Source organism: Bos grunniens, chromosome 21 (assembly GCF_055505025.1).
Source record: "Bos grunniens cultivar Pamir isolate PY7600 chromosome 21, Bosgru_T2T1.0, whole genome shotgun sequence".
NCBI lineage: Eukaryota > Metazoa > Chordata > Mammalia > Artiodactyla > Bovidae > Bos > Bos grunniens.
The window spans coordinates 53,736,674-53,867,500 of NC_141185.1; the positions used below are offsets into that span (position 1 = coordinate 53,736,674).

A 130,827-nucleotide genomic window follows, 5' to 3' on the forward strand; every position below is an offset into this window, starting at 1 on the left:
GGGGAACTGCGCTGTGGCCCGCAGAGAGTGCCCAGCGCTGTCCCCTGACACTAACAGCAAAGCTTCCAGGGAGGAAGACTCCAGCTTTGTGAATTCCCTTCCACGTGGCAAGCTTCCTTGGTGGCTCAGATGGTAAAGAATCTGCCTGCAATGCAGCCTGGGTTCGATCCCTAGGTTGGGAAGATCCCTTGGAGAAAGGAATGGCTTCCCACTCCAGTATTCTTGCCTGGGAAATCCCATGGACAGAGGAGCCTGGTGGGCTATAGTGCATGGGGTCACAAGGAGTCAAACACGGCTGAGTGACTAACAGTTTTCACTTTTCATGCAGCAAGATCATATAAAGGACCAACTTTTCATTCACTCTTGTCCTAAGCAGGGAGGGTAGAGCAATGCCTACATTTCCAGTGCGGCCGGCATGGCAAGATGCTGGTTCAGGTAGGCAAACAAGGGCCCCCGGAGATGCTCATCGACTAATTCCCTGAACCTGTGGCCACATGATCTTACGTGGCAAAGGGAACGCGGCAGAAGGGATTTTTTCCTAATTTATTTTTAATTGGGGTATAATTACTTTACAACGCTGTGTTGGTTTCTGCTGTACAACAAAGTGAGTCAGCTGTACGTACACACAGATCCTCTCCCTCTTGAGCCTCCCTCCCATCTTCCACCCCATCCCACCCCTCTAGGTTGTCCCAGAGCACAGGTTTTAGATCCCTGTGTCTCCCAGCAAATCCCCACTATTTCACATATGGTAGTGTATATGTTTCAGTGCTACTCTCTCTATCTGTCCCACCCTGTCTTCCCACACTGTGTCCACAAGCCTGTCCCTTATGTCTGCATCTCCTCTGCTGCCCTGCAAACAGGTCCATCAGCACCATCTTTCCAGACTCCATAGATATGCATTAATATATGATATTTGTCCTTCACGTTCTGACTTACTTCACCCTGTATAATAAGGCTCTAGGTTCCTCCACCTCATTAGACCGGGCTCAAATGCATTCCGTTATATGGCTGAGTAATATTCCATCGCACACACACACACCACAGCCTCTTTATCCATTCACCTGTCGATGAATACCTAGGGCAGGTGGCGTTAAGCTGAGCATCCTCGGAGGGGAAATGATCCTGGATGATGGGGATGGGCCCAGGGTCATCCCAAAGGTCCTTACAAGAGGAGGCAGGAAGGCCCGAGTCAGCAGTAGGAAATGTGGTGAGAGCAGAGAGGTTAGAGGGACGCAGGGAGGGGGCCATGAGCCAAGGGACACAGGTGGCGTCAAGAAGCTGGAAAAGGCAAGGAAGCAGAGGCTCCTCTGAAGCCACGAGGAGCAATGTAGCCTCGCTGGCCCCTCGATCTTGGTCTCTGACCACCAGACTGTGTCTTCAACCCTAGGGCGGTGGTGACTTTCATTATTGGGAGTGTTGACATCTTTTCTTTGTTTCTTTAAAACCTGTCCACAAGCGCTCTTTATAATTTGCTTTGTAGTCGGTAAGTCGTGTCTGAGTCTTCGTGCCTCCCTGGTCCCACTAAGCCACCTAGGAAGCCCACCCTCTACAATTAGACACTTCCTTAAAAGTCTCCTCGTTTAAATCATCTGAATGAATTCCACTTCCTGCATGGACCCTGACTGATGCATCTACGAGGAGGAATAAATACTTCTTCCCCTTTGACTAGAGAGGCAGAGGCAAGAACAAGCGGAGATGCACTTGAGCTGGGTAGAGATGAAGTGGACAGGAGTCGGGGGAGAGCGCACGCGTGACTCGAATTTTCTCCGTGAAAAAAAATGACAGTGTAAGTGTTAGTCGCTCGGTCATGTCTGCTTATTTGCAACCACATGGACTGTAGCCCACCAGGCTCCTCTATCCGTGGGATTCTCCAGGCAAGAATACTGGAGTGGGTGGCCATGCCTTCCTCCAGGGGATCTTCCAGACCCAGGGATCACACTTGGGTCTCCTGCTTTGCAGGCAGATTCTTTACTGTCTGAGCCACCAGGGAAGCCCTTATGAAGAAAGGTGGAAAATTAAATGCTAAAATGGAATCAAAGCAGTGAAGCTTTGAAGAGAGTGGCCAAAGAAGTAGAAGGACCACTGTGAATTTTCAGAGGCATAACTCTGCCTCTTTGGGTGATTGTTTTTATCGACTGAGCCGCTGAGTCAGGTCACATGTATCTTCAGGGCTTTGCATATCTTCAGGGCTTTGCACTGTTCGGCTTAAGAAACCCCAACTATAGCTAACAGTCTAAATGATGTTCAGGGCAGCATGAGTTCATGGACTGAACAGGGCTCACTGTATTTGTCACATAGGGATTAACAGTGCTGGGCACATCAGTGAAGATCAGATGCACAAAGACTGCAGAGTAAGGGCCCTACCCCTTCATATCTTATCTTGGAATATGTCATGGCTTGAATTATCAGAGGAGGGTTCATGACTCCTAATTCATCGAGGACCAGGTCAACTGACTATGTACTCCACAAACACAGACGCCCATGGTAACGCCTTGAGACAGCATGGTGTGGTGGAACAAGCAAGGAGTCTGGATAACTTGACGACTCACTAGGTGTGTTTTGGCAAATCCCTTAAACTCCTTGCCTTTCCTCTTTCTCATCTGTAACATGAGGACACACGCGTGTGTGCTCCATCGCTTCAGTCGTGTCCGACTCTTCACGACCACATGCAGCCCACAAGGCTCCTCTGTCCATGGGATTTCCCAGACAAGAATACGGTTGAGGGGTTGCCATTGCTTCTCCAGGGGATCTTCCCTGACCCAGGGATAGAAACCAGGTCTCCTGTATTGTGGGGGGATGCCTTACTGACTGAGCCACCAGGGAAGCCCCCCGGGAAGAGTGACTTACCTTCAAGTGCTCTGAGCCTTTGAGCCCTGAGAACCAGAGCTGAGCTGGGAAAGGCGGGAGAAGAAGGGAAGCAGCATTAGTCTCATTAATCCTGGAGCAGCACTTACTGCAGCACCTGCCGCAGAAAGAGTGCTGAGGGAGAGAATCTTCTAACACGCACACATTGAGAGAACCAGCCTATACTACAGACCCAAACCAGAGGCTCAGAAAAGTTAAGTCCTTCGCCCAAGGTCACACAGCCAGACAGCATTCTTCCTTGGTGTGACGATGGCTAGGCGTGTCCTACTCCAGTTTCCTTTATTTGAACTTTGATCTACTTGATCAATGATTGCAATTGACATATGTCCACTACTATGAAATATATGGGCTTCCCAGGTGGCGCTGATGTAAAGAACCAGCCTGCCTGTGCAAAAGACGTAAGAGACACAAGTTCTATGCCTGAATCAAGACGATCCCCTAGAGAAGGGATAGGCTACCCATTCCAGTATACTTGGGCTTCCCTGGTGGCTCAGATGGTAAAGAATCTGCCTGCAATGAGGGAGACCTGGGTTCGACCGCTGGGTTGGGAAGATCCCCTGGAGGAGGGCATGGCAACTCTCTCCAGTATTCTTGACTGGAGAATCTCCATGGACAGAGGAGCCTGGCAGGCTACAGTCCTTGGGGTCCCAAAGAGTCAGACATGACTGAGTGACTAAGCACAGCACAGCATAGCTGATTCACTTTGCTGTACAGCAGAAACTAACACAACATTATTAAGCAATTATACTCCAATAAAAAATTTTTTTAAAAAGAAAAGAAATATCTGATTTTCTAAGATGAGAGACAGTGGTCTCGGATCCACCTGTCTCCAGATGGTTCAGACAGTGAGCAAATTCAGCCAGCCCTATATCCCTTTGCTAAAACCCACACTGAAACAGCTCAATAATAAAAAGATGAATAGCCCAATTAAAAACTGGGCAAAGTATCTGAAAAGACATTTCTCCAAGGAAGATATGCAAATGGCCATTAAGCACATGAAAAGATGCTCAACATCGTTAGCCGTCAGGGAAATGCAAATCAAAGCCACAACCAGATTACCACTTCACAGCCACTGCTACGGTTGTCATCAAAAGGTCAGACAGTAGGGAGTTCCCTGGTGGTCTAGCAATTGAGATTCTAAGTTTTTGCTGCCTTGGCCCGTGTTTGATCCCTGGTTGGGGACTGAGATCCCAAAAGCCGAGAGGCACAGCCAAAAAAAAAAAAACTTTAAAAAATCAGGTAGTAAGAAATGTTGGTGATGATGTGGAGAAATTGGGACCCTGAGACATTGCTGGTGAGAACACACGATGGTGAAACCACTTGGGAAAACTGTCTGGAGGCTCCTCAGATGGTTAAACAGAGATTTATCACATGACCCAACAGTTCTCCTTGTAGGTACACACCCAAGAGAAATGAAGACGTATGTCCACACAAAAACGTGCATGAAAGTTCACAGCAGCGTTATCCATAAGAGCCAAAAGGTGGAAACACACCAAGCACCCACAACCCAGTAAACAAATGAATAAGATGTGATGTATCCATGCAATAGAATACTATTCAGCCATGGCAAGGAATGAAGTACTGATACACGCTACCCACAGATGAACTTGAAACCTTCTGCTGCTCGAGGGAAGCCAGTCACAAAGGACCGAGTGGCATGCAACCCCGTGCAAGAAACGTGCAGAGCAGACAACTCTGTAGAGACTGGAAGCAGATGAGCAGCTGCCAGGGGCCCGGGGAGGGGAGATGGCACGAAAGGGTATGGGGCTGACTTTTGGAGTGATGAATGCTCTAAAATTCCCTGTGATGGTGGCTGCACAGCTCTGAATATTCGAAAGCCACTGAATTGTCCACTTGGAATGAGTAAGCTATACGGTGTGTGAATGACATCTCAATAAGCCTTTAAAAAAACCCACCATACTGCGCTCGCCTCAGCCACACACACACTAAACTGGGAACATACAGGAAGATGACCGAGGCCCATGTGGAGGGGACACGCAAACCTGTGACACGTTCCACATTTCATCTATCGTCAAAGCCAGACCCCCTCCCAAAAATGCTGAGACCGTTTTGGTCTGCTTTGCCTAAAGAGAGAATCCACCAACATAACTCGATTTTAAATGTTTTCTTTGTTTGATTTCATTCTATGCAAACGTATCATTTAAAGTCAAAAGCACACATTGTTTTTAAAAGTTGGTATGAGCTTTGGAAAGACACAGTCTGGTTCCCAGACCTGCCAGGGCTGAACCTTGGGACTGTAGGCTAGTCACTTCGCTCTGGGCCTGGGTCTCCTCACTGCAAAGCGGGGACAATGGTGCCTCTGCTGCCCTGTAATGGGGCTCAGGCTGCGCCTCACCAGGACATCCTGGGAGGAGGTGAGTGGGGCCACTGGCTGCATCTGCTCAGCTGTTGTTGCTATTGTGTCCAAGACTTTGTCACCCCGTGGACTGCAGCACGCCAGGCTTCCCTGTCCTGCACTCCTAGAGTTTGCTCAAACTGACGCCCACTGAGTCAACATGCCATCGGACCATCTCATCCTCTGTCATCCCCTTCTCTTCCTGCCCTCAATCTTTCCCAACATCAGGGTCTTTTCCAATGAGTCAGCTCTTCACATCAGGTGGCCAAAGTATTGGAACTTCAGCTTCAGCATCAGTCCTTCCAATGAATATTCAGGGTTGATTTCCTTTGGGTTGGACTGGTTTATCTCCTTGCAGACCCTCAAGGGTCTTTCTCCAGCCACACAATTGGAAAGCATCAGTTCTTAGGCCCTCAGTCTAGAAATACTAAAATGCTAAGCAGGGACTTTCCTGGGGGCCCAGTGGCTGGGACTCAGTCCCAATGCAGGCCAGGTTTAATCCCTGGTCAGGGGACTAGATCCCACATGCTCAACTAAAGATCCCAAATGTCCAACAGAGATCAAAGATCCCACGTGCTACAACTAAGACCCAGCCCAGCTAAACCAAAATTCATTAATGACACACTGACGATTTTTTAAATTAAATGAAATAAAATGCTAAGCAAAGTGAGGGTGCAAGCTAAGTGAACGGCTAAACACAAAGGATTCCTTCAGCTGCAAATAACAGAAAACACTCTCACAAAACTGCACATCCTGAAGGACAGTGGGGACCAGGAGGTCTGGTCAGGCCCCCTGCTCAAGTGTGCCCTTCCCTGAGCTGCTGTCTTCAGACAAGAAGCAAGATGGCAACAGTGTTTGTGGTATGTGTGTGTGTGAACACTCAGTCATGTCCAGCACTTTGCAACCCCCTGGACTGTAGCCCACCAGGCTCCTCTGTCCATGCGATTCTCCAGGCAAGAACCCTGGAGTGGGTTGCCATTTCCTCCTCCAGGGGATCTCCCCAACCTGTGTCTCTTGCATCTCCCACATTGGCAGGCAGATTTGTTGCCACTGCACCACCTGGGAACCTTGTAGACTGACGCTCGAATGTCCCAAGGTCTCATATCTTAGAGACTTAGCAACTCAGGAAGCTGAGCAGCGTTCTACATTGATCCACTTCCTGAATGTCTTCCTTCAGGACTGACACATGCTGAGCCCACCTCTGGGTCCTGGAAATCCTTACATCCCTGGGAGAATCAGATAATGATCAGAAAACAATGTTAAGACACAGTAATTCCTGATGGTGAACAGTGTTAAGCAAGAAAGGAAAGGTGCTGAGAGCCAGCATCCCTGGGGCGGAGGCTATACAGGGTGGTCTGGGAAAGCACCTCCAGGTAAGGGTGGAGGGTGTTGGGGAGGGCAGGGCGGGAGGGGACAGATGATGCCAGTCCTGGATGGCCCTGTGCACGAGGAGTTCTGCTAAATTCCAAGGAAAATGTAAAGCCATCAAAGGACAAACAGGGAGGACATCTGATGTGAAAGACATGGATTGAATCACGGCTCTGTCAAATGACTCACTTTTCCTGACCCTCAGTTTCCATGCCTGTAAAATGGGATTAAAAAGGACTTCCCTGGTGCTTCACTGGTTGGGAGTCTACCTACCAGTGCACGGGACATATGGGTTCAATCTGTGATCTGGAAGGACTCCACAGGGCGGGAGCAACTAAGCCCACGCACCACAACTGCTGAGCCTGTGTGCTCTCCACAAGAGAAGCCACTGCAGTGAGAAGCCCGAGCAGCTCAGCCAGAGAGTAGCCCTTGCTCACTGCAACCAGAGAAAAGCCAGTACACAGCAAGACCCACCACAGGCAAAAAAAAAATAAAACAATAAAAAATAAAAATTTTAAACTGGGATTAAAAATTCCTAGCTCCGGACTTCCCTTGTGGTCCGGTGGTTAAAACTCCTCATTTCCACCGCAGGGGTCATGGATTCAATTCCTGGTCGAGGAACGAAGATCCCACGTTGTATATTTGAAAGCTGCTACCAGAATAGATGGAGAAGGAAATGGCAACCCGCTCTAGTATTCTTGCCTGGAGAATTCCATCCAGAATACCTATCAAAAGTTCTCATCAAAAAAAAAAAAAAAAAGTTCTCATCACAAGAAAAAAAAAAAAAAAATCGGTCACTACCTATGGTGATGGATGTTAACTAGACTTAGTGTGGTGATTATTGCACAATATATACAAATACCATTATGTTGTACACCTGAAACTAAAGTAATGTTATATGTCCATTATCTGAACTTAATAAATAAATAACTCATTTACAGGGTTACAAGGACAAAACATGAAAATGGAAAAGTACAGTACAGCCCACCCCCCCCAAAAAATATTAGCAACCTCTCCCATTTGTTGTTTTTAGAAACTGAAGCCTGAGATGTTTTGGGGGAGGTTGTCTGCAACCTACTTTGAAATGCATCAGAAAAGTAAACCATTCTGATGGGTCTGGAGTGTGGTGGGTGATGGTATGTATGCAATGAAACAAGTAGAATAAAATGTTAATGGAAGAGTCCGGGTGATAGATGCATGTCTATCCACTGTAAAATTCTTTGCACTTTTAGCTATTTTTGACATTTTTAGTAATGAAATTTTGAGGAAGGAAGAGGTACCACTTTTTTTTTTTTTTTTTTAAGAATTTGCAAATGCTTGCCGCTTCCCTCTCCAGTTTCTTTCCTGTCTGATGGTGTTAGCAAGTCACCTTACAGTCCTGCCGAGTGATTCGGTCCAAAGCGGGATAGCCACCTAGGCTTGACGTGGCCTTGACGGAGACAACGCTGTCGGCTTTGCAGGGAAGCCTCTGGCTAAACCGAGCCTTGGCCGCTGAAGAACGTGCGGGACTGCCGCCGCCAGAGGGCGCACTCGGGCCGCGAGGACCGCGCGGCGGGAAACCTTGCTCCTCCCCTGGAGCCCACCGCCCTTGCGACGACGTGACCTACAGGAAACAGCCCTTCGACCGGGACGGTCTCCCCGCAGATCCTGATGAAGGGAAGGAGGGAGCAAAGCAACACTGAGCAAGTGTCAGACAGTGCGAAATGCCTTCCATCACTTTTATGTCGTTCTAGTTATGAATTGGAGAAGGCGATGGCACCCCACTCCAGTACTCCTGCCTGGAAAATCCCATGGACGGAGGAGCCTAGTGGGCTGCAGTCTATAGGGTCGCTAAGAGTCAGACACGACTGAGCGACTTCACTTTCACTTTTCACTTTCATGCATTGGAGAAGGCAATGGCAACCCATTCCAGTGTTCTTGCCTGGAGAATCCCAGGGACGGGGGAGCCTGGTGGGCTGCTGTCTCTGGGGTCGCACAGAGTCGGACACGACTGAAGCGACTTAGCATGCATGTATGCATAGTTATGAATCAGTCTGAAAATAGAACGGGTGTTGAAGCGCAAAGGATACAGACGTCATTCCTGGCAGAGACTCCCTGGTTCTCCCCGGGCAGAGCAGCTTTTTTGGGGGTACTGACATTTCTCCCCAACCTCCACCCCTCCACGAAGGGACTCGGAGTAGCTGCGTCCTCAGGGCTGACAGAGCACTTCGTGGTGGCTTCCAGTGACCTCACCCAGCATCTGCAAGGAGGCTACCCACCCCACCCAGGTCTGCCCGTGGGGTTTCTTCATGTGGGGTTTCGGGTGGCAGGAAGAGGGAAACGGAGGGGGAAGAGGTGGAGAAATGAATGTTAACTTTGAACTCTCCCACAGCTTCATCTAATGGAGACACTTTCAGAGACCATCTATCTGGTACCCTAGTTACCAAGATTCAGACCTAAGTTATCAATACCTCAGTATTTTAAAGTCATAATTACTCAAAGCCACTCTATACAAACCAGTAGTTTGCTCAAATTTTCCTTTTTGTGTAACCAGAGCCTGCATGGGTGCTAAGTTGCGTAAGTAAAAGCGTTAGTCACTCAGTGGTGCCTGACTCTTTGCGACCCCATGGACTGCAGCCCACCAGGCTCCTCTGTCCATGGGATTTTCCAGGCAAGAGTACTGGAGTGAGTTGCCATTTTCTTCTCCAGGGGATCTTCCCGACCCAGGGATTGAACCCAGGTCTCCTTCACTGCAGGCAGATTCTTTACCGAGTTAGGAGCTAAGTCACTTTAGTCTTATCCAACTCTTTTCGACTCAGTAGACTGCAGCCCAGCAGGCTGCAGCCCTCTGACCATGGGATTCTCCAGGCAAGAATACTGCAGTGGGTTGTCATTCCCTTCTCCAGGGGATCTTCCCGACCCATAGATGGAATCCAATTCTCTTGCATTGGCAGGTGGGTTCTTTACCACTAGCACCATCTGGGGAGACCCGAAGTCTCAAATACTGTCCTCAGAAGCCTCTACCCCATGCCCCCATCTCTCCACCCAACAGACCAACCCAGAGCCTCTGGGTGTGAAGCTCCAAGCCCCATGGGGCTTCTCAAATGTCAGCCACCTTATCCCCTCCTAGAAAGGAAGAGGGATTCTGCCAGAAAAGTCACCTCCTGACTTTAGACTTGCCAGATTGGGAGGAGAGGAGTTCTGAATCCCATGGAAATTTGGTTAGAAAGGATGGTATGTCCCAAATTTCGATTGGTGCTTCTTTGGTTTTAAAAACTTGTATTCACAAGTAATACATGTTAAGCCTGAGAAATAAGATGAGCATGGAGACAATTAAATTCATCCATGAACCCATCCTGAAATAAACAGTCCTGAGTTTTGATGTATACTGCACTGAACTTTTTTATTTCTGTGCATCTATTAACACACATGCCATTTTTCTTTAAAAATATAAGGTACATTATTTGTAACTTGTTTTGTTACTTAATAATGATCATGAGTAGCTTTCAATGGTTAAAGGATAATTTTTTAAGGATGAAAGTATGGCTCTCCTACATATGTAAAATGAACACATGTTTAACATTTTATTTAATTTGTTACTAATGAGGGAACCATTAAGAGGTAACAAAGGAGAAGTCCAAAGTAGAGACAGGGACTTCCCTGGTGGTACAGTGGTTTAGAACCCATCTGCCAATGCAGGGAACAGGTTCCACCCCTGATCTGGGAACTAAGATCCCACACACCACAAGAGCAACGAAGCCCAAGTGCCATAACTATTGAACCCACCATCCGCAGCTACTGAAGCCTGCGTGTTCAAGAGCCCGAGCTCTGCAACAGAGAAGCCACTGGAACGAGAAGGCCTCCCACGGCAGCTAGAGAGTAGCCCCCACTCTCTGCAACTAGAGAAAGCCCTCATGCAGCAACGAAGACCCAGCACAGCCAAAATAAATAAATGATTTTAGAAAGAAAGAGACATTTCTGAGAAATACTGAAATGGATTTACAAACGAATGCGAAAGTAGGTTCTTCCACTACAGAGGGGCTAGTCAAATGAACCGCCACCGGACAGAATTTATTTACATGTCTATAATTATTTGCACGGCTATCTGTTGTGAGGATACAAAAGAGCCCAAAGGCCATGAAACGTGAAGAACCCCATAGAATCAGAATCAGTTAACCCAGGCGCTTCGCTGCTGGTCCAGTGGTTAAGAATCTGCCTCGCAATGCAAAGGACAGGGATGCGATCCCTGGTCCGGGAAGATCCCACATGCCTCAGACAGAGCAACTAAATCACCACAACTAGAGAAACCCAGAGGGCAGCATGAAGACCCAGCACAGCCAGAAAAAGACTCAGGTAACCGAGTGGCTGTGCTTCCCACAGTGCCTAGTTTTCAACTGCGGCACAAATTTTCTCTTACACTGCGTAAACAAATATATGTCCATGCTCTCTTCTTCAGTTCAGTTCAGTCGCTCAGTTGTGTCTGACTCTTTGTGACCCCATGGACTGCAGCACGCCAGGCTTCCCAGTCTATCACCAGTTCCTGGAGCTTGCTCAAACTCATGTCCATCAAGTCGGTGATGCCATCCAACCATCTCATCCTCTGTCATTCCCTTCTCCTCCTCCCTTCAATCCTTCCCAGCATCAGGGTCTTTTCCAATGAGTCAGTTCTTCGCATCAGGGGGCCAAAGTACTGGAGTTTCAGCTTCAGCATCAGTCCTTCCAATGAATATTCAGGACTGATTTCCTTTAGGATGGACTGGTTGGATCTCCTTGCAGTCCAAGGGACTCTCAAGAGTCTTCTCTAACACCACAACTCAAAAGCATCAATTCTTCAGTGCTCAGCTTTCTTTATAGTCCATACATGACTCATCCATACATGACTACTGGAAAAACCATAGCTTTGACTACACGGAACTTTGCCGGCAAAGTAATGTCTCTCCTTTTTAATATGCTGTCTAGGTTGGTCATAGCTTTTTTTCCAAGAAGCAAGCGTCTTTTAATTTTATGGCTGCAGACACCATCTGCAGTGATTTTGGAGCCCCCAAAAATAAAGTCTCTCACTGTTTCCGCTGTTTCCCCATCTATTTGCCATGAAGTGATGGAACCGGATGCCATGATCTTCGTTTTCTGAATGTTGAGCTTTAAGCCAACTTTTTAACTCTCCTCTTTCACTTTCACGAAGAGGCTCTTTAGTTCTTCACTTTCTGCCATAAGGGTGGTGTCATCTGCATATCTGAGGTTATTGATATTTCTCCGGGCAATCTTGATTCTAACTTGTGCTTCACCCAGCCCAGCATTTCTCATGATATACTCGACATAGAAGTTAAATAAGCAAGGTGACAATATACAGCCTTGACATACTCCTTTCCCGATTTGGAACCAGTCTGTTGTTCCATGTCCAGTTCTAACTGTTGCTTCTTGACCTGCATACAGATTTCCCCAGAGGCAGGTCAGGTGGTCTGGTATTCCCATCTCTTGAAGAATTTTCCACAGTTGATTGTGATCCACACAGTAAAAGGCTTTGGTGTAATCAATAAAGTAGAAGTAGATTTTTTTTCTGGTATTACCTTGCTTTTTTGATGATCCAGTAGATGTTGGCAATTTGATCTCTGGTTCCTCTGCCTTTTCTAAATCCAGCTTGAACATCTGGAAGTTCACAGTTCATGTACTGCTGAAGCCTGGCTTGGAGAATTTTGAGCATTACTTTACTAGTGTGTGAGATGAGTGCAATTGTGCAGTAGTTTGAGCATTCTTTGTCATTGCCTTTCTTTGGGACTGGAATGAAAACTGACCTTTTCCAGTCCTGTGGCCACTGCTGAGTTTTCCATATTTGCTGGCATATTGACTGCAGCACTTTCACAGCATCATCTTTTAGGATTTGAAATAGCTCACATGGAATTCCATCACCTCCACTAGCTTTGTTCATAGTGAGGCTTCCTAAGGCCCAGTTGACTTCACACTCCAGGATGTCTGGCTCTAGGTGACTGATCACAGCTCATGGTTATCTGGGTCATGAAGATCTTTTTTGTATAGTTCTTCTGCATATTCTTGCTACCTCTTTTTAATATCTTCTGCTTCTGTTAAGTCCATACCATTTCTGTCCTTTATTGCTCTCTTTTTAATGGTCACATATTTTTATTATGTTGATATTTCTATAATTTATTTAGCAAACTGTTACTGGACTTCCAATTCTTCATTTGTATAAACAATACAGGGACATTTCCTTCACTTTGAATATCTTTGAACATTACCTGACTATATCCTTCAGATAAATTCCTAGAAATGGAAGTCTTGTGTGGAAGGATAGGCACATTTCCAAGGTTTCTGATAGCTGATGACAAATGGCTTTTATAAGCCTCTTTCTAACCCACTTTAAATCCGCCCTCAAATCCAAACTTTCTCAAGTCTGATATAGATTCAGAGACTTTAGGCTCCATTGAGGTAAAACAAAGATTGCCAGTTATTTCTCCAGCAAAAATAGGTTTATTCAGGATCAGAAAAGAATTGCAGTAAGCCACATGCAAACCCCTGGCAAAAACCAAGAGGAGCTTGCACAGCTGGGAAAGGAAGTGGGCGGGCTGTAACGTAGTCGGTGGCTTTTCATTGGCTGGGTTGTGATGGCCTCTCATTGGCTGAGTTCCTGTGTCCCGTTAGAGGGAGTTCGTTCTTCTTTATAGAGCCTGAGAGCTCCCTGATCTGGTCTTCCGACTCTATTTTAATTGAAGTTTCTTTTCATTAATATTTTAGATGCCTTTTAGCAAGAAATGACTCTTTGCACTGAAATTTCACTCGATTTCTCAGTAAAATTATTTGCTAACGAAGAAAAAACACTACAGAGTGTGAAATCAATGGAGGATTCAAACAAATGGGCAGATAAATCAACCTGCAGTTTCGTGCTTGCCAAGACGCTTCAGTCGTGTCTGACTCTTTGCAACCTCGTGGACTGTAGCCCACTAGGCGCCTCTGTCCATAGCGATTCTCCACGCAGGAATACTGGAGTGGGTTGCCATGCCCTCCTCCAGCGTCCCTCTTTTATAGTCTGCTCCTAATGACACCCTCTCCTCCCTGTCTCCTGGAGAAGGCAATGGCACCCCACTCCAGTACTCTTGCCTGGAAAATCCCATGGACGGAGGAGCCTGGTGGGCTGCAGTCCATGGGATCGCTAAGAGTTGGACACAACTGAGCGACTTCACTCTCACTTCTCACTTTCCTGCCTTGGAGAAGGAAATGGCAACCTACTCCAGTGTTCTTGCCTGGAGAATCCCAGGGACAGGGGAGCCTCGTGGGCCCCTGTCTGTGGGGTCACACAGAGTCGGACACAACTGAAGTGACTTAGCAGCAGCAGCAGCAGCCTCCCTGTCTCCAACACCACCGAGAACTTCTCCCCACCTTCTAGCACCCTCTGCTCAGAAGCAGAGAGAAAAGAATCCTTCAGAACACTGATACCAGGACTTCCCTGCTGGTCCAGTGGTTAAGACTCCACGCTGCCCCTGCAGGGGACCCAGGTCTGATCCCTGGTCAGAGAACTAGATCCCACAAGTGGCAACTAAGATTTGGCACAGTCAAATAAATTTTTAAAAAAGAAAAGAACATCAGTGTCTTGAGACCCAAGTTTTCCCACCCCTACTTTTTCCCAGTTAGAGTGATTTCCCAGCACTTTTGAGCAGAGATGGAGGGCATCTTGTCCTACCAAGCCTGTTATCAAATTACTCTGATAACATCCATCAGGCAAGTTCACTGGGAGATTTGGACAATGTTGAACTTTACCCAAACCCCGTTCTTCCAGCAAACAAAGATGGTTAAGATGTTTCCCCCCAAACTTGTATGTTCCAAAGTCCTCCCATCCTTTTGCATTCTGGAAAACAGAAAGCATACCACAAAGAACTGTCTTTCCCTTCTGACTTAGATAAGACTTGCTGTCAGGCTCTCTCATGACTTCCATAAGACTCACAGATGCCCCACTTACTACCTGTGATGGGGCCAGACACAGCCCCTCCCACCTCACGTTCTTTGTGATTGCACAAACTATTGGTCCGCCTGAAACTAACCAGACACAGAGGCAACACTTCCTGTCCGGCTGACTGAGCCGCCCCCCTGATTACAAAAACAAGTCCAGTTGTACAACCACCCCATTGACAACTTGTCTGCTCCTCCCTAGACAAGTTTAAGGTATTTTTTTAAGGTTCTTTTTTTATGTGGACAATTGTTTAAGTCTTTATTGAATTTGTTACAGTATTGCTTCTATGTTTTGGTTTTCCCACCACGAGGCATGTGAGAGCTTATGTCCTCAACCAGAAATCACACCCGCACTCCGTGTATTAGAAAGTGAAGTCTTACCCACTGGACCAGCAGGGCAGGCTCCAGGACTTTTCTACTCTCCCCGACAAGACACTCAAATCTTCAGGTCTGGAGTATCCTGCCTATTGCAATGGCTTAAACCAAGTCAGTGACATTGGTTTGATTTTTGTTTGGTTTCATAGAGGAGGGTGGGAGTGATGGGGGACCTCTAACACACTTCTCTTAACTCAGAGTGCAATTCTCTCTCTGGCTCTCCTCTCTCACTCCCAGAAGCTATCAGCTGGGGGTAATTTCTAGTAACTCCCAGCAAAAGCCGAGGTGTGTCTGCTCCCACCAAGGATCCCATCCCAGGACATCTCTGCCTATTTCCTTTCTTTAAGGGGAGAATCCCATGGACAGAGGAGCCTGGCGGGCTACAGTACATGGGGTCACAAAGAGTGTGATATGCCTGAGCGTGCATGCACACACACACACGCACACACACACCCCTAGCCCATAGGAGTCTTGTGTACATCACAGACACACACACACACACACACACAGCCCATAGGAGTCCTGTGTACATTAGAAGGAGTCCACCTTGACAGATCCAGCACCCTGGTCCTGTCATGGGGCAGAACCTTTAATACAAGTTAATCACTAAAGGGATATTGCCTATAAGCATTAATTATACGTAATGGCCCATCTCTGGTAACCCTGTCTCCCAGGTAATGAGCATTAAGCTAAAACACCTTTGTTCAGCTCACAAGAAACGTCTCCACCAGCTCCACCCAGGATTGGTTGTAGGCAGGAAGGCATTAACATATAGCTACCCCTCCACCTTCCAGGTCTCCCCGCTCCGCTTTTAAGTATAAATGAAGCCTGAATTATAACTCAGGGAAGATGGTTCTCTGGGACACTGGTCTGCTGTCTTCTCAGTCAGCTGGGCTTTCCGCGTAAAGTCACTGTGGCTCGCTCCAGTAACTCGGCTCTCGGTTTACCAGCCTGACACAGCGAGCGGTAGAAGCGTGGGCTCGTGATAGGCTGGGAGTCTGGCGTAAACAAGGAGCAAGCCGGCTTTTAAACCCCATCCCTCCCCTCCCCTCCCCTTCCGCTGGGCATTCCAGGTCAGGACTCGGCCGGCTCCTCTGTGAGTGGCTTCACGGCGGACAAGCTGTGGAATCTTCTGGAAGGACGGGTAGGACAGGTGGAGATGGGGAGGGGAGGCGGGGCGTGAAAGCAGAGGAAGGGTCTTCCAGGCGGAAGGAGTGCTGGAGTGGCGTCCCAAAGTGGGCAGGGAGGAGCAGCCCCTGGGAGCGGGGAGCTGCTGCTGGAGCCCTGCTCCGGGGCTTCAGAGTGAGGTCCCCCTCAGGCTGAGTACCCACACCACCCAGACCAGTCAGGCAGGGCAGCCTGGTGACTCAGACAGCACAGGCCTAGGAGCTGTGGACTGAACCGGCCCCTAGATTGGTCATCCCCAGAACCTTAGAAAGTGACTGTGTTTGGAGACGGGACCTCTAAAGAGATGAAAGTGAAAGTCGTGTTCAGCTCTCTGCGACCCCATGGACTGTAGCCCACCAGGGTCCTCTGTCCATGGGATTCTCCAGGAAGAATACTGGAGTGGGTGGCCATTTCCTTCTCTAGGGGGACCTTCCCAGCCCAGGGATCGAACCTGGTTCTCCTGCATTGCAGGCGGATTCTCTACCATGTGAACCACCAAGGAAGCCCATTACAGAGGTGAGTGAGTGAAGTCGCTCAGTCGTGTCCGACTCTTTGTGACCCCATGGAATGTGACTGTGTTTGGAAACGGGACCTTTAAAGAGATGAAAGTGAAAGTCATGTTCAGTGGTGTTCAGCTCTCTGCGACCCCATGGACTATAGCCCACAAGGCTCCTCCATCCATGGGATTTTCCAGGCAAGAGTACTGGAGTGGGGTGCCATTGCCTTCTCCAGGGGATCTTCCCAACCCAGGGATTGAACCCAGGTCTTCCACATTGTAAGCAGATGGTTTACTGTCTGAGCCACCAGGGAAGTCCACTTTAAAGAGGTAAGAAGGTTAAATGAGGCCACTAGGGTGGAGCCCTGTCCCATCTGACTGGTGTCCTTATAAGAGGGAGAGACCCCCAGGATGCACAGGCACAGGGAAGAGCCCCTGTGAGGACGCAGTGGGGGGCGGCTATCTGAGGGCCGAGGGGAAAGGTCTCAGGAGAAACCAGCCCTGCCAGCACCTTGGTCTTGGACTTGCAGCCTCCAGAACCATGAGAAATCAACATCTGTTGTTTAAGGCCCTGGGTCCTTAGAGCAGGTTTTTGTTAGAGCAGCCTGAGCAGGAGTCAGCCTCAGACTCCAAACCTCCATGCGTGCTCAGTAGCATGCAAAGGGTCCAACTCTTTGTGACCCCATGAACTGTCGCCCGGCATGTTCCTCTGTCCATGGGCTTCTCCAGGCAACAGTGCTGGAGTGGGTTGCCAATTCCTTCTCCAGGAGATCTTTCTGACCCAGGGACTGAACTCATGTCTCTCGTATCTCCTGCACTGGCAGGCGGGTTCTTTACCACTAGTGCCTTGTGGGAAGTCTCCAGACCTCCTTACTGGGTACCAAAGGCCTCACTCAGCCTCTCTGAGTCTGTCTCCTGATCTGATGCATAAGACAGAGAGAAACCCCACCCAGGGCAGCCATGAAGCTGGAGTGAATCATGTGTGTGAAATGGACATCTAATAAGTGTGCAGATATGGACAGAGAGTGTAATCTCTAAAATGAGATACAGAGACTTCCCTGGTGGTCTAGAGGTTAAGACTCCACACTCCCAATGCAGGAGGACTCAGATTCAGTCCCTGGTCAGGGAACTAGATCCCACATGGCGTGACTAAAGATCCTACATGCTGCAATGAAGGCCTGGCATGGCCAAATGAAAATAAATAAAATGAGGTGCATGTACCTGGGGTAGAGGGGAGCAGATGCACGGGGTGGGGGAGGAGGAAGAAAAGCTAAGAACTTCTTCATACGCTTATTCTGCATCTTCCCAGTACTTGTCCCTTTTTACATACGGTGCTCATGGCGTAATAGAGAAACACACGGGTGCTTCCAGTGTATGAAGCAACATTGCCCTTGTGCATTGTTAGTTTGTGATGGTCTTAACGCGCGTTTATACACGTATGCAGTGCTGTGTGTATGTGTGTGCGCTCAGTCTGACGTGAGTGAACAGATTCGCATCTTGTAGGGGTCCATGATTCTTAGATGGACTGATATTGTTTCTGTTGTTTAGTTGCCAAGGTGTGTCTGACTCTTTGTGACCCCATGGACTGTAGCCCACCAGGCTCCTCTGTCCATGGGATTCTCCAGACGAGAATACTGGAGTGGGTTGCTGTTTCCTTCTCCAGGGGATCTTCCTGACTCAGGGATCGAACCTGCATCTCTTGAATCAGCAGGTGGGTTTTTTACCACTGAGCCACCAGGGAAGCCCCAGATGTGCTGCTAGGATTGTGCAATTTTAAAAAAACCTCTGGAGACCTGTATAGAGAATAACAACTTGGCCACTAAGATTTCTATGCATCCACTGATCTGCCAGGGGAGGGAGGGAGTGCAGCTATGGCTAGATGGCATCAGGAGGTGGGAATTTAGTGGAGAAGGGCAGAGTACCTGTGTCCACCTACCCCTCTGGACAGGACCTCTGGGTGGGAGCTCCAAATCTCTCCAGAGAATCACTGTGAGATTCCATCAATGAATGAGGGCCTTCTGGACACTGGGGGCGCCTCACTGGCACAGACATTGGCATGAACATCACTCTTGAGATGGTCCACTTTCATGATTAATAGTAATGTGGTTATAACCAGAACATGGTTAATAATCCACAGTGGGAAAGCTATGAAGAAGAGACAAATAGAGACCAGAACACAGGAAAGGGGAAAGGAATGAGGGTGCTGAGTGAGGGTGCCCCCGGCAGCCTGGGCATGTGTGAGGCTCCCTTTGAGGCCTCCCCAAAATGAGCAGAGGAGCTTTGATGGGGCAGGACACGTCGGGGGAGTAACATTCTTGTTTGGAGAGAGAAATGGCTTAGGGTTCTGTCATTTGGGCATCAGTGTAAATGTGGCCAGTGTCACAGTCACAGACTCAGGGCTCGTGAGTTCTGTATTTCACAGGATGTCTGTGTCCAGAGAGCTCAGTGTCTAGAATCCTCATGATGAGGCAGTCCAGGGATCCCCAGAGCAGACCCCGAGCAGGGAGGAATTGGTCTGCATTCCCTCAGTGAGCAGTTTTTGTCTATTTAGCCTGAGAAACACAATATAGACCTCTGGGTCTGTGATGCTATGTTGTATCCAGAAAAAAAAAAAAAAAAGCCCAGACTTTGCTTTCGTCCAGTTGATTGAAATTCCTGGCTGTGTGACCCTGGACAAGTCACTTAACGACTCTAAATCTCAGTTGCTTTGTCTGTTGCTCAGTGACTCTGTCGAGTCCAACTCTTTGCGACCCCATGGATTGCAGCCCACCAGGCTCCTCTGTCCATGGGATTCTCCAGGCAAGAGTACTGGAATGAGTTGCCAGCTCCTACTCCAGGGGATCTTCCTGACCCAGGGGTTGAACCGGTGTCTCTTATATCTTCTGCATTGACAGGCAGGTTCTTTACCACTAGCGCCACCTGTGAAGCCCTACTGGATTGGGGTCCAGCCTTCATTTTAACTTAATCCCCTCTCTAAAGATGTCATCTTCAAATATGGCCACATTCCAAATGCTGGGGTTAAAGCTTCAACATATGACTTTATAGCCCACAACACTGAATAAGTAAGAAAAATTCTCTACCATCTGGGAGCTCAGAGAGGTTCTATGACTCCTATCATTAAAGCATGTGCATGCATGCTAAGTCACTTCAGTTGTGTCTGACTCTGTTCGACCCTATGGACCGTAGCCTGCCAGGCTCCTCTGTCCATGAGATTCTCCAGGCAAGAGTACTGGAGTGGGTTGCCACGCCCTCCTCCAGGGGACCTTCCCAACCTATGGATCAAACCCCTGTCTCATGTCTCTTTCATTGGCTGGCAGGTTCTTTACCACTAGCACCACCTGGGAAACCCTATCATCTACGGCAGTTTTCAAATATATTGTAGGCGACCTATCTTACTATGTAAAAAAGATAAAAACTCTGATATCTCTGTTTGCAGAAGCAAGAGCAGGAACCCACATCACACTCCCAGGACCTGCAGGGAGTTCTCAAACCCTTATCAGGGCTGTGAGATCTTGAAAACTAATAAAAGCTATGGTTGATAAGGCAATGCTTACAGGGCCAAATGCACTTCTAAAAACAGAAGCACATAACTCAAGCAGCAAACACCTGAGATGAGAGCTATAATCCCATTTTACAGATGAGAAGACGAGCACAGAGGGAGAAGGTCACTTCCCTTCTACACAAGCTGACTCTGGAGCCAGGACTTATGCTGAGCTTTCCCACGAGCTGCGGAAGTACAAGGTAAGTAATCCTGACTCCAGGGCCATCAAATCTGATGATGATGATGATGGTAATAATAATGCAGAAACTCTTGAACTTCATCTTCCTGGAGGGAATGGCTGCTTCCTGTAGACCAGGGGTCCCCAACCTCTGGGCCCCAGACTGGTACCTGTTATCAGAACAGCGGTGGCATTAGATTCGAAATAAAATGCACAAGAAATTGAATGTGCTTGAATCATCCTGAAACCACCCCCCGCCTTCCCGGTTCATGGAAAAACTGTCTTTCACGAGACAGGTCCCTGGTGCCCAAAAGGTTGGGGACTGCTGGTCTCAACTGCTTTCTATGCCAGGGCGCCCATCCTGCTGTAAGTGCTTTTTGTGATACGACATCTCTGAAGCTTGGGGAAGGAAACAGCGTGTTCACCAGTAAGGAATACCGCTGGCCTAGGCAGCCCCCTTTTCTTCAGCCCGTCACAGGAGAGAGAAGGAGACAGACAGAATAAGAGAAAGCCCGCTGAAGATGTGACCTAGGCACTCAGTACACATTAGAGGGAAACTCTGGGGCTTTTCATTCCGTCATCCATCCTGGGCGTCTGACCTACCTTGTACTGAACAACATTAGGCAAACGCTATCAGTTTTCCGACCTCTGGTTTCCTTGCCTGTAAAGCAGCAGACCCCAAAATGGGTTTTGCCCACATCAAAGGAAATGATAACAATTTGCCCAGGACCTGGAATATGTTGGAACCCAGCAGGCATTGCACCACCCCACCCCCACCCCCCCCAACCGCCCCCTACCCCTGGACGGCTGCCTGGAGCCTGGTCCAGTGTGGTTCTGCACTGCTTCTGTCTTGGGGTAGAAAGCTGAGGACTCTGAAGCCTGGTCAGGTTTACCCGCCTGCGGGTACCGCACTGGGGATGGGACACAGCTCTCTGAAGGCGCAATTAGGCATCATTTGCATTTCTTATAGAGAGCAGATGCTCATTTCCATCAAGAAATGTTCCCATACGGCCCTGGCCTCGTTACAAATTCCATCAAGGGCCGGTCTTGCAACTCGCAATTAAAGGTGTCCCTAGGCCGCGCCAAAAAAGGAACTGATTTTCCATCTGGCCCAGAGGTTCTTTGTTGCTTCAAACAGGAGGGAAGCCGGCTTTCTTGCGTGCAAAGTCCCCAGCAGCTCTCCCTGATTCCCACGTGGGGGAAGGGACGCCACCAGCACCAGGCTCACGTCCGCACACGTCATTTCCACCTGGGGGCGCCTCTGGGATTCTACCCCACCGTCCCCCCTACCCAACCCTGGATAAATTTGTGTGCTCGCTCTCAGACGTGTCAGACTCTTTGCAACCCCACCCTAGAGTTGGCTATAAAATGGAGAATCGGATCCCAGATCATGAGACTTCTTCACACTACATATGCAAAGGGAGCTCCCCTCTCGGCTGCGGTTTACCGGGTGTCCTCAGAGTCCACCCCGGGACCTGGTTGCTGGTCCAGCTCTCCCTCATCAGGACCTCCAATTCACTGTAGCTTTTCCCCAGTCTCTCCTTGACCTCGCTCCTTCAGTCTGATTCCTGACCGTGCCGGCTTCCCTCACCCCCACCCACCCGCCTCCGCAACTCGCCCTCCCCTCCCCAGGACTGCGTCCCTCAACGGTAAATGCAACCAAGTCTCTGCCCACTTCTCAGCCGCCGCCCTGCTGCCCTGGTGGGAGAGCTCGGCCTCGGTCGTGCCGTGTTTTCCCAGAAGTGGCCGTCAGAGGGCGCTGGTTACCTCCCGTCCCCCTCCCCCTGTCCTCCCAACGCAAAGCCTCCTGCTAACACCAGTGCAGCCACTCACTCCCCTCCTGAGGCGACCGCTCAGCCTGCCCTTCTAAGCAGGGGTCCGGGTCTCCCTTGACTTTCTTCTTCCATCGCAAGATCGTCTCCTTTTTCGTCCTCTCAGGACCCGACTGGGCTCTGAAACCCTTCACTGGAAGTGTGAACTGAACTCCTTGTCCTGTCTGAACCCCACACTCCTTAAATATAAACCGGTGGATCGGGTGTGGTCACAGCCATATCACTGGCTGTTCGATGATTCCATGAGATCAGTAGAAAAGTCTCTCTCCCCTTTCTGGGAGGCGGGAAATGTCCTGGAGGGGGTGTAAGCCAGAAAGAGGCCATCTCTCCTTTTGTTGTTTAGTCATTAAATCGTGTCTGACTCTTTGGTGACCCCAAGGACTGTATCCCGCCAGGCTCCTCTGTCCATGGGACTTCCCAAGCAAGAATACTGGAGTGGGTTGCCATTTCCTCCTCCAGAGGATCTTCCCCACCCAGGGATCGAATCTGCATCTCCTGCACTGGCAGGTATATTCTTTACCACCTGAGCCACCTGGGAAGGTCCCATCTCTCCCTTGTGTCTCTTCTAACTGTCCCAGGAGTTCCTAACAGACGTCCTCTCAAGGCTTGTTGGCTTGAAATATGCCATATGCCCTTATCTACATCCACCATCAGCAAAGAGTTTGGGCCTTCATGACTAACTTGGATCTATCAGGATTGTTCCCCTCAGGCTGGGGCTGAGATGAACGCCCCTCGAAGCCCAAAGCTGACTGAAGGAGGACAGATGGGTGTTCTGATCCAGAGAGGAAGGGCGGGTGGGCGAGAAATGAATGTCGAGTGGGCAACTGGCAAACTTCTGGTCCCCAGATCCCACATGGCTGTAGGGCTCTTTCCACCAGATTTTTTCAGATCACGCCTAAACACCCATTCCATGTGTTGTAGGCAAAGTTTGGCAGGAAGTGGCAGAAGGTAGCATCCCACCAATGTTCTGATCTGTGCCTCTGACGTCAGTAGCACAAAGGGTGAAAAACAGCTCAATCAGCTTTCCTGCTGGTTGCATAAACTCCGAAGTGGCTTTTTGAAAGGTGGTTTTAGGAGACCCGTGAGAGGAGGGGCACGCTTCCCTGCTGTAAGTCCATGGACCAGGGCCTGCACTGTGCATGCCCCTGCTGCATATCTTGGCTAGAGCCCTTCGGATGCCCTCCACGTACACTCCACAGCAGAGAATCCCGTCCACTACCTTTTCAGCTGGGAAAAGAGACTGAGAGGGTGATTCCAGCCAGGCCAGTTGGTTTAACCTCATGAAATCAGGTGGTAAGCAGTTGAAAAAGAAATCTCTTTTTTAAAAAAAGAAAAATATTCATCTTATTTTTGGCTGTACTGGGTCTTCATTGTCCTGCGGGCTTTCTCTAGTGGAGGCAAGTGGGAGCTATTCTTTGCGGGGCACGGGCTTCTTATTTTGGTGGCTTCTCTGATCTAGGCACACGGGTTTCAGTAGTTGTAGCTCATGGGCTTAGCTGCTCCTCAGCATGTGGGATCTTCCTAAACCAGGAATCGAACCTGTGTCCCCTGCATTGGCAGGTGGAGGCTTATCCACTATACCATCAAGGGAGTCCAGATGTGTTCTTTGCCGTCAGTCTCTAGCCACGGCAGCCTCTAAAAGGAGCTACCACAGTGGTACCCCAGGCCTTGTTAGGTTAATTTGTGGAAAGCCGTTGAGCTCTGGCGGCAGGAAGTGAGTCTCCTTTGAACCCAGCCCTTACAAGGGGGAGCCTCAGCCCAGTTTTCCTGTGATCTGTGGGGCTGGGGCAGGAGCCTCTGGACTGCGGTAAGGGAAGCCACTTGGCGGAGGGGCAGGCTAGGGGTGGGAACCTTGTCCCTGGTAGGGCCTCCTGGCACAATTCTCCTTGCCCTTATAAAGAGACATAAATGAGAGAGGGACGCTTCCTGCCTCGGAACTTTGTACCCGAATATGATACCTGGACCTGCTTCAGCCACCCTCTGACCATGCAGGGACCCTAGCCTAGGAATGGTTCAGACACATGGAGAAGTGAGAAGCCAGGAGACTCACAGAGAAGCAGAACTGGAGAAGCTGTCCCCGCCTGTCCTGCCTATGACCCTCCTGTGATGCTGGCTTAATTGAGGTTGGCCATGTAGACACCTGTGTGACACGCTGTGTATGCTGCATCCAGTTGATTAATATGGCGCCCACCCCTACTGGGGCCCGTAAAAAAGCTCTTATTTATCTATAGTGGCAGCTAATAGAATTGTGACAACTGGGGTCTGTATTGTTTTATGCATATTAAGAATTCTGTCGGTTGTCTGTAACAGTCACAGGTGGCTCAGCAGTAAAGAAACCACCTGCTAATGCAGGAGACATGGGTTTGATCCCTGGGTTGGGAAGATCCCAGGAAGGGTCACAAACTGAGCAGCTGAACAAAAACAACAGCAGCAGTCACCTAACTTGAAGGAGGTTTAAACACAAATGAGAGTTTATTGTCAGAACGTGGGCCTGTCTGAGAACACACAAAGCTTGGAATGTGGTTTTGGCCTTGAGAACACATTGAAATCAAGGTTCCAGATGCCCTCAGGCCACCCGCTGTGTACCTGGGTTGTATCCCCAAAAACTCACGTTGACCTGGAAGCTCAGAATGCAGTCTTATTTGGAAATAGGATCTTTGCGGTATGATTAGTTAAAATTAAGGTGAGGTCACACTGGGCTTGGTTGAGCCTTCATCCAACGACTGGGGTCCTTATAAGAAGACATGGAGAGGGCTTCCCTGGTGGCCTGGTGGTTAAGAATCCACCTGCCAATGCAGGGGACATGGATTCCTTCTGTGATCAGGGGACTGAGAACCCACATGCCGTGGAACAGCCAGCTCCGGGAGCCACACCACTGAGCCTGTGCTCTAAAGCCTGGGAGCCAAAACCACTGAAGCCCGAGAGCCCGTGCTCCGCAGCAAGAGAAGCCCCCACAGTGAGAAGCCCGTGCACTGCAACAAGGAAGCCCACATGCAGACAAAAATAAACAAAAACAAAAATCTCTTTTTTTTAAAAAAAAAAAAAAGGAAAATATGAAAACAAGTGCAGAAAGAAGATGTTATAAAGACACCCAGTGGAGAATGCCATGTGAAGACAGACATTGAAATATTGGAGTGATGTGTCTATAAGCCCAGACACACCAAGGACTGCCAACAGAAGCTACAAGAGAGACAGGAAAGGATCCTCTTTTAGAGACTTCGGATGAAGTATGGCTCTCCTGGTGTCTCGATTTTGGACTTCTAACCTCCAACTATGACACAAATTCAGTTGTTTTAAGCCCCATGGGTTGTAGCAATTTGCTACCGCAGCCCTTGGAAACAGATATACCCTCTTCTTGCTTACGTTGGTTTCTCTTTTCCCTCTGGCTACAGACCAGCCCCTCTACACCTTAATCCACCGAGCCACCAAGAACTTGCAGATTGGATAGTCATCAATCAAGCTTCAAAAAAAAGAGTCATTCCTTTCTACCTCCCCAGTAGATTTCTCTGGGAAAGAACTTGAATTAGCCCAGCTTATTGCAAGATAAATCTGGACCACTGGGATGTCCCTGGTAGTCCAGTGGTTAAGACTTCACCTTTCAATGCGGGCGGTGCAGGTTCAATCCCTGGGATGGGGAGCCAAGATCCCACATGCCTCATGGCCAAAAAATCACAACATGAAACAGAAGCAGTATTGTAACAAATTCAACAAAGACTTCAGAAACGGTCCTCATCAAAAAACTATAAAAAATAAAAAAGAAATCTAGACCAATCAGCTGTGGCTGCAGAGAGTGACGTGGCACCAGGATGATAGCTCCCAAAGTGGCCACGACGACGGGAAATGGGGTAAAGGAGAACTTCTAGGGTAAAAAGTGCTCACTGCAGACACCCGTAAGGCATTAGTCCATAAATACTGGCTTCTCTGGACCGTGTTCATCTGTCCTTAGTACGTTCGCGTGTATCTGTTGATGAAAACTGGGGTAGAAAAAATAGAGAAAAAACACTGAATCTTAAAAAGCCAGAAATCTAGGCTGGCCGATGGAAGACTTTGGCAATGTGCAATGTCAAAGACGGGAAGGACTCCTGTGTTCCTGAAAGGACTAATAGCACAGCTTACAAAGTAAATAATCTGATGGTCCTTACCCCGTGCTGTCTGCCTGGAATGGTGAATTGATGGCTTTCAGCTCTGCTGATCTCAAGAAGTGGTCAAAGAAAATGGTGCTTGCTTCAGTCTTTGTCTCTGCGAGTCTTTCTCTTCTCAATTGCAGTGTGAAAACTGAGACAGTCACAAAAAGACAAACACTGTGTGATTCTACTTCCAGGAAGTAACCAGAGTAGGTAAATTCATCGAGACAAAGGGTAGAATGCTAATACTTTGATGTGAAATAGACCTGGGTTCACCTCTGAGTTTCCCATAGACCTGAGCATGAACTTGGTTGGGCAACATAGATGCTAAATTTTCAAAAATGTTTATTGAACCAAAATATACATTTTCTCTTTTAAATAACTAACTCATATTGAGTGCCAGGTTCCCTACGATTCTTTGAGCCACCATCCACAAATTTACAGTAGCCTCTGATTCCCCAGCTTAAGCTGGAATTGGTAAACTGCCCTAGCCCGTGAACATCTGGGAGTGTGTGCTCTCTCTGCTCTGTGTGTGAGGTCCTGACAGCATTGCAACTCTGCTTTCAGAAATGAGGAGCAATGTAGCCCCATTGCCATTAAACTTGTCAAGTTTAGTTTCCAAAAGGTACGTTGCACATCGAACACTGCCACCTAACAAAGACCCTGTTGGTAACTTGGACTCATCTAGCCCAGCTCAGCAATGCAGTCATTGACATTCTCATTAGTCTTTTGGGTTCACATTAGGGAGGAGCTGGAATTCACCCCTTGGGATGTTCAACATGGAAGGGTCTCAGCCATCATTTAACCTTCCTCTTGTTTTTATCTTATTCTAATTTATTTATTTATTTTTGGCCATGTGGGGTTTTAATACCAACCAGGAATTGAACCCATGTCCCCTGCAGTGGACGCAGAGTCCTCACCAGTGGACCAGGGAAGTCCCTCCTTCCTTATTTGTATTTATTTAGTTTAGTTTCAGCTGCATTAGAACTTCATTGCTTTGCCCAGGGTTTCTCTAGTTGAGGAGAGTGGGGGCCACTCTTCGTTGAAGTGTGTGGGCTTCTCATTGCAGTGGCTGCTTTAGCTGCAGAGCACAGGCTCTGGAGTGAAAGCTCAATAGTTGTGGCGCGGGCTCGGTGCTCCGAGGCATGTGGGATCTTCCCGGACAAGGGATCGAACCTGTGCCCCCTGCATTGGCAAGCAGATTCTTATCCACTTCACTACCAGGGAAGTTCACCACCTCCCCCCTTGTTAAAAATGAAGAAACTGACACCCAGGGACAGTTAAGGGACTTTTTAATAGAAACAAAAGGTAGAAATGGGGATCAAACCCAGACCTGTGGAGACCAAGTACAGACAAATTTCCACTACAACAGGCTGCCTTCTAAGTTTTTAAGTCATCTCTGCTCAGGAACCTAGCCAATTTTCTTTGTACTTCTCCAGTTTTAATGTATGCACTGTCAAAGTAAGCGTGTATAAAAATGTACATTGTTAACTATGATAATTAAATCCTGGACTCCTCTGTACATTTTACTATAATAGCATATATCACAACATTTTATAATTATCTCTTTGTGGCCTGTCTCCCATTCCTCCCCCACCAGACTGTAAATTCCCTGACAACAAGGACCATCTTGTTCTCAGGACCTAGCAGAGCAGCTGACACAAGTATGATCCTGGATAGATGGTAGTTAGATCGTTAACTGTGAGTGAGACGTGTATCGTCCTTAATAAGAAACGTGCATTTCATCTCGTAGCCTTAGGAGAAGCAAGTTGTCTGAGAAAGCTTAGGGCTTACATAGAGGCCCCAGTAGATTGTCAGAAGTGTAACAGAATTCTGCAGATTCCTTGTGGTTTTTTGTTTGGGAGGTTTTTGTTTTATTGCTCTGTAATAAATTCCAAACATCCTCTATGCGTCAGGAGACAGGATGACTGAATCAAACATTTTAGCAGGACCCTAATGTTAAGCATGTGATCTGCTATAGTAATTTTCAGAATTAACTCAGTTGTTCATTAGTCCTTTATGTGTTAAGAAGATGGGTGGTCCAGCCAATGATATACCCATCTGAGAACCAAAAGCAATTTCAGAAGAAGTCAAATCCTTCACTCGTGTTTCTCAAAAACCAGAAAGTACAGCTTAACACATGGTCCAGAGAAGCCCTTATTAGAAAATCCTCTCTTTTCCTAATTCTCTCCCTCATATCCTGCAAATTTTCAGCATCACCTTCTATACATTTTTGGTGCACTTCTGGATCAAAGTGGTGAAATCATACCACCAATGCATCTCCTTTCCAGCCTCAAGCCAATAAAATGGTACTAAATTAAAGGTACAAACACCCAATAGAAAAGAGATGGAAAAAAATACAAAAAAAAGAAAAGAAAAGATGAGGCGATGGGATACAAAGAGGCAAGAGATTTCAGCAGAGTCCTGCAAGACAGTGAGCCCACTGAGACACCAGAGTAACTCCTGGGTGAGAAGAAGTCCCAGCCAAGAGTATCCTAAACGCTATTACACTCTGAGAGGCTCCCATCGTGTCATGCAGACAGAGAGACTCGAGATTCAGAAATGCTTGGTGCAAGTGAAATGTGAGACTGAAACAGAAAATTATAGAATATGTGTGTGGACTCACCGCCTCACACACGCACATGTGGGAACACTGGCACCTGGAAACAATACATACTCCCCCCACGCAAACCATCAGACAGCTTCTCCTTAAAGAAATGGAATGTTCCAGGCAAAAGAAACTCTGTGTTCTGGTGTTTAGGCACCCCGGATAATGAACAACAGATCTCTTGATCATCTTCCTCGAGAAGCCTCACCTAGGAAATGCAACAGGGCATAATCCTTCCAAAGGGGAATTTAGCAATTTCAAGGGAAAGGACAGCTGTATGTGTTTTCTGACCAGCAGGTCAGCTTCCGCACATCTACTCAAGCAGTATGAAAAAGACACGTGCACAAGGATATTCTGTAATAGCAACTGACTGGGCCCAAATATCATCCATAGCAATGGGTTGAATAAACACTGGTAGATCAAGGGACTTCCCTGGTGGTCTGGTGGTTAAGACTTCATCTTCCAATGCAGGGGTTTGGGGTTCGATCCCTGGTCAGGGAGCTAAAACCCCTCATGCCTGGGGGCCCAAAAAACACAACATAAAATAGAAACAGTATTGTAGCAAATTCAATAAAGACTTTTTAAAAAATGGTCCACATTAAAAAAAAAAAAATCTTTATAAAAAAAGAAACAATAGTACCTCAAAACAATGGGGAGCTTTACAACCACAAAGAGAAATGAGGAAGTTGCTTATAAACTTAAGACCCCATGGGCTGTAGCCCACCAGGCTCCTCTGTCCATGGGTTTCTCCAGGCAAGAATATTGGAGCAGGCTGCCATTTCCTTCTCCAGGGGATCTTCCCAATCTAGGGATTGAACCCGAATCTCTTACATCTCCTGCTTTGGCTATGCTAAGTCACTTCAGTCGTGTCCGACTCTGTGCGACCTGGGTGTTCTTTACCACTAACACCACCTGGGAAGTCCTGCAACAATGCCGATCTGCCTTAATTATACATACATCCCCTCCCTCCAGAACCTCCTTCCCTTCTCCCCATCCATCCCTCCAGGTCATCACATTAACAGGGGGGAGAAAGCAAAGTACAGAGCAATATTTAGAGTATGTTACCTTCTGCATAAGAAAGGAAATATGGATATAGAAACATTTTTTTAAAGAATAGCATGATAAAACCAGTTGTAAAAACCGTTTACCTAAACACCTCACTTAAAAGTCAGAAATTGACAGACTCAATAAAAACAAAACCTAACTGTATTATTTGCAGGAAACACACTTGAAACATAAAGATGGAGGCAAGCCGAATGTAAAAGGATACGTTAAGATCCATCACACAATCACTAAGCATAAGAAAGCTGGTGTGACTCTAAAAAAGACTTCCCTGGTGGTCCAGTGGCTAAGACTCCACACTCCCAATGCAGGGGGCCCAGGCTCCATCCCTGGTCAGGGAAGTAGATCCCCGTGTTGTATAAGACCTGGCACAGACAGGTAAATTAGAAAAGAGCTGCCGAGATAAACTTCAAGAGAAAGAACACTCCTAATGATCAGAACAGGGCATTTTGTTAAAAGGGTCAATTCATCAGGAAAATATAACAGTCTTAACTGTGCATACAGCTCATAACATAGCTCCCAGACACAGGAGATAAAATATGAGAGAACTGATTTTCCTTACAGATTCCTGCAGCTTTACGCGGTAAGCTTCTCATTTGTCACTTTGAGAGCGTGCCTGGAGTTGACAGTTGGCTGCCCTGATTTATCGGGGTTTTTTTTTTTTTTTTTTAAGACTTCTGCTGTTAACAATAGCCAGTGTGTGCCACCACCCTCATGCTTTTCTTCGCTTCCTACCATCCAGCTCTCACAGCCACTGCATCAGCAGAGGCCTTACTTTCCACCCACATTTTACCCAAATTAGCCACAGGTTAAAGGCTTAATAATCGTAATGCCATTGCATGCCAGGTGTTCACCACACCCTCTTATCACTCATAACGGGATCCTCAAGGCTTCAGTTGGTGAGTAATCCAGCTCCAAACATCTGTCTGCTTTCTAGGGTCACACCTCTTAGGACTGTCTCTGTCTGAGCCTCCCAGACAGCCAAGCCTGAGGCCATCTGAAGGAGCTAGAGTGTGTATGTTGGGGGTGGGGGGCGGTGGGAAGGAGAGTGTGCTGCAGGGAGGGGAGGGGAAGCGAGGCAGGAGGGAGAAAGAGCCAATACAAGGGTGTATTGCCAGCTGGCCATTGCCTATTAATGTGCACAGCCCTGTGGGGCCACCCGCTTCTCAGCACAGTCTGTCTAGGAGGGGGGAAAAGGGAAGAATTGATCAGTTGGCTCCATTTCCACCAGCCTAGAGTTGCCCTTGTGGGGACACACAGCAGGGAATCACAAAGTCTCCCACCTCAGTATCAGTGGGGTAGCCCTCTGGCTCAAGACTAGAGTCGCATAACATGGGAGCCGTGAAGGAAGGTGCTGTCAAGGCGTGTGACGGCAGTCAGAGCCCGTGAAAAGAGGCTTCTTGCAGCAACAGCTAGGAAAGGACGTCTGAGGCAGAGCATCCAGATGGTCCATAGGAAGGGTGTGATACAGAGTATCTACAAAACCTGGAGAGTAAATTGGTGCAGCCACTATGGAAAACAGTGCAGAGATTCCTTATAAGATTAAAAATAGAGCTACCATATGATATAGCAGTCGCACCCATAGGTATATATTTGGGGGAAAAATGAAAACAGTAATTCAAAAACATGCATGTTCATAGCAGCATTGTTTATTAGTGCCAAGATATGGAAGCAATCCAAGAGCCTATCAACAGGTGAATGGATAAAGATGGTATGTATATACAATGAATACTACCCAACCACTAAAAAGGAAAAAAAAATGAAATTCTACCTTTACAGTAACACGGATGGACCTAGGGAACAGTATGAGAAAAGTGAAATACTGTATGATACCACTTATATGTGGAATCTAAAAAATAACACAAATGAATGTATGTGAATGTAAAACAGAAACAAACTCACAGACAGAGAAAACAAAATAGTGGTTACCAAAGGGAGAGGGAAAGGATGAGGAACAGATTAGAAGTGTGAGATTAACAGATACAAGCTATAATATCTACAATAGACAAGCAACAAGGATACATTGTATAGCACAGGGAATTATAGCCACTATCTTGTAATAACATAGTGGAGTATAGCCTTCAAAAATACTGAATCACAATGCTATATACCTGAAACTAATATAATATTGTAAATCAACTATACTTTTTAAAATAATAAAATGGGAAATTCTCACCATCAAAAAGGAAAAACCCTACAAACAGTACACTTAAATGTGAAGTATCAAATGCTTTCCCCTGGAAGTCAGAAAGGAAACAAAGTTGCCAAGAGCACCATTTCTGTCTACAATGTTACCCTCCAGGGCAGTTCAATAAAGCATGAAAAGGAAAGAAAAGCTATAAGGATTGGACAGGAAGAGATAAAGCCATTATTCACAGAGAATAAGGCTGTATTCTTAGAAAATTCAAAAAATCTATAGATGAACTGTTAGAATTAATAAGTGAATTTATAAGGGACAATGGGAGGAAAAGGTCCATTTAAAAAATCAATTTTATTTCCACATGGGAGCAACAGACCAATAGAAAATGAAAATTTTAAACATATACCATTTACAAAAGTACCAAAAACACCAAATATCGCTCAACTATGGAGCCCACAGATGACCAGCTCAACACTAATTACTGAAAAGCAAAACACCAAGTCAAGATAAAATGAAGTAAAACCACTCAATGCCCAAATGGGCTCTGAGCTGTTAATTTCCATTTCTGTTTCATTTCGTTCATTGCCTCCAGCCTAGCCCAGGTCCTGTCTATGGTAGTATTCCTTCCTGGGAGGCGTAATTGAAAAGGTGATAAGACCTGCTCTGTAAACTGAAAGATAAATATGAGTGGTAGATTGAATGCCACCAGACCACTCTGAAGGCCTTCTGGGGAAAAGTCGAAGATACTCCCTGGATGAAATCTGACTCTCGCGGTGTACCTGGAGGCCAGAATCTGAAGGAAGAGCTCAGAAACTTTACAAACTGCATGATGGAGCCTCTGGCTCTCCTTTCCTTCCACTCAGACATGGCATTGGGAGACTCTGCTCTACACCCGTGTCAGTCAAGTGGGAGAAGAGCCTTTCTCACCCACAGGAAAAGAAACCTGTCCATTGTTTGAGGAATTGGGCCAAAGCTCCCCTGGGGCTGAAAAGTGAAAAAGTGTTCATCATTCAGTCGTGTCTGACTCTTTGCAACCCCATGGACTATAGCCCACCAGCCTCCTCTGTCCATAGAATTCTCCAGGCAAGAATACTGAAGTGGGTAGCTGTTCCCTCCTCCAGTGGATCTTCCCGACCCAGGGATCGAACCTGGGTCCCCTGCATCGCAGGCAGACTCTTTACCAGCTGAGCCACAAGGGAAGCCCCTGGGGTTGGCTGGAAGCTACTGAATATATCACCCACTTCCCCACCCAAAGCCCCAGCTCCTTGCCTCTCACCTTCCACTCATTTTGCCCACAGCACCATTTTGTTTGCTTGCCTGAGATAAGCCTTCCAAGTTTGATGTTGCAACCCTCAGCTCCACATTCTTTGTCACGTTCTGCCAGGACATTCCCTGGGCTTCAGGAGCCTGTGCTGGCATGTTAGAGCTCCTGGACGGTTTACCCACAAGGCAATTTGGTTTCCTTAACTAAAGTTGACAAGGTTTAAATGACCTACTGACATGTTGGAAACCAGGGGAAATGCATGGACTCTAAAACACAGAAAGGCAGCAGTGCAGTGGTTAAGACTCCACACTTCCGATGCAGGGGTACAGGTTTGATCCCTGGTCAGGGGACAAAGATCCCACATGCCAAGTGGTGTGGCCAAAATAATTTTTCTCTTTAAAAATATCAATATGAATATGTATTTAAATGTCCACAGAATGGAACCTAAGCAGCTAGTCAATTTCAACTCCCTTCAGCCTTTCCTGGGTTCTGTATGAATTACATTTAGTGTGGCTCATGGATACATTTTAATGTGCTCAGGGGGAAGATGCTGTCTCTAAAATTCGGAGCGCTCAGTGGCCTTCTGAAGTGTCATATGGTGGTCTCAAGTCGTGTCTGACTCTTTGCAACCCCATGGACTATAGCCTGCCCGGCTCCTCTGTCCTCGGATTTCTCCAGGCAAGAATACTGGAGTGGGTTGCCATTTCCTTCTCCAGGGGATCTTCCCAACCCAAGGACTGAAGCCAGGTCTCCTGCATTGCAGGCGGATTTTTTACCCACTGAGCCACCAGTGAAGCCTGGAGTCTTATATATGGGCCTCCAGAATTTCCAAGGTGGGCTTGCAGGGAACTTCACAAGTTGAAGATTAAATGAGATCATAGAAAGTAAACTACTTTGAAAGAACAAGAAGTATCTGCATAAATGCCAGTAAATGTTTTTTTAGGCTCTTTGAGGATCTCTTCTTATCCTCTGCTTTTCTGATATTAGAGAATGAGTCACGATTCCCCAGGCCTCTTCCATCCCCAACTCCTACTCCTGTTTCCTCCACTAACCGAATCCCACTCTAAATCTGCCGCCCGAGCCTAGACAAACTTCAAGTAAAGAAAACTTTGCTCTGTCATTTCTTGTACCCCAGAGAAACGTGGTTTCTCTAAGGCTCACAGGCTCTCAATGTTACATCACCCGTGCCTAAAGTGAAAAAAGTGTTAGTCGTTCGTTCAGTCATGTCCGACTCTTTGTGACCCCGTGAACATCAGCCCACCAGGCTCCTCTGATCATGGGATTCTCCAGGCAAGAATACTAGAGTGGGTTGCCATTCCCTCCTCCAGGGGGTCTTCCCGACCCAGGGATGGAACTGGGACTCCTGCATTGCAGGCAGATGCTTTACCATCTGAGCCACCAGGGAAGCCCCACCCATGACTAAGGTATAAATTTGGGGACAAGTGGGTCCCCAGTGCTCTGCACCAGGAACAGGCTTGTGGACGACAGTTTTTCAGTGGATGGGGAATGGAGTCTGGTGGTGGTGGGGAGATGGTGCAGGCGGAAATGCAGCGGTAGTGGGGGTGGGGAGAGCCAGATGAAGCTGTCCCGCTGCCCACCTCCTGCTGTGTGGCCGTGGACTGGGGTCTGGGGTCCCCTGCCCCAGCCCATTGTCATCTGTCCTCCTGGAACCCTTCCCTTTACCCCTAAAATGTTCCCGACATACTTAGTTCTCTTACTCAGTCCCCCAGGATTGAAGCAAAAGGGCATTTCTTTCCTTCTTCCTCCCTATCTTTTGAGTTTGAAAGCTCTTCTCAGGAAAAGCAGGATTGTCTCTCATTATTGTTAGTTGATGGGCAGGGGATGGTAGTGATAATGATGATGTGTGTGTATGTGTGCGTGCTCAGTTGTGTCAGACTCCTTGCGACCCCATGGACTGTAGCCCACCAGGCTCCTCTGTCTGTGGGATTGCCCAGGTAACAATATGGAGTGGGCTTCCTACTCGGGGGGAATCTTCCCGACCCAGGAGTCAAACCTGTATTTTCTGCATCTCCCGCAGTGGCAGGCAGATTCTTTACCATTAGCGCCACCTGGGAAGCCCAATAATTATGATACTAATAATTTTTGTGTCATAGAGTTGTTTTTAAGGGATGCAAGACCACACTTTGTGATTTCTCCAGCAGCCACTTGGACTTTAGAATCCATATTCTCAAACTCTAGCATTTATTAGAGAACGTGTGATTAATCTAAGTTTTGCTCATGGTTTAAAAAATCCCCTGGGTGTTAGAAGACCTTGAGTCTAAAGCAATGGGGGCTCTTTGAGGAGATAGTATTTCTCCACACTTTGCAGCACCTGTGGAGTTACAGACAGATGGACAGAATCAGGAATTTTCTTCCCTACCCCCCGAATCTGCTCTTCCTCCTCTACTCCGTTTCTGAGTCTGAAACTGGTCATTGATTCACCCTCTGAACCTCGGAGTCACTTTCAATTTCTCTTCTATCTTCATGGCAAAAGCCAATGTTAAGTTCCTCTCCTGTGACACACCTCTTTCCGGCCAGCCCTGCTCTGAATCCTTGCCTGTGATTGGTCCCCACACCTGGAGCCCTACCCACACTGGTCCTACCAAACAGTCCCAAAGTTGATATTTTCCCAACCAAAGTTCATGTCATGAAGAGCTGGGGATAGTTCCTCACCTGATCAGGTTAAGGAAATTTTCTTTCATTAGCAATTTTTAAAAAATCAGGAATAAGGATTTACTGTATAGCAGATATTCAGTATCTTTTAGCATCCTGTCATGGAAAAGAATCTGAAAAAGTACATACATATATGTATTTACATATGTGTGTATGCATATGCATACATATTATAAAAGTATGTATGCTGAATGTTTGTTTGTATACTGAATCACATTGTCGTATACCTGAAACTAACACAATATTGGAAATCAACTATACCTCAGTTGGGCTTCCCAAGTGGCTAAAATGCACAGGGAATCTCTCTGGGCTAGGTGGCGCTAGCAGTAAAGAACCCACCTGCCAATGCAGGAGATGTAAGAGATCTGGGTTTGATCCCTCTGTCGGCAAGATCCCCTGGAGGAGGGCATGGCAACACACTCCAGTGTTCTTGCCTAGAGAATCCCATGGATAGAGGAGCCTGCGGGCTACTGACCATGGGATCTCAAAGAGTCAGCGTGATTGAGGCGACACAGCACAGCGTACCTCAATTACATAAATAATTTTTAAAATCAGGAGTAAGTATTAAGTTTACTATTTTTTTTAGTATCTCAAATAGCATATGGAATTCTTATTGGATCAACTGGTATGCTATATCTTATTATAGTATTTTCTATTTTTATGCCATTTTTACCCTCCTGTGACAAACCCTACTTCATCATCATAGCAGATAATTGTTTGAAGTTGAATTTTGTTTGTCAGTGTTTCATTTGGAATTTTCACAGATATGATTCTCAATAATTAGGGCATTACATTAGTAAGGATTTTCAAACAGTGAGCTGTGTGGCCCTTAGTTTCCACAGAGGCCCCAAGTGTATCTGAGGATGAGAAATAGGAATAGGAAGGGGAATCGAAAAAGGAATAGCAACTCTTTAATTTGACATTTTTATTGAAATGATTGTAGATTCGCATGCAGTTATAAGAGATAGTTCAGAGAGATTCCCTGTGCATTTTGGCCAATTTACCTCATTCGTAACATTTTCAAACTTGTAGTATCAGAACCAGAATATTGTCATTCTGTAATCCAGGGTCTTATTCAGATTTCCTGAGTTTTACTTACACTGTGTGTGTGTGTGTGTAGGTTTATCTAAGTTCACCTGTGTAGGTTCATGTATCCAGCAGCACCATCAGCTACTCAACAGTCCAGTAACTACATAGTTACACCACAAAGATCCCTCATGTTACCATTTTATAATCACTCCCGTACCTCCTGACATCCCTTCACTCTGCCCTTTTCTAATCCCGGGAAACCTCTATTATGTCCTCCATTTCTTTTTTTTTTTTTTCCCACTTCAAAAAATGTTACTTGAATGGAATCATACAGTGTGTAACCTTTTGGGATTGGCTTTTCTCACTCAGCATCATTTCCTGGCTATTCATTCAAGTCATTGCATGTAGCAACAGCTGGTTCCTTTTTCATTGCTGAGTAGTACTCCGTGGTATGGACGTTCCGAAGTTCGTGTGGCCATCTGTCTGCTGAAGGACATCTGAATGGTTTCCAGTTTTTGACTATTACAAATAAAGCTGTTATGAATATTTGCATACAGGTTTGGGGGGAAATGTAAGTTCTCATTGCTCTGGGATAAATGCTCAATTGATAGGCTGAATGGTAAGTGCATATCCAACCTTATAAGCAGCTGTCAAACTGTTTCCCGGGGGTGATGGTACCATTTTACATTCACTTCAGCAAATGTAAGAGTGAGCCCATTTCTCTGTTTCCCCGCCAGCATTTGGTGTTGTCACTACTTTTTATTTCAGTCATTCTGCTGCTGCTGCTGCTGCTAAGTTGCTTCAGTAGTGTCCGACTCTGTGCGACCCCATAGACAGCAGCCCAACAGGCTCCCCCATCCCTGGGATTCTCCAGGCAAGAACACTGGAGTGGGTTGCCATTTCCTTCTCCAATGCATGAAAGTGAAAAGTCAAAGTGAAGTCACTCAGTCGTGTCTGACTCTTCGCGAGCCCATGGACTGCAGCCTACCAGGCTCCTCCATCCATGGGATTTTCCAGGCAAGAGTACTGGAGTGGGGTGCCATCGCCTTCTGATACGTAGGTAATAGCTCATTGTGGATTTTTTTCCCTTTGAGATGTAGTTGTCTACAATAATTATTACTTTCAGGTGTTCATCATGGTTTTATTTTGCATTTCCCTGATGGTTGATGATGTTTAAGACTTTTCACATGCTTATTTGCCATCTTACACCCTTTTCAATGTCTTTTACCCATTTTCTAATTAGATTGGTTGTGGTTGTTGTCTTTTAATGTTGAGTTTTGAGTTCTTTATACATCTAGAAATTGCTCCTTTGTTGAATATGCTTTGCAAGTATTTTCTCCCACTGTGTAATGTTTCCTCTTCAGAACAAAAGTTTTTAATTTCAGTGACATCCAGTTTATCAACTTTTCCTTTTATGGATCATGTTTTTTTGTGTGTGTCAAGTCTAAGAACTCTGTCTCTAGTTCTAAATTCTAAAGATTTTTGCCTGCTTTTTCTTAAAGTTTATAGCTTTATGTTTATGTCTATGATCTGTTTTGACTTAATTTTTGTATAAGGTGTGAGATTTAGGTGAAAAGAGATTCTTTGTGGATGTTCAGTTGTCTTAGCACCATCTTAGTAAAGGCTATTTTCTCCTCCATTGAATTATTTTTGCACCTTTGTCAAAAAACAGTTGAGCATAGTTGTTTGGGTCTGTATCTGGGTTCCCTATGACCTTGAGTATATCTCTCTGTCATTAACACACAGCCTTGAACACTGTAGCTACGCAATGTCCTGAAATCGGGTAGATTGATTTTTCCCACTTTATTCTTCCTTTTAAAAATTATTTAGGCTATCTTTTGTTTTGTATGTCTATATAAATTTTAATTTTTAATGTTTATTTATTTTTGGCTGTGCTGGGTCTTCACTGCTGTGCAGGCTTTTCTCTGTGTGAGCGGGGGCTACTCTCTCGTTGAGGTTCGTGAGCTTCTCATTGGAGAGGCTTCTCTTGTTGCAGAGCACAGGCTCTCGAGTACAGGCTCAGTAGCTGGGACACATGCAGTCAGTTGTCCCATGGCATATAGGATCTTTCCGGATCAGGAACTGAACGTGTCTCCTGCATTGGTAGGCAAATTCTTTACTACTGAGTCACCAGGGAAACCCTCCATATAAACTTGAGAAAAGGCTTATCTTCGTCTGCAAAAAACCTTGTGAGATATTGATAAGAGTTGTTTTAAGCCTATCAGTCAGTCTGGGGAGAACTGGCATCTTTATTGAGTCTTCCAATCTATAACACAGTATGTCTTCCCATTTACATAGTTCTTCTTTGATGTTTTTCATCAGCATTTTGCCGTTGTTAACATTCAGATCCTGTACACGTTTGGTTAAGTGTACAATATAAGTATTTCATTTTCATTAGACTGACTGAATGGTATTGTGAGAATATCTTTATTAGCTCTCAGAGGGTTGGGGCGGGGATTTTCTATGTAAACAGTCAGGACATCTATAGATAAAGGTAGTTGTCTTTTTTCTTTCTTACTCTTTATGCCTTTCATCTGTTTTTTTCTTAGATTTGTGGACTGGCTAGCATTTCCAGTACCATGCTGAGTAAGAGTGGTGAGAGTGGACACCTTTTGCCTAGTCCCAGATCTTAGAGGGAAGGCAGGCAGTCTTTCACAGTTAAGTTTAAAGTTAACTGTAGGATTTTCGTAGAGGTTCTTTATCAAGCTGTAGAATTTCTCTTCTGTCACAAACTTGCTGAAAGTTTCTATCGTAAGTGGGTATTGGATTTTATCAAATCCTTTTGTGTCATGATTCTGGGTGGCACCAGCAATAAAGAATCAGCCTGCAGATGCAGTGAGATGCAGGAGACACAGGTTTGATTCCTGGGTGGGGGAGATCCCCTGGAGAAGGAAATGGCAACCTGCTCCAGTGTTCTTGCTGGAAAACTCCATGGACAGAGGAGCCTGGTGGCTACAGTCCATGGGGTCACAAAGAGTGAGACACGACTGAGTGACTAAGCACAAATTATAATCATATGAGTATTGTTTTTTAGCTTGTTGATATGGTGGATTTCATTGAGTGATTTTGAATGCTGAACCAGTCTTGCATACCTGGAATGAATCTCACTTGGCCTTGGCATATAGTTCTTTTTATATTTTGCTAAATTCCACGTGCTAGTATTTTGGTCAAAGAGTTTTGTGTCTGAGTTCATGAGAGATGTTGGTCTACAGTTTTCATTTTTGGTATTGTTTTTGGTATCAAGGTAATAGTAACTTCATAAAATAAGTTGGGAAGTGTTTCTTTCTTGTCTGTTTTCTGAAGAAATTATATAGAATTATATACAAATTATATAGAATTATATAGAAATTATACAATTATAATTATATAGAATTATATAGAAATTATATAGAAGAATATTAATTCTTCTTTAAATGTGTGGTAGCATTCTCCAGTGAATCTATCTGAGGATGGATTTTTTTTTTCAAGACTTTTAAAATGACTAGCTCAGTTACTCTAGTGGTTACAAGACTAATCAGATTGTCTGTTTCATCTTGTTTGGATTTTGGTAGTTTGTGGGGTTCTTTTGAGGAAATGGTCCTTTTTTACTAAGTTGTCAAATTTATCACTGTAAAGTTATTCAGTATAGTATAACCTTATTATCCTCGTAGTAAAAGATCTGTGCTGCTGCTGCTAAGTCACCTCAGTCGTGTCCGACTCTGTGCGACCCCATAGACGGCAGCCCACCAGGCTCCCCCATCCCTGGGATTCTCCAGGCAAGAACACTGGAGTGGGTTGCCATTTCCTTCTCCAATGCATGAAAGTGAAAAGTGAAAGTGAAGTTGCTCAGTTGTGTCTGACTCCTAGCGACCCCATGGATTGCAGCCCACCAGGCCCCTCCGTCCATGGGATTTTCCAGGCAAGAGTACTGGAGTGGGATGCCATTGCCTTCTCCGAAAAGATCTGTAGTGCCCCCTCATTTTTAAAAGAGAAAAACAAAGAGTTTGTTACTCTATTGTATGTTACAAAAGAATTATAGATTGTGGATGCAGTTTAAAGATGACATATGCCAACAAGCACCTTGTATTATATAGCACTGCCATTATGCAAAATCTTTTTATCTTGGACTTGTTTGGCACTAAAAAATTAAAATTTGTGTTCACAGGCACACCGAGGCATGTATCCTATAAGGATGATATCAGTGATTTTTTTAAGTTGTTGTTATTCTGGAGCCTCAAACAAGCATTATAACTTCTGTGATAATTATTTCTTTAACACTTTAATTATTTAATTAATTATTTGAATTATTATTATTTGAGCTTCCCTGGTGGCTCAGATGGTAAAGCGTCTGCCTGCAATGCAGGAGACCCGGGTTCAATCCCTGGGTTGGGAAGACCTCCTGGAGAAGGAAATGGCAACCCACTCCAGTATTCTTGCCTAGAGAATCCCACGGGTTGAGGAGCATGGTAGACTACAGTCTATGGGGTCGCAAAAAGTTGGACACGACTGAGCTTCCCTTCACTTCACTTCACTTAACATTTTAATGTTTATTTCTGTAACACTCTACACTGATTTTTGGAAAATCATCGCCCTTTTTTTTTCTTTTAACAAAGGGGGGTAGAAAGTTTGTTACCCTATTGAATGACAAAAAATTGACAGAATCTGTAGTGATATCCTCTATTTAATTCTTTTTATTGTTAATTTATGTCTTTTTCTGCTTCATCAGTCTTCCTACAGCCTTATCAGTTGTACTGATCTTTTCCCCATGAACCAGATTTTTGTTTCATTGATTTCCTCTATTTTCCATATCATTGATTTCTGCTTTTGTCTTTATGCCTTCCTTCTTCTTGTTTTGGGTTTATTTTGCTTTTCTTTTTCTAGACTCCTGAGGTAGACGCTTAGGTTATTAACTTGAGACTTTTCCTCATTTCTAATATAAGCATTCATTGCTGAAAGCATCTCTCTCCGCACTGCTTTTGTGTCATCCCAACACATTTTGATACATTGTATTTTTTGTTTTCATTCAGTCCTATAAGGTTTAATAGAGTGTGCTTTATTCATTCTCCATGACCCAGTCTTAATACAATGATGCCATGAAAAACTTCAGTTTACAGACAGTTCTCAGCTATGTCCTGTGTAAAAAAGAAAAACACCAAGAAAGTAGAATTGCTCTCAAACTCAAGTGTGCATCTGGAAGCAATTCAAAGGTATCACACTGACCTTAGAGGAGAGTCAGGAAGAAATTATGTGGGAAGAAGTGAATGTAGTAGACAGTCAGTCCAGCCACATGTCAGCTTCCTGAAGACCTGCTCTGCTCCTGTGAGGAGAAAACATGAGGCATTTACTAGCTGGTGTGCGTGAAATTCAATCCTCTTTTCATTATGCCAGAAAGCTTCTTATTAAGACCTCGTTTTCTCTGCTTACAATAGTTTTACAGGGAATAAGAAAGCCTTCTTCAGTGATCAATGCAAAGAAATAGAGGAAAACAACAGAATGGGAAAGACTAGAGATCTCTTCAAGAAAATCAGAGATACCAAAGGAACATTTCATGCAAAGATGAGCTCGATAAAGGACAGAAATGGTAAGGACCTAACAGAAGAAGATATTAAGAAGAGATGGCAAGAATACACAGAAGAACTGTACAAAAAAGATCTTCACGACCCAGATAATCATGATGGTGTGATCACTGACCTAGAGCCAGACATCCTGGAATGTGAAGTCAAGTGGGCCTTAGAAAGCATCACTACGAACAAAGCTAGTGGAGGTGATAGAATTCCAGTTGAGCTATTCCAAATCCTGAAAGATGATGCTGTGAAAGTGCTACACTCAACATGCCAGCAAATTTGGAAAACTCAGCAGTGGCCACAGGACTGGAAAAGGTCAGTTTTCATTCCAATCCCAAAGAAAGGCAATGCCAAAGAATGCTCAAACTACCACACAATTGCACTCATCTCACACGCTAGTAAAATAATGCTCAAAATTCTCCAAGCCAGGCTTCAGCAATACGTGAACCATGAATTTCCTGATGTTCAAGCTGGTTTTACAAAAGGCAGAGGAACCAGAGATCAAATTACCGACATCCGCTGGATCATGGAAAAAGCAAGAGAGTTCCAGAAAAACATCTATTTCTGCTTTCTTGACTATGCCAAAGCCTTTGACTGTGTGGATCACAATAAACTGTGGACAGTTCTTCAAGAGATGGGAATACCAGACCACCTGATCTGCCTCTTGAGAAATTTGTATGCAGGTCAGGAAGCAACAGTTAGAACTGGACATGGAACAACAGACTGGTTCCAAATAGGAAAAGGAGTTCATCAAGGCTGTATATTGTCACCCTGTTTATTTAACTTATATGCAGAGTACATCATGAGAAACTCTGGGCTGGAAGAAACACAAGCTGGAATCAAGATTGCCAGGAGAAATATCAATAACCTCAGATATGCAGATGATACCACCCTTATGGCAGAAAGTGAAGAGGAACTAAAAAGCCTCTTGATGAAAGTGAAAGTGGAGAGTGAAAAAGTTGGCTTAAAGCTCAACATTCAGAAAATGAAGATCATGGCATCTGGTCCCATCACTTCATGGGAAATAGATGGGAAAACAGTGGAAACAGTGTCAGACTTTCTTTTTCTGGGCTCCAAAATCACTGCAGATGGTGACTGCAGCCATGAAATTAAAAGGTGCTTACTCCTTGGAAGGAAAGTTATGACCAACGTAGATAGCATATTCAAGAGCAGAGACATTACTTTGCCAACAAAGGTCCGTCTAGTCAAGGCTATGGTTTTTCCAGTAGTCATGTATGGATGTGAGAGTTGGACTGTGAAGAAGGCTGAGCACTGAAGAATTGATGCTTTTGAACTGTGGTGTTGGAGAAGACTCTTGAGAGTCCCTTGGACTGCAAGGAGATCCAACCAGTCCATTCTGAAGGAGATCAGCCCTGGGATTTCTTTGGAAGGACTGATGCTAAAGCTGAAACTCCAGTACTTTGACCACCTCATGAGAAGAGTTGACTCATTGGAAAAGACTCTGATGCTGGGAGGGATTGGGGGCAGAGGGAGAAGGGGACGACAGAGGATGAGATGACTGGATGGCATCACTGACTCGATGGACGTGAGTCTGAGTGAACTCTGGGGGTTGGTGATGGACAGTGAGGCCTGGCATGCTGCGATTCATGGGGTCGCAAAGAGTCGGACACGACTGAGCGACTGGTCTGATCTGATCTGATCTGGACTTCTGTGGACTTTAATATTGAAAAGATGTCTTATTGAGGTTGTGTGTGTGTGTGTGTGTGTGTGTGTGTGTGTGTGTGTGTCTGTGTGTGTTCTATTTCCCCGCCCCACCCCCCACCCCCCGCTGAACCCCCCAGGGGAAGGCTTCTTTTTTGATCCATGGTTTTTTGGAACTGAGTTGTTTAATTCCTACATGTACAGAAATATTCTAATTGTCTGTTATTGATTTCTAGTTTGATTCCATTATGGTCAGAGAACATTGTGTGATTTCATTTTATTTATCTATGTTTTTATTAAAGTGATTTTGTTTTTTAAAAAAATTATTGAGGTTTATTTTATGTCTCAGGAGATCATATATCTTGGTGAATGTATCTTGGGCACTTGAAAAAGAACTTGTATTTTGATGGTGGGTGGAATGTTTTATAACTGTGAATTAGAGCCTGATGATTGATTATGCTGTTCAGACCTCCTGTATCTCTGATTTTAAGGCTGATTACAACTGTAGTTGTTGTGAATCACTAAGTCATGTCCATCTCTTTGTGACCCCATGGCCTGCATCCTGCCAGATTCCTCTGTCCATGGAATTCTCCAGGTATCTAGTAATTCTTTTTTAACAGGTATTTTTAATTCATTTATTTATTTGGCTGTGGTGGATTTTAGTTGTGGCAGGTGGGATCTCTAGTTGAGTGTGGGCTCTAGTTCCCGGACCAGTGATTGAACCGGGGACCCCTGCATTGAGAGCTTGGAGCCTTGTCCACTGGACCATGAGGGAAGTCCCAAGAATGCTAGTAGTTCTGTAAGTTGCTGAGAGGGAAGGGTTGAAGTCCTCAACTATAATTGATTTGTCTGTCTCTCCCTCCAAGTCTATCAGTTTTTACTCTACCTATCTTAAGGGTCTGTTGTTTGGTATATATATTCTATTTTCCTAGTGGATTGATCCTTTTTAATAACTTTTTAAACCCCTTTTGTTGTCATTGAGTCCTTTCTGTTTTCTATACCTCTTTAAGGTATTTTTAATAACTTATATTTTCCCAGAAAACCTTCCACATCATTGAGGTTCTCAAAACATTTTGTTATCCCAAAGCATATTGTGTGTATATGCATACATGGTGTTTCTATATTTACATAGTATAAACAATAATGTGCAAACACTATATACTTTATAGCATTGCTTTGGAAGATTTTATAATATACATAAATGTGATTGCACCTATGTATCCATTTGTAGATTGCTTTTCTCACTCAACATCATGTTCTCCAGATGTATCCATATTAACACATAAAGATACCTCATTCCCTTTAAGTGCTGTGCAGTAACCCTTTGTGTGAATACACATGAACAGTTTATCCGCTCTCATGCCTGGTTTTTCCTGTCCTGAATTTTCATTGTTATGGGCCTGAGTAGACTCTGATGCAAGACAGTTAATTGGGAGTTAGTCATACTCTTCCCTGCCTTCTGGTGCTTTCTCCTTTCCCTCCACCACCCATCTCCCTTCTCCCTGCCCTCCCACAAACTCCTCCTGGGGCTCCTCTTTTTTTCTGAAATCTCTCTCCAAAGTTTTTTCATGTCAGGCCTTTATACCTTGGGAAGCTTTCTCTACCCTGTAGAATTTTCCTCACTCCGCCAGCCCAGGGCAAATGTTGTTCAGCCTCTTGTTGTCCAACTCTTCATGACCCCATGGACTATACTAGCTAGGCTCCTCTGTCCTCCACTGTCTCCCGGAATTTGCTCAGATTCATGTCCATTGAGTCGGTGATGCTATCTAACCAGCTCATCTTCTGCCGTCCCCTTCTCCTTTTGCCTTCAATCTTTCCCAGCATCAGGGTCCTTTCCAGTGAGTCAGCTCTTCGCATCAGGTGGTGGTGGTATTGGAATTTCAGCATCAGTCCTTCCAATGAATATTCAGGGTTGATTTCCTTTAGGATTGACTGGTTTGATCTCCTCATGGTCCAAGGGATTCTCAGGAGTCTTCTCCAGCACCACAGTTTGAAAGCATCAGTTCTTCACTGCTCAGCCTTCTTTATGATCCAACTCTCACATCTGTAAGGGGCAAACACGGTCTCCAAAAACCATCTTCCCCTCCTCAGCTCTGCCACAGCCTTTCATTTGAATCTCTGTGGAATTGTCAGGTTCATTTTGCAATGTGTGCATTTTCTGCCCCCATTGGGTCTGGTTTGTGCTATTTTTAAGGACAAGTACAATGATTTATTGACCTCTGTGCCCCATCTCCCTTCAGATTTACTCAGCTCCCAGCGTTGTTCTAGAACCTGCTGGGTGCTTGATCGACATTTTTCAAATCAGCACACCGATGAACAAAGCCTGCAGCTTTTAAACAACTTCTACAGGCCACTCCCACTCAGCTATGCAGGGACTCATTTGAGTGTGGAATAAAATCCCACAGGGCACACTGGCTGTTTTCCTGGGGAAGCTTTTCTGGAGTCAGACTCAGGAATCCTGCAGTCCAGTCCTGGCCACACCCTGCACTGCTTATGTGCATGTTTGAGAGAGGTCCTGAGGGGTGGAAGGCCCCCATCCAAATAACTGGGAGGGATCAGACCCCTAAATGGAACAGATTTTCAGGGGTGCCCAGTGAGAGGTCCAGGGCTCACACCTATCCAGCTGGGGAGTCACCAGAGACCACCTGCAGAGTTTAGTATTACTGAATGATAATTACAATTAATTCAATACTTAGGGTAAGTCACCCAGGAATATCTCTCAGCATTTGACAAATCCCAGCTGCTAATCATTGATGGTTTATTAGGGCCAAGACTCTGGGCTAGGTGCTCCTCACAGATTTTTCTTCTTAACTGAACCCTTTTAAGTTCCCTATGTGTGCTTCCCGTCTGGCTCATCGGTAAAGAATCCGCCTACAATGTGGGAGCCGCAGGAGACCTGGGTTCGATCCCTGGGTCGGAAATGGCAACCCACTCCAGTATTCTTGCCTGGACAATCCCACGGACAGAGAAGCCTGGTGGGCTACAGTCCATAGGGTCGCAAAGAATTGGACACAACTGAAGCGACTTAGCATGGCATGGCACAGCAAGCACCCTTGCTATAGTAGGAACAAGCAGCAGTGCTAACAGTACTGTTCCCACTTTACTGATGGAGAGTCTGAGGCTCAGATGAGGCAAAATATCCTGCTTATGGTCACACAATAAGTAGCAGAGCCAGGATACAAGCCCAGCTGAGTCTGCAATCTCCAAATGCTGTTTTTCCTTCCCTCCCTCCCTTCTTTTCTTTCTCCCTTCTTGTTAAACATGATTCTCTATCATACAAAGAAAACCTGATTCCAGGCCATATACCTAGGGTACAAATCTCCTTTACCCTTCTCCTATCCTGGGGCTTCCCTGGTGGCTCAAATGGCAAAGAATCTGCCTGCAATGATGAAGACCCAGGTTCTCTCCCTGGGTTGGAAAGATCCCCTGGAGGAGGGCATGGCAACCCACTCCAGTATTCTTGCCTGGAGGAGCCCATGGACAGAGGAGTCTGGAGGTCTATAGTCCATAGGGTCACAAAGCATTGGACATGACTGAGTGACTAACACTTTTTCTCCCATCCTAATCTGAGCATAGAAACACGTGGCTCTATTTCATTTCGAAGCCCATGACTAGTTTTTAAATGATATTTTTGGAGAGGCGATAGATTCCCACGGCTCAGAAATCAAACTCTCTAACTCTCCAGGACTGTCAACACCTCTACCCCGCACCAACCCCACCTCCCCTCCTCACCCACTGGGCTCCTTTTTCCAAGTCCTCCCAGAGCATCTTTATTTGCATCCATGCATGGACAAGCGCCCTTTCTGATTCCTCCCACTTCAGGCCCAGAGATAGCACGCTCTGCACACTGCTTTGCATCTTCAACAGTTGTTTATGAACCATTGTTGCATACTGTGTTTTGCCTCTGGTTTGAGAGAAGGAAAGGAGTGGGTTTAAGGCCCCAGCCAACGTTTCTCAAAGGAGGCGTTTGTTCTGAAATGTTCTCTTCTCTTCCTTCCTTCGGTTCATTCCCAGCCCCTCCGCCTGGCTTCTCCTTTGCTGGTCCCTGGATGTCTGAACCTCTTCCCCAGTGTCTCTGCATGTGCCCACTGACCAAAGGCATTCCTCCTTTGCCCTTCCCACACTGCCAGGATGCACTGCTTGATACAGAAGCTTCAGTGTCCCACTCTAATAAGGAAAAGGGGCTTTTCCGGCAGTGTAGGGAGAGTGCCCGTGAGAAATGGGCTTCATTTGTTGTTGTTCAGTCGCTCAATCGTGTCCGACTCTTTGCAACCCCATGAACTGCAGCCTGCCAGGCTTCCTTGTCCATCACCAGCTCCCTGAGCTTGCTCAAACTCATGTCCATGAGTCAGTGATGCCATCCAAGCATCTCATCCTCTGTCGCCCCCTTCTCCTGCCTTCAGTGTTTCCCAGCATCAGGGTCTTTTCCAGTGAGTCACCTCTTTGCATCAGGTGGCCAAAGTTTTGGAGTTTCAGCTTCAGCATCAGTCCTTCCAATGAATATTCACAGTTGATTTCCTTTAGGATTGACTGGTTTGATTTCCTTGCAGTTCAAGGGACTCTCAAGAGTCTTCTCCAGTACCACAGTTCAATTTTGTGGGCTTTATGGGCACTGCTGAATGGAGATTGCCAAATGGCTACAGCATCTTGGGTTGGAAGGAACAGGAAACCCAGAGTCCTTCTTCCTCACGCATTCCCACACTGCCACCAGTGAGGGCAGGATGCTGTCCCGCCTCCTGCAGCCTCTGTCCTGCCAGCCCCAGCCCTGCCCAGCTCCTTTGTACTCCCAGAGCTGAAACGATGACTCATCAGTGACCTTGATCCCCGCTGCTCCCCTAGAAGGGCCGTCACTGCCTCCCGGCCCCTCCCTTGGGAACCAAAGCTGACAAAGCCATCTCTTGCCACAGCCTTGCCCTAGGTGGGGCCCACCTGACCAGGAGTTCCATTCTGGGGGAGCTTGACCAAAAATGCAAGGCCTGATTGAATTTATCCAACACTGAGATCAGAAACTACTGACTTAATGGTGGCTAATACTGCTGCTAAAGCTACATTCAATTCATTCTGAATTCATTCAGTACAGATGTATGGAGAGCCTACTCTAGTGCAGGCACTCTTTAGGTCTAGAAATGGAGCAGTGACTACAAACCCTTGTTCTCAGGGAATTTACACCCTGGGAGAGAAGGCAGCCAGTTAGATACCCCCATGCCAAGTAAAGTGTGTGTGGGGTGGGGGCGGTACTGCCAATATTTGTGTATTTGCATGGCCAATCAGGAATACCTGTAGATGAACAAGTTGAGTCTATTACTTGTTGCAATAAGGGAGCCCACGTACCATGGGAGAACAGAGGGCATCTCGGCCCAAGGGTGTTAGGTGGAACCTAGAGTAGGATTTGGGCTTTGGCTGGGTAGTTTGGGAGAGAGCCCAGGGAAGTGGGGGCATTGGTCTGAATTGTGTGCTGTCAGAAAGCAGTGATGAGTCCATGATGGTGTATCTTAGTAAACCTTATCTAAAAGGAAGGAGACCAGGTGGAGGCCAAAGCTGTAAGTCATAAAGAAACAGAGGTCACTCCTATTAACCAGGAGACACAGATTTGAGTATTTTGTGGCTTGGATGGTGCTCATGTTTTGCAGTGTTCAGATGTGATTATGGTCTTGTTTTTGTCTTGACACAGTGCGATCACAGAGAGACCTTGTCTGATGGTGATGTTCTGCCAATTATTTACCTTCAACTGGAAAACAGCACAGCCTAGCTGTGCATGCACGGCCAGTTCCCAGGGGTCATGGCTGCTTGTCCGTCAAGCTCTCTCTCACTTATTCGCTCTACCTTGTCCAACTCTTTGCAACCCCATGGACTGTAGCTTACCAGGCTCCTCTGTCCAAGGGATTTCCCAGGCAAGAATACTGGAATGGGTGGCCATTCCCTTCTCCAGGGGATCTTCTCGACCCAGAGATCAAACCCAGGTCTCCTGCATTGCAGGTGGATTCTTTACCATCTGAGCCACTGAGGAGCCCATATATGCTAGTATACCTGTTTAAAAAGATAAATAAATAAAAATCCCCCTCCAGCTGCTGTGTTGAGAATGGACTCTAGGGAGCAGAGATGGAAGATGCTTTGAGGGGCTGCTGAGATGGCTCAGGGGAGGAGAAATGATGGTGGTTTGGATAAGCCTGGCAGAAAAAGTGGTAGGAATCGCTCAGATTGGACACAGATTTAGAGGTGGGGTAAAACAGAATGGTGCCAAGATTTTTCATTCGAGCAAAATATTGAATTGTCCTTTCCTGCGATGGGGAAGCCCCCTGAAGGAGCAAAATGTCTTTTGCAAGGTAATGCATCAGGAGCTCATGGGGGAGGGGGCATGCCAAGTTGAGGTGTCCCTAGAATCCAAGCCCAGCCATTGAGTAAGCAGATGCACCTGTAGGCCTGAAGTTCCTGGAGAAGTTTGGTGGGACGACAGATCGAGAGCTGCCAGTGTTTATGTGAATATAAGGCTTGGCCCTGGATGAAATCACGTAGATCCGAGCATATTTAGGGAAGAGGTTTTGTCTATCTTCACTCACTTCCCAAGCACTCCAATTATTTGGACATCTGGGAAGTGAGGAGGAATCACCAGAGGAAACTATCACCAGACTATCATCCAGTGAGGTAGAAGAACCAAGAGTTTAGCCATCTATTCACAAATATGTATTGAATTCTGCACATCATCTCAGAATTTCTAAGATGTTAGATTTTGAACTACTGGAGTACTGGACAGGTGGCATTGCCAGGTCGGGAAAAAAGGTGTGAGCCAAGACTGTTGGCTGACACCAAGAATTTGTTCCCTCTTTCTTGATAAAAGAACCACGACTCTGTTTGGAGAGGCAGTGTACCCATATAAGTGTCTACATAAAATGTAAATGGACGTATTATGTGGAACTTTTACAGCCTGCTTCAATGGAGCTAATGCGGCCGGGAGGCACACACCTGCTCTTCTACTCTTATTCCTTCCTGCTGTCTGAAAGAAAGATGTGACAGTTGGAGCTCCAGCAGCCATCCTGAATCACGAGGGCTCAGCAAATGGAAACCAAGCATTAAGGATGGCAGAATGGAAGTACAGGAGCCCATAATCCTCATAACTGTGGAGTTGCCAACGAGTCATAGATTACTTAACTTTAGATTAAGTTAAGAAAGAAACAAACTTCTATCTGTTTAAAATTCACAGTTATTTTAGGTTTTCTGTTATACTGTGGCAAAATTCAATTCTGACATGAGATTTATTCACAGTATTTCAAAACTATGTGGGCCACTTGTGTGAGGAACCAAGTTGTCTACAGAGTCAGTCATGGTCCCTGCTCTCCCAGGACTCCCTGTGCAGTCGAGTGGACTAACCAGTACACCGCTGTTACTTGGGTCATAACAGCATAGGCTGGAAGGGGCTGTGCTGGTGGGTGTGCTCCAGGGTCTGCAGTGCGGACTGAGACAGATGGCAAAGCAAGTTCCATCTTCTCAGCTCCTTTCAAATCATATCTAAATGCAATGACTCAACACGTGTTCTTGGTCTGATTTTTGTTCCATTGCCTACATTTAATTTTAATTTATTCCAGTACCTAATTTAAGCTTGGAGTTGAGGAGGGGGAAAAATGATAATGTGGACCAGATTTTAGACGGTTGGCACTTATAATTTCACAGAGAACCTCGATGGAATAATAAGCAATGGTTATGAACTTGCTAAGAATCAATTTGGTATGTGGAGCTTCATCCAACTGACAATTATATAAAGACGCAAGCTCTAGAAAATTGGCAGGAGGCTAAAACTACAAATGTGATGTGTGTCATTTCTTTAATGGACAAGTTATTTTGATGCCTCTTTTTCCCCTTGGAAGGCACCTTAACACACACTTGGCTAACTTCTTACCTCTGGCCAAGACTGCTCTTGACTATCAGAACTTTTGTGTCTGACCTGTCTCCAGATTGAGGCCCAGTGGAGACATAAATCTATTACACGTATATGCTGTAACTGCACAGTTGCTCAGTCATGTCTGACTCTTCCTGACCCCATGGACTGTAGCCTATCAGGCTTCTTTGTCTGTAGGATTTTCCAGGCAAAAATACTGGAGTGGGGTGTCATTTCCTCCTCCAGGGGGTTTTCCCTACCCAGGGATAGACCCCGAGTCTCTCTTGTCTCCTGCATTGGCATCTGGATTCTTTACCACTGCACCACCTGGGAAGCGGAAATCTGTGATATACTGAGCACTGATTAGGTACCAGGCCCATTGCACGTGGGCTCTCATCTGTTTACAATAACCCTGCAAAATAGGTTCTAGAATCTTCCTTTCACCAATAAGAACCCATCACTCAGAAAGCCTGAGCACTCTTGTCTCTAGTCCTCAGCAGCTCTTGAGAGTAGAGCCGGGATTCAAACCCTTTGCTCTACACCGTAAGGCTTCTGTCCCATAATGCCTTGTGTCTTCCCCTGTCCTCTAACAGCTTTTGAAGCCTGGAATCTCTTCTGTTCAATCTAAATGGCTTCCTGCCCTGGGGGTCTCCTTCCCAGTGTCCACCAGTCACAATCCCACCCCTCACACAGATCTTTTGTGCAATCGACCTCCCTCCGCCATAAACTTCCTTGTGCTCCCCGTCTGTGTGAACTCTGCTTCCTGGGAATTCTCCCCACCCCATGCGTGGCTCCACCAGGGCTTTTGGTATCCTTAAGTGACATACCTGAATGATCCATTTTCAGTGGGAGGGCGGAACGAAAGGACATTTTTTTGTGCACTTAATTTTGTTATAGGAGTTTGTTTCTTTTCATTCCTCAAATAACCCCATGAGGACTTTTTAACCCGCCACTTTATAGGTGAAGAAGTTAGATACACAGCAGCCTAAAGTGGTGCAAACCCAGGAAGCAAGAAGGAGAAATTATAATTCCCGCCCCCCCCCCCAACCCCCACTCTGAGCCTAGCTCATCGCTCAGGCATCCAGCAATGTTTGTGGAGTGAATTAATGAACGGATGAATGAATGAATGCCTGCCGGTCAGCTTACAAAAGGAACTCGGTGAGAAACGACACTGGGAGAAGATCCGAAGTACCCTGAAAAATACTTATTCCAAGTACAGACGGGATTCAGTGGCTGAAGAAAATCTAAAACACTGAGGCAAGCTCAGCATAAAAGAGAAACGTTTGTTTAACGCTTTCATGACTAAAAGTATGTCTCCGAAGAGCAGGCACAGAGGAGGCATTCGCAGTCCACAAAGCTCGCTCCTTAGGAGAGCCCCGGAACACCCGTCGGGTTTTGTTCACCAACTTCGGCCGGCCGCCGGGGCGGGCCGGCGCCTGCCCCTTTAAGAATCTGGTCGAAGTCCTTTTCCTCTGCCTGCCCCGCCCCCTCGCGGAGCCGGCGCGGCCCGGCGCCCACCCCTTTCTCCCCCGGAGGACTTAGCTACGGGCTCGACTGCCCGTCCGTCACAGAGGCGCCGCCTCTGATTGGCTGCGGGGCGGGAGGCGGGGCGGGAAGGCCAGAGAAACAAGTTTGCTGGCGGCGCCCGGGCTGAACCGCAAAGCGGCGGCGCGCTCCGCGGTGTTTGGGAGCCGGGGGAGGGGAGCGGCAGCGGCGAGGGCTGAGGGACCTCGCGCTCGCGCGGCCTGGGGGGCGGCCTCTGAGCGCGGCGGGCGGAGCAGCCCCGAGCGGTGAGTACCGGGGCCGGGCTGGGGACGAGAGTCGGTGTAGTTGCGCTCGCGGCCCCGGCGTTGGCACTTGTCACCACCCACCCCGCCCCGGGGCCGAGACCAGGGGCGCCGGGTCCTGCGCGCCCTGCCCTGTGAGCACCCCCCCGGGCGGAGTGAGCCTTGCGGGCTCGCCTGCCAGGGGTGCAGCGCCCCGGGGCTCGAACCCCCGGAATCCCCTCGTGCACCACGGGGTCTCGGGGCCGGGGACAATGGTCGGGAGTGGAGGTCTGGAGAGAAGCACCTCTCCCAGCTCCGCTCCTCCGGTCTCGTGCGTGCCTGGGGACCCGGAGAGGTTATTTGCTTGAAAGCTCTGAGCGACGGAATGAATTGTTTTACAAATAGGATGTTGCGCGCGGGAGCTTCAACTCCCCCCCCCGCCTCCCCCCCGGGAGTGCTTGATTCATTGAGTCCGCAGACTCTCTTTTTAAAAAATTACTATCGATCCTGGAAAGAGGAGGCTGCCTGTCTTTGAGGATGTGAGCGGCCCGGGCTCTGCGAGGTAGTCCCCGCGCACTTGACGCCGAGAGGCCAGATGGCTGCCTGCCTCGTGCAGAGAGAGGGCCGAGGGGCTTCCCCACGGGAAAGATCGTCCACGCGAGCCGCGCCCCACTTGCGTCCCACCTGACAGGGCCCCTTGTCCTGTGCTGAGAGCTTGGAGCCGCCGAGGAATAGGCACCCGCCCGAAGTCCCGCCGCCCGGGGTGGCCGCCACCCTAGCGGTGCAGAGCGAGCCTCCTTTGGCCCGGCTGTCCGGTTCACTCCATTCCGCCCTGGCTCCGGGACCCCGCTGCACCTGGGCACGCACTCACTCCTTTTCCCCCTTGTGGTTGCTTGAGGGATCTTCGGGTTGAGTCCGTGCCCCTGAGGGGCACCGTACACTTCTGCGCTGGTGTTTCAAAGCCGCCCCCGCCAAATTGATTTCCGCTCTCTTTGAGCAGAGGAATCTTTATAGAGACCTTAACAAAGGGGTTGGGGAGGGGACCGACCCAGGACCCCCGCAGGTTTAGTGCAGCGGCTCTTGTTCCTGCTGGGTTGCTTTGGGGCTGGGTCAGGGCTCCCTGAGCTTTGGCCCTCCCTGCTGATTCAGGGTGGAGAAGGCCAGGTGTCTGGGCCTTTTGGTTTCACTCTGGCAGCGTGCTGGAGGGAGGGAAGTTGCCAATGGCCATAAGAGAGGAGGCGGGAACCCCAGCGGCTTGTCATGGGCCAGACTCCGGTGACTGTGACTTGGGGTCAAGCCCTTTCAGACCCAAGGCTTCAATCGCCCCATTCACGGATGGGTCTGATGCTCCTTGAGCCCAGGTGCTGTTCTGATTGCTTGCTCCAGGGTGTTGTTAAGGCTTGCATTTGAGGACTGGGAGGAGCAGCACCCAAAGCCCACCCCACCCAGGGGGCAGGTTTGGTATTCTTCTTAACATGGGGGCCTCGAATCCTCAAGACCTGCCTTTGAGGATGACGAGTCAGTCTTCTTACAGGCCGGGCAGCTGTCTCCGCCTTGAGTCATTCCCTTTGTCAGGAAGTGACTCCACGGAGGTTGTTAAAAGGAAGGTAGTTAATGGTAGACACCTTGGTCCTGGGGCTGCAACCGGTTTTATGTTTGCAGTGCCCAGAAAGGAGCTGGGGGCGAGTTGCACACTCCCCCTAGGAGGCGGTTTCTGCAGCCTTATGCCCCTTAATAGCATCTTAGACCTGCAGGCGCTCCGTGTGGGAGAGGAGAGTAGGAAGAAAGACCACATTACCCGGGCCTCGGACTTCCTGGGCTGCAGGGGAAGGAGGCTTGGGTCTTTCCATCTCTCACTGTGATGGGCTAGGGGCATAGAGGGAGTGTCCTTTAGTGGGTGGTGTGTTCATTCATGTGTTAATTAATGTTTGAAGGGGCTTGATTGGGCCCATGCCTTCCGGGAGCCCCCCTGGACCAGGATGTGCTGCCACGTGGGGTTAGGAGGTGCCCATGGTACCCCCAGTGAGAGAGACAGCGAGGGGATCTAAGGGGGGCACAGGAGGGGAGCACGGGGTGGCGAAGGCTTCCTGGAGAGAGGATGCTCTGATTGGGTAAAGATGAGAAAAGCAGGTCCTGGGCTACCTTCCCCGACCCATTCACGCTTCTCCCAGAGGCCGCTTCGTTGGCAGCCTCCAGGCTGGCGCAGGTTGAGGGCAGAGAGCAGGCAGGTGGGAGGCAGTGGAAAGGTTAACCTGGGACTGTGGTGGTCTGGCCCAGGAGTCCCCCAGGAAGATGAGGGGGGCGCTCCTGGATGCAGCCTCTCTGTGCAGGGAATCCTGGGAGGTCCACCCCACGAACCCCCAAGACCAGCCTGTCCCCTGAGCCCTTAGTCGCTCTGGACCGACCAGCCCTCAGTGTGGGTGTGGCCCGTGAAAGGAGGGGGCCAGCAGGTCTGGCACGAGAAAACAGGGTGACCAGACACAAATGAATTGGCTGATTGAGATGCTGGTTTTCATCTAATGTGGTAAATTTCATAATTGAATTGCCTTAGGCAGCCCAGGCTGTTGAAGCGTTTTCCCAGCCAGAAAACACTTAGTTTTCCCAGACATCTGGGGGGCGGGGGTGGCAATGGGGAGTGTGTGTCCGGAGCTTTTTACACTGCCTCCCAGCAGGCCTTTCCCCTTAGGAACCTGGGTCTGTCCGCAGGTAATGGAGTCAGTCCCGCCTCCCCAGCAGGTTCCAGTCCCTTTCCCAGATCCCCTGGCCCCTGAGCCACACTCCTCCCACCCCAATCGGCTGAAGCTGATACCTGTCACCTTCAGGTGCTCACCTGGCCAGCCTGACTCCAGGTCCCTCAGCCGTTCATTAGGAGCAGGGAAGGGGGCATGTGGGGCTGGAGGTCAGACGGGGACTCGGGGCTGGGAGGGCTCCCTGTTACGAAGTCTCTTCGGCACCAGGTTGGGGAGCGGGGAGAAGAGCATGGGCTCTTTGAACCCGACCTTCTCCTGGGGCCCCAGCCACCTGCACCCACCCTGCCCGCTCCCTTTAGTGCCAGGAGACTCTGTTCTTTCTTACTGGTAAACCTTTCCTTCCCAGTCCTGTCACTACACTTTTGGATGAAAAACGGTAGGCGTGTGTGGCTCATCAACCTGTTTTTAGAAGTGCCAGCTCTGTGGTCTCAGAAATCCAGTTAAGCTGGGAAATTCTAGTGCATTTTCTGCAAATACACAACGATCTCCTAAGCTGTTCCTTTCCCCACGATCATCTCCTGCACCCCTGGGCTGGACAGAGTTTAGAAGAGGGTCTCTGGGCCTCACCTTGTTTCAGTGTGACCGAGACCAAGGCCACCTCTTTACCGGCCATCTCGCAATTGGAACCCTCGCACCTGGAAGGTGTCGGCAGATAAAACCCTGACGGTGGGGCCTGGGGGTCCTGCCCTGCCGCTGCCTGGCTGTGTGACTTCCTGTAGGTCTGCTTACCTCTCTGGGCCTCGATTTGCTCTTCTGCAAATTGGGTGGATGCTCTTCTGTACAGTGTTTCTATTAAATGTCTTGCTGTTAAATCTCAAAAAAGATTTTTGGTATCATGTCATTTTATAAGGCACGAGTTACTTGCATAGCTCTCCTGGGCAGGAGGGGCGAGGGGCAGCTGGTAGAGTGGAGGGAGCTGAATTAGAAGGCAGGAGCCTGGCATCCTGGTTCCCAGCTCTGCCTCTGACGACGGGTGCTGGGCCTTTGGGCACGTCACCTTCATTCTCTGGGCCCTCATTTTTTCCATCTGTAGAGTGAAAGGGGGGGTGGTAGGCAAGCGCCCCACTTCCTTTTCTTTCTGGGTGAGTGGAAACTGAGTCAGACTTTCTCGGTAACTCCAGAGGGACAGGGCTGTGCCCTGCCTCTGGCCCCTTGGAGTCTGGGGCCCAGGGGTGAAGGGCAGCAGGTGAGGGTGCACTGAAGTTGCTCCCTCCACTCTGGAACAGATGGAGTGAATCTTGCCTGGGAGGTGTCCCCTGGGCATTCCCCGCACTTTGCCAAGGAGGTGCCTGCAAGGCCAGTCTGATGGCTCCTCGTGCGAGGAGGCGGGTGGCGGGGGCTGAGCAGGGCCGTGGGAGAACTGTGTCAGACGCCGCCAGAGGGAGGCCCACATTGGCTACGGTGTGGCTCCCCACCCACTTCTGTCTGCCAGGAAGGCGCCTCCGACTGGCGGCCGCCCCTCAGAGTAGCATGCAAGGGATAGGGTGGAAACTGGAAGCCTGGCTGGTTTTCTGCCTACTCCTTGAAGGAGAGGCCGACCGCAGATCAACGTCGGCTGACCAGAATTGATCTCCTAGTTAAGATAAGGAAGGCTCGGCCCCTTCAAACTCCAGGACGAGGTGCCTGCCAGGTTTGCAGTTGGCCAGGTCAGATTCATCTGCTTCGTCTGGGCTGGGGTGAGGGCCGAGAGACGGGGGAGCTTTTTTTCTCGAAAGCCATGGTGATTGCATCCTCCATCCAGTGTTCAAGTCCTGCTGCGTCCCAGCTGGGCTTGCGAGACCCTGGGCAGCAAGTTCCTTAATCCGCGAGTGAAGGCCTGTGTTGTTTGCAGCTTTGGAAATCGGATAAAGCAAGAGGTACAGCTCCATTCAGGCAGTGAACATGTATTTAGCACCTTGTGAATGGCTCACCCTGGACTAGAAACTGGGAGGGGAAAGTCAGCTTCAAAGATGGTTGTCCTTGGAATTCCACTCAGCCTCTGGCTTGGGAGACAACTAGCTGGGTGGTTATGGCTCAACGCTAGGCTGTGAGTGATGTGACCAGAGCCACAGGACACACGAGGAAATGGACTGTCGTTGGTGTCCCGATTCTTCATGTGGCCAGTGAATTTTTAAAATTTTGTTTATTTTTGGCTGTGCTGGGTCTCTGCTGCTGCACACAGGCTTTCTCTAGTTACAGGGAGTGGGGATGACTCTCTAGTTGTGGTGCTCAGCTTGTTGCTGTGGTAGCTTCTCTTTTGCAGGGCATGGGCTCTCGGTGCATGGGCTCCGTACTTGCGGCTCTCGGGCTCAGTTGGTCCGTGGTATGTGGGATCTTCCCCGACCAGGGATCAAACCTGTGTCCCCTTCATTAGCAGGCCGAGTCTTAACCATGGGACCATCAGGGAAGTCCCCAATGAGTGTTTTTTTGCAAGCTGTTTTCTGCCAGGCTCTGCGGTGAAGCAGAGAACAAGGCAAGGTCCTCACCATCCTGGAGCCCCCATTCAACTGGAGGAGGCAAACAACAGATAGATAAATAAATAGAGCTGAGGTTGGGCTGCAGGAGGTGGGTGGGGTGGGGTGGCAGCATGAGGAAAAGGATCAAGGTGGGGCATCCCCTTAGACTGCTGCTGCTGCTAAGTCGCTTCAGTTGTGTCCGACTCTGTGCGACCCCATAGATGGCAGCCCACCAGGCTCCCCCATCCCTGGGATTCTCCAGGCAAGAACACTGGAGTGGGTTGCCATTGCCTTCTCCAGTGCATGAAAGGGAAAAGTGAAAGTGAAGTCGCTCAGTCGTGTCCGACTCTTCTCAACCCCAGGGACTGCAGCCTACCAGGCTCCTCCATCCATGGGATTTTCTGGGCAAGAGTACTGGAGTGGGGTGCCATTAGGGAGCCTAAAGAAAGCTCCTCTAGGCTGACAACGTTGAGCCGAGACCTCCAGGACAGCAAGATGCAGCCGTGGGAGGATCTGAAGAAGAGGGTGTCAAACAAGTGCACAGGCTGTGAACATTGTGTGCTGGAGAGGGGTTTGAGATGAGACCCAGAGATAAGCTGCTCTTCTGATTTGTACAGAGGCCAAGAAAACATGTTCCTTTTAAGATGTTTTATTACCTTTAATGTCAATCATACATTGGTGGATTCCTTTATCAACAAACAGTATCAGAAGAAGTGGAACCTGCTATGAAACCAGCCTGGTCCCTGGTATCTGTCTGCAGTTTGGGGCATACCCTTCTTGTCCCCCTTTTCTTATGCAGATTTTGTCCTTATGTAATTTGGATCACACTCAGTATTCCAGTGTCTATCACTTAGTGTGTGGGTGGATCTTGTTCCCTTTTCACAGCTGCGTAATATTCCACAGCGTGGCCAAAGCACTATCTTTTCTTTTCTTTTAGTCTCCTAATAGGGGACTTTTGGATTGTGTCTGATTATTTTTTTTAAACCCTCCATACAAGCCATGAATTCATGTACGTCTTGATCATGTATCTTTCTGATCTTTAAATTTTCATTGTCTAATCTAAATGCTTCTTGCAAAGACTAATAAGCCAGTTTACTCTCCTACTGATGGTGTCTGGGAGCCCACCTCTCCACCCATACTTGCTATTATCTACATTTTCCTTTTTAGCTAATGTGATTGGTAAAAATGATCTCATATTCCTTTAAAAAAAAAATGATCCAGTTTATTCAGACTTCCGGTTTTTTTGTAATCCATCATTGTTTTTTCCAGAAGATCAAGGTTTAGCGAGTGCTGGCTCTGCCTCTCGCTGGTCTCCTGACCACGGCTAGGGACTTAGCCTTCACCCTGCGTGCTCATCTGTGAAATGAGGCCCTTTTAATCCCTGCCCCCTGCCAGGCTGCTCCGTGTTGTGCATGGGGAAACATTCCGGAAAGTTCATTTTATGCTGAAAAGCTCTGCAGACATCATGGGTTTTGCTAGTGAAAGGCGACTATCTGGAGCCTGGAATATCTGAACGGATGTGAGTGTTTCTAAGCAGCTAGTGTGTCCAGGGGAGGGGCTGGGGTGGCTTTAGGTGGGATGTCTGCCTTGCATCCCTGAGATGGAATAGGCCTCATCCAGCCCAGGAGGGTAGAGAAAATTCTCTAGCTGGTCCAGGGAAAGGCTCAGAAAGGGGCATTGATCAACACAGACTGATCCCTCCTTTCTCTTTTGTTCAGTCGCTAAGTTGTGCCTGACTCTTTGCGAGACCCCATGGACTGCAGCACGCCAGGCTTCCCTGTCCTTCACTGTCTCCTTGAGCTTACTCAAACTCATGTCCATCAAGTCAGTGATGCCATCCAACCATCTCATCCTCTGCCATCCCTTTCTCCTCCTGCCTTCAATCTTTCCCAGCATCAGGGTCTTTTCCAATGAGTCGGCTCTTTGCATCAGGTAGCCAAAGTATTGGAGCTTCAGCTTCACCATCAGTCCTTCCAGTGAATATTCAGGATTGATTTCCTTGAGGATTGACAGGTTTGATCTCCTTGTAGTCCCAGGGACTCTCAAGAGTCTTCTCCAACACCACAGTTCGAAAGTATCAGTTCTTGGCGCTCAGCTTTCTTTATAGTCCAACTCTCATCCGTACATGACTACTGGAAAAATCATAGCTTTGACTCTATGGACCTTTGTTGGCAAAGTGACATCTCTGCTTTCTAATATGCTGTCTAGATTTGTCATAGCTTTTCTTCCAAGGAGGAAGCATCTTTTAATTTTGTGGCTGCCGTCACCATCTGCAGTGATTTTGGAGCCCAAGAAAATAAAGTCTGTTACTATTTCCGGAGGCCAAAGGCTGGGGCTCCTAGAACTTTGTGGATTGCCATGTTTATTACTTTGGGGGTCCTTGTCTGTTTTCCTGTAATGGGAGGCTTTAAAATAAGCAAAAGATTGACCCAAGAGCTTTTGTACTTGATGTGGAGACGGGGGGGGAAACTGTGGGGCCTAATGAAGGAAAGATGGGGCCTGGAACCTCAGGCCCCACAGTGGGGGAGGTAGGGAAGCTGGTGGACCGGAGTCCCTGGAGAAATTCATCTCCACTGGGATTCAGGAGCCTGGGGACATCCAGCCAGGCTCTCCTGTCCTTCCCCAAGTGGGCTGTGACATGGTGAGCCCCTGTCTTGGGGAACAAGCAGCATCCAGGCTTGGCTACAGTTCCCCTTCAGCAGCGTGGGACCTCAGGCCTGGTGAAGGCGTCAGCCTGACCTGGTTGGGACGGCTGCAGGGCCATGGACAGGAAGGTGAACTGGGCAGGGTGACAGCATATGAACAAGGGGACAGTGGCACTCCCAGAGGGCTCTGGTCAGGAGGCGTCCTGCCTTTTTAGCTCTGCAGCCAGTGAGCAGGAAGAGAGGCAGCGGCGGCCGTGGCTGCAGATGTGTTTCCACCTTTGTTTGTTGTTGTTCAGTCACCAAGTCATGCCCGTCTCTTCTGCGACCCCATGGACTGTAGCAGGCTGGATCCTCTGTCCACAGGATTTCCCAGGCAGGGATAAGGGAGTGGGTTGCCATCTCCTCTTCCAGAGGATCTCCCAGGCCCAGGGATCAAACTTGCATCTCTTGAATTAGCAGGCAGGTTCTTTACCACTGAGCCTCCAGGGGAGATCTTTTTGCAGTTATTGGGGCTGGGTTTTTCATGGAGAGAGTGAGGGGAGCATCTCACGCAGGAGTTGGCAGTCAGCGGGGGCAGGGCAGGGCTTTCTGGCTAGGTGCCTCCTCACTGCATGCCCAGCCCAGCTCAGAGGGGCTTCGTGGAGTCGGAGTCAGATGGAGTCCCCAGGTTCAGTTCCAGGCAGTGGGATGGACTGGCCCGTCCGTGTCGCAGGAAGTTGCAGCTGCTATTTTTACCACTCCAACTAGGACTTTTTTACAGGAAGGTACAATTACAATACAAGCAAAATGTCAGGGTTTGGCTGGTCAGCTGAGCCCTGGGAGGCTGCCACAGCTTGAGGCCGGGACCGCAGCATGGTCCGTGCTTGTGTAAAGTGAGACTCATTTGCCTGTGGACACATACCTACCCTGGGTGCTGGGTGACTTCCTCTGAACTGCCTGCTGTGTCTGGGGTTTTTCCTCCAGGCCAGAAAGAGACCTTTGCTGGGATTTGCCCAGATTGGTGCCATGATTGGGGCACCTTGACCTTGTGATGGGTCGCACGGTGGTGAAGCCAGCCTGGACAGCTGTAAGTCATTCTGTTCCCGACTGCCCGGGGACTTGAAATCTTATCAAATGAAATTATTTAGAACCCACCGTGTGATAGCCACACTGCTGAGTGCTAGGGGTAGAGGCGGGTTAGACAGAGCCTGCTGTAGAGCATCACCCGTGTAGCAGTAAGGACCCAGAAAGCACCAGCTGTCCACGTTGGACCAGCACCTGATTTTTTTTTTTAATATTTATTTGTCTGTGCCAGGCCTTCATTGTGGCACACGGGGTCTTCAGTCTTTGTTGTGGCGTGCAGGATGTTTCGTTGCAGCAGGAGAAATCTTAGTGGCAGCATGTGGGACCTACTTCCCTGACCAGGGATCAAACCCATGCCCCGTAGATTGGGAGCTCAGAGTCTTAGCCACTGGACCAGCAGGCAAGTCCCCACCTGATGTTTTTAATGTATATGCATTACGGCTAGAGGACAGGCAGGGCTTATGGTAGCTTCTGTTGCTGCCTAACAGATCAGTACTAACTTAGTGGCTTAGTACCTGTCTATTAGCTCACAGTTCTCTGGGTCAGAAGCTTGGACTGACTCAACTGAATTCTCCACCTAGGCTGTCACAAGTCCAGGGTCAAGTGCCAGCTGGACTGGGCTTTTATCCTGAGGCCTTGGGTTGGGGGTGGGAGGGAGATTCTGCTTCTAGGCTCATTCAGGTTGTTGGGAGACTCAAGTTCCTGGTGGTTGTAGGACTGAGGTCCCTCTCCTCCCTGGCTGTCAGTAAGTGGGCTCCTTAACTCCATGCCAAATACCCTTCCACCCCACCCCACCTCCAGGCCAGCAGGACCCTCAGGTCCTTCCCTGCTTCAGATCTCTGACGTCCACTTCTGCAGTCAGCTGGAGAAGACTCTGCTTAAGAGGAGTCATGTGATTAAGCCAGGCCCACCCAGAGCATCTCTCTATTTTAAGGACTCCTGATTAGTTAGTAACATCATCAGTTATGTCTGCAACTCACTTTGCCATGTAGGTAACATGGTCACAGGGGTGGAGAGAGTCGTCTTTGACTTTTTCTGCTAAGGGCTCATGCCAACAGGGATTATGATAGCAGCAGTATTAGTAACCTCTGTACTCTTGAGTGAATTTTGTGTGTCTCACTGTGCTCTTTACATGGGCTGTCTTTTATTTATTTGGCTGTGTTGGGTCTTAGTTGTGGTGTGTGGTCTTTCCCTGTGGCGTGTGGGATCTTAGTTCCCCAAGGAGGGATCAAGCCCTCATCCCCTGCATTGGAGGGCAGACTCCCAACCACTGAACCACCAGGGAAGACCCTGGACTGTCTCATTTAATTCTCAGGATAGCTGTTGACATAGGAACAGTTATTTCCCCACCACCGCCACCCGGCCCCCCCCCCCATTTTCCAGATGGAAATACTGAGGCTCAGAGAATGTAAGTACCTTGGGCCAGTCATACAGGTAGAAACAGCAGTGCTGGGATGGAAAATCAGGGCCTTAGCACCTCACCACCCCATCAGGTGCTTGCAGCCAGCATCTCCAGTTTGAGTCCTGTGATTGGCAGAACACCCTTTAGAACACGGAGGAAGGTTGCTCTTTCCCATCCAACCTTTAAAATACTTAAGTGTGAAACATGCCTATCACACTGCAGGTTAGCACAGCAGATACTGAGGGCCACTCACTTGGATATTTTTGAACTTTATTGCAGTGGGTATTTGTGGTTCATCTTCTTCTCTGCTCAGCAATATTACTGAACATCTGATGTACTCCAGGCAGCAAAGAAGACACAGAATACCGTCCTCAGTGAGTTGGAGATAAAAATAAAGGCAGAGTACACGATACTCTGAAGGAATAGATATTGCTGGGCTAGAGAAGAACTGTCACAGCGCTACTGCCTAGGCCAACAGCTACTAGAATGTTAATTGCAGGAGCTGTTGTTGTTTAGTCACTAGGTCGTGTCGGACTCTTTGCAACCCCATGGACCGTAACCCACCAGGCTCCTCTGTCCATGGAATTCTCCAGGCAAGAATACTGGAGTGGGTTGCCATTTCCTTCTCGAGGCGATCTTTCTGACCCAGGGATTGAACCTGGGGCTCCCACATTGGCAGATGGAGTCTTTACTGCTGAGCCACTGGGGAAGCCCTAATCGCAGGAGACAAGACAAAAAGTGTTCTCCTGACTCTCTGCTGTGCTCCTGGTGCAGCTCAGGGCCCAGCAGCTCGCAGGCGCTCCGAAATTACTTGTAAGGTATCTGTTGGGTTGGGTTAAAACATTTGTCTGAAGTTTTCTGAAGGATGGAACAGAAAAACCTGAGTGAACTTTTTGGCCGACCTAATACTGTGTCCGAAGTCCTTACACGCCAGACAGATATCAAGTCCAGGAGGCTTACGGAGAGAGTGAGTGGAGCTTGAGCAGGAAAATGGGGGAGGAGAGAGCTTTAAAGTCCAGTGTGTGCCCCAGTGAGTGGTGGGGGGCGAGGGGCTGGGGAACAGTGAACGAGACTTGGACGTCAGAGCCTACTTGGAGGCTTTTGAGCAGGTGGTCCAGAACCAAGCGTCTGGCACCGGAGTGCCAGGAGAGGGGCAGCCCAGGCCGCAGTGGCCAGGCCCGCCCCTTGTTTCTGGAAGAACTAGCCACACAAGGGACCCGGGAAGCAGGATTTAATGGAACTTGGTGGGGCCAAACGGTATGCTGAAAATGTATCTATGAATGAGTTGCAATTTCTGGGCACCCATGTATTTGGCTATAAATACACATTACATGTGTAATTTCAAGAGACCAAGAATTATCAGCTGCGAAGCCCAAGGGCAGCAGCCCACACCAGCCCCTGTAGTTTGCTGTCTCAGGCCCTGCCCTCTGCAAACCGCCAAGAACTGTTATTTGGGGGGAAATGAGGGGCCCTGTGGCGAGAAGACAGCATCTGCGGATGGAGGGAGGAGCAGAGGGGCCTGGGTGCCCCGAGGGGAGGCTGGCGAGTGGGAATCAGAGGGCGGCCCTGGCGTGCCCGGTGCCCTCACGCTGGGGAGGGGCTCTTAGGAGCCCCTCCAAGCAGGTGATTGCCCTGTCACTGCCCATCACTTTCCACGGCAGTTTCTTTTTCCGAGTTCTTATTTTAAAAACATGGTACACGTGGAGGGTGAGGAAGTTCTGCTTCTCACAGCATAGTGCTAGAAAGTCCCTGGGATTGTTTTGGGGTCCACGGCATCAAAGCTGTTTTCATAGTAACACCCAGATATTATTTGCCTTTTTCACCCATTCTCTCCAAGTGCAAAACCCCGTGAACCAGTGTTTTCCAAGTAACCATTGCACGAAGCTACCAAATCACGCATGGGTAAATGAGCCAGAGTGCAAGACAGACCGGAAGACGGGAAGGTCAGAGTATGTATGTTCACCACACGGCTCAGGTCCCACACTGCAGTTGATCTTTAAGAAACTGCTGGTCAGGCTGCCCTGGTGGCTCAGTGGTAAATAATCCGCTTGCCAATGCGGGAGATACGGGTTCGATCTCTGGTCTGGGAAGATCCCACAGGCCGCAGAGCAAGTACTGCTCAACAAGTCTTAGCGTTTTGTCAAAGAGGAATATCCACAATAATCTGGAGAGGCTCTTAAAATCTCCTCCCTTTACCAACTCCCCATCCAGGTGAGGCTGTATTTTCTTCTAGTCTTCAATGAAAATATTTTACAATGTTTAGGAGTATGGGATGCATAGATACATACTACTATATATAAAATAAGCAATGAGGATTTACTGAATAGCACTGGGACCTACGTTCAGTATCTTGAAATAATTTATGATAGAAAATAATCTACTATATATATATATATATGTATGTATGTATGTAACAGTCACTTTGAACACCTGAAATTAGTACCATATTGTAAATCAACTATATTTCAATTAAAAAAAAAACAAAACACTTTTAACAATAAATTGGATGCAGAAGCAGATAGAGAATCTGGCTGTTAATACAAAAATTTTTTGAAATTAGATTTATGAAAAACAACTTATTTATGCTAACATATAGCAAGTTTATTATTATTTTTCAGTTAACTAGTATACATTTCAATTTTGTCTCAATTTTAATTTTGTATGTGATAAATATCAGTAGGTTGAACCACGTAACAGAAGCCCCTTAGGGCCCTCAGTCACTTTGAAATTGTGAAAAGACCCTGAGACCAAACCATTTGAGAACAGCTGTGCAAGGCAAAGCCCCTGCAAGCTGGGGGCCGGATATGAGCCCAGCACCCAGCTCTGTTCCTCTGTTTTCCCCTTCAGTCCCTCAGGGATCCTGCGAGGTTGGTGTGATTATCTTCACACCCATTTTACAGATGTGGAAGCTGAGGCACTGAATGTCTGAATACCTGGCATAAGCTTTGCAGTACAGAGGTGGCTTTGCTGGCAGCGCTGGCCAGCGGGGAGGTCCCAGACCGAAGTCCCTGCTCCCCAGGCAGGGAGGAAGGCAGACACCCAGGAGAGAGCCTGTTATCGCAGGCCGGGTCTGTGTCACGTGTTCTTCAGGGTGGCATGGAGCCTGGCCAACTGCGAGCACACAGCCTCACCCTGCCTCCTCTCCAGAGGCCCAGGAAGGAGGGCTCACGTCTGCCAAGTGGCAGCGAGGCACTTGAGAAATCAAGTGCTTTTCATTAAAAACAGCATTTCCTGGTCAGGCATACCCAGCCTTTGCAGCCAGGAAGTTTCTTCTTTCTCAACAGCTCATGAGGTGCCATTTGAGCAGGGACTTTGGGTTTTTTTGGTGGGTTTTTTGGTTTATTTGTTTTTTCCCAAGTTTTAATAATCAGGAATAAAGCTGCTGTAATAATTTGTATACAGGTTTTTGAGTGAACATGGTTTCATTTCCCTTGGATAAATACAGGGAAGACAGTGCTGCTGGTTACTGAGCAGTGATTTGTGTACGGCAGTTTCCTGGCAGCTCAGATGATAGAGAGTTCGCCTGCAGTGTGGGAGACCCGGGTTCGATCACTGGGTGATCAGTGGCTACCCACTCCAGTATTCTTGCCCAGAGAACTCCAGGGACAGAGGCGGGCTACAGTCCATGGGGTCGCAAAGAGTTGGACCCAACTGAGCAACTAACACTTCCACTTTTCATGAACATTGTATAGATACAAATGTATTATTAAACGGACTTAGTATAGCACAGAAACACAGTTACGATGTTTTGGAAGCTAACTTTGCAATTCTTTAAGCCTGCTAACTTCTCAAGATTAAAATTTCACATTAAAACCTTAGTCCTTTCTTTGCTGCAAAAGGTATTCAGTTCAGTTCAGTCGCTCAGTTATGTCCAACTCTTTGCAACCCCATGAATCGCAGCACGCCAGGCCTCCCTGTCCATCACCATCTCCCGGAGTTCAATCAAACTCACGTTCATCGAGTAGGTGATGCCATCCAGCCATCTCATCCTCTGTCGTCCCCTTCTCCTCCTGCCCCCAATCCCTCCCAGCATCAGAGTCTTTTCCAATGAGTCAACTCTTCACATGAGGTGGCCAAAGTACTGGAGTTTCAGCTTTAGCATCATTCCTTCCAAAGAACACCCAGGGCTGATCTCCTTTAGAATGGACTGGTTGGATCTCCTTGCAGTCCAAGGGACTCTCAAGAGTCTTCTCCAACACCACAGTTCAAAAGCATCAATTCTTCAGTGCTCAGCTTTCTTCACAGTCCAACTCTCACATCCATACATGACCACTGGAAAAACCATAGCCTTGACTAGATGGACCTTTGTAGGCAATGTAATGTCTCTGCTTTTCAATATGCTATCTAGGTTGGTCATAACTTTTCTTCCAAGAAGTAAGCGTCTTTTAATTTCATGGCTGCAATCACCATCTGCAGTGATTTTGGAGCCCCCCAAAATAAAGTCTGACACTGTTTCCACTGTTTCCCCATCTATTTCCCATGAAGTGATGGGACCAGATGCCATGATCTTCGTTATCTGAATGTTGAGCTTTAAGCCAACTTTTTCACTCTCTTCTTTCACTTTCATGAAGAGGCTTTATAGTTCCTCTTCACTTTCTGCCATAAGGGTGGTATCATCTGCATATCTGAGGTTATTGATATTTCTCCTGGCAATCTTGATTCCAGCTTGAAAAAGGTATTAGGTTGGCCCAAAAGTTCATTAGGGTTTTTCTTTTATTTCTTTTTTATTTTTTAATTGGAGGATAATTGCTTTACAATGTTGTGTTGGTTTCTGCCACAAAGCAACCCAAATCAGTCACAATTATACACACACACACACACGCACGCACTCTTGAGCCTCCCTTACCTCTCCCGTTCCACCCGTCTAGGTCATCACAGCGTGCCGTACTGGGCGCCCTGTGTGAGCAGGGACTCTGGAGCAAAACAGCTCTGAGTACTGAGGACATGTGCACATTTCTTACCTTCTCTGAGCCTCAGTTTTCCCATCTGTGTAATGGGGACAATGATGGCCTCGAAGAGGTGCCATAGGAATACAGTGAAAGAAGGCTTGTACAGGGCTTGGGAGAAACACTCACTCACAGCAGGGTTAAAAAAAAAAAAAAAAAGTGACCTGGGTCTGGCGTAGCATCCGGCAGGTTCTTGGGGTTGTGAGGCGAAGACTCTCCTCACTGTTCTCACCAGCAGTACCTACTGTCAACTGGCTTTCTTGCTCAGCCTACTGAGACAGTCTGTGCAAACCCAGCAGGTGTGTGTGTACTACGGGTCTGTGTGTGTGACTAGGTAGTCGGTTTTTAACAGATATAAGAGGCAGCCTCCTATTCACAGCACGTCTCATTTTAGCAGAGAAAGCCAGTTGCTTATTGTGTGTGTATGTGTATATATATAACATAGTTCTGTAGTACTCCACTGTATGAATGAACCACCGTTTCTTTAACTGGGCCTCTCACCCATAAACATCGAGGCATTTGCAATCTTTTGCTTGTAGCCAAAAGGCAACAGAGGGCAGGAGTCCTTGGTGTGGAGAGGCTGGGGCAGAGGGCACGTGCTTCTGTCCTTTTGAAACATCTTGCCAAAGCGCTGTCTAGCCACACACCCCTGCCCACCGCCCTCCCCATGGGAGGGGACACCCAGAGCTGTGTCCTGGGCTTTGACGCTTGAGGCACCTTCCCATTCTGGTTCGACACTGCCAGCCTGGACTAGAAGGAGCTTCTGGAACACCGGGAGAAAGCAGCCCATGACCTGTAAGTGGCTGGTGCTTGACTATTTTTTTTCCCCTCTTCTGTCTTTTTCTGTATGTTCATTTTCCTCCCAGGCTGTCACTCCAGGTGGCTTGCTGAAAGTGATATCTAGGCCAGAGTGCTCTTAATGGCTCCATCTGTGGGCCGCTGCAGATCTTTCAGGGGGCCAGACAGGAAGAGAGACAGCCTCCCTCCCCATCCCCAGCCCCCGCACCACCTCTGTTTGCCAAGGGCCCAACCAGTCCTGCTGCCGAAGGAGGAACCCAGGACCGGGTGGCGATGTTTGCTTTGCGCGGGGGCTGTTCTCTGCTCCCAGCTTTGTTTCTCCGCTCTGTCTCGCTCTGGATAATTGAAAGGAAACAAGCGAATTCAACAGATGGGCGAACCTGAGCGCCGAGCTCTTTGTCCCCTCTGAGAGCCGGGATGTCCATTTCATTGGCCCTGCTCCTGTTTGCAGCAACAGCTGGGCTTGCAGACCCCCAGTCTCGGGGCCAGAGATGGTCCAGGAGGCCCCAGCGAGCTGAGGAGCAGCAGGACGCAGCAGTGGAGCCGAGGTGGCAGCGTCTCCCTTCCCCACTGAATTTGGAGGCATCTGAGCCATCCCTGTCTAAGCTGAAAGAAGCCTCTTTGTTGCCAGGTTGCTTTCATGAAGCAGGGTAAACAGAGCTGCTAGGACAATCTGACATCAAACGTCTGTAATAATTCTCCAAAGATTTTTATCTCAAAGTGAAAGTTGCTCAGTCACGTCTGACTCTTTGTGACCCCATGGACTATACAGTCAATGGAATACGCCAGGCCAGAATACAGGAGTGGGTGGCCTTTCCCTTCTCCAGGGGATCTTCCCAACCTAGGGATCGAACTCAGGTCTCCTGCATTGGAGCTGGATTCTTTACCAGCTGAGCCACCAGGGAAGCCCAAGAATACTGGAGTGGGTTGCCTATCCCTTCTCCAGAGGATCTTCCTGACCCAGGAATCCAACCGGGGTCTCCTGCATTGCGGGAGGATTCTTTACTAACTGAGCTATCAGGGAAGCCCTCAAGAGAGTAGCATAATTCACAGTTCAGGGCAAGCAAAGGCAGTGGGGGAGGGGGCTTCCCTGGTTTCTCAGACGTAAAGAATCTGCCCGCAATGCAAGAAACTTGGGTTCGATCCCTGGTTTGGGAAGATCCCCTGGAGAAAGGAATGGCTACCCGCTCCAGTATTCTTGCCTGGGAAATCTTGTGCACAGAGGAACCTGGTGAGCTACAATCCATGGGGTCGCAAAAGAGCCGGACGTGACTGAGCAACCAAGCACACCACAGCACAAAGACGTTGTTGGATACAAATTCAAAACTATGGATGAATGAATTAGTCAGGGTGGTTCTATACTGCGCAGACATTAAAAATTACAGCCAGGCAGAGAGACTGCGCAGGTTCATCCCAGTGTTTGCACGCAGGAGGCCCCAGTCAGTCTGTGTTCAGTGGTGAATGGAGCATGCCAACTATGTGAATGGGTAAAAACAATGTAAAATAGTGTTCCGTAACTGCAACAGTGTAAAATGTTTGGGGATAAAGGCTGAAAATAAGAAGCCAAAGTGAAAATAGTTACTCTTTTCAGTATTTCTCAACCTTAATCACTTCCCCTACAAACCTTTTTGGACCTTTTATTTCTAATTGCATTCAACCCAGCCCTTCCCCTGAGTCAATTTTAATACCAGGTATACTATACGGATATACTTAACCTTCCCTGGTGGCTCAGATGGTAAAGAATCTGTCTGCAATGCAGGAGAGTTTGATCCCTGGGTCGGGAAGATCCCCTGGAGGAGGGCATGCAACCCACTCCAGCATTCTTGCCTGGAGAATCTCATGGGCAGAGCAGCCTGGAGGGCTGCAGTCCATGGGGTCGCAGAGAGTCGGACTCGACCTAGCGGCTCACACTGTATGTCTGTGCTTCGTACCTGAAACACACAAGAGTTTTTTCAGTCCTCCAAGAGCCAGTGGCTGCCTCCGTAGGACAGTGTTCCAGCCCACCACCTCCTGACTGCCTCACCCCCATGAGAACGTCTGTGTCTGTGTCGGGGCTGTGATTCCCGGGGATCTTCATCTTTTGTATTTTGCCTCTTCTTTTGTGTTGTCTTTTCAGTAATAATGGCTGAGATCTGGGGTGTGCCTGTGGGCCCGTCTCACTTGGTTCGTGGAGCTCACACCCAGCGGAGGGGGTCTTGGGCAGAAGCAGGGGCGCCGACCCTCCGTGGCTGCATCTGCTGGGCTGGACGTGTGGCAGTTATTTCAGGGCGTCATTCCACATCTTGCCCAGTGGCCCAGCCTGTAAAAAGCACTCGGCACAGAGCCTGGTACACAGTCGGTGCTCATCACGTGGTTTAGTAGTAGTAGTAGTACCATTGTAATCCCCATTCGTCTCTGAGCTGCCGTTTTCTTATTTGTAAATTACAGAACTGAGAGGCCGTGTGGTAGGATCCCACCTCTGATGCTCTTCTAGGTGAGTGAAGCCATGTAACTGCATGTGCTAAGTCATTTGGGTCGTGTCTGACTCTTTGCGACCCCATGAACTGTAGCCCACCAGGCTCCTCTGTCCATGGGATTCTCCAGGCAAGAATACTGGAGTGGGTTGCTATTTCCTCCTCCAGAGCATGCTCCCAACCTTGGAGTCGAACTCATGTCTCTCTAAGTTTCCTGCATTGGCAGGTAGGTTCTTTTACCACTAGCGCCACCTGGGAAGCCTAGTTTTGGCCAGTGAGATGGGGGCAGAAGTGATGTGTGTCCTTCTAAGCCAAATACCAGTGCCGCACTTGCCAGAGCTTTCTCTCTCTTCCCAGTGGCATGGTGACTGGTGATAATGGTGTCGTTTGGGATGCCGGGAGTGACAGTGATGAGAAGAGCACTCTCCACCCCCTCGCCCCCACCACCAGCTAACCCACAGAGCACATCGCATGAGCAAGGAATATCTCTCCCCCCAGCGCCACTGAGACTCGGGGGTGTTGGTTGTTGCAGCCCAGCCCAGCCCATCTTGATTAAAACCGAGTCATCACCTTGTCAGGCTTGGCTATGAGGATGAAATCTTCCATGTAAGATGCCCAGCACAGTGTGGGTACATGGTAGTCAGGCGCTCCATCTGGCTCCCTTCCCAACCAGATTCCCTGCTGATTCTTTGCAACAGGTGTTGCTTCATCTTTCAGCAGCCTTTCACAGGCCTTGACCCCTTACCTCCTGTCCTCTGCCTCTTCTGGGAAGAAAGCCTGTTGCCTGGGAAATGCCAGGGCAGCGTGCCACCCAGACCCTTCCTCCAGGGGCAGCCCACCCACCCCAATGGAGCTGGTGTCCATCCACACAGCATCTATCAACTCAGAATAACAGCCCTGACAACCGGAGACCGTGTCCGTCTGGGACCTGGCTATATCAATCATGAGAGCTCAGTGGCTGCACTTCAAGTGTGCATAACAATCGTGTGCATCAAGTGAAAAGGCCGGAGCACGTGGAGAAGGCCCTGAGGTGTCTGCCCGCTCCTCTGGGACCCGCTTTCCCTTCCTGACTTTGGGTGTGGCTGGACAGGGTCACTACCCGCCTGGGAGTGTGTGTGAGTGTGTGCACATGTGTGAGACCCTTTAGCGGCGGCACTGCTGCTCACGACCTCAGGACGGCAGGTAGGTACCTGGCTGCCCCACAGGGTGCCTCATCAGAGGGTGTGGAAGGGTTGGGCTTCTGTCTGTGGGGGTGACCTCAGGGGTGGCCTCCGTCCCTCTCTCTGGGTTGCTGTTTGACACAGGACATTCTATGCTACCTGAAGAGAAGCCCCACTTACTGCCGGGCTGTGTATGAGGCAGACAGCCTCACCACTTGGCTGAGCCTCACTGTGTTCTAGAACCGCCCCCACAGCCAGCCCAGTGCCCTGCAGGAGGGCCAGGGCTTGTGATGAGGCCAGGATGGGGTGAGGCCGCGGGGCGGGGCGGAGCAGCACCCAGCAGACGCTATAACCACGTGAGACCAGGAGGCATGCCTTACACAATTCCCAGGACTTCCCTGCAGATTTGAAACCTTCACAATCCCAAGCTGAAAAACGAGATCAAAATAAATAAATGCACAGTGGAAAACATCAAGAGTTTTAAAACTGTTGCAGGTATGTCCAACTTTTGAACAGATGTATAGTTTTTGTTTTGGTTCTCTTTTTTCAAAGAAAGGGCCATTGAAAAGTAGAAGTAAAAAAGAAGGACTAATAAAAAAAAAAGTAAGCATTTGAGGAAAATAGGAGTAAGGTTTCTCACTGTCAGAGAAGGGAATTAAAAATATGGAAATGGACAAAGCTGTAGTGTTGAATTTGAATTGGAGATTTTGCTATGAATTTATGGTTTTCAATATGTATAAATAGATACCAGAATAAAATAGATATAAATGTGGAGTGTATGTGCATTCATATATATATATATATATATATATATTCCCTAGTTCTTTTCATTCTCAGGGCTTGGGATCAGCAATGAGCATATCTAGCTATCAAATTTTACTTTCCAAATAAATTGCCCACTAAACAGACCAGGGTTCTTGGAAAAATGAACTAATTCCAGGGATGGTAGCAATGTTAATTTCCTGATTTTGATGGCTTTATTGTGGTTATATAAGAGAAGAGAACGTTCTCCTTTTCAGGGACTACTCACTAAAATATTCAGCTTATTCTCAAATAGTTTAGATAAAAAGGTTCCTTGCATTATGCTTTCAACTTTTCTATAAGTTTGACATTCTCTTGAATAAAAAGTAAACACACCAAATAGGCATATTTAATTTGTTCTTAAAAAAAAGAAAAAAAAAAGAAAAGTAGAAGCATCTAGGGAAAGGCCCCATTGACAGTTCACTTGTATCTAGGATCTGTGGCTCTGCTTCCGTTGCAGCGATCTTACTGATTTTACTTTCAATTAGCAGTGAGATCTGCCTGCTTCATGAGGTGCTTAGTTTGTTTTCCACTTGAAACCTGAACAGACGGCTGCCCCTGCACCCCAAGAGCTCCCCGAGGTGCGTGTGTCCTTCAGGTGTGGGCAGAGCGGGGACCTGGGCTGCAGCATCACGGGGTGTCCTCTCGGAAGCCCCCTCCCGGGACCTTGGCTGCAGCATGCGGCCCTGCATGGGTGTGTTATCTGATAGCGTTGGAATCCTTCGTTATCACAGTTCTAGAAGTAACCCAGACCCAGCAGGCTTGAAGAAAACCTTCAGAGTTTTTCCTGACTACAAAAATACTGCATACTTGTTAAGAAAAAAAAAAAAAAAATCAACTTAAAAATGAACAGAGTGGACAGTGAAAAAGCCCTTTATTCAGAAGTGAAGGCTGCGGCTGGAGCAAGTCTTCTGAGTTTATTCCTTGACAGTGGTAATGGCAGCAGTAATAAAACAGCCGACTGGGTGAGAGGGTGAGGGCGCAGCCATCCTGATGCTTGTCTCCTGTAATTCTCCCAACAAACCTATGAAGCCGCAGCTGCTTTCATCGTTACTTCTGTGGCTGAGAAAAACAGGCCCAGAGAGGTGAACTCACTTTCCCAGGCTCGCACAGGAAGGGCTGGGCTGTCTCCAGGGGCCCTGTTCCTGTGCGGGAGATCCGGCTCCAGACTGCATGCTGCCTCTCCCCTCTCCGGGCTGGGGTCCGCCGCTTCTTACAGCTGGCATGTCCGCGGCGAATCCTTCACGCGCACGTGTGGCTCCAGGGCTCGGAAGTCCCTGGCCCTGTGTGATGGTGTCCCTGCCCATCCCTGGCCTTGCTCTTCCCTGTAGGGCTGGTGGTTTCTGCCCGGCATCTGCACTTACCGCTTCTCCACCTGAAGCCTCCCTTCCCTGCCAGGTGGGGAGGGGTCAGTGATCCAGGACAGAGCTGGGCCTCCCAAAGAGTGACCTCCAAAATGCAGTTCTGGTCTCCTCCGGTGCCTTTTTCTCTGAGAGTGGCACTGGAATCTTTGGAGAGCTTGGCAAGTTTTCTTCCTGGCTCCATGCATCCTGGCTCCGTGCATCACTCAAGTTTAAGCCCACGTGTCCCCTCTTCAGAGGGGCCTGAAAGAACCCACCATCATCGTCTTGCCTGGTGGCCCACCACCTTTTATTTTCTTCATAGAACTTCAAGGACGTGAAAGTGCCCTGTTCCCTGGTTTGTGTGCTCACTGATGCCAGGTCTTGTCTGCCCCATTCCCTACTGCCAACCCCAGAGTGCAGCCCCGCTCGGGCAGGAACCTGTCTCCCTGCCTGGCACGTGGGAGTTGTTCAGAAAGTTTGTGGAGAATGAGTGGGTGAGAACATTACCTGCAGCCCCTCAGCTGGGCGCTGGGCTTTTCCAGCTCCCTCTGGCCTGGAAGGATGGAGTTGACACACTCATTCAGAAAATCGCTGACTCCTGGCTTGGGGTGGAAGGTGGGGAAGGGTGAGTGATCCAGGACAGAGCTGGGCTTCCCAAAGAGTGACCTCCAAAATGCAGCTCTGGTCTCCTCCAGTGCCTTTTTCTCTGAGAGTGGCACTGGAATCTTTGGAGAGCTTGGCAAGTTTTCTTCTGAATGTTTTGCCCCTTGGCTTGTTTCCTTGTTTATTTGGGTAACTTTCCAAAGAGCAGGGAAGGGATGAGCTGGACCCCTTGTTATTTGGTGCCTTTTTTTTTGGAGGAGGGGGCAATTTTAAAACATTTATTTTTATATATTTTTTATTTTATTGGAGTATAGTTGATTTATAATGTCAGTTTAAGGGGTACAGCAGGATGCTTAAATTAGACATACACATATATTCATTCTTTTTTATTGTGTGAGGTGATGTCTCATTGTAGTTTTGATTTGCATTTGACTAATAATAATAAGCTATGTTGAGCATCTTTGCATGTGCTTGTTGGCCATCTGTATGTCTTTTTTGGATCCTCTGCTCATTTTTTGATTGAGTTGTTTGTTTTTCGGATGCAGAGCAGCAGGAGCTGTTTGTATATTTTGGAGATTAATTCCTTGTTGGTCACATTGTTTGCAAGTATTTTCTCCCATTCTGTGGGTTGTCTTTTCATTTTGTTTATGGTTTCCTTTGCTGTGCGGAAGCATTTAAGTTTAATTAGATCCCACTTGTTTATTTTTGTCCTTATTTTCATTAGGAGGTGGGCCCAAAAAGATATCGCTGTGATTTATGTCAAAGAGTGTTCTGCCTCTGTTATCCTCTAAGAGTTTTATAGTGTCTGGCCTTACGTTTAGGTCTTTGATCCATTTTGAGTTTATTTTTGTGTATGGCATTAAATAATGTTCTGATTTCATTCTTTTACATGTAGCTGTCCAGTTTTCCCAGCATCACTTACTGAACAGACTGTCCTTTCTCCATTGTTATTCCTGCCTCCTTGGTCATAGATCAACTGAGCACAGGTACCAGGGTTCATGTTTGAGTTTTCTATCCTGTTCCATTGATCTAGTCAGGTTTTGTGCCAGCACCATACTGTTTTGATGACAATAGCTTTGTAGTATAGTCTGAGGTCAGGGAGTCTTATTCCTTCAACTCTGTTTTTCTTTCTTAGGAATGCTTTGGCTGTTAGGGTCCTTTGTGTCTCCATACAAACTTAAGAATTTTTGTTCTAGTTCTGTGAAAAATACTCTTGGGAATTTGCTAGGGATTGTGTTGGGTCTGTAGATTGCCTTTGGTGGTGGAGTCATTTGTCCTATCTTGGTGTCATCTTTGATTTCTTTCATCAGTGTCTTCTCATTTTCAGTCTACAGATCTCTTGTCTCCTTGTGTAGGTTTATTCCTTGGTATTTTATTCTTTCTGATACAGTGGTCAATGGGATTGTTTCCTTAATTTCTCTTTTTGATCTTTTGTTGCTGCTGCTGCTAAGTCGCTTCAGTCGTGTCCAACTCTGTGCGACCCCGTAGATGGCAGCCCACCAGGCTCCCCCGTCCCTGGGATTCTCCAGGCAAGAACACTGGAGTGGGTTGCCATTTCCTTCTCCAATGCATGAAAGTGAAAAGTGAAAAAAAGTGAAAGTGAAGTCGCTCAGTCGTGTCAGACTCTTAGCAACCCCATGGACTGCAGCCCACCAGGCTCCTCCGTCCATGGGATTTTCCAGGCAGGAGGACTGGAGTGGGCTGCCAAGTATATAGAAATGCAACAGATTTCTTTGTGTTAATTCCATATCCTGCAGCTCTATCAGATTCACTGATGAGTTTTAGTGGTTTTCTGGTAGCATCTTAAGGGTCTTCTGTGTATGGTGTATGGATGTAAGAAATCAAAGTATCGTGTCATCTGCAAACAATCACAGTTTTACTTCTTTTCCAATTTGGATTCCTTTTATTTCTTTTTGTTTCTCTGATTGGTGTGGCTAGAACTTCCAAAACCCCATTGAATAAAAGTGGTGAGAGTGGACATCCCTGACTTGTTCCTGATCTTCGAGGGAATGCTTTCAGTTTTTCCCCATCGAGAATGATGTTAGATGTGGGCTTGTCATATATGGCCTATATTATGTCAAGGTATATTTTCTTTGTAACCACTTTCTGCAGAGTCTTTACCATAAGTGGGTGTTGAATTTTGTCAAAACCTTTCTCTGCATCTACTGAGATGATCATGTGGTATTTATTCTTCGGTCTGTTAATGTGGTATATAACACTCGAGTGTGATGGCATTTGTTAATGTGGCGTATAATATTGAAGAATCCTTGTATCCCTGGGATAAATCCCGTTTGATGGTGGTGTATGATCCTTTTAATGTATTGTTGGATTCAGTTTGCTAGTATTTTGTTGAGTATTTTTGTGTCTGTGTTCATTGTCCATGGAATTCTCCAGGCACGAATACTGGAGTGGGTAGCCATTCCCTTCTCCAGGGGATCTTCCCAACCCAAGGATTGAACCTGGGTCTCCTGTGTTGCAGGCTATGCATTACCATCTGAGTCACCAGGGAAGCCCCTCATCAGTGATACTGGCCTGCAATTTTCTTTTGGCGGTGGGGTGGGGGGTGATGTCTTTGTCTGCGTTGGTATCAGGGTGATGGTGGCTTTGTAAAGTGAGCTTGGGATCTGGTCCTTCCTCTGCAGTGTTTTGAACAAGTTTCAGAAGGGTAGGTATTAACTCTTCTCTAAATACTTGATAGAATCACCTGTGAAACCACCTGGTCCTGGACTTTTCTTTGTTGGAAGTTTTTAAATCATGGTTTCAATATTAGTACTTGTAATGGCCTATTCATATTTTCAATTTCTTCCTGGTTCAGTCTTGGAAGTGTGTATCTTTCTAAGAATTTTTCCATTTCTTCTAGGTTGTCCATTTTACTGGCATATAAATGTAGTAGTCTCTCATGATCTTTTGTATTTCTGTGATGTTCATTTTAAGTTCTCCTTTTTCATTTCTGTTTTCATTGATTTGAGCCCTCTCCCTTGTTTTCTTGATGAGTTTGACTAAAATTTATCAATTTATTTATCAATTGTTTATATTTTCAAAGAACCAGGTTTTACTTTTATTGATTTGTTTTCTATTTTCTCATCTATTTCTTTTATTTCTGTTCTTTATCATTTCTGGGCCTTTGAGCTACGATCAAATGTATTTCTGCTCTGATCTTTATGATTTCTTTTTTTCTAACTTTGGGTCTTTTTGTTCTTTTCTGGTCACCTTGGGTATTTGGATTTTTTTGTTCTTTCTCTAGTTGCTTTGCGTATAAGGGTAGGTTATTTGAGATTTTTCTTGTTTCCTCAGGTAAGACTGTACTACTGTAAACTTCCCTCATAGAACTGCTTTTGCTGCATCCCATAGGTTTTGGATTATCATATTTGTGATATGATAATCTCAAGGTATCTTTTGATTTCCTCTTTGACTTCTGTGATCCACTGATGGTTTAGTAACATATCATTAAGCCTCCAGGTTCTGTGTTTTTTATAGTTTTTTGCCTCTGTAATTGAATTCTAATCTCACAGCATTGTGGCTGGACAAGATGCACGATGGTATGATTTCGGTTTTCTTCCAGTTTACCGAGGCTTGACTTGTCACCTAAGATGTGACTCTATGTTGGAGAATGTATGATGTGCAGTTGAGAAGAGAGGGTGTTCTGCTTTCTGGATGCAGTGTTCTGTAAACACCAGTTCGGTCCATCTGGTCTAATGTGTCATTTAAGGCCTGTGTTTCCCTGTTGATTTTCTGTCTAGGTGTCTGTCCAGAGAAGCCCCTCACTCTTACTGTGTCACTGTCAAGTTCTTCTTTTATGGCTGTTCGTGTTTGCCTTGTGTATTGAGGAGCTCCTATGTTGGGTGCTGTTACAGCTGTTACGTCTTCTTGAATTGATCCCTCCATCATTGTGTAGTGACCTTCCTTGTCTCTTGTAGTCTGTTTTGTCTGATACGAGTATCGCAGCCCCAGCTTTCTTTCGATTTCCATTTGCGTGGAGTCCCTTTTCCCGTCCCCTCACTTTGTATTTGTCCCTAGATCTGAAGTGTGTCCCTTGTAGACAGCACACAGGCAGGTCTTGTTTTTGTATCCATTCAGCCAGCCGATGTCTTTCGGTTGGAGCATTTAATCTGTTTACATCTAAGCTAATGTTGATATGTATGTTCTTCTTGCCATTTTAATTGTTTTGTTTTTGTAGGTCTTATTTCTTCTCTTCTTTTGTAGTCTTTTGATTTGATGTCTGTCTTTAGTGTTGTATTTGGATTGCTTTTTCTTCACTGCGTGTGTATTTACTGCAGATTTTTGGTTTGTGGCTCCTGGGGGGTTTTGCTTTTGCAGGTTTGGTATTTATGTGCCAGTCTGTTTTAGGTTGCTGGCCTCTTTTTTCCAGTGCATTTCCAGTATCCTGCATTTGTATTCTCATCTGCTCACAACTGCTGGCTTTGATCCTATGTTTAATGTGTAGATGTTTAATGTACTCCGTTTGCCTTCGTGTTTGCCTTTACTGATGGGTTTTCCCATTTGTAATAGTCTTGACTCTACTGTACTTGGGTCTCTTCTTTTCGACGTAGAGAGGTTCCTTTAGGATTTAAGGCTGGTTTGGCGGTGCTGAATTCTCTTAGCTTTTGCTTGTCTGTAAAGCTTTTGATTTCTCCATCAAATCTGAATGATGAACCTTGCTGGATAGAGTATTTTTGGTTGTAGGTTGTAGTATTTTTTTTCCTTTCATCACTTTAAATATATTGTGCTACTCCCTTCTGGCTTGCAGAGTTTCTTTTGAAAAACCAACTGTTACCTTATGGGGATTCCCTTATACGTTATTTGTTGCTTTTCTCTTGGGCTTTTGGTAATTTTTCCTTGTCTTTAATTTTTTTCAGTTTGATTAATATATGTCTCATTCTTTTCTTCTTGGGGTTTATTTTGTGTGAGACTCTGTGCTTGGACTTGAGCGTTTCCTTTCTTGTGTTGGGGAAGTTTTCAGCTCTTATGTCTTCAGATATTTTCTCAGATCTGTTCGTTTCCTTTTGGGACCCCTGCAGTGCCATTGCTGGTGTGTTTAATGTTGTCCCAGAGGTCTCTGAGACTCTCCTCATTTCTTTTCATTCTTTTTTCTTTATTCTGTTACACTTCAGTGATTTCCAACACTGTCTTTCAGCTCAATCATTTGTTCTTCTGCCTCAGTTATTCTGCTATTAATTCTTTCTAGTGTATTTTTTTTTTTTAGTTAAAAAATTTTTTTAATTTTAGGTACAGCATTCTATTACAGAGGTACATTTTGTGGTCCTTTCTGCTTTTAATCTTTAAAGATTTTTTGTTTATTGTTATTTTTATACAATTTTTAAAGGTTACTTTCCATTTACAGCTGGTCCTGGGGCTTGTTCAGGCTTCCTGGTGGGAAGGCCTGGTGTCTGCCCACTGTACGTGGAGCTGGGTCTTGTCCCTGTGGTGGGCAGGGCTGTGTCCAGTGGTGTGTTTAGAGGTGATGTGAGCTCAGCACCGCTTTAGGCGGCCTGTCTGTCCATGTGTGGGGCTCTGTTCACGTGCTGCTATTTGTTTGGCCTGTGGTGATCCAGCGCTGGTGCCTGCAGGTTACTGGGTAAGGTCAGGTCTTGATGCCTAAACGGCAGCCTCTGGGAGTGCTAACGTGGATCAGTATTCTCCCGGGCCTCTGCCACAGTGTCCTGTCGGGCAGTCAGCCACAGCCGACCCTTGTCTTCCCAGGAGGCCCTCCAGGACTCAGGTCGGCCCAGCCCCGGCTCCTCTGGAGCTTTGGGCCGGGTCTCAGTGTACCCTGTATGCCCCCCCAGAGTGGAGTCTCTGTTTCTCCCGTCCTGTGGTTCTCCTGCACTGCAGCCCCACCGGCCTTCAAAGCCAAGTGCTCTGAGGGCTCTTCATCCCGATGCCAGACCCTCAGGCTGGGGAGCCGACCAGGTGCTCAGGACCCTCTGGTAGGAGAACCTCTGTGATGTAATTACTTCCCAACCTGTGGGTCGCTCACCTGGAGGCTGCAGGATCTGATGGTGTCATGAAAGCACCCCTCCTGCCATCTCGTGGCGACTTCTTTGTCTTTGAATGTAAAATGTCTTTTTTTTTTGGTAGGTTCCTGTCTTTTTCTGCTGATGGTCGTTCAGCAGTTCATTGTGATTTTGAGGTTTTTGTGAGAGGAGGTGAGCTTGAGTCCTTCTGCTCTGCCATCTTTTCCAGTCGAGAGCCTTCCTTCACTGAATGCTTGCTGTCTCTCCTGCCTGTGCTGGCCGTTCCCCCCTTGACGTGGGTGTGCAGCTGCAGAGGCCCCTGTGCACTGTTGGGATGGTGTGGGCACTGCTTGGCGTCTGTTTGCAGGTCTCGTAGTGGCAGCTTGTGTCCATGCCACTCCTGGGACAGCGGGAGCAGGGTTTGGAGCCTGCTCATGGGTCTCCTTGGGAATTCCCTGGTAGCTCAGTTGGTAAAGAATCTGCTTGCAGTGCAGGACACCCGGGTGTGGAAGATCCCCTGGAGAAGGCAGTGGCACCCCACTCCAGTATCCTTGCCTAGAGAGTCCCATGGGCGGAGGAGCCTGGTGGGCTATAGTCCATGGGGTCACAAGAGTCGGACAAGACTTAGCAACTAAACCACCACCACCACATGGGTCTCCTGGGGCAGCTGCCGTCTGTGTACTCCTAGGACAGCGGGCACAGCGCTTGGTGCCTGCTTGCGGCACCATCAAGACCTGACCTTACCCAGTAACCTGCAGGCACCAGCGCTGGATCACCACAGGCCAAACAAATAGCAGCACGTGAACAGAGCCCCACACATGGACAGACAGGCCGCCTAAAGCGGTGCTGAGCTCACATCACCTCTTAGAGCAGCAACTCGCTCCCACCCCCAGAGCTCCTGCAGGCGGCGTCCTGTTGCCTAGGAGCAGTCACAGGGAGGGATGCCCTTATGATGGTCTGGCCCTCTCCTGGGGTACCCCCTAGAAATGGTGCCTTACCTCTCTGGCGGGCCCTCGCTGCTCCCGAGCATACCCTCAGTTGCCACACTCCAGCCTCTCCACGCAGCCAGCCCCTGTCCTCTTCTGACTGAAACCTGAGCCAGCACCCGGCCACCCCCCGCACCAGCAGATGAGTGCCTCAGGCGGGGGAGCTCTGGGCAGTGGTGCCCACCTCCCATGCAGGTTACTGTCTGCAGTGCCTTCTGCAAGCCAGGTGCCACGCTCTCCTCCTCCTCGGCACTGAAGCTCCCCCTCCAACTAGTCTGGTCTCCCCGCCAGTGAGAGGACTCCCCAGCTTGCAGGGACTTTTCCTCCTCCACAGCTCCGACCCTGGGGCACAGGCCCTGTTCCAGTTCCTTTCTTTGTCCCTGGGTCCTGTGTGGTTACACGGAGGTTTTCTTTCCCGTTGAGGAGTCTGTGGCCTTATGGCGGCATTCGGTAGGTGTTCTGCGTGAGTCACTCTGCTTGCAGATGTATTACTAGTGTTTGGCGGGAGGAGGTGAGCGCCCCATCCTGGTCCCCTGCCGTCGGTCCCGTGCCTTCTGTGTGGTGCATTTTAACCGCTTCCCTGCAGGGAAAGCCTGTGGTCACAGGAGCGGAGCTGTTGTAGGAACTGGATCGATACCTCTTAGTGGGATGATATATTGCTCGTCAGGAGCCTGGCAGTGTTGTGCAGGTAATTGATGTGCCTTGTATCCATCAAAGCCCAGGGTGATGCTTAGGTCATCAGAATAATCCTGAGATGCCTACAGCTCGAGAGGGTCTGACTTACTGGGGCCTCCGAAGGCAGGGGGCCACGGAGACAGGCTTCCAAGAGCCAGGACAGACCTGACTTGGCAAACATACTGTTGTTCCCCCCCGCCCCACCCCTTCTTAAAATCTTTAGTTTTGAGACAGGACAGAAGTCTTACAGGTACTCATGGAGAAGCAACACATGATCACAGTTGAAAGCAAAGACAGTCCAGTTGGAAAGTTTTTATACCTGTCAGCTAATGCTGAAGCTGAAGCTCTGAGCATGGCACGCTGCAGGGCTCAGAGGAATGGTGCTTAATATTCTTCCCCTTTTTCCTCTCCCTCTCCCAACAGAATCCACGCCAGCCTCCTCATAGTCCTCCTCAAGGGCAGCCATGTCCTCATGGGCCCCAGAAAACACTCCTTCCTCTGTGCCTTCACCCACGTGGCAGTGACCAGAGGCACGCTGGGCATCCCTCAGGTCAAATGTGTGGTCCAGGCCGCAGCGATGGCCATGGTGTTGCTCAGCAGGCACCCAGCTCGCTGGACTTGGCCCACACTTTCGGCGCTCACCCCTCCCGCCACTGGGAACCTCCTGTCTCACACCGGCTCTGGGTCCTCCAGCCCCAGCACAGGGCTGTGTGTGTCACTGGTACCAGTCACTGGTAATCATCTCGTGAAACCCATTCTTGGTGAATGGGGTGGCCTCCCCTGGTGGTGGGAGGGGTGGCAGGACTTCCCCCGCTGAGACCCCCTGGCAAGGCCAGCATCCTGTCCCCCAGTTCCAGTGAGTCCTACACTCACTGGGACTCCTGGCGGCCCGGGACGGGAAGGAAGGGGCAGAGGGCCTCAGGTCGGTGGTCACCAAGCCCCCGCGCTCCTCCTGTGCACAGCTCCCATCTGGGGCGGCACTGCACTCCCGGCCTGTGTTCAGCCTCTTGGCGGCCCCGGGGATGGATGCCATGTCACCCCACGGCTGAGTCAGCACCGCAGACTAGCGTCTCCAGGCCCCTCCTGGTTTTGGGACCTGTCACCATGGCTGGGCAGGTGCTGGGACCCCAGGGATGTGCGGCTTTGGCCAGCCCTGGATCCCATGGATCCCATGTCTAAAGAGCCTGGAGCGGGAAGAGAGTGGTTCCTGAGAACAGGCAGGTGTCAGGGTAAGCAGGAGGGGGTGCCTTGCTGGCTCAAGGGTCTCCCACTCGGATCCATTGTCACAGTCGGCCTGGCAGCATCCACAGCTGCCTCAGCCTGCATCTTCTCCGGAGCATGGCCGTGTGAGCACTGCAGCGGATGCTAGCAGGGAGAGCCTCGTGCTCCGTGTGCAGCTCGTCTTGGTCATCCAGTCCGGCTGAGCCTCCACTCTGTACCAGGTCCCATCGGTTAGCACCACACACAGTCCTTGCCTCAGGGGCCGGAGATACAGAAGGCAGATAAGCCTGTGATTGTAAGTTGTGACAAGTGCTGTAAGTGAGGGAGGTGTGGGGAGGAGAGAGAGCAAGCCTTTCAGGGACAGCGAGGTGGACGGCAGAGCATTCCAGGCAGAAGAGCAGCTCATGCAAAGGTCCTGAGGCCAGGGACACGTCCAGCACAGCTGGAGGGGCAGCTCTTTGGGAAATAGCAGGATGTGAGGACCCAGAAGCCACGGTGGGGACCTGGGATTTTACTGAGACTGCTGAGATGTCCTAGAGCTGGGTGTGGTGTGATCCAGGTGGTGCTTTTTAAAGGATAACTGTGGTCTCTGGGTAGATTCAGACCCGAGCAAAAGCAGAGGCTGGGGTGGGGGTTCTGTGAGTTGGGGGTGGTGGGGAGGGTCAGACAGGGATTCGTGTAGGAGGTAAGGCCACAGGGCTTGTATGAACTGGTGTGGGGGGCGGGGGTGGGATTTGAGCACGAGGGAGCGTGTTGGTGCTGTTTCGCAGGTTTGGGGGAACACTGAGAACTTCCCCAGACATGTCACAGTGGAGGGAACAATTCGGCTTCTGGGGATCTTGTAGCTGTGAGGCAGGGAGCCCAGGGTCGGGTACGCAGCCCTGGGGGACCCCTGGCTCCCAAGCCTGACCTCCCACACTGCTGGCCAGAGCTGAAGGGCAGCCCTGGGTACCTGTGGGCCTGGGTGAACACTGTGGTCCCCTCCATGTGTCTGAGCCTCAGTATTCCTGTCTGTAAATTGGGGCCAGTGGGCCTCTCGCTCCCTGGAATCCTGGGGCTTCGGGGCTGTTGCTAAAAGGCTGGCTCAGGTCCCGGCATCTCCTGAGAGGACGTGGGGCAGACAGGGAGGCGGCTGGCCTGGTAGGCAGCCTGCTCCCGGCTCTGCTCCGCAGAGCCAGGCCGGCCGCCGTCTGGGGGCTGGAGCCCACTGGGTGTATCTGTGCATCTCAGGATCTTGGCCTGGGAGGGGGTTGGCATCAGCGGGCAGGCATCCTCAGCGGAGTGGGACAGAAGTCAACTCTGGGCCCTGGCCACCCACTCAGCACTGCCCTCGGAGATGTCACCTGACCTCATTCTCCGGGCACACGTGGCTACTCTGTCGGGGTTTGCCGTGCTTTGGGGCACTTTCTCATCTTGGAGTCCTGCTCTGTCCTGCCCCTAAAGCCCCGCCCCCCCCACCAGGGTGTCTCCACCTGGATCCCTCCAGGGCGGTCCTGTGCACAGCACCCCAGGATGGAGGCGGGCCTAGCCCAACCTCACAGTCCCCTGCCCGGCCGCCCCAGCGTGGACCTGGGTCTGGGACAGAGGGAGGCGGGCCGCATGGGGCCAGAAAGCCTGAGAGGGCCTTTGCCCAGCGGCTTAGAGTGTGTGTGTGTCCATGTGTCACCACGTGGGGAGAGCAGGGCTGTCCACTCTCTGGCTGGCCCTGGGGCTGGGCCCTGTGCGCAGCAGCCTCCAAGCCCCCCGCCCCCACTCCCCGCAGGAGCAGGTACTGGTGACATCCTGGTCACACGGCTGGCATTCCACCCCGGCGCTGTCTGTAAAGTGAGTCCAGGAGGAGCTGCGCACCCACAGCATTCCAGACCACACTCCAGTGGGGCTCAGAAGCAGCCTGGCTTCCTGGCTGGGCGGGGCGCCGGGCAGAGGTGTTGAGGGACCCGGAGCAGGTGGGGCTGTGGGACAGCAGGAACTGAGGTCAAGCCTCGCCATCAGGGCCCTGAATCAGAGGCCTTGGAGCCAGTCCCCCAGGCGCCCCCAGATCAGAGGCCACGTCCCTCTAAAGGCCCCGGCACGCAGAGGCATGGTGGATGGCATCACCCAGTTGCACGCATGTGTGTGCTCTGTTGTGTCCAATGCTGTGCAACCCTGCAGACTGTAGCTCTCCAGGCTCCTCTGACCATGGGATTCTCCAGACAAGAGTACTGGAGTGGGTTGCCATTTCCTCCTCCAGGGGATCTTCCCGAGCCAGGGATTGAACTCAGGTCTTCTGCGTCTCCTGCATTGCCAGGCGGATTCTTCACCACTGAGCCACCTGGGAAGCCCCAGTGGACGGCCACATTTGGGAAAGTGTCCGATGATTGAGGGGCAGTAGCAGGAATGAGGATTAAGCAGTCACACAAGGTGCGGGGACCGTGCTGTGTGGTCTGGAATCAAGGGTGGGCAGTTCAGACCTGGTTGGGGGTTGCTGCTGCTGAGCTTGTGAGGCCAGGTCAGCACAGCCTGTTGTCTCTGACGCCCGGTCCCAGGGCCAGGCTCAGAGGTCAAGCTCTGTAAATAATTGCCAACAAGTGAGGGGCTCTCAGGAGGCCTGAACAGGGCAGGGGCTTTGTCTTACAAAAGAGGAGACTGAGTTGCAGAGAGAGTGGTGCCCTGGGTGGGTGGTAGCTTGGGGACCACTGTGTATAGTCTGGGTGTGGGGTCCTGCATTTTCCCACTCCTGCAGACTGCACACGGACAAGTACACCCCTGAGCCTGAGCTCTTCACCTGAGCCCTGTGGGCCACAGTGGCTGGTTTGCGCAGCCGTGTTCCTGGCGGGCCACTGGCCCATGGTCTGCCTGGAGCTCGGGGGCCAGAGCAGCGAGGCCAGGCCCAGCCCCGGTGTCTTCCCTGCCCAGCCAGGGAGCTGGGGCCTTGCCCGGGCAGCTCTCATCACGTCCCTGTGGCTTCCCTGGTTCTTTGCCAGGAGAGGAGGGAGCAAGGGAGACAGCCGTGCACTTGGACTCTAACTGGCAGTCCACCGAAGCTGGAGCACCGCCTTCCTTTATCAGGTCGTTGTCGTCGTTCAGTTGCTCAGTCGTGTTCGACTCTTTGTAGCCCCATGAACTACACGCCAGGCTTCCCTGTGCTTCACCAGCTCCTGGAGTTTGCTCAGACTCATGTCCATCAGGTCTGTGATGCCATCCAGCCATCTCATCTTCTGTCGCCCCCTTGTCCTCCTGCCCTCAATCTTTCCTAGCATCAGGGTCTTTTCCAGTGAGTCAGCTTTACAATTCAAGTGGCCAAAGTATTGGAGCTTCAGCATCGGTCCTTCCAATGAATATTCAGGGTTGATTTCCTTTAGGATTGACTTGATTGATCTCCTTGCTGTCCAAGGGACTCTCAAGAGTCTTCGCCAACACCACACCAGTTCGAAAGCATCAGTTCTTCGATGCTCAGACTTCTTTATGGTCCAACTTTCACATGCATACATGACTACTAGAAAAACCATAGCTTTGACTATACGGACCTTTGTTGGCAAAGTGATGTCTCTGCTTTTTGATACGCTGTAGGTTTGTCACTGCTTTTCTTCCAAGGAGCAGCGTCTTTTAATCTCATGGCTGCAGTCACCATCTGCAGTGATTTTGGAGCCCCAAAAAATAAAGTCACAGGTCATTGCTTCAGTACAAGAGTGACCTGGAGTGAGGAGGGGTCGGGGGTTGTTACACGTTTTTCTGGCCTTGTTACCAGCTGGAAGCACAGACTTCTGGGGTCAGGATGCTGAATGCAGTTTGCTTTTGGCCACTTCAAGGCCTAGGGTTTTGCCTGCTTGTTGGCTGAGCCTCGTTTCCACAGCACCATAGTGGGGTCTGGGGTCGTGTCATTGACCAGACTTTATTAATTAAAGTGCTTTGGAATCCCTGCATTCGAGCCCATGTCTGCTCCGGGGACCAGTGCCCTGAGCCCCATGTTCCTGGCCCAGCAGAGATGGGCAGACTGGGGCATGTGGGGTGCTCGCTGCGGCCCAGGAGCCCAGAGTTGCCTGTCGGGACCAGGGAGACTCCACCGGCTGCAGGTGTTCTGGCTGTGGTGGTTGAGGCAGACCCGGGTTGCTTCAGTGTCCTGCTGTCACCCAGGGCTTTGTCTCGACTTCCCGCTGGGATTCAGAATGGAGCAGGTGTCCAGGGAGTGAGCCACAGGCCAGCTGGCCTCATCGCAGCTGGGTCCAGAGGCCTCTAGAGAGCCCTGGATTTGCAGAGCATGTCTACACCGAGCACTTGGGCTGACAGTGGTTCATGGCGTGCTTTCCAAGGGCAAGGGTGATGAGTGTGGCCGTGGCTGCGTGGAGCCCGGCTCAGGACAGGGCCCCGCTGGGAGCAGAGCAGGGGCATGAGGCTCTGCCTGGGCTCTGTGGCTCCTTGGGGATGTTTTGCAAAAGCCCCCCTGCACGAATCTGAGTCTCCTTGGCCAACGGGGTGGCTGCTGGGCTGGAACTGGACAACCCACGTGGGAATCCTGGCTGTGGGAGTCAGGCAGCCAGGGTGCCTCTCTGAGCCTTGGCTTCCCTGGCTGCAGAATGGGGCCATGCAGCAGCATCTCTGAGCCAAGGAATGTATCCAGAGCACATGCTGCTTAGCACTGCCCTGCTGTCCTCTTTTTTATTCAAATTTATTTATTTTTGGCTGTGCTGGGTCTTCGTTGCTGCACAGGCTTTTCTCTGGTTGCAGCAAGCAGGAGCTCCTCTCCAGTTGTAGTGTACGGGCTTCTCATTGCGGGGGCCTCTCTTGGTGCAGAGCACAGGCTCTGGGGCCCATCACCAGTAGTGGCGGCACGTGGGCTCCGTAGTTGAGGCTCCCAGGCTCTGGAGCGCAGGCTCAGTAGTTGTGGTGCACGGGCTTAGTTGCTCCCCAGCATGTGAGGTCTTCCGGGTTCAGGGATCCAACCCATGTCTCCTGCATTGGCAGGGGGATTCTTTACCACTGAGCCACCAGGGACGCGAGCCCACCTGCTGTCTTCTTAACCGGGCCGGGGACACCGTGGCATGTTCTTGCAACCATGGGAGATGACTGTAGGTCAAAGTCACCTGGGCAGGCTCCTATTCAGAGATGAACCTCGGGTTTTACCACCGGAGTCATCCTTTGGCCGTCAGATTGAGGGGCGGGGCTTGGTCTGGGTGTGGCAGAGCTGAGCAGGGGTGGAGGGGGCCGGCCGGCTGGGTTTGGGGGATGCTGCGGGGGGCCCCAGGCCTGGCCCCTCTCACCTGTGGCCTCATCCCTCCCCCTCCCCACCACCCAGCAGGTCGGCTCAGCATGTCGGTCAGCGTCCACGAGACCCGCAAGTCGCGGAGCAGCACGGGCTCCATGAACATCACGCTGTTCCACAAGGCCTCGCACCCTGATTGCGTGCTGGCGCACCTCAACACGCTGCGCAAGCACCGTATGTTCACCGACGTGACGCTCTGGGCCGGCGACCGCGCCTTCCCCTGCCACCGCGCCGTGCTGGCCGCCTCCAGCCGCTACTTCGAGGCCATGTTCAGCCATGGCCTGCGGGAGAGCCACGATGACACGGTCAACTTCCAAGACAACCTGCACCCTGAGGTGCTGGAGCTGCTGCTGGACTTCGCCTACTCGTCGCGCATCGTCATCAATGAGGAGAACGCCGAGTCACTGCTGGAGGCGGGTGACATGCTGCAGTTCCACGACGTGCGGGACGCGGCCGCCGAGTTCCTGGAGAAGAACCTGTTCCCGTCCAACTGCCTGGGCATGATGCTGCTCTCGGACGCCCACCAGTGCCGCCGGCTCTACGAGTTCTCCTGGCGCATGTGCCTGGTGCACTTCGAGGCCGTGCGCCAGAGCGACGACTTCAACAGCCTCTCCAAGGACACCCTGCTGGACCTCGTCTCCAGCGACGAGCTGGAGGCGGAGGACGAGCGCGTGGTCTTCGAGGCCGTGCTGCAGTGGGTCCGGCACGACCTGGAGCAGCGCAAGGCCCACCTGCCGGAGCTCCTCCGCGGCGTGCGGCTGGCCCTGCTGCCCTCCGACTGTCTGAAGGAGGCCGCGTCCGGCGACGCCCTGCTCATGGCGGATGAACGCACGCGGCTGCTGGTGGATGAGGCGCTGCGCTGCAAGACCCGGATCCTGCAGAACGACGGCGTGGTCACCAGCCCCTGCGCCCGGCCGCGCCGGGCCGGCCACACGCTGCTCATCCTCGGGGGCCAGACCTTCATGTGCGACAAGATCTACCAGGTGGACCACAAGGCCAAGGAGATCATCCCGAAGGCGGACCTGCCCAGCCCCCGCAAGGAGTTCAGCGCCTCGGCCATCGGCTGCAAGGTCTACGTCACGGGGGGCCGGGGCTCTGAGAACGGGGTCTCCAAGGACGTGTGGGTGTACAACACCGTCCACGAGGAGTGGTCCAAGGCGGCGCCCATGCTGATCGCCCGCTTCGGCCACGGCTCCGCCGAGCTGGAGAACTGCCTCTACGTGGTCGGGGGCCACACGTCTCTGGCCGGCGTTTTCCCGGCCTCGCCGTCGGTCTCGCTGAAGCAGGTGGAGAAGTATGACCCCGGGGCGAACAAGTGGACCATGGTGGCCCCGCTGAGGGATGGCGTCAGCAACGCTGCGGTGGTGAGCGCCAAGCTGAAGCTCTTCGTGTTCGGGGGCACCAGCATCCACCGGGACATGGTGTCCAAGGTCCAGTGCTATGACCCGTCGGAAAACCGGTGGAGCATCAAGGCCGAGTGTCCGCAGCCCTGGCGGTACACCGCGGCCGCCGTGCTGGGCAGCCAGATCTTCATCATGGGCGGCGACACAGAATTCACGGCCGCCTCGGCCTACCGCTTCGACTGCGAGAGCAACCAGTGGACGCGGATTGGGGACATGACCGCCAAGCGCATGTCCTGCCACGCGCTGGCATCGGGCAACAAGCTCTACGTGGTGGGGGGCTACTTCGGCACCCAGCGGTGTAAGACCCTGGACTGCTACGACCCCACCTCGGACACGTGGAATTGCGTCACCACCGTGCCCTACTCGCTCATCCCCACGGCCTTCGTCAGCACCTGGAAGCACCTGCCCGCCTGAGGTGCGGAGCCAGCCAGGTGAGCCCCACTCCCCGCCCGAACCCAGTCGGGGCAAAGGCTGCATCTTCCGGGGAGGCTGGGTCAGTCAGGAAGCAGGTGACTGGGGGGCCTCTGGGACCCCTTTTTTCTACTCTGGAGCCAGAACCATCCCTCCCCCCCCTGCTCCTTACTGACAGTTAATCTTGAGCAAAGCCTGTAACCCTTTTGCCAGATGGGGGCAACCGTCTTAGACTGGTTCCTGGGGTCTGGCTGTAGATCAGTCATCGGGGGTCTGTGGACACATAATATGTGGCGTCTAGGCTAACTTTTGAAGTCTGGGGGCACAGTCTCCATGCAAGGGCACCCTCAGAGAACGGGGCTTCCAAGGACGCGTGGGTGTACAGCCACCAGCTGTGAGGTGGGGGTTCCCCAGAGCCGTCTTAGATCCAGCACTGGAAGTGCTCATGAGTGTGCTGAAGGCATATATTCCCAGTTATGGTTTAATTACGGGGAGAGGGTGCGGATTAAGCGGAGAGGGTGGAGATGCCTGGGGCAGAGCCCTGGACGGGGGTCCAGACGCGGAGCACCCCATCCACTCCCCGTGTGTTAACAGCATCCGTGAGTGATGGCACATGCACGGTACTGCCCACCAGGGAAGCTCACACAGCGTTGGTGTCCAGAGTTTTTATCAAGGCCCCATCGTGTGGGCATGACTGCTTGGCCACACGGTTACTCTCAAGTCAGCTGGTCCAGCATGACCCAAAGCCCCCCTAGGTCACACGGACGTCACTCTAAACAAAGACCCTCCTATCGGGTATGACACAGATCACCTCCCGGAAGCTAAGAGTGGACCTCTGGGGACTGAACTTGGGTCAATTACAGGCAGATTCTTGACCATCTAAGCCACCAGGGAAGCCCCTCTGTTTGGGCAAGGCCACCAATTCTGTCCTCCGCAAATGCTGAGCCCAGGCCTCAGCCCAGACCACTGCAGTTGGGGCGTCTGGGGCCCAGGGCTCAGAGCTGGAGTAGCCCTAGGCGAGTCCAGAGTGCAGTCAGGGCGAGTGCCCCACTGGGCGGGCCCGTGAGGAGCAGCGGGAGGGGAGTGGACGGGGCACTCGGGGGTGGGCGCGGGCACCGCGGGGCCGGACGCCGCTGTGGCATCTGGTGGGGCCAGGGCCCTGGGCCCAGCCTCTCCTGGGGGCAGCCGTGTGCTCCCCCGTGCGTGGGGGAGCCTCTCTTCTCCTCCCATCCCTCCACGAGATGGAGAGGAGGCCTTCCTCCGAGCATGGGAACAGCCCCCAGCAGGGCTGCCTCAGTTACCCCGGGTTACCACACTCTCTGATCTCAGTGACATCATTCCATGAAGTCACCGTGTGAAACAGGAAGGACATCGTGGAGGCCAGGGGCGAGGTGACACGGTCAAGCGCTCCTTGTGGGCATTGGAGGGGCAGGGGGCTGGCAGGAGGGGCTTGTCCAGGGTGCAGGACGGATGGAGTCAGGGGAAGGAGGCCAGCCTGTCCTGGCGGGGCCCTTTCTGGGGTGGGGGGTGCTTTCCTGCAGCCCTTCTGGGGTGATCCAACTGGCGCTGAGGTTGGATTCGGGTGTCCTGAGCCAGCCTGGCAGGGGCACAGGGGCTGGGACGGGGTGTAGACTGGTGGGCATGGGAGAAGGTCGTCCATGGTCACGTCCCGGCTCTTAGCTCGCCCCGGGTCTTCGTCCCTTGGGGCGGTGAGGTCCCGGGACCCCCGGTGGGTGGAAGGCAGAAGGCATTGGTCCTGGGGGCTCCAAGAAGCTCAGGGGAGGGTGGGATCAGATGCCAGGTCATGCCAGGGTGCCTTGATGCCCACCCCAGGCTGTCCTGGGTTCCAGCCTCTCCCTGCCCACAGCTGCTGCGCCATGCTCCTGCAGATCGGAGGAGCCAGCCCTTGGCCCCACGCTGTTCAGGTCACAGGAACAGTGTGAGGGGCCAGCCTGAGCTGAAAATTCATTTCCTCAATGGTATGGCGGCTGCTGACAAGAATACTGAAAAACACGCGACGGAGGCAGGCAGAGGCAGTCGTACTTGGCCGGGTGGCTTCTGAATGGAATCTGATGTTTCAGCTGCTAAGTCAGATCCAGCCAGGCCTTCGAGGCCCTTAAAGGGCTCCATCCCCAGCAGGCAGGTGAGGCTGGCCCCCTCAAAGAGGTCAGATCCACACAGGGTGTGAGGCCTTGTAAAAGAGTGGCCTGTGTGGGAACAGGCTTTGTTCTCCTTTAAGGTCTCTCTGCTTTGTTTGTTGAATCTGCTCTCTTCCTCTCTGGGAGAAAACTGACCGGCCACAGACCTTGGTCCCCTGGGGAGCAGGCTTCAAAGAGAACGTTGGCGTCTCTTGTTGGAAACCTGTGGTCTGTGGGCCCTGATGCCTCGTCCCATCTCAGGCCGCCCAGGGCCAGGGGCTGTGACCTTGTCTGGTGTTGGCCTGTCCTTGGGGCCCTGGAGGGCAGTTCCTCCCAAATAGGAGAGGGTGGGCGGGGAGATCAGCAGGACCGCATGAGCCTGCTACTTTCCCAGGACTTCCCCCTGTTTCAGGGACTGGGGAAGGGAAGCAGGAGTGGATCCTCAGCTCTGATTTGCTGGCTGCTTGACCCCAGTTGCTCAACTTCCCTGAGCCTCAGCTTTGCCATCTGGGAAATGGGGATAAAAATTGTATTCCTCACACTGGTTGAGTAGAAGAGATCAAGTGAGGGGCCGGGTTCAGAGTCAGCTTTCCTTTGAGGTTGTGATGAGGCTGGGATGGTGGTGATGGTTTCAGAATGCTTTGGGCGGCTACGGCCTCTGGATTGGGATGTCCGTGGGCCAGCCCCTCCTTCTGGAAGGGTCCTTCCCGCACGGTCGGGATTGCCCTTTCTGCGCCCTTGGCCAAGTGACGCACAGGTCTTGTCTCTTAGGCGCTCCTCAACCTGCGGCAGGTTCTGTGGACGAGGACCCAGCAGGGGCGCTGGGGCAGAGGGTGATGCCTGGGTGTGCCCGGCCCACCCTTGGCTCCAGGTGGATGGCGCAGTTGTAGCAGGATGGCCACCCGCGTCTGCTGCTGCCAGGCACGCAGAAGGCCCTGGCTCAGGTCCTGAGGGCCTTGGCCGGGGGCGGGGGTGGGAGGGGCCCGACAGCAGTGGTGGGTGAGAGGCTGGGCTCGAGCACCCTCGGCAAGGCTCACGGAGGCCGGGATGAGCAGAGACTACTGCCCCTGCTGCCCCCGCCCCCTCCAGCATGGACCACCCCTCCCAAAGCCTGGCTGCCAGCCGGGAACCCCCAGTGCTGGGGCCAGAGAAGGGGTCTGTACCAGTGTGTCCCGAGTGCCCCCCTCCCTGTGCTGCTGTTCCAGCCCCTCCTGCAGGCATCGGACCGGCCTGGGGTCCAGCCTGCAGTGCCTCTCTGGTCCCTGAACCAGAGACTCCAGGGACCACCAGCTGGAGAGCCCCTGCTCTGCAGCCCCCCGTCACCACGCCGGGTGACTCCCCCAGTCATCTCCAAGGGCTCCGTTTCTCAGCCGTGAGCTCGTGCCATCCTCTCGTAAGTGTCGGAGGTGCTGCTGGTACCGAGACCTGGGGTGGGTGTGTCAGGCCACAGCTGGTGAGGGCCGGAGCGGGATCTGAACCCTGGCTGGGCCCCAGGCCTGCAGGTGGCTCTGGAGGCCCAGGCCCCGAGCATCCCTGTGTCTGCGCCCTGGCACCAGTCGCTGCCCGCTGCAGTCCACCTGAGTGCTGCCTGGCAGTGGGGGTGGGGCGCTCTTCAAAGCTGACCGCCGGCAAGATCTCCAGGGCCAGCCCTTGGCTCCCGGGTCGCAGTCTGATCCTTGTCTCTAGGTGACAGTGGCCAGGAGGCTCCTGGAGCTAGGGTAGGCACCCATCTCTCTGGGCTGCCCGCCAAGTGTGGACCATGCATGGTCCTTCTTTTCTCTTGTTCTCTCTCCTGCCCTGACCCTGCCTGCCTCTGGCCTGTCTTTAAAGCATCAGGGCGGAGATGCAGGCTGCCAGGATCTGTCTTCTCCTCCTGGGCACTGTGGGGGACCAGCGCCAGGGGTGGGTGTGGGCAGGCACGCCCTCCAGTCCCGCTCTGGGAGAGGCCGAGCCTGTGATCCCCCTGCCCGAATTCTGGGGCACACCCCGCCACCACAGGAGGGCGGATTCAGCACATCCTGTTTGGCCTTAAAGAGGTGGTGGCCAGGAGGAAACCCCAGAGCTCGGGTTCGGGGCTGTGCTGAAGGGGGATGAAGCACCCCGCGTCCGTCCGTCCGTCTGCATGGTGTGGCCCCATGCCAGCCGGGATGGCCTTGGTGGCTGCGGGCCGCCTGCCAGGCCCCCCCCCGTTGGGTGATCCTCAGGACTGCGAAGGGTGGTCATGGGGCTGGCGGGGCGGCTGTGCATGGTGGTGGGGTGACTGCTGACCCCACGTCTGCTCTGCGAGGTGGACACGGGTCCTGTTGACTGGAAAAACAGTGCATAACCTAAGGGTTGAGAATTATGTTTTGTTCAGCAGACAAAACTTGGGACTTAAGCCCAGACCACAGCATCTCAGTTCTGAGGGACCACTCTGAAGAGGTCGGAGGGGAAGCCAGAGTATATAGGAGATTGTGCAACAAAGACCAGGGAGTCCGAACATGAAAAGATAACTGTTAATTAAAGACAACCAGTAGCTCAGCTGGTGAAGAATCCATCTGCAATGCAGGAGACCCTGGATTGATTCCTGGGGTCACGAAGATCCACTGAAGAAGGGACAGGGTACCCACTCCAGTAGTCTTGGGCTTCCCTGCTGGCTCAGACGGTGAAGAATCCGCCTGCACTGCGGGAAACCTGGGTTTGGTCCCTGGGTTGGGAAAATCCCCTGAAGGAGGAACTAGGAACACACTCCAGTATTCTTGCCCCAAGAATCCTATGGACAGAGGAGTCTGGCGGGCTACAGCCCATAGGGTCGCAAAGAGTCAGACGTGATGAAACACAGCACAGACATCACAAAATTCTTTCCTATGTATGGGAAGATGTAGGAGTCCGGGCTCTCTGAGGTCATCCCTTTGATGCGCACCTCAGCTCCTGGGGCCAGTGCCCTTGCCTTCCCTTCCTAGTCTCCCGGGTGCCCAGTCCGGGGAGGCTGTGATGGCTGAGGGCTGCAGCATTTTTTGTTTACTGATGTGGCAGGCAACGTTTTTTTTTTAATGTAGTCCATTTCACAGATAAGGAAACTAGGTCCCAGAGAGGCAGCTGCCAAAACTCAGGGCGACCCGAGTGACCTCGGAGTGGGTGCAGGCCTGGGCAGTGCCGCCCCCCAGCTCCTCTGCCGCCTCCTCAGCAACTCAGGACAGCCTAGAGGGGCTCCCCCCGGGTCAGAGCCTGGTCTGGGGCAGCAGTGGTGCCCTGCCCTGAGGGGAAGTCCATGTCCACCTTGTGTGCTGGCCGGGGATGGGGGGCCCAGGCCCCCGAGTTTTGGGTTCACCACCTTAGAGCATCTCCAGGTGTTCGGGGCCCGTGAGGAGCTCTGGCTAGTGAGGCGCTTGGAGGGATTGGGGGGCCTTCACCAGCCCCACCGAGAAAACAGCAGTCGCCCTGCCCAGCACACCCTTCTGGGAGCTTGCTGACTCCTGGGCTCCAGCAGCTTCGGCAGAGCCGGAGTCCGCCTTCCAGAGCCATGGGGGCGAGGGCGGCATCCCACTGAAGGAGAAAGGTCCACAGGTCCCTGCGCCGGCTGGAACTGTGTTCGTGATCCTGTTACTTAAGCAAGTCCAGACTCAGGACTAGACGTAAGCTCCCTGCCCTCGCAGCTCTCTCACAGCTGTCAGGCTGACAAATGCGCAGGTGAAACACCCAGAGCTGCAAGGCCAGGGATGCCGTCGCTGGGACCGAGGCTCTGCCTGCGGTTGTGTCGTCTCTGCCTCTCGGGTGGCTGAGTGTGTGGGTTGACGGGGAGGGGGGGCCTCCCCATGAGGCCCTCTCCGGCAGTTGGGTGTCACGGAGGGGGCCTGTTTTTGTTTTTTAATATCTATTTATGTATTTGGCTGCGCGGGTCTCAGTTTCATCTTTAGCCACCAGGGCAGCCCTCAGGTTCGGCACGTGGGACCTTTGATCTTTGTTGCAGCATGCCAACTCTTAGTTGTGGCATGCAGGATCGAGTTCCCTGACCAGGGGTTGAACCCGGGCCCCCTGCTTTGGAAGCATGGAGTCCAGCAACTGGACCACCGGGGAAGTCCTCAGAGAACCTGTTGTTAGAACCGCGCAGAGGTGGACAGCCCTGCGTCGCTGTCCCGAGTGTTCCCCGCTCCATACCCCCTCCAGCTCCTTTCTGGGCCTGCTGTGTCCTTTCTCCACGAGGTGAGCAGCCCAGGAGCTGAGCTCCGGCCAGGGACCCCACCTCCTGGACGGACACACGGCCACATCCCTGCTGGGAGCCGGGCCAGATTACGCCGAGCTGTCGCTGCGGGTTGGGCTATAGAAACTGACTGTCCTGGCCAGCTGGGCTTTCTTTGCTGCTCGCGGGACGTTTTACACTAAACCTTTCACATGCGTTACATGGCTCCATCCTTCTCTGGGAGGCAGGTATCTCGCCTCATTTTCTGCAGGGAAACGTGAACCTCAGAGCAGAGCACCCCGCACTGGAGTGGCCAGCGCTGGAGTGTGAGCTCTGCGGCCGTCTGAGCTCGTTCACCACTGCGTCTGTCCTGTGGGGCCAGGTTGACAGGCTGTGCAGCGAACATCTGTCGAGTGCAGGAACGAGTGTGTTGCCTGCTGCCCGCAGCTGTGCTGTCCCTCCTGACGGCGTGACTAGCCGTGGCCACGTCTGCACACTGCCCGCCCCCATGCTCTGACCATGTCCACCCTCCCCACCTTAGCATTTCCACCTCACTGGCCTGCGTTCTGCCTCAGAAGTGCAGGACTCCCACCCCAGGGTTTCTGCACATGCTACTCCTGCCTGGACTGCTCTTTGCCTCTCGAGCAAACTCCTCTCTGTCCTGCAGGTCTAGGGGTGTCCTTCCCACACCCTCTGCCACAGTACAAGTTCTTGTTTTAATCTCTGTTTTTTTTTACTATTATTTTTAAAGCTTTTATTTTACATTGGAGTGCAGCTGACTAACAGTGTTGTTAGTTTCAGGTGTGCCACAGTGATTCCGTTATCTGTATACTTGTATGTATTCTTTTTCAAATTCTTGTCCTGTTTAGGTTATTCTAGAATATTGAGCAGAGTTCCCTGTGCTGGCTATACAGTGGATCCTTGTTGGTTATCTTTTAACTTTATTACTTAAAAAGAAATCTCTTTCTCGGAGGAGAATTGCTTTACAGCATTGCGCTGGCTTCTGCCACACGTTCTGTGTGGGTCTTTGTTGCTGCGTGGGCTTTTCTGTAGTCCTGGGGAGTCAGGGCTGTTCTCTGTTACGGTCCGGGCTGCTCACTGCAGTGTCTTCTCTCCTGGTGCACAGGCTCCAGGGCGTGCAGGCTCGGTAGCTGTGGCTCCCGGGCTCTGCAGCACAGGCTCAGTTGCTCTGTGGCATGTGGGGTTTTCCCAGACCAGGGATCGAACCCGAGTCTCCTGTACTGGCAGGCAGATTCTTTACCACTGAGCCCCCAGGGAGCCCCTCGTTATCATTTTAAAATATAGCAGTGTGTAATGTCAGTCTCAAATTCCCAACCTCTGCCCACCCCCAGCTCTCCCCCTCTGGTAACCACGAATGCGTTCTCTCAAGTCTGTGCGTCTGTTTCTGTTCTGTAAATAAGCTCATTTGTATCACTTCTTCACATCTGTAAGTGATATCCTATGATATTTCTCTTTCTCTGACTTCACTTAGCATGAATCTCTAGGGGCATTCATGATGCTGCAGGTGGCATTAATTCTTTTTTTTTAGTTCAGTTGCTCAGTCGTGTCTGACTCTTTGTGACCCCATGGACTGCAGCATGCCAGGCTTCCCTGTCCATCATCAACTCCTGGGGCCTGGCTCAAACTCACGTCCACTGAGTTGGTGATACCTTCCAACCATCTCATCCTCTGTTGTCCCCTTCTCCTGCCTTCAATCTTTCCCAGCATCAGGGTCTTTTCCAATGAGTTGGCCCTTGGCATCAGGTGGCCAAAGTATTGGAGCTTCAGCATCAGTCCTTCCAAAGATATTCAGGACTACTTTGCTTTAGGATTGATTGGTTTGATCTCTTTGCAGTCCAAGGGACTCTCAAGAATCTTCTCCAACATCACAGTTCAAAAGCGTCAGTTCTTCAGTGCTCAGCTTTCCTTATGGTCCAACTCTCACATCTATACATGACTATTGGAAAAACCATAGCTTTGACTACACAGACCTTTGTTGGCAAAGTAATGTCTCTGCTTTTTTAATACGCTGTCTAGGTTTGTCATAGCTTTTCTTCTAAGGAGCAAGTGTCTTTTAATTTCATGGCTGCAGTGATTTTGGAGCCCCCCAAAAATAAAGTCTCTCACTGTTTCCAATTGTTTCCGCATCTATTTGCCATGAACTGATGGGACCTTATGTCATGATCTTTGTCTTTTGAATGTTGAGTTTTAAGACAACTTTTTCACTCTCCTCTTTCACTTTCATCAAGAGGCTCTCAGTTCCTCTTCGCTTTCTGCCATAAGGTTGGTGTCATCTGCATATCTGAGGTTATTGATATTTCTCCCAGCAGTCTTGATTCCGGCTTGTGCTCACCCAACCTGGCATTTCGCATGATGTACAAGTTAAATAAGCAGGGTGACTGTATACAGCCTTGACGTACTCCTTTCCCGATTTGGAGCCAGTCCATTGTTCCATGTCCAGTTCTAACTGTCGCTTCTTGACCTGCATACAGATTTCTCAGGAGGCAGGTAAGGTGGTTTGGTATTCCCATCTCTTTAAGAATTTTCCAGAGTTCATTGTGATCCACACAGTCAAAGGCTTTAGCATAGTCAATGAAGCAGAAGTAGATGTTTTTTTGGAACTCTTGCTTTTTCTATGATCCAGCACATGTTGCCAATTTGATCTCTGGTTCCTCCACCTTTTCTAACTCCAGTTTGAACACCTGGAATTTCTTAGTTCATGTACTATTGAAGCCGGGCTTGGAGAATTGGGAGCATTACTTTGCTAGCATGTGAGATGAGTGCAATTGTGTAGTAGTTTGAACATTCTTAGGCATCGCCTTTCTTTGGGATTGGAATGAAAACTGACTTTTTCCAGTCCTGTGGCCACTGCTGAGTTTTCCACATTTGCTGGCATATTGAGTGCAGCACTTTCACAGCATCATCTTTTAGGATTTGAAATAGCTCAGCTGGAATTCCATCACCTCTACTAGCTTTGTTCATAGTGATGCTTCCTAAGGCCCACTTGACTTCACACTCCAGGATGTCTGGCTCTAGGTGAGTGATCACACTGTCATGGTTATCTGGATCGTGAAGATCTTTTTTGTATAGTTTTTTTCTGTGTATTCTTGCCACCTCTTAATATCTTCTACTTCTGTTAGGTCCATATTGTTTCTGTCCTTTACTGTGACTATCTTTGCATGAAATGTTCCCTTGGTATCTCATATTTTCTTGAAGAGATCTCTAGTCTTCCCCATTCTGTTGTTTTCCTGTATTTCTTTGCACTGATCACTGAGGAGGGCTTTCTCTCTCCTTGCTATTCTTTGGAACTCTGCATTCAAATGGGTATATCTTTCCTTTTCTCCTTTGCCTTCTGCTTCTCTTCTTTTCACAGCTATTTTTAAGGCCTCCTCAGACAACCATTTGGCCTTTTTGTTTTTTTTCTTGGGGATGGCTTTGGTCACCACTTCCTATACAGTGTTATGAACCTCTGTCCATAGTTCTTCAGGTACTCTGTCATATCAAATCCCTTGAATCCATTTGTCTTTTCCACTGTATAATCATAAGGGATAAGTCATATCTGAATGGCCTATTGGTTTTCCCTACTTTTTTCAATTTAAGTCCGAATTTTGCAACAAGGAAAAATTGTCTCTTGTAACAGACTTAATAAAGTCTGTTTTGTCCGATATGATGATTGCTACCACAGCTTGCTTCTGGTTTCCATTTGCATGGGGTACCTTTCTTCATCCCTCACTTCTGGTCTGAGGCGCCCTAGGTCTGAAGTGGGCCTCTGTGGACAGCATGTATACTCTCCTTTTGCCATTTTGTTAATTGTTTTGGGTTTGTTTTTGTAGATCTTTTTTCATCCCATTTTGTTCTCTCGTGATTTGATGACTATAGTGTTGTGTGTAGATTCCTTTTTCTTTTTTGTGTTTATCCATTGTCAACTTTTGGTTTGCAGTTGCCTTCAAGTTTTGATATAGCGGCCTATATATAAACTAGGTTGTTGTAAGTTGCTGGCTTTCTCATCTCGAATGCATTTCCAGCATCCTGCATTTGTCTTCTCTTCTCACGCTGATGTCATATTTGTATGCAGGTCACTTCCTCATTTCCTGCCTTCACTCTAGTTTACCTGTATCAGGGAGTCTTCCCATGTGTACTTTGTTTCTAGTTGTAGCTTTTTCTTTTCCACCTTGAGAAGTTCCTTTATCATGAGCTGCAAAGCTGGTCTGGTGGTGCTGAATTCTCTTAGCTTTTGTCCGTCAGTGAACCTGTCGATTTTTCCATCAAATCTGAATGAGAACCTTGCTGGGTAGAGTATTCTTCGTTGTCGATTTTTTCATCAGTTTAAATGTAGTGTGACGCTTCCCAGGTGGCTCAGTGGTAAAGAGTCCTGTCAGTTCAGGTGGTGTGGGTTCAATCCCTGAACCCCTGGCAGGAAGATCCCCTGGAGAGGGAAATGGCAGCCCACTCCAGTATTCTCCCGTGGACAGAGGAGCCTGCTGGGCTACAGTCCACAGGGTCACGAAGAGACGGCTGCATTCTCAGGATGTGTCTAAGCAACCCGCCTGCTGATGGGCGGGGCTGGGTGGGGTCAGGTCCTGGTGAGGAAATGACGCCCTCCAGGAAGGCTCACGTCAGTGAGTACTCCCCAGAACGACCGCCTTCAGTGTCTTTGTCCCCGCCGTCTGCCACAGCTGCCCCCCCACCTCCACAGGAGACCCTCCAGTACCAGCAGGTAGGTAGGTCTGGCCTAGGCTCTTATGAGGTCACTGGTTTGTTTTTTTAACTGGGCCCTCGTGTGCATAAGACCTTCTGTGCAGCCTCCCAGAGTGGAGTTTCTGTTTCTCCCAGTCCTGTGGAATTCCTGCAGTCCAACCCTGCTGGCCTTCCAAGCCAGGTTCTCTTGAGGCGCCCCCTCCCATTCCAGACCGGGGAGCCTGACAGGGGGCTCAGAACTTTCATTCCCGCGGGACAACTTCTGTAATAATTTCCAGTTTGTGAGCTGCCCTCCTCGCGGGTCTGGGATTTGATTGTATCGAGATTGCACCCCTCCTGCTGTCATATTGTGGCTGCTTTGTCTTTGGACGCAACATATCTTCTTCGGTAGGCTCCAGCCTTTTGTTGTTGATGCCTGCTCAGCAGTTAATTGTAATTTCGGTGTTTTCGTAAGCGGGGGTGAGCGCACATCTTTCTGCTCTGCCGTTTTGTCTCCGCTGCTGTTTTACGCACTTGCTTTCTTCCGTGTTTTGTTGGCTTTTTCTTCCTTTGAGTGGAGCTCAGTTTCACTTGCTCATAGGCTGCAGATGCAGAAGGCTCTCACCCAGGACTTTAGACTGCCGTTCCTGGTGCAGAATGGCTCTCATCTCTTTTTTAAGTTTTGTTTTTTTCCCCACATATAGCATTTCTGTGTGTGTTGGCTGTATACATTTGTTCGTACAAGCCTGCAGTTTCTCCCGCTGGAGCACGATCCACAGAGACGGTAGCTGTGTCTGCCGTCCCCTTTCTCTGGGCCTGGCACATTGCCTGCTGGGTTGACGGTGTGCAGGGTGTGTGTCTGGAGAAGCTGAATGGAGGTGAGCAAAGCACAGCTCAGGGAGGTGATGGGCCTGTTCCGGGCCACACTGCTGTAGACGGGCGAGCTCCATTCTCATCCAGGCCTTCTGGCCGGGGCCTGAGCCCCAGCCCCTCCACGTGGCCTTGCAATCACGTCCAGCCCCAGGTGAGGACGGGGGGCAGTGGGGATTCACCTTTTCTCTCTCTCGTTCCTCTGCAGACGCTGCGCGTTTCTCCCCGCCCCACGGCCACGGCCCTCGCTCTTGCACGTGGCCCTGATCTTGTCCAGGGGATGCTCCGCCCGGCCCAGCGCTCTGAGCCGCCAGAAGCCGGCCCACCAGCCCTGGGAGTGGCGGCCTCGGGGGCTGCTCTGAGCTTCAGGGAAGAAGAGCCGTCTCCGTGTCCTGTGGGTCTGGCTGAGGCCTTGCCTGCTTTGCAGTGGTTTGCGGGGGGAGAGGACCTTTCAGGGGGCGTGGACGGATACCAGGACTCTCTCGGCCTGGAGGAGAAAGACACGTCTGCCAAGCCTTGAGGGCATCCTGGACTGGGGCAGGGGGCTGGGTGGGCTGGGGAGGGCGGGCAGCACAGTCCTGGGCTCCAGGCTTCCCTGGCGGTGTTGTAAAGTCTCCCCACACAAGACGCCCCTGGGAATGGGTGCATCAGGGCTGAGACTGGATTGTGCTGTGGAGAAAGTCTTAAGGGAGAGAACCGTTCAGTGACAACCACTAGGCTTTCTCAGCAAATGACCTCCAGGCCACCAGTGTTAAATAGGCTCCTGAGAGTCGGGCCTCACCCCCAGCGACCTCACCATCTCCCCGTCAGACCAGCCATGCCCCGGGTGCAGACACAGGTGTGCAGAGGCCCTGGGTGGCACGTGCCTGTGGGGCTTCCCATCACCTCCCCTCAGAGCCCAGCCCAAGAGGCAGCGATGACCCCATTTCCTGCCAGGAGCACACTGACCCCAGAGTGGGACCATACCTGCCCAGACCAGGAGCACATGTGAGCTGGGCACCACTGGGGGACTCCAGGGTGCCCACGACAGACCCCACCAAGGGCTGGACTCAGCTTGGAGGATGACACAGCCCCGTGACACTGGCCTCTCAACCTTCCAGCTGGTGATGGGGTCTGGCTCATGTGTCCCCTGAGCTCAGAACGTGACCATGGTCATGAGAGAACTGCCAGGCCTTTGTTCATTTTCCCACCTCCCAAGTATTGGGCTCCTCACGGGTCCAGCCGCAGCCTTGGGTTTCTGGAAAGGTCGGCTCCTACCAGCGGCTCCCGTCACGTAGTGTTAGAGGGTGTGGGCTTGTTCCCTGGCTGCCCTGGGGCACCGTGGAGGCCAGACAGGTGGTTTCCCAGGCCGCATGCCGTGCGCACCTTGTGGCTTGGCGCTCCCAAGTAGGCTGTAGTACTCGTGGGGCTGGTTGCTTTCCAGTTGGGCTGTGGGCGTCTCCTGGGGCCCCGAGGGCATCTTTAGGGCACAATTCGCCCACATATGTGCACCAGCCATAGGCCATCAGTTTCCCCTGGGGAAAGGCAGACGGCACGTCTCCAGGTTCCTGGGACCCCACGGCCCCCGTCTTTGTCAGAGGCCACCCCCTGCTCTCAGTGCTTCCTCTCAGCCACCCAGAAGCCGGGGCCCTGGTCCCAGGAGATGCCTCAGCCTGAGACGCCCGGGAGGCGGCAGCCCCGGCCTGTTGGATTGCTGCGCTAAGCACAGGTCTGACAGCACAAAGGACCTCACAGTGGTGCTTTCTCCACAAGTTGTGTTGTTTTTACCCATTTCTAACTTAATAAAAGAGTTGAGAAATCTTGCCTTCCTGGGGTGCCGAGGCCAGTCTTGGGGGACGCAAGGCGTGAGCAGGCTGATGTCCGCTGCAGCAGTCAGGGCTCATGGCCTGCTGTGCTGGGGAAGACCCACAGGCACCCAGAGGACAGGGCCTCCTGCCCTCAGGTCGTTTCAGCACCACAGGCCTTACATTGATTCTCCTGTGGCGTGCTGAGTACTCCTTCCCTGAAAAGCCCCTGCATGAGTGTCAACTTAAAGATGTAATTCCCCTGATTGCCGCGTTTGTGTGCTGTGAGCCCCCAGTTAACGCTAATTTGTGTGAAAGTAACACAAGCAGCGTTAAGGGAGGCATCGCTACTCGAGTGTCCAGCATCAGTTACAACACTAATGCCCCTGTTTGCCTGTGCTCCTTTCACACGTGGTCATAGCTATCAGGCTCTGTAAACTCAAGAAGGTGGGACAGACAGGGCTGTGACAACCACAGAGTAAAGAGGAGGCCCTGTCCAATGTCCCACCGCAGGCTCTGGACGCCAGACACACCCTGATCAAGGGGACGGTGGCCAGCACACCTTGGGGCAAGATGAGGCTGGCGTCTGTTCCAACAGTGGCCTTCACACCTAAAATACTGCACTCACACAGTCTACACAAGGATGCTCCCACAGGAAAAGACCCCTTCGGGACCACAGTAGGCAAGTGTTCCTTCTAAATGTATAGAGACGAAAGTAAAATGAAAAAGCAGAGGACCTAATCCCCATTAAAAGAACAAGAAGTCCTGTGAAAGTACAAATAATGAAGTGGACCTCACCAGTCTACTAGACCCCAAGTTCAAAGAGCAGCTAATAGAAGTGCCGAAGTCATTAAGAAAGATTGTTGATAGAAATTACTTCAAGCATCTTTTCGGAACACAGTGGGTATGAAGCTCAAGATCAATCACAGAAAGAAAAATGGGGAAAAAATAAATACATGGAGACTAAACATGCTACTGAAGAAGCACCGCTCAAGGATCACATCAAAGAGGAAATCAGAAAACAGCCTGAGACAAAAGAAGTGAGACGGCGATCTCAGGAAATCTGTGGGACGCAGCGCAACAGTTCTAACGGAATTTCATAGCGATACAGGCCCTCCTGAAGAAGTTAGAGACTCTCAAGCAACCTAAAAGATTAAACAAAACTCAAGTCAGAAGGAAGGGAATAAAAAGTTCAGAGAGAAAACAGATTTAAAAAGAACAATGAAAAAAAAAAAACCAGTGAAACTAAGCTACTTTTTAAAAAATAAAATTGACAAACCTCTAGTCAGGCTCACCAGAGAAAGAGAGAAAACCCAAATAATCCAAATAGGACGGAAGAAGAGAAATAACTTCCAGTATCACAGAAACACAAAAACATCATGCTAGAACACTAGGAACCAAAAAAAAAAAAAAAGAATACTAGCAACAGTTAGTTGGCGGTGATGTAGTTGCTAAGTCATGTCCGGCTCTTGCGACCCCATGGACTGTATCCTGCCAGGCTCCTCTGTCCAGGAGATTTCCCAGTCAAGAACACTGGAGTGGATTGCCATTTCCTTTTCCAGGGGATCTTCCCAACCCAGGGATCGAACCCGGGTCTCCTGCATTGCTGGCAGATTCTTTACTGACTAAGCTATGAGGGAATCCAGTGGACAGGCGGCAACAAATTGGACAACACAGAAGAAACGGGCATTTATAGAGACCTACAGCTGCCAAAATTGAGTCAAGAAGAAGCATCGTTTTAACAAACCAATCACTAGAAGTGAAACAGAATCTGTAATTGTAAAAACTCCCTGCAAACTGAAGTCCAGGACTGGACAGCTTCACTGGGGAATTCTACCAAACAAAGAATTTATCCTGATCCTTCTCAAACCCTCCCAAAAGACTGAAGAGGAGGGGACAATCCAAAAGTCATTCTATGAAACCACCATCACCCCGATACCAAAACTAGACAAAGCCACTAAAAAAAATTTACAGATGAATATCTTTGATGAATATTGATGCAAAATTCCTCAACAAAATATTAGCAAACCTTGACAACTGGCAGTCTAAAGAGAAGGATGTATCGGGATCACGGCTGCAGGGATTCACTTGGGATCCCCTGGCACGTGGCCTGCTCCGTATCTTTCTGGTGTGCATTTCTTGGCCTGGGATTGGGGCTGGGGACCAGGAGACAGGGGCTTGGTTACCTTTTACTGAATGTTCCTGGGCCAGGTGCAACTGCCAGCTGAGGGTGGACAGGGCGGGTTCCTCCCCAGCATGTCTCCTGGGCTGTGCCGGGCTGGTTCCAGACACTGGAATTCACTTCGAGTTTCACTGCAGGCATCCTGCTGGGGTCACCCTCAGCCAGCCCAAGCACTCAGAAATTTTCACCAACAGAAAGATGTCCTTCCTACAGCAGCTGCTGTCATTTGGACACCCTTTGCACGTGGAGAAAGTACTTTTTATCCTCCACCATTGCTGCAATGAAAAAAAAGATCAATAAATAAGACTAATAAAAATATGGGAATACTTAAAAAAATCAGCAGACTCAGGGACTTCCCTAGCGGTCCTGTGGGTAAGACTCCTCGCTCCCAATAGAGGGGACAAAGGTTCAATCCCGGGTTGGGGGACTAAGATCCCACATGCTACATGGTATGGTCCTAAAAAAAAAAATTAGCAAACAGAATTCAGCAGTACAGAGAAGGATTATACACCATGGTCCGGTTGAATTCATTCCAGATCTCAAGGATGGGTCAACATACACTGATAAATGTGATACACCCCACTAACCAAAGACACAAACTACATGATCACCCAGTAGAGAAAAGGCATCTGATAACATTTAATATCCATTTGTGATAAAAGCTCTCACCAAAGTGGGTATTGAGGGAACATATCTCAACATCATAAAAGCAATTTATAACATCCCCATAGCTAATACGACAGTCAGTGATGAAAAGATAAAAACCTTGCTAAATAAATTGAGCAAGACAAGGATGCCCACTCTCACCACTTCTATCAATGCAGTATTGAAAGTCCTATCTGTGGTGAATGAAACAAGAAATAATAGGTATTCAAATTGGAAAGGAAGAGGTCAAACTCCCCACAAACCTAAGGCCTAAAATAGCCCAGAAATAAACCCACACACCTACGGTCAATCTACAAGAAAAGCCAGAATGTACGGTGCAGGAAAGTCTCTTCAGCGGTGGTAGGAAAACTGGACAGCTACATATACTAACAAATGAAATTACAACACTTCATATACAAAAAACACTTCATAAACAGAATGGTTTAAAGACCAAAATAAAAGACATGACATCCTAAGACCAAGAAAACATGGGCAACGGCGGTGGTGTTGGGAAAGCTGGACGGCTACATGTACTAACACACGAAATCAGAACACCTCATATGCAAAAAGAAACAAAATGGCTTAAAGACCAAAATAGAAGATGACATCCTAAGACTCCAAGAAAACATGGGCAAAACATTCTATCATAAATTGTAGCAATATTTTCTTAGATCAGTCTCCCAAGACAAAAGAAATAAAAAGTAAATCATACCTAATTAAACTTAAAAGCTTTTGCACAGCAAAGGAAACCCATCAGCAAAACGAAAAGGCAACCTATGGGATGGGAGAAAATACTTGCAAACAATGCAGATGATAAGAGGTTAATATCCAAAATATACAAACTGCATACAGCTCAGTATGAAAAGAACAAACTACCCAGTCAAAAAAAAAAAAGGGGCAGAAAACCTAACTAGACATCTCTGCAAAGAAGACCGTGCCAGTTGCCAATAGGTACATGAGAAGATGCTCAACATCACTACTAGAGAAATACAATTCAGAACCACAATGAGGTATCACCTCACATGGGTCAGAAGGACCATGATCAAAAAGTATAAATGAAGGCTAGAGAGGGTGTGGAGAGAAGGGTACCCTCCTACACTGTCGGTGGAAATTGGTACAGTCACCACAGAGAACAGTATAGAGGGTCCTTAAAAACTAAAAATAGAGCTACCATATCATCCAGCAGTCTCACCCCTGGGCATAGATCCAGAAAAGGTGAAAAGTAATTTAAAAAGATATACGCACCCGAGTGTTCACAGAAGCACTATTTAGGATAGTCAAGACGTGGAGACCACCAAGGTGTGCACCAGCAGATGACTGGCTGAAGAAGATGTGGTCTATATGAACAAACATTAATCAGCTGTAAAAAATCATGAAATATTGCCATTTTTAGCAACATGGATGGACCTAGAAATTACCACACTAAGTGAAGTAAGAGACAAATAGGGTACTGCTTCTATGTGGAATCTAAAAAATAATACAAATTAATCTGTCTACAAAACAAACAGACTCGCAGAGTGGAAAACAAACTTGCCGTCATCCAGGGGGAAACGGGGGTGGGGAGGGATACATATGGAGTGTGGGATTAACAGATACAAGCTACAAACTTGCCCTCATCCAGGGGGAAAGAGGGGTGGGGAGGAATACATTTGGAGTACGGGATTAACAGATACAAGCTACTCTACATAAAATAGACAAGCAACAAAGATTTACCGTATAGGACGGGGTAATCATCATCATAACCTATGATGGAAAGTTATCTGGAAATGTGTATACACACACACACACACACACACATAGCTGAGTCACTTTTCTGTATAATATATAACATACATAGCTGAGTCACTTTTCTGTATAATGTATACACACAGACATACATAGCTGAGTCACTTTTCTGTATAATATATAACATACATAGCTGAGTCACTTTTCTGTATAATGTATAACATACATAGCTGAGTCACTTTTCTGTATAATATATAACATACATAGCTGAGTCACTTTTCTGTATACCTGAAACCAACACAATAACTCAACTATACTTCAATTAAAAAAAATTGTGGGCACAGGCAAGACACATCACTGGGTGTGTGGGTGACCTGACCTCATGGTGCACCCTGGGGCAGGGTGAGGGCACCTCTGCTCTCAACCTCAGGGTGTCCAAGCCCCCGGAGCCAAAACTGGGCTTTAACATTGTGAAGTAATGCTTCGGATGCTGAAGTTGGGGTATTACAGCACATTTCTCATAATACTGATCACCACTTGAATGAATGAGTGGATCTCAAAAGCACAGTGCTGGTAGAATAGCCAGGAACAGAGCTGCCTGTGCGGCCTCCAGGGCCACCCCTGGGAGACACTCTGGCCCCATCACACTGTTCGCTCCTGCTGCAGTGCTGAGAACAGCCAAGGCAAGCACTATCTCCTCCCAGGCCCGATATCTGGACACTTGGGATCGGCCTTGGGTCAGGCTGCTGTAGGAAAAGCCCAGACAGGAAGCAGAGGTGTGTTTCTCTGTGATGCAGCTGTGCTGTGAGTGAAAAGAAGCCAAGACCAGAGTGGCTGCACAGGGTTGGGCCCAACCTCCTCCTGTCTTGTGGATCTGCTAGCTTGCATTGAGGCTTCTACCTCCTGGCCCAATATGGCCACCTAGGCTGTGCCATCTCATCTGTATTCCAGGCACCAGGAGGGGAAGATTATGATATAACCAGTAAGCCTCTTTAAGGACACATAATTTCTGCACACTCCCAAGGAAGACTGGGAAGTGTCAGTAAACCTGTATTACTGAATAAAGGGGAGAGAGGCTATCAAGGGACAATACCATCTCCATCTACTTGCCTGGTGTGCAGTGGAACCTGCCTGTGTGGACCTGCTCCCTCTTCTCTGAGCAGGACATGTGAGTCCAGCTATCAGCCCCTGACAGAGCCCGGCCCTGCATGTGCTGGCATCCGTCAGCTGCAACTCTGCTGGCCCCTGACCAGTGCTTTACATCACCTCCTTTAATCCTCACAGTGACCCCCCTTGGAGGTGGGCATCCTTGTCCCCTTCCTGCTGGTGAGGAAACAGGCCAAGAGGTTAAAGCTGCTCGTCACAGGCTCACACTGGTGGGAGGCACCAGGCTGCAGTGGGCAGAAGGTGGCCTTCAGGGCTAAGCCCGCTGGTTTGGGTCCCAGCTGTCTCATCTGTGTGCAGGCTCAGATAAACCATTCGATTCTCTGATAGAGGCTTACCAATGGCGGGGTTAACGGAAGGGATTGAGGTCAAGCTCTGTAAAGCACCAAACACCAGGGAGCCCTGGATACAGTCAGAATGGCCACCGCCATCACAGTGGGTGGGATATGCACCCAGTCTGTGCCCTGCAGCCTGACTCCAGGCTCCTTGGCTTCCCAGGGGCCAGACCGACTCTGGGATGCAAGCAGGAGCCCTCCCATCCGGGATGGGATAAGGGGTCCTGGGAACCTCAGTCCCAAGAGGACCAGCAGAGCCTTCAGGGGCTGTGGCTTCTGAGGCAGGAAAGAGGACAGGACTAATTGGCCATAAGGCACCTTTGCCATAAAAAATAATGAAAATTAAAAGGTCTGTTTGGTCAAAGCTATGGTTTTTCGAGTAGTCAGCTATGGATGTGAGAGTTGGACCATAAGGAAGGCTGAGCACTGAAGAATTGATGCTTTTGAACTGTGGTGTTGGAGAAGACTCTTGAGAGTCCCTTGGACTGCACAGAGATCCAACCAGTCCATCCTAAAGGAAATCAACCCTGAATATTCACTGGAAGGACTGATGCTGAAACTCCAAGACTTTGACCACCTGATGAGAAGAGCTGACTCATTAGAAAAGCCCCTGATGCTGGGAAAGATTGAGGGCAGGAGAAGGGGATGATAGAGGATGAGATGGTTGGATGGCATCACCAACTCGATGGCTATGAGTTTGAGTGAACTCTAGGGGATAGTGAAAGACAGGGAGGCCTGGCGTGCTGCAGTCCATGGGGTCACAAAGAGTCAGACGTGACTGAGTGACTGACAACAAAGAGAGGAATGTTTGAAAGGACATGACAAAGCATGAGAGACGAATGACAAAATTAAACACCCTCCAACAGCAGGGTCAGTGTCTCTGGAGCTGCCGACTTCCCCAGGGTGAGGAGGGGCGCCCACTGCCTCCCCTCCCTGCTCCTCAGTCAGGCCTTCCTGGGCCAGGGGGCCCTCCCGGAGGTTCCAGAAATGTACTCCATAAGGATCTTTGCCATCAACATCTCTGTCCCCAGCATTTTCATGGCCTAACAGGCCATAAGGCAGTGTTGGTGTAGAAAGGACAACAACTGGTTGACAGTTTCATAACAGGTTTCATTTATCCCTTGATGCAATCCTCCTATTTACATATTACATAAATCTTAGGAATTTTCAGGAACCACTGGCATTTAGCATTTTCATAATGATGTATGCAGTGACAGGTAGACATTGGGGTCTGAAAATGATGGATGACGGACCTCCCTGGTGGTTCAGTGGCAAGACTCTGAGCTCCCAATGTAGGGGGCCTGGGTTGGATCCCTGGTCAGGGAACTAGATCCCACATACTTCAGCCAAGAGTTCACATGTCTCAACTAAAGATCCTGAAGCAACAACTAAGACCCGGCACAGTCAAATGTTTTTTAAAAAAATCATGGATAAAACCACTACATATATGGCCACGACATATATGACAGAGGATGAGATGGTTGGATGGCATCACTGACTCGATGGACATGAGTTTGAGTAAGCTCCCAGACTTAGTGGTGGACAGGGAAGCCTGGCGTGCTGCAGTCCATGGGGTTGCAGAGTCGGACAGGACTGAACGACTGAACCGATACAGCCATGATGGGGCTTCCCTGGTGGTGCATTGGTGAAGAACCTGCTGGCAATGCAGGAGGCATGGATTCAGTCTCTGGGTCGGGAAGATCCCCCACCCCAGTATTCCTGCCTGGGAAATCCCATAAGCAGTCCATGAGGGTCGCAAAGACTGAACAGCCGACCACACACGCAATGTGGACGAGTGATGAAACTTACTGGGGGTGTGAAGTGAGGAGGTGAAGCCATACCACCCGCTGCACCAGGCGATGGTAACACAGCGGCCTGCAAATCCTTCTGTGATTTGAAGACGCAGAGTTGAAGCTACATTTCCAGAACTTTGGAACATCTATCAGTGGACACGTGACAAAATGCCAGAAACAGCAGTGAAAGTTTTCACAACACAACACAGAGCTCACCTATGAATACGCTCTTAGTGCTTGGAAAACAGATATTTAATATCTTTCTTAACGAAGGAGGAGATTTGAATGAAAAAAGTGTGATGTCAGCAAAACAAATGAGTAAGTCAAAAAAATGTATAAAATACTATGACTTGGAAGATAAGTGCTTAGGTACAACACACAAATCAGTTACTTCTGCACTATTGCCATGAATCACGTTTTAAATATATTCAAATATTTTGTGTGTCACAACAAAGTGTTTTTAACTTTGTTGTTCATTTCTCATGTTTTACTATGTCCTTTTTAAGGTCCCCCTTATTTTTCATTATTTTATCTTCTTGGACAAAGTTGCCTTATGGCCAATTAGTTATGCAGTGGAAATACTTGGGGCAAACATGCTTAGGGCAAAAGAACCAGACATGCATCCTGGCATACCTGAACCCGTAAATTACAGTGAGGAAAGAAGGACATCTGGGAAAAAAAAAACCAACTGAAGTGTAGCTTACTTACGATATTGTGTTAGTTTCAGATGCACAGCAAAGTGGTTCAGTTGTACATCCACATGTTTTATCTGTGTGTGTGTACATGTGTGTGTGCTGAGGCGTTTTAGTCTTGAATGACTCTTTGTAACCAGTGGACTGGAGCCCACCAGGCTCCTCCGTACATGGGATTTTCCAGGCAAGAATACTGAGTGGGTATTGTATTCATCAAGAATACTGAAGAGCCCTCCAGGGGAATCTTCCCACCCCAGGAATCGAACCCACGTCTCCAGCCGCTCCAGCACTTCAGGAGGATTCTTTACTGCTGAGTCACCTGGGAAGCCCAGATATATATTGTTGTTCGGTCGCCCAGTCGTGGCCGACCCTGCAACCCCGTGGACTGCAGCACGCCAGGCCTCTCTGTCGCTCATCGTCTCCCGAAGTTTGCCCAAGTTCATGTCCCTTGCATTGGTGATGCCATCCAGCCATCTCATCCTTTGATGCCCTCTTCTCAAATATATACGAGACCTCAAATATATTTCCTTTTCCATTATAGAAGGAGCTGGAGGGTCCCATGGGACAGGAGCCTGTGGCCCTGGCTCACTGTACCCTGCAGGGCCAGCAGGGGCCCCAGCCCCGCCTGGCAACCCTCCCCCCCCAGGGTCCAGTACAGGAATGGCAGGGCCTGCCTGGCCTTGAGGCCCACTCCAGGGCCCGGGTGGGCAGGCCTGGGCAGGAGTTGGGGGTCCCTCTCCTCCCCGGCGGCTCATGTGGCCCTGCTCCAGGGGCCCCAGCCAGACCTCAGGTGACGTGCCCAAGTGCTGGCCACCCCATCCAGGGGTCCCAGGGTGGTGCTCACTCACTGAGCCTTCTCCTGACCCTCAGTGCCCCCGGGAGGCCACGGCTGCAAGAGCTGCTCCTGGGCTCACTTCCAGCCTTATCCACCCTGACCGCAGGAGGCCAGCCCTGGACCCTGGGTGGGAGACATGCCAGCTGTGCCTGTTGGGCAGCCTGAGTACAGTGTGTGAATCCGTAACAGGTCCATGAAGCCAGGATCCCATTTCCCTGATCCTGGGAAGGACCCAAGGGCCAGTCAGAGCCACGAGCCCTCCCCCGGGGCCGGGGCAGAGCCTGCAGGTGGGATGGTGCTGGGTCCATGCAGCCCGTCTTCCTGTGCCCGCTCACCTGGCCGCCAGGTGCTTGCCCAGGCCAGGGCCTCCTGGCCACTTCGTAAGAAGTGACTGTGAAGGATCCAAGTGGAGAAGTTCGCACCATGTGCTCTTCATCCTCCTAGATGCACGTACATCTGACGCCAGGCTCGGGGATAACCCTCCAACACCGGCTTTTGTATTCTTTGGCTTTCGTGTGTCCCCCTGTCCCGCTGCTCCAGACAGACAGGACCCTGTGGCTCTCACACACTCGAGCCTTGCAGCAGACACTCCAGGTCCCCGTGCTTCAACTGTGTGCGTGCTGGGGCACTTCAGTCGTGTCCGACTCTCTGTGACCCCATGGACCTTAGCCCGCCAGGCTCCTCTGTCCATGGGATTCTCCAGGCAAGAATACTGGAGTGGGTTGCATTTCCTTCTCCAGGGGATCTTCCTGATCCAGGGATTGATCCTGCATCTCTTATGTCTCCTGTACTGGCCATTTCACCGAGTCCTTAGGAGAACTGAACACATATGAGTCTTAGACAAAGTCCTGACACAGTGCCTGGCACTCAGGAAATGCTCCACAAAGGTGAAAGTGAAAGTCGCTGTCATGTCCGGCTCTTTGAGACCCCATGGACTGTATACTCCACGGAATTCTCCAGGTCAGAATACTGGAGCGGGTAGCCTTTCTCTTCTCCAGGGGATCTTCCCAACCCAGGGATCGAACCCAGGTCTCCTGCACTGCGGGCAGATTCTTTACCAGGTGAGCCAACAGGGAAGCCCAAGAATACTGGAGTGGGTAGCCTATCCCTTCTCCAGCGGATCTTCCTGATCCAGGAATCAACCTGGGGTCTCATGCATTGCAGGCGGATTCTTTACCAACTGAGCTCTGGGGGAAGCCCCACAAAGGTGAGCCGTTGTTAACTCTTACTGTAAGCTTCCGGTCGGTCAGCACCTTTCCCTGAGTTGAGACCCCAGCCTGGCTCGTTCCCATACACGTATCCATACACATCGCCTGTGGTTTCGAGGTTAGGGGTTATCAGTTGGATCACCACAAGCATTTTTCTGAACGTCACTCTTTCTCCTGTTGATGCTTTGGGCCAAGTTATACCCAGAGGTGAGTGCCGCGCAGTTTTCATGGAAAAGACGCAGGCGCGGAGGTGAAAGGGAGGGCCTGCACCGGAAGTGTCTAGCTTCAAAGCCAAGCAGATCCGGCCTGATCTCCGGCATCGCCCTCAGCAGCCTGGCCTTGGGCAAGAGACTCTCTAAGACTCGTTTTTCTCGTTTGTAAAATAAAGAATCCTTTTACCTACCTGGAAGTGGTGGTGGTGGTGTTAGTGGTGGTGATTTAGTTGCTAAATTGTGTTCAACTCTTTGTAGCCCACCGGGCTCTTCTGTCCAGGAGAGTCTCCAGGCAAGAATAGTAGAGTGGGTTGCCATTTCCTCCTCCAGGGGATCATCCCAACTCAGGGATCGAACCCACATCTCCTGCATTACAGGCGGATTCTTTACTGCTGAGCCACCAGGGAAGCCTGGAAGGATTGTTAAGGGGCTTTGTATAAGAACATGCGTATTTTTTCCTTTCCTTAAAAATCGAGTTGGGTTGGGAGAGATCTGGGGGTTGTGTGTGTGTGTGTGTGGCGGGGGGTCCTCCAGCTTCAGGCTCTGCAGGGGGCTTCGATCCCTTTGGGATGCAGACCTTGGGTCCCCAGGCATCAGGGAGCTTGCTTGTCATCTGGAGCTAAGGTGTCTGTCCTGTCTAGCTTAGGGCATTTTTTTCTAGGTGGGCTGCAGAGGCAGGTCGGGGGGGTGGGTGGGAAGGCCTTCAGAAGAAGGCTGAGTGAAACAACTACGGTCAGGACCCGGGTGGTACCAGGGAGCCTCAGCACCAAGTGGGTGGGGTGGAATGGGATTTCCTGGGGAGCATTTGGTTTAGAGAGCGTGGGCGTTTGTGCCTGTGTCCAGGGCAACTGCATGTCTTGGTCTCAGGATGTGGGAAAACCCCCCTGGAGACCAGGACAGTCGCTCGGTCCTCCTGAGGCCCTTCTGCCGACCCCTGGCCTTCCAGGGCCCCCGAGCCAAGGGAGCCTGGCTCTGGGGCTGCAGCTGACCTGGGCGTGGCAACTGGAGGTCAGAGCCCTGGGGTCACAGCAGAGGAGGGGGCTCTCGGGCCTCCGGCCACATGAGGGCCATGGGAGGACCCCAGCACCTCCCTGGTCCCGCGTCTGTCAGGAGGACCGGTGGTCGCTTCACAGGGTCGATTACACACACTCCTGTCTGAACGCGCCTGGGGCGGTCCCCGGGGGCAGGCACTCAGTCACTGGCTTGTTGAGCTGAATTGGGTAAGAAGGGAGTTGCCTCGGCCTTTCTGCAACAGAGAGAGAGGAAGGGCCTTGCTCTGGGACCCCAGAAGAAACTTCCCGACATCCCAGTACTACACAACCAACCAATTCATCTGATGCAGGGGGCACCATCCCATACCAGGCACTGCTCCAGGTGGGGGCCTGTTCCCCTCCTGGGGTCCTGCCCTCCCTGTGGGTGACAGGCCCACTCACGTGCTCTCATCACACCTCTGCCCGCCCCACCCCCGCCCCAGCCAGACCCCCACCATTGTAAAGTTGTTTGCCTACGTCACCTGTGACACCCAGGGTGGTCCCGCCCGAGCAGCACCCTCCGGGGTGGGGATCCAGGAGAGGAAGATGGGCAGCTCTGCCATCCCCAAGATTCACCCGAAGGCCAGCACGGAGGGGAAAGCGGGCTCTGAGACCAGGTGGCTTCTCTCCCTCACTGGGGCTCATTTCAGCTTCGCAATATCTTTGAGACAAGGGGTCTTGTCTCTTCCCCTCTCCAGCCCCAGTTCTCAGGGACAGACATGAGAGTTTAACACAAACGAAGAGACGACACCCTAGAGGCCGGGCTGCTGAGTGCGGCTGGGGTTCCGGCTCCCCGCCGTTCTCCAGGCTGTGCTCCGATGTTCCGGCGGGCCACAGCATCCCTGGCCCCCGGCCCCTCCCGGGGGAGGCTGAGCTGTGCTTCGGCCCCGCAGGTGGTGTGTGCCGTCCCCACACCTGAGCCCCCAGGGTGCACGGCGCAAGGTGGTGTAGGGGTGCACTGGAAGTCAGGCCAGCGGGGGCCCAGGTTGCAGCCCCCCTTGTCTGTGGATACCCTTATCCAGAAGTTTCCTTTACTCCTCAGGAAAATAAAGACCTCCTTCCACATGTCCAGTGCCCCGGAGACATTTCCAACAGAGTCATTTTGGGGGACGTGTTAGGAAAAGCATTATCAGAAAGGAGAAAGCACTCCAGAATTCTGGGGGTGTGGGAAGGGTTACAGGAAACCCCATCAGAAATCCACATTTGCCCCTGAACCCTGGCTGCAGTAAGGCAGGAGCCGCCTGGGAGCCTCAGCACTGAGGCCACCATCTCCCTCGTCTTGGTACACACGCTTCTTTCTCCTGCCGCGGCCCGGATTTTCACTTCAGGAGCCAACAGTTCCTGCAGTCATAGGACCTCGGCTCCTGCCTGGAAGGTGAGCAGAGTCTTAAGGAACCCACTCTGGCTCCTGATGCAGAGACTTTTCTCCTCCGGAGGCTGACTTCCTTCAGGAAGGGCTCAAGCTGCAACTAGAGACTCTGCACGCTGCAACTGAAACCTGGCACAGCCAAGTAAATACATGTGGGTTGGCCACTCAGTCGTGTCTGACTCTTTGTGACCCCATGGACTGTAGCCCGCCAGGCTCCTCTGTCCATGGGATTCTCCAGGCAAGAATACTGGAGTGGATTGCATTTCCTTCTCCAGGGGATCTCCCCGACCCAGGGACTGAATCTGGATCTCCGGCATTGCAGGAAGATTCTTTGCCGTCTGAACCACCAGTGAAGCCCCAAATAAATAAATATATAAGTTAAAAAAAAATATCAAACTTCTTCCGGGGGGGGGTGGGGCGGGGGCGGGGGCGGGGGCGACGGACAAAATCCGAATTGGCCAGTTTGCCAGTAAGGACTGGCTTTGTTGATTAGGTTACGTGGTAGACGTCTCCTATGAAGCAGACAGCTTAAATCTTCAGCCCTGAATCTACTCAAAGCACATAAATACTGTGACAACTTCTAAACTTTGTAGCTACTAAACTTGTGACATTATTTTAGAGATCAACTTAAAAACGCAAGAAGTTTTTTTTTTAATTGTTCTGCAATTATTTTCAGGACACATGACCCTGAAAGTCTGCTGATCACTGCCTGGGCTGCCCGCCCTATGCTGGCACGGGGCCCGGGTGAATTTCTCTCTGCCTTCTGGGCTCCCTGGGGTAGAAGAGCCCCTGAAGCCAGAAAGGCTCAGAAGGATCATTTTGGATTCCCCTGACTGGAATAAATTTCCTGCATTATTGGACTTCCCTAGTGGTACAGCGGATAAGAGTCCGCCTGCTAGGGGACGTGGGTTCGATCCCTGGCCTGGGGAGGATCCCACACGCCTCGGAGCAACTAAAGCCTGTGTGCCACAACTATGGAGCCTGTGCTCTAGAGCCCATGAGCTACAAATACTGAGCCCACGTGCCGCAACTACGGAAGCCTGTGAACCCTAGAACCTGTGCTCGGCGACAGGAGAAGCCACCAAAATGAGAAGCCCACACACCGCAGCTAGAGAGTAGCCCCCCCTCACAGCAAGAATCCCGTGGACTGGGGAGCCTGGCAGGCTACAGTCCCAAGAGTCAGACACAGCTGAACGACTAAGCATGTATGCGTGCACCAGCACTAGAGAAAGCCCGGACGCAGCAGTGAGGACCCAGCGCAACCAAAAATAAATAAATAACAACAAATTTTACTGCATTATTGAACATAAAAGGCTATGTGGCCATCAAATATTTCCTAAGTTTTTAGTGATGTGGAAAGACGATCATGATACATTACCAAATGGAAAAAGAGCAGGCTTATCTCATTTTATAAAATAAATTGGAAGGATATATCAAACTGTGAAGTGTGCTTATTTCTAGAAGCTCACTGTAGGTGATTTTTAGAAATAGTTTTATGGGGTGTAATAGATATGCCATAAACTGCACATATTTAAACTATACAATTTTATACCATTTGAGATATGAATATACCCATGAAATCATCAGTCATCAACTGTCGTGCTACATCCATCACCACCAAAGTCCTACACCAAGGGTATAACTCAGGGGCTGTTAGTGTATGCAGAGTGACGTGACCAAGATCAGAGTCTATCTTAGAATATTTTCATTCATCCCAGAAGAAACCCCAGCCCCATGAGCAGTCACCCTCCTTCCCTGCCAGCTGCCGCGGTCCGAGGCAACTGTGGGTCTCCCTGCATTTCCCTGTACTCTGGACGTTTTGTATAAATGGAATAAAACAGTATGTGGTCCTCTGTGACTGGGCTCTGAGTCTGCACGATGTTTCCAAGGCTCATCCTCGTAGCAAGTATCCGTACACTATGGTTAACCACTGGAGAAACCGTCAGAACATTTCAAAAGCGGCTGCGCCACTTTATATTCCCAGGAGCAGCACACGAGGGTTCTCATTTCTCTACAGCCTCCTGCACACTTGTTATCTGGTTTCTTTTTTTTTTTTTTAACTATTATAACCTTCCTAGTGAGTGTGAATTGATATTTCATGTTTTGTGGTTTTGATTTGCATTTCTCTGATAACTAATGATGTTGAACATCTTTGCATGAGCTTACTGGCCATTTATGTATCTTCTTTGGAGAAATGTCTGTTCAGAGGCTTTGCCCATTTTGAAATTTGGTCATTTGTCCTTTCATTATTCAGTTGAAAGTGTTCTTGATATATTCTAGATAAAATTCCTGTGTCAGATTAACAGTTTTTAAAATATTTTCACCCATTCTCTGTGCTGTCTTTTCACTTTCTTGGTGGTAGCTTTTGAGGCACAAAAGTTTTTAAATTTGATGAAGCCCATCTTGTTATTTTTTGACATTTGTGGTTTTAGCCTCATATCTACGAAGGCTGTGCCTAACCTCAAGTCATGAAGATCTGACCCTGTTTTTTTCTTAGCTCTTACAGTAGTGTTAGTCCCTCAGTCGTGTCCAACTCAGTGTGACCCCACGGACTGTAGCCCACCAGGTTCCTCTGTCCATGGGATTCCCCAGGTGTGAATACTGGAGTGGGTTGCCCTTTCCTTCTCCAAGGGATCTTCCTGACCCACGGAGAACCCATTACAGGCAGATTCATTACCATCTGAGCCACAGGGACCAGGTTAGTTATTATGTGTGGTGTATGTGGGGGGTAGTGTGTGTCTAATTTCATTTTTTTTCACATGTAGGTATCCAGCTGTCCCAGTAGGATTTATTGAAAAGACTGCTCTTTCTACATTGAATAGTCCTGACACTGTTGTCAAAAATCAGTTGATCACTGGAATTCCCTGGAGATCCAGTGGCTAAGAATTCACCAACACAGGGGACACAGATTTGATCCCTGGTCAGGGAAGATTCCACATGCTGCGGGGCAGCTAAGACCATGTGTTACAACTACTGAGCCCACGCATTCTAGAGACTGTGCTCTGCAGCAAGAGAAGCCACTGCAGTGAGAAGTCGGGCGCCACAAGGAGACAGCGGCCGCTGCCCCGCCGCAACTAGAGAAAGCCCGTGCTCGGCAGCGAAGACCCAGCACAGCCAAAACAGAGAAGTAACACCATTTCAAAACTCCACTGACCATAAATGCGACAGCCCAGTTTTGGACTCTCAATTCTATTCTGCTGGCTTAAGGATAGATCTCTGTGTCTGTCCTTGAGCCAGTAACACCCTGTCTTGATAACCGTAACTCTGTAGTGAGTCTTGAAATTGGGAAGTGTGTGTCTTCGAACTTGGCTCTTCTTTTTCAAGATTGTTGTAGCTGTTCTGGATCGATGGAATTCCCATATGAAGTTTAGGGTCAGCTTGTCAGTTTCTGCAGGGAATCTCAGTTGCTGCTGGGCTTTTGACAAGGACTGTGTGAACCCATAGATTAATTTGGGGAATACTGGCCTATTAACAATGTTAGGTCTCCTGATCCATGGACACAGATGTGTTTCCACTTTCTTAGGTCTTCTTTTATTTCTTTCAACAATATGTTGTTGCCTTTGGAATATCATGTTTTTACTTCCTTTTGTTAAATTTATGGAACATAGTTACACTGACTTCTAACATCCTTGTCTGGTAATTCTCACATCTGTGTCAGTTCTGTGTCAGGTTACATGATTTTCATCCTCACTATGAATTAAATTTTTTCTTCCATGTGTAGTCATTGTTCTGGATGCCAGACACTGAATGTTACTGTTGTGGCTGGATGTTCTCCTAGATATTCCTGAACTTTGCTCTGGGACATGGCTCAGTTATCTGGGAACAGTTTGGTCCTCTTGCATGTGTGTGTGCTCAAGTCGTGTCCAACTCTGCGCAACCCCATGGACTGTAGCCCTCCAGGCTCCTCTGTCCATGGGATTCTCCAGGCAAGAATACTGGACTGGGTTGCCATTTCCTCCTCCAGATCTTCCTGACCCAGGGATCGAACCCGCATCTTCTGCATTGACAGGCAGATTCTTTACCACTGTGCCATCTGAGAAGCCCAGGCCTGGCTTTTCAAGACTTAGGTAGAACTGGAGCAGTGCTTCACGTAGGGCCAATTAGTCCCTATTTCCTAAGAAAGGTCCTGTGTCCTCTACCCTGTGCCCTGTGAATGGTTTACCGGCCAGCTGGTGGGGGCAGGCGCTACACCTGGGCCAGCGTGAGCACAGGCACTTCACCTCTAAACCTCTGTGCTGTGCTCATTCGCCTCAGTCGTGCCCGACTCTGCGCGACCCCATGGACTGTAGCCCGCCAGGCTCCTCTGTCCATGGGATTCTCCAGGCAAGAATCTTGGAGTGGACTGCCACGCCCTCTTCCAAGGGATCTTCCCGACCCAGGGACTGAGCCCGTTTCCCTGACGTCTGCTGCACTGGCAGGCGGGTTCTTTACCACTAGTGCCAGCAGGTTCCTTTATTTGGCCGCACTGGTCTCACTGCTGGGATCTGTTGTTGCTGCCTTGTGGTGGCATGCGGACTTCTCTCGAGCTGTGGCACGTGGGCTCTGCAGTTGCAGTGCAGGGGCCTAGTTCCCAACCATGGATCGAACCTGTGGCCCCCACATTCTTAACCTCTGGACCACCAGGGAAGTCCCCTGTCCTGCCAGATCCATCTCATGAGTCTCAGCTCCATCCCCTCAACTTGGGGAGTCTTCCAGATTCCACCTGTGTCTTCATCCTTGGCTGCAACTGGGAAAATCAGGGCAGTTGCAAGGCTTATGGTAGGCTCAGACAGGACCTTGGTCTCTCAGGGGTACCTGGACTTTGTTGTTTGATTTCCAGTGTCCTTTAAACTGTCATTCCACATATTTCATCTGGAGTTTTGGTTGTTTTAGGAGGTGAGTAAATCTGGCCAATATTACTCCATCTTGGTTGGAGGCAGAACTTCCTACCATAATTAAGTTTTATTTATTTATTCTACTTATTAATAGTTTCCACTTTGTCTCTAATAAACACGTGTTTACTTTGAAATAGGGGGAAAAGCGGTGGTATAAACCAGCCCTGCATGTTATTTTTAAGAGTGAAAAGTCGGCAACACCTCAATTCCCAACAGTGACATATCTACAAAGTGGGATATTAGGTACCCAATGTTCATATGAAAATTTGAAATGAAGTAAGTAGGATATAAGTGTCTATATAGAACACGACTTTAACTCTGATAAATAAAAATGTGTACAAAGACTGTTGGTGCGAATGTAAACTGGTGTAGCCACTATGGAGAACAGTGTGGAGGACCCTTAAAAATAAAAACAGAGTTACCATGTGATCCAGCCATCCCATTCCTGGGAGTATAGTTAGAAAAGATGAAAACTCTAATTTAAAATGATACATGTGGGACTTCCCTGGTGGGCCAGTGGCAAGGACTCTGTGCTCCCAGTGCAGGGGCCTGGGTTTGATCCCTGATCAGGAAATCAGATCCCTGCAACTAAACTGACCCTCGCAACACGCTTGTGACTAAAGATCCTGCACGCCACAGTGAAAAAGATCTGGGACGCTGCAACTAAAAAAGCCCCCAAACCAAAGGATATATGCACCCGAATGTTCACACAGCACAACTTACAACAGCCAAGACACAGAGATGACCAGTGCCCACCAAAGACAGCCGGCTTAAGAAGGTGCAGTACATGTGCCTAGTGTGCTGCCACCCGGTCGTAAGGAAGAGTGAAACAGTGCCATCTGCAGCAACACGGACGGACCAAGAGAATGTAATGCTTAGTGAAGTAAGATGGAGAATGGCAAATACTACATACCACATCACTTACACGTGGAATTTAAAAACTACAAATGAATCGATATACAAAAACATATTGACAGACATAGAAAACAAACTTCACAAATGGGACTGGCAGGGGAGGCATTAGGCGTATGGGATTAACAGATACAAAGTACTATACACAAAACAGGTAAGTAATGAGCTTCCCAGGTGGCTCAGATGACAAAAAATCTAACTGCAATGCAGGTGACCCAGGTTCGATCCCTGGGTCGGGAAGATTCCCTGGAGGAGGACACGGCAACCCACTGTAGTATTCTTGCCTGGAGAATCTCATGGACAGAGGAGCCTGAAGGGCTACAGTCCATGGGGTTCACAAAGGTTTGGACGTGATTGAGAGACACACACACACACACACACACACACACACACAGAGTAAATAAAACGGATAGCAATTGAGGATTTACTGCATAGTATCATGGCATCCAGTCCCATCACTTCATGGGAAATAGATGGGGAAACAGTGGAAACAGTGTCAGACTTTATTTTTTGGGGCTCCAAAATCACTGCAGATGGTGACTGTAGCCATGAAATTAAAAGACGCTTACTCCTTGGAAGGAAAGTTATGACCAACCTAGATAGCATATTCAAAAGCAGAGACATTACTTTGCTAACAAAGGTCCGTCTAATCAAGGCTATGGTTTTTCCTGTGGTCATGTATGGATGTGAGAGTTGGACTGTGAAGAAGGCTGAGCGCTGAAGAATTGATGCTTTTGAACTGTGGTGTTGGAGAAGACTCTTGAGAGTCCCTTGGACTGCAAGGAGATCCAACCAGTCCATTCTGAAGGAGATCAGCCCTGGGATTTCTTTGGAAGGAATGATGCTAAAGCTGAAACTCCAGTACTTTGGCCACCTCATGTGAAGAGTTGACTCACTGGAAAAGACTCTGATGCTGGGAGAGATTGGAGGCAGGAGGAGAAGGGGACGACAGAGGATGAGATGGCATCACCGACTCGATGGACATGAGTTTGGGTGAACTCCCAGAGTTGGTGATGGACAGGGAGGCCTGGCGTGCTGCGATTCATGGGGTTGCAAAGAGTCAGACACGACTGAGTAACTGAACTGAATAGGGTCAATATCTTGTAATAATTTATAATGGAATATCATTTGCCAAAAGAAACAAACCCCAGATCATTATGATGTACACCTGATTTACATATAAATTAACTATATTTCAATATTTTCGGTATTATAAATTAACTATACTTCAGTTTTTAAAAAATGAGTACAAAGAAAACATGATCAAATATTAGTGGATAGTTTTTTTTTTGGCTGATGGGATTATGGGTGTTTAAAAATATTTTAAAAATAAATCTCAATATTTTATCCAACAATTAACCCCCAGCCCCCAAATATTAAGACAGCATCCTTGCAGAGGAGTGGCTCCTATCAGGTTGGGATAGAGAGTAGGTGAAGAGGCTGTGGGTGAAGCTCTTAAAGGGCAGATGGGGCTGAAGAAGCGGCCCTATGGTCTAGAATCCTTGGGGGAAAGTGAGCTGGAGGTGGGCACCAGAAGCTGGGACCTGTAGGAGGCACTTGACTCAGCCCCGAGTGGGCTGGGTGCCGTCTTCTCTAACCCCACCTTCACTGCTTCTGGAGGCCCCCGTTGGCCCCGTGCGGCTGAGCTCCCCAGGGCAGCACTTCAGCCTCCTGCTCCCTCGTGTTCACCCTCCTGTTTGTGTGCTGTTCTCAGCTGCCCCGTCGTGCCTGACTGTGCGACCCCAAGGACTGTAGCCCGCCAGGCTCCTCTTTCCATGGGATTCTCCAGGTAAGAATTCTGGAGTGGGTTGCCATTTCCTCCTCCAAATGGGTCTTCCCGGCTCAAACCTGAGTCTCCTGCATTGCAGGCAAATTCTTTACTGCGGAGCCACCAGGGAAGCCCTTGGCAGCCTCTGGCGGGAGTCAAAGGCCCAAGGGGAGAGCTGTCCCCCTTCGGGCCTGGAGCACCGACTGCTCAACGCTTAGACCCCCAGCAGAGCCAGAGCCAGCCCTGTCCATCCCAGTGGCTCCTTGAGATGCCCAGGGAGGGAGCCTCGTCTGCAGAACAGAGCTGATCTCTGGGATCAAGCTTGGGGATCAACGAGTCTCTCAACCTCAGCCACACGCAGGAACCAACCAGAACTGCTCTAATGTCGGGATGCTCAGACCCCCATCTCCAAGGTTCTGGGCGGGGTGGTTTCCCACCCACCCGCTGATGAGTCCAATGTGCGCAAGGCCACGAGCCTGGCTCTAGTCCAACCACCTGTTTTGTGGATGTGACACATTCAGGGCCACCCAGCCCTCCAGTGACAAGGCTGGCACACACAATGGGAAGAAGAATCTCCGGCGCCGTGATTCTATGCTGCCCTGTCATCTCAGCAGCCCGGCAGGGTTGTAGGAGTCCCACCTTGCAGATGGAGAGACTGAAGCCCGTCTCTTCAGCCCAGGGTTGAGCAGCAGCTCCCATGATTTGTCAACAGACTTGTCAACAGCCAGTATGTTCACGGAGAATTACCTGCACAACAAGAGCGGGATTCCATGGAGGGAAGTTCCGTTTGTAGAGTGGAGAGGACCTCGCTGCTCCGAAGGGTGGGACATGGGAGCTTCTTTCACCTCCCTTTCCCCACACTTACCTCTCCTGGGTGGGGGGAGTCTGGGGGTGCACCCGGGGTCTCTCGAACTATCCCCAGGGATTTCGTGAACCCTACAAATTCCCCAGCTTCCTCCCTGGAGACTCTGAGTCATTAAACCTGGGTTAGGCCTAGGGAGATGCATTTTTAACAAGCAGACAGCTAGTTCAAACGCAGGGATCTAAAGACTGGTTTGAGGAGCTTGGGCTTAAGGGAGAACCTTGTATCTGCACGCTGGCAGGATGGGCCTGACACTGGCTCTGGCTGGGCTGGTCTAATTCCACGAGCCTCAAGGGTATGAAACCTGTGGGTCTCCAGCCAGTGAGCGCCCCTCACTCTTGGGCCTTCCACGGGGAGGTCATCCAAAGCAAAAACGAGACACTGGCAAAGTTTCTTTGACCCAGAACCTGAAACACTATAGGAGCCCTGGCGTCACAGTTAAGCACTTCCAACCAGGCCCACATATCTGCACATCCCAAGATCCACGCCTTTATCTTGTCTCTTCCTGTCAAGTAAAAAGAAAGAACATGCCTTTTTTTTTTTTACAATAAAAGGATGGGGGTAGGTGCCTTCATCCCTGTTTTACAGACAAACAGCACTCAGAGAGGTTAAGCATGTTGGCCCAGGACACACAGGAGTGGGGCACCAGGGTATGAACTCGAGGGGATCTGTTTCCAGACCTGGCTTCTTGCGCTCACCCAGCCCAAGCCAGGGGGAGGGGACGCTAGCCTAAGGCCGTGCATTCAGGTGGGTTCTGGATGCTAAGGGACAGGCAGGAAGGAGGGGCTGGGCTTGCCCTGGCTGTCCGGGAAGTCTTCCTCTAGGAAGTGACGGGTATTCCAAACCAGAAGCCCAGAGACAAGGAGCCCTGAGTCATGCCAGGTGATGGGAAGGTGGTCTCCACCTCTGGGTGCTCACCTCCAGATGTGGAGATGGAGTGGGGGATGGGATTCTGGTGCGGCAGCTGCTGGGACAGGCTCCTCCTACAGCCACGGGTGACAGGCTCGGGGCTCATCAGCATCTAGCCTCTCGTGAAACTGTCACAGCAATTCTGAGTAACACCCTGGCTGCTGCCGCATGGAAGAGGGAGCAGGGGCAGACAGGATCAATAACTTGTCCCAGGTTATTTGGCCATCAGATGGCAAGACTGGATGTTGAGCTCAGACTCTGCAGTCTGCGCCTGTTCTCCCACTCACCCTGTGGCCCCCAGACTCAGTCCAGGTCCCCTCAATGGCGCAGGACCCCAGCCTGGCCCCATCCCCAGCTCCTCACAGCTGCCAGGCTCCTGCGGGTGCAGGGAGCATTGTTTCAGGTGACTGGGGCCCCACCACTCTGGACACAGGGATGGGGCCAGGATGGGAGCCCGGTTGTCCAGGCAACCGCCCAGCTCCAATGCTGAAACCGTGGGGGTGGGGTGGGAAATTCAAGGCCCTGGAGGGGATGTACAGATGGAGGCAGACAGAAGCAGGCTGGTTCTCGGCAGGTCTGCAGAGCCAGCCTGCCGCTTCCTTGTGCCCCCAAGTCCTGCCACTCAAGGCCCTTCCCCTTCTTGGGTCCCTCTCCCCTCCCCTCCTCCTACCTCCATCCGGAGGGTCCAGAGACGCTTTCCCAGGAAGAAAGGAAGTCTCTCAAGGTTCCTGGAGGGAGGAGCAGCCCAAACCTGAGTGGGACCATTTGCAGCCGTCTGAGGAAGTGATGACAACAGTCCAGAGGGACCTGGGGACGGCCCGGGTCAACTGGGACACTGAAGGACTTGGGAGGCCGGTGGGGCCCACAGCCTCCAAGTCTGGGGTGCGCCGGGTTCCACCCCTGTCCACTGGGGACTCCTCTCAGGGCCTCCGAGGAGGAGGACATGGTCTACCTGGATTGTTCTGCCTCTGGGCCACCTTCTGGCCGTGACCTGGGGCCCCTGAAGGAATGGGGATGGGGTGGGGGAGGTGTGCAAATTCTCCAGGCAAGAATACTGGAGTAGCCCTTCCCTTCTCCAGGGGAATTTGCCCAATCCAGGGATCCAACCCACTTCTGCATTGCAGGCAGATTCTTCACCGAGCCACCAGGGAAGCCCAAGGAAGAAGGAATCTCCCAAGGAGCCTGGAATGGGAGGGGTGGCTGGGGAGGCAGGGGGACTTGCTGGGAAGGTGGTCGTGGCCCCAGGCTGAGCCAGAAATGTGCTGAGAGAGGGAGCATTCAGATTTTTAATTAAAGTGTTTGGCTGTGCTGGGTCTTCGTAGCTGCAGAAGCTTTCTCTGGTTGTAGTGAGCGGAGGTGCAGTGTGCGCACTGCTCACTGCGATGGCTTTTCTTGCTGTGGAGCATGGGCTCCAGGCACAAACAGGCTTCAGGACCTGAGGCAGGTGGGCTCAGCAGTTGCGGTCCCCGGGCTCTAGAGCACAGGCTCAATGGTTGGAGTGTGCGGGCTTACTGGTTGCTCCGTGGCAGGTGGGATCTCCGTGGCAGGGACAGAATGAACCCGGAATCCACGTCTCCTACGTTGGCAGGCGGATTCTTGACCACTGAGCCACCAGGGACACTACTCTGATCCTCTTTTTGACCTTGGATCTGCTTCTACTTCCGGTTCCAATGAGGGGCCCTGTTCCTCCCTGCCCAGCAGGCTCTTCTTCTGCTTGCTGGCTTTGTTCATGACTCTTGTCTCTGTCCTGCCGCAGCAGTTAGCACACTCGCTTCCTGGGTGCACGGCTGGGTTTCCCTTTGAGTGGGGTGCGGGGGTGGGGGTCCTTGGGTAGAAGTGGCCCCTTCTCCTTCAGGAGCAGGCGGGGACCCTGCACCTGGCTGGCTGGCTGGTCCTCATGGAGCCTGCCCAGCTTTGTGCCTTTGGCATCTCTTTGAACAAAGGATGGTTCCTCCTCCCCTCTCCTGCCTCCGGGCAATGGGAGCCTGTCCTCGGCTCAGACCCAAGCCAGGAGCTGGTGGGGGCAGGGCAGCAGAGGAGCATGGGGCCGTGGGAACCATTCTCCCACCCCGCTGGGGGTGTCCAGACACTGCAGCTGCCCTGACGGCCGAGGGTGGGCGGCGGAGAGAAGGGACCTCTGTTCCCTGGCTTCTGGGGCGGCAGCTATTGCCAGGGCTACAAGACTCTTTAGAAATCCAGGCGCGTCCAAGTTCACCGAATGAGAGAAGGCGCTTGGCAACCCGGTGGGACTTTCTCCTTTTTGGTTGTTGCTGTGTGGGGAGGGACAGGGAGCTTGGGAGCACAGAGCTGCGAATCCAGGCTGATTCTGTTTTCCGCATCACACCGGGTGACAAGCTGCACCCAGAGGCCTCTTGCGGGGACGGCAGGGCAGGCTCGGCTCCAGGAGGTGCCAGCGAGCAGGAAGAGCAGCACAGTCGCCTGCAGGAGGGTTAGGGTTAGGTACAGCAGCTCCTACCGTGCATTCCAGCAGTTTCTGAGGATCAGACCCAGTAAATCCCTTCGGAGCTACATGCAGGGAGAT

The 130,827-nt window shown here is 49.9% G+C and overlaps 1 protein-coding gene across 30 annotated transcripts; it reads left to right on the forward strand.

The window, feature by feature from the left end:
• Positions 1–15,841: 15,841 nt before the first annotated feature.
• On the forward strand, positions 15,842–105,789 carry KLHL25 (kelch like family member 25). Of its 30 annotated transcripts, XM_086364687.1 has the most exons (11): positions 15,842–16,043; positions 16,538–16,582; positions 18,111–18,273; positions 20,200–20,303; positions 72,320–72,365; positions 72,703–72,951; positions 73,044–73,527; positions 73,897–74,000; positions 74,795–74,887; positions 90,364–92,161; positions 104,194–105,789. In XM_086364687.1, the coding sequence occupies exon 10, from the start codon at positions 90,375–90,377 to the stop codon at positions 92,142–92,144; it is 1,770 nt and encodes a 589-aa protein (XP_086220813.1). In that variant the 5' UTR covers positions 15,842–16,043; positions 16,538–16,582; positions 18,111–18,273; positions 20,200–20,303; positions 72,320–72,365; positions 72,703–72,951; positions 73,044–73,527; positions 73,897–74,000; positions 74,795–74,887; positions 90,364–90,374; the 3' UTR covers positions 92,145–92,161; positions 104,194–105,789. The 30 variants fall into 30 exon arrangements, with proteins under 30 accessions (XP_086220813.1, XP_086220808.1, XP_086220809.1 ...); XM_086364682.1 differs by having other exon boundaries at positions 72,703–73,527; XM_086364683.1 differs by having other exon boundaries at positions 72,703–73,527; positions 73,910–74,000.
• The last annotated feature ends 25,038 nt before the right edge of the window (positions 105,790–130,827 follow it).